General features: G+C 32.8%; 3 protein-coding genes and 1 long non-coding RNA gene across 5 annotated transcripts; 2 read left to right on the top strand and 2 right to left on the bottom strand.

Annotated features, from left to right (window-relative positions):
- The first annotated feature begins 41,261 nt into the window (after nucleotides 1–41,261).
- Nucleotides 41,262–99,438, top strand: LOC117108339 (roundabout homolog 1-like). The gene is made up of 25 exons (XM_033250326.1): nucleotides 41,262–41,362; nucleotides 41,582–41,703; nucleotides 46,636–46,816; nucleotides 70,147–70,331; nucleotides 71,620–71,710; nucleotides 73,264–73,402; nucleotides 75,994–76,121; nucleotides 78,291–78,415; nucleotides 78,708–78,873; nucleotides 80,040–80,196; nucleotides 82,424–82,551; nucleotides 84,035–84,229; nucleotides 84,864–85,016; nucleotides 85,180–85,307; nucleotides 87,127–87,343; nucleotides 88,019–88,140; nucleotides 89,206–89,428; nucleotides 90,286–90,633; nucleotides 91,573–91,737; nucleotides 92,515–92,646; nucleotides 93,156–93,288; nucleotides 93,900–94,210; nucleotides 95,078–95,626; nucleotides 96,186–96,254; nucleotides 96,650–99,438. The coding sequence occupies exons 1-25, from the start codon at nucleotides 41,314–41,316 to the stop codon at nucleotides 96,817–96,819; spliced, it is 4,386 nt and encodes a 1,461-aa protein (XP_033106217.1). The 5' UTR covers nucleotides 41,262–41,313; the 3' UTR covers nucleotides 96,820–99,438.
- Nucleotides 99,439–102,793: 3,355 nt separating this feature from the next.
- Nucleotides 102,794–110,681, bottom strand: LOC117108389 (lysosomal acid glucosylceramidase-like). The gene is made up of 10 exons (XM_033250388.1): nucleotides 110,446–110,681; nucleotides 109,714–109,908; nucleotides 108,889–109,038; nucleotides 107,906–108,039; nucleotides 107,556–107,728; nucleotides 106,824–107,061; nucleotides 105,860–106,081; nucleotides 104,855–105,018; nucleotides 104,231–104,368; nucleotides 102,794–104,006 (listed from the first exon to the last, which is right to left on the bottom strand). The coding sequence occupies exons 1-10, from the start codon at nucleotides 110,501–110,503 to the stop codon at nucleotides 103,820–103,822; spliced, it is 1,659 nt and encodes a 552-aa protein (XP_033106279.1). The 5' UTR covers nucleotides 110,504–110,681; the 3' UTR covers nucleotides 102,794–103,819.
- A 1,954-nt stretch (nucleotides 110,682–112,635) lies between these two features.
- On the top strand, nucleotides 112,636–114,054 carry LOC117108336. Its single transcript, XR_004445355.1, has 2 exons — nucleotides 112,636–112,991; nucleotides 113,463–114,054. It is a non-coding gene; the product is annotated as an uncharacterized LOC117108336 (long non-coding RNA).
- Nucleotides 113,485–142,525, bottom strand: LOC117108334 (GA-binding protein alpha chain-like). Of its 2 annotated transcripts, none has more exons than XM_033250320.1 (12): nucleotides 142,400–142,525; nucleotides 132,531–132,658; nucleotides 131,070–131,205; nucleotides 124,906–124,990; nucleotides 123,634–123,717; nucleotides 120,598–120,702; nucleotides 119,771–119,974; nucleotides 118,887–118,928; nucleotides 118,374–118,400; nucleotides 117,354–117,458; nucleotides 116,392–116,725; nucleotides 113,485–115,307 (listed from the first exon to the last, which is right to left on the bottom strand). In XM_033250320.1, the coding sequence occupies exons 2-12, from the start codon at nucleotides 132,614–132,616 to the stop codon at nucleotides 115,268–115,270; spliced, it is 1,248 nt and encodes a 415-aa protein (XP_033106211.1). In that variant the 5' UTR covers nucleotides 132,617–132,658; nucleotides 142,400–142,525; the 3' UTR covers nucleotides 113,485–115,267. The 2 variants fall into 2 exon arrangements, with proteins under 2 accessions (XP_033106211.1, XP_033106212.1); XM_033250321.1 differs by lacking the exon at nucleotides 142,400–142,525 and adding an exon at nucleotides 136,717–137,453.
- Nucleotides 142,526–144,179: the final 1,654 nt, after the last annotated feature.

Raw genomic sequence — 144,179 nt, 5'->3', positions numbered from 1 at the left:
GTTAATGATACCATGTTTGTTGATATACCATGATAATTGTGAATTGTACCATGGTTGTTTTGTACAGCATATTGATTGTGGTTTGTGTTCTATCAAAAACATCAAAGCTCTGCTGTAAATAACAAACTACACTTTTTTACCTAAAATTCTCATAACAATTTGAAAGTCACTATAACTGTTGGGATTAAGTATGTCTATACCATGTTTTTCTCTAGTACTGCTGTACAGAATGTACAAAATGTAGACATTTAAAAAATATGTTTTCCGCATTAGGCAAGACTCCTTTTTACACATTGTTTAGCAAACCTTCCAACTACTGTACCAGTGGTGTTTTTGAATAAAAATGGAATTTAATTTTTGGCCAGTTAGCATGTCCTCCACCACAAAAAAATAGAAATTTCAGGAGAAAAAAAAAGTAGATTTATTTTTATTGCGAATTTGCTACCCTAAAATCGCTAAAAACAAGATATTTATTCTTCCTTAACTATATAATATACATTTATAGATTTATCAATCTCATACATACACTGTTCGCATTCATCAATAATATTTTAGTTTATTTTACCCTCCGTCTGTGTGTTTTTGGCAAAATCATTTTGCTAATATGAAAAGAAAATTTTATTTAAATTTTTGTTTCCAACTTCTGACGAAAATGTTTGCTAACCAAGGTATTAAAAAATAGTCCCACCTGTCCAGACTATCAAATTTTGTTTTATGCCCATATATAGTCATGATGTGCCTATATATGGTCATGATGTGCCTATATATGGTCAGGATGTGCCTATATATGGTCAGGATGTGATGTCATCATGACCGTATTTAGGCATGGCACATGTTTTTGTCAAATATAATTTGATAGTCTGGCCAGGGGCTTTAGGATTAATTTAACAGTTTGGAAAAAAAACAAGCTACAGTAACTGTACTACTTTGATGTTAATACCAATTCTCCGTTTGGAATGTTAGACATGCTAACACAGTAACCGCACATTACTTGACATTAGTGGCCAGACATGTAAGCAATTATACAATAATCCATGTACCATAATCCATCAATTACCAGACCTATACTTTCGCAGAAATAATGCAGTGATATTCATGCTGTACATGACATTTTAATTTTTATTAGACCTGTAGGAGCGCATTATGCTTTTTTTACACCATGATCTAGCCTAGCAAAACTGATCACTTGGGACCGTCACAAGAGCGGTGGTTCTGGAAGCATTAATAAGTTGTGTTTTTGTAACAATTTTAAGGTATTTTTTTTGTAGAATATTATAGTTTTGCTATACTCTAGTACAACTTGTTATTTTGGGTGGACTTCAAGGGTGCCCCGATACAAAAGTGTAGGCGTACTATAGCTTCTAATGAATTATTATAAATTACACTTTATAACCAGTCTTTTTATGTGTTTTGAGGAATGGCGAGATAACCATTTGGGACAGCTAATGCTTATGAGATTGGGGAGGGGAGAACGGGTCATTTGGGACAATCTATGCTCTATAATAGAAGTATTTTTATGAGACTTTAAAAGGAAATCTTACTTGAAACTGTCTATGCTCTAAATATAACCAAGTCATTTTGTGCATATTGTCTTAGGAAGTGGAATTTGGTGGTTTGATGTAAAATCTATAAAAAATAAAATTTCTAAAGATATTCTCCTTCTTTGATTAAAATTTAGAAAACTATTTATTTTTTTTATTATATTTCTTTAAGAAATAATATATTAAATATTGGTATTCAAGAAATATGAAAGCATCAACTAAAATGTAACGGTTAAAAACTATTCATCTGCTACTTAAGATATTCTCCTTCATTGATCAAAATTTAGAATTTTTTTTTCTATTATATTTTTTATAAAAACAATATTGAAATAATAACTGTACCTTAAAAATATCATATTAACTAAAATATCGCAACGGTTAAAACTATTTATCTGCTAATGTATGCAGGGAAACGTGACAAATTACCAAGGTTTACGGTTAAATTTTTGATGTCATGTCACAATTTTAATCCAGCCATCAAATAATTGTCCAAGTTAGCAAATTTAACACCAGTTGCTGTTAAAATTCTTGCTATATGCTCCAGTGGTTCTATCATTAATGCCACTTAACGATTTTACACCATCGTATGACAACATGCTTGCCATCTATCAACTCTGTCGTGTTAGAGGATTTGGGTGTAGTTTTTTTAGCTACGATGAGGAGCTCTAGAAATTTTGTACCCTGCTGATTGACTGTGCTTTATTAATTTTTTAGAGAGAAAAAATTAATAAAGCTTGTCTGGGAATTGAACCAGGGACCCTCTAGACCAATGAGTCAAGTAGTTACTGTGTAATTTTGAAAGAGCTCTAGGAATTCTCAGCTGATTGATTGTTTGATTGATTAATAGATCTTTTTTGTATGGGTGGCCATTAGGGCCAACACACTCTACTGCCTCTATTACAGTATACTGCCCTCATCGGAGCTTTCAAACTTATGAGAACTTGTTTTTATCCAGCCTAATATACATTTTATTCGTAATATTTTATAATTTAATCAGTACAACACATTTGGAACTAAATGGAAAATTATTTATTGTGCTGTCTATCTGAACAAAATTATTTTCTGACTCAAATTATGAGTGCGGTAATGTAGATTGTGTTATTGTATGGGGCTTGCCATGCCAAAACCAGTGTCAGTGTCCAAAATGAGAGAATTGACTTTTTAATATATTCATATCCTCCACATTATAAGCCTAGAAATGATACATATTTTACTGGAATCCACTTACTATTGCCAAAGTTATGAGTAAAGTATGCTTCTTTGTATTACAGTATGCAATACTGTCACATTCTCATGCTAATTACTCATTTTAACATTTATCGACAGTACGCTAATTTTGGGATGGAAGCCTCATAACATTTGTTAGGCTTCAACCATAAATCATTTACAATCCGCGATGCATTTAATTAATTTTACACCGTTTTTCCATTATCTTCAATTTTGTTGCACTCCAATATTTTGCTAAGTTGTGAATGTGCCACCATTGATTCTGTATAATGGATCTTGGTGCCTCAGCAAAAAACATGGTTGTGAAATCCTAGTAAGTACTGTAATAGATTGAGCTAAATATTTGTTTAAACTCTACTGACGGTTTAATATTGCAACTCCTGACTGTGTGCCTGTTCTTTGCGATGTACCGGTAGCTATTTCTTGCAATTTTTGCAACTCGTACTTTAAGCCTACTGCAAAGCCTACTGAATTACCTGCAAAGCTGACTGCATTTTTTGCAAACTATTACTGCTGTCGCTTACGGCTACTGAGTAACTGCATTTTCTTTGCAACCCTTTAGGTTGGTCTCTTATTACTTTTACTGACTGTTTCTTGCAACTGCTAGGTACTGAAAGTTTCTTGCAAATACAGTATGGTACTGTTGTTTCTTGCAACTTTGTAATCTGTGTCTTGCAACTCATACCAACTTTTTCTTACAACTACTCTGTCAATTGCTTGCAACTCGTACTGACTCTTTCTTTCAACTACTGCGGTACTGTCAGCTGTTTGTAACTTCTACTGTCTGTTTCTTGCAGCTCTGGAAATTTGCAACTCCTACTATTTCTCTTGCAAATTTTACCGACTATATTCTTGTAACTAGTACTTGCCGGTGCTACTGTACTATTCCTTGCAATTTGGCCGATTTTTTTAGTGACCCTTAGTGAGTACAATCAGTACAGTAATATCGTTATCGTTATGAATTTTTTTCTATAAATTTTTATTTTCATAGCGAAGTATATATAACAAGTTGCAACTGTACAGCATGGAGTTGCAAACCATACTGTCATAAACTTGTAGTACTGTACCAGTAGAATTCCTGTAATTCACTATAGAAAAACAGAAATTAAAATCAATATCTAATTACAGTAACCTATGTTGACTTTTGACCAACATACGTAATTTTTTTTTAGTATGTTTATATTTAAATATGCAGGTATATACCTTAGTTTGCCAATGGAGATCATCATTGTTTGTTTAGCACAATTCTTGAAATATGTTCATATTATTTCAATTAATATTGTTTATAGGTAGGCCTATTTGGATAAGAATTTAAATTGAGTGTTGTACTGGTATGCCAAACTAATTCACTTAATTCAAGATTTTATGGGCTATTTGAAATTTAGATGTTATTTCTTTAGAGAAAATAGAAGGTATAGTAGGTTGGTATAAATATATTCTGGTATATTTTATTTAATCATCATAGCATAATAAAATGAATTGAGATGATTAATTATGAAAATAGGAACTATTTAATATAATATCCTATAAATTATTTATAACACAACTACTACCATTAAATTCAACAACTACTGTACTATTAAAATCACCATAAATTAAATATTGTATCTTTTTATTTTTGATTAAAGGCATAGAATGTATCTAAATTAACTGATTGATAAAGAAAAAGTTTGTCTTCCATTATTCTTTATGCTTTTGTTTCTGTTTGATCTTTGAAATAAAACAACCGTTTATTCAAACCATTTTGCTTCCTGTAAAACCGCTAATTTCTCATTTTGAAAGTGATACACACAATGGAACATCCCGCGAGACTGCCATTCCCTTCCTTAACAACCAGTGATTTCCTTTAGCTTAGCACATCCAATTCCCAATATACTACTTCCAAGGGGAAGGTTTCTACGAGACGGGTATGAATGACGGATTCTTCATGTAGATCGTCCCAATTAGCACGCAATTGTGTCAACATATTGCCTTTATTTTTACACTCAGGCAGGTTGATATGCCACATTCTTAGAACAATAACAAAGTTATTTATATGCATAAGTGAAGTATTGTGTTTTTTTATTTATCTTATGACTTAGAATTCCTAAATAGCTTAATGCTTGGAAATATGCTTCCATTTTGAATCAAGGTGTCATTGGCCTATGGAAGTTCTACAAAGGTTACACCAATAATATTAACACCAAAATATCGTTGACTTTGATTTATAATACTTATTATATACTGTACTTTGTAAATATATAATATGTTATTAACTTTGTATAATTGATAATACTTATTAATAGTATTATTTAATTTGTATAGGTCATACTACTGTAGTAGATTTATAATATTAACTTTGTATAATTTATAAATGCTTATTAATAATTATTATTTACTTTGTATAATTATACTACTGCAATATATTTAAAATTATAATTTTAATGTGAAAATATTTTTCTTACAATTAATGGACATTTCTGGTGAGTAGAGTGCTTCCCATATTATTTGCCTTGGTCAATGACCTGTGCATTTTTAGCTTTCATAATTTAAAATATGAAATTTTTTATTGAATCTGAACTAGGTTATTTAATATTTTCATTATTCAATTGATATTTTTATTAGATCAATTTGTATAGCGCTTAACTATTTTTTTAATGCACTTTATAACAATATAAAATCATCTTGGAACCATACAGTATGGTGAGATAATATGGTCCGGCAAACTAAATTAATCTATTGCCTGAAAGTAAACCATGCCAAATAAATCCATCAGAGCGTGGCCTATAAAACCTAAACTATAAATTGATCCTAGAGTATTATTCATTTTTAAGTTTTATTTCCATTTCTCTCTTTATTTTGGAATTCATATCCATAGAAACATAGGGCATAAAAAAAAAATATCAGTGTATGAGCTTTACTGTTAAAGGTACTGTACAAAAACTCTTTCCTTTAGAAAAAAAAAAATAATATGACATTAGATTCATTAGGAATTTTCCGTATCACTGGATGTTTACTTCCTTTCTTAATTTCTTTTTATTTTCTTTAAGGTGAGAAAGAGATGAAATTATTGCTATTCTTTATAGGGAAGTGTTCCCTCTTAGGATCCACCGTGTCATTAAAAGCTAATAAAAAAAAAAAAAGATTTGTGAAGAAGAAGAGGCCCTTTCTCAAAGATAGGCAACGTACACACACACATACACATAATACTTCTTTTGGTTTGTTTTGTGAAAATAAAATTGAAAAAAAAAAGGTGGCTTTAGAAAAAATTATGTAGGAGAGGACACGAAAGGCCAAATAAAATTAATTGCTAGTTTCACGTCACCTCCCTCATTAAATTTTGGAATCTCATGAAAAACATTTACTAGTGCTATTTAAAAAAAAAAAATCCATATTTCCATGGACATTAAAAATAATAACTATCTGAAAGAATGGTGTCAAACCTAAGAATAGGTGGGAGTATAAATGCCAAAAATACATTACAAAGATTAATTTTACTTCTTTTATAAAAAAAAAAAAAAAAAAAAAAAAAAAAAAAAAAAAAAAAAAAAAAATTGACTATTTACAGTACCAGTCTGTTTACCATTAGTATATAGGATAGTAAAAAGCAAATAATAAATATCCTCACTAAAAATAACTTCAAATTCTGGATGTGAAACTAATAATTAATTTTAATTGGCCAAATTTATAAATTAGTCAATGTAACCATTATAAACACCAAAACATAACTTTTAGTGTATAGCTGTAAATCTTAAGAACTAAAAATGTGAATGAAAAGTCATCAAGCTATACTATTAGAAAATATTATTTTATATTATTTTATAATTTATGAAAAATATAATATAAAATTAACTATCAAGAAATATATATTATATAACTTGAACTTAATATGATTTATATTAATCTTCATTTCTTGATGGTGGCTACAGTATGTCTGCTACTGCTATAAAACTTTATTGATTGCCACTGTCGAAATGAACGAAATAAATCAAAGTGCGGAGAACTGTACTTCAAACAAGTGTGCTATCCGTGTATGCCTGACCCACAATTAAGCCTACTTTAATCCCTTAAATTTGATAATGTTATTTCCATATTTCTTGATTAGTTACAAGGCCTACTTAAACATTGCAAAACAAGAAAGGAGTTAAATCTTGTATAGTAGTTTGGCCCATTGTTAATTAAGCTGTTTAACTTTATACATGATTACAAATTTGATCTTTATGTTGGCTTCATTAAAGCTCTCCATTATAGTACTTGATTAATTTTACCAGGGAGATTGCCAGGTGGTATGGCCCCGCCTCACAGTACCGTATATGCACATGTCCATGAGTTTGGTTATTGCAAACAGGCACACGCGACTTTTGAGGTGAAATTCTGCACTTTATGAATCTACATAATTTTAATTATCATTATTACAAATCTCTTTGTGTTTAATAATAAAGAATAGTGCAGTCAAAGGGGTTCACAATACGTTGATTATGATGTCATCGACTGTGGTCTTAGGCTCGTTGTTCTGTACTATAATTCGCTTGTATTCGGTGACATCATTATTGATATTCAACCCTCATTATGGATATTGCAGACTATGTGGCTAGCAATATTTGAATTGGCCTGATTATTTGCTGTGTTCTGGTTGATTTTCTACCTCCTTGGACTTGGAATTAAACAGATAAGTTTCAGCTTATCATCTCCGTAATTTACATTACCTTGAATGTACTTTAAATACCATTAATGGCGATAATATTAATTGAGACCTCCTACCACATAATGAGTCATATTATAATCCTATCTTTATGTAATATTTTATAAAAATATATTTTTATATACTCGAATAGTGACCCTAACATATAGGGAGTCATGTAAATTGGTAGCATGTCTTATACAGCACTGTATATTTATGGCTGGTTAATCAAAAGGCAATTTGTTCACACTGCATATGCCTAATTCAAAGCCAATTTGGGCATAAAGTAGGGTGGGGGCTAATACTGGAGGAGTTACGGTGTATACCACTACAGATATGAAGTCATGCTCCACTGAACATAGTATTTTTCCTTGGATAAAACTCAACAGATTTCTGTGTATTTTATTGATTGATTGATTGACTGAAACAAAAATTGTGATACCATTCTATATCCAGGTATAGTAGGCCTAGGTTGAATTTTGCAATTGACAACAATGAGTTATATTATAATTAGATATCTTGAATACCATCATTTATTCATTTATTCATTCATTCATTTTCTTTATTTCAGTCCATATAAACTACAAAAATAAATACACGTGTACTAGTATTAGGATTATATTATATGATTACAGTAGTTCTACTAAAGATAGTATCATGCCATCTTTTATTAGAATTATTTTATATGATAATTAGTCCTACTGAAGATAGGGGCATAGTATTAATACCATCTTTAATTAGGATTATTTTATTCAATAATATTTATTTTGAGGGTAGATATAACATTAATACGGAATTAAATGTGTTTTCTAGAAAACCATAACAAATAAATCTAAAAGTATGTTGGCCTGTCATAAAATTACTTTTGCACTAGGAATGAAATCATAAAAATTAACCGCTTTTTACATAAATAATATTTAAATGAGAACAATTATGTACAGCAATTAAATATTATATGAAATATATATTTGCTGTACATAGCGAATTTTTGCTTTTTGCATAATTTTTCTCTAATTATTATTCATGTAATATATATGTATATGAAATAAAATGTTTTTCTTTTTAATCCTTTATTGTTCGGAAAAAATGATAGGGGGAGGGGGAGATGGAAGTTTACTTATTTTTACTTTCCACGGAAGGACTGTGATTCAAAAAGTACTTTACAAGTACCATAACACATAAATCTGAAAGTACATTGGCCTATCATAAAATAGACCTTTCTGGAGTGTCAATCAAACTTATCAACTGACTAATCAGAACAGCGCTAGGAATACGCGCGCATCTCACAAACACGTGTTGTCCCACAAACGCACGTGTTCTCGTATGTTTTAGCACTGTCGTCTTGTGGGACCTTAGCAACAATATCCAAGGGGCGGAACTTAGCGGAAAGGTCCATCACATTTGCAGTGAGAATGAAATCGTAAAAATTAACCTATGTTTACATGAGAAAAATGATTTAAAGCAAATACATGAAATAGTTTTGGGGAAAAAAGAAAAAAAAAAATGAGAGGTAGATGGTGGCGTTTTACTTATAAATTTCCGTGGAGGACTACAGTATGTTTTTTAAAAAAAAGTACTTTACCAGTTCAAAGAGTTAATTATAATGATAGAGAAGAAACTTCAAATGTATTAATTCTTCCAAAACTATTGCGAAAAAGCCTACAGGAGTCTAATGTATTACGGTGGATATCTATCGTGTACGGTAAGTAATTGACAAAAAGTTGGATTTTGAATAACACATAAATCTAAAAGTACATTGGCCTATCATAAAATTACTTTTACAATAAGAATGAAATCGTAAAAAGTTAACCTCTTTTCAAATATATTTAAATGAGACAAGTTATGTAAAACAAATATATGAAATAAACCGTAAAAAAAAAAAAATCCTTGAGTTGTGAAAAAAATTTAAAAACGAGAGGAGGTTTACTTTTGATTTTCCACGAAAGACTGTGATTTTAAAAAGTACTTTTATAAGTTCAACGAGTTAATTACACTAATGTGAGAATCTTCAAATGTATTAATTCTTCCAAAACCATTTCTGGAAAAGCCTACAGGGTCTTATATATAATGGTGGATATCTCCCTGTATGGTAAGTAATTGGCAAAAAGTTTGCATAAAAACAGTAAAAAAAAAGTCTTAAAATTACTTGTTCAATTTTCCTCTGTATCAAATTGTTTATGTGTGGTTAGTAAAACATAATAAAATATAATTCACATAAAATTCAACTTTGCCTTGCTTTTGTAGACCTAATGAATATTTATCATTTCAATTGGTCAGTAACATTTGCTTCCTTATCGTCTCCCTGTCAGCGCTATTAATTACACGTATTCTCCATTTCTTCATACAATACGCAGACATCTAGCTTTCCATAGAAATAACACAATTATTATACAATCCAAAAATGTTCCCATGGTATTTACACTACTGTAGAATTCATGTGTTGTTAACACAGTCTGTGTATAGGAATGGACCTTGAGGCCTGCATACACACAGTGGGTGATATTATGGTACAAATTAGGCACCCCAAGGGAGTTTCGGAAGTGTGAAAATAAAAGCTTTTACAGTGTGCTTAGACGTTTGGCAGGTGTCATTGTTAAGGTTATATTCTACAGTTTGCTACTAAATACTAACTGTGTATGTAGGTTGTTCTATTCTTTTGTCCCGCTGATGTTAGGCTGTGTATATTAATAGTTTTATTATTATTGTTTAGTTTGTCGGTTATTGGCAGAGGATCAGGTTTGGGTCAATAGCCTAAAGGGCGTTGACAAGACCACCACTTGTGAGATAATTCCCTGCACTCCAACTGTTGCTAATTTGTCATGTTTCCACTTAAGTTACAATTATCCCTCTTGTGCTTGGTTTTCAAAATATTGTATGAGAAGAGAAAAGGGAAAATTGCAATATAGGCCTACACAATAATTTTAGGGTATTCACACAGAAAACTAAATCTGAGGCTAACCCAATTTAGCAGAGTACCAGTACAAGTACTTTAATATTCAAAACTATCAATAAAAACCTACCTATATTTGAGAGTTAATTTATAGTATATTTTAATGTAACAAATCTGATATTTTTATATTGTTATATTATTCAATATTTTTATAGGCCGGCCTATTCACAATTGTTTAATGTAACAATTTTATATATTTCTTTTTTTCAAAATTTAAGTATTATTTGGTATCTTATTTTTTATTTAATCTTTTAAATCCATCATTGAATATTATATTTATAAGTTGTATTTTAATTTCAAAGCTTTTATTTTATATTGTGTTATTTTATATTGTGTTATTTTATAAATATTTTTATATTGGCATTATTTTTATGTTCAATTAAAATATGTTTTCCCAATTTAATTATTATTTTATATAGTGTACGGTACTGTATTTAACCTTGTAACAAATATAATCATATTTTTTTACACATTTATTTGCATCTTTATATAATAATATAAGTAATAAACATGAATTTTGGAGTGTTATGAACATGAAATTTAATATAACTATATAGTAGAATTTGATGACGGATGGATATTAGGGGCCTATGTCTTCCCTTTTCTTATCCACAAATGCCTAATAAAAGCAGTATCATCAATCCAGTGAATAGATGAGGATATAACACTTTGAAAAAGATATTTTCTGTTGGCAACAAAACAAGGCAACTTCCCATGATGTACAAAACAAGATGTTCATTTTATTAATATTTCCTGTGTATTCCTAGAATTTCTACATGAAAGTTGAGATCAGTATTCATATTTAAATTCCCTCATTTAAATACCACATTTTTTTTTTGTATCTTAAATACCGTACTTGACATCATGCTACAGTAAAGTATAGTCTGATCAGTATAACTCGTGACTATAGTCAAAATATGTTGATTTCTTGCGACGTGAATTATGCACTACCGGTATGCTTTTATCCTTCTGTGAAATACTTCTCAGTAACGTTAAATACTGAAGATCACTGCGTTTGTGATGGTTAATGCAGTCCACCGCTTCCCAGAGGAATACAGTTACGTTTTTCCATAATGGACATCAGTCAACAGATGTGAATGGTATATATGATATGTTGCATGTTTTTTTTTTTTTTTTGTTTCGTTAAGTACGGTACAATAGGATACTTCAGTGTTAAAAGACAATCAACTAATTAAGGAATGAAGCGATAGTGTTGTAACGTCAGTTTAATCTGTTAAGTCGTGTTCGTTGTTGGCTACTGTGGATTACCAGTCATAAGCACTTGGTCTAGTGATTATTGAACAATAAAGGACGTAAACAAAAGAAGAGAAAAAAACATGAACTAAAAGAGTGAAATTCTCCATTATAAGATGAATTATGTTCTCCATATGATATGTCTGAGTGAGGTTTATTTAAACAAATGTTGAAGATTAACCAACAGATACACTGATTATGTTTAAATTACATCGAACGAACGTTACTCCGAATAAATGGATTCTTGGAATTGCTTGCTCCAATTCAAGAAAATTAATTTCTGAAATTAAAATTTTTATATTTTTGATCAATATTTGATCATACTGTTTAAAAATAACAGAACTATAAGTGTAAATACAGTACCAGTTTAGGCTGTATCTGCTTCAGTTTTAATTTTATCTACGCATCCTACTGTCAAGAGTTTGTGGCTGCAATTGTTTATCAATGTCTTTGTTTAGGATGATGAAGTTAAGTTAGATTCGCCTGATAAGATAAGATAAGCTTTATTAGTCTATTCACATATGAAAATACATAAACAGAAATGTTTCTTGAATCTGGCATAAACACGTCAACACCATCACATTACAAAAGCAAAGAAATTGTAACACATCTACTCATTACATAATTTAAATATTATATATAAAAATATTTTAAATATTAAATATTAATTAAAAATATAGCTATTACGAAAAATTTCATTTACAACAAATTGAATTGAATATAAATTAAAATTATAATTATTTTACGAAAAATTGTATTTACATTAAATTCAAAAGAATTCTATATCAAAAATATCAATTGCAGTTCAAATATATATCAAAAATATAAAAATTGCACATGAATACAAGAAAACTCTAATAATTACATACAAACATACACACAAAAATACACCAGGTACATAAAAAACACGTGTCAAGAATCAATTATAATTAGAAACTACAAAACAACAACACTAAAAGCAATAACATAAAAAACAAAAACTTGACTAGCATACAATGGTGGGGTGAGTCCAATCATAAATATCCAGGATATTATTATTTATTTTAAAAATAACTATTGTTTGACATTCAAGGTGTATAAATGAATTTCATTGGGTATGGGCGAACATCTAAACCGTTTAGTCCTGGTTTGGGGCGGTAAAAATCAGTCCAGAATCTCCTAGGACAAGTACTTTGTTTAAAGGGCAAGTACTATCATTAAAAACTGTATTGACAGTCTTCAATATTTTCTCGTTATACAACGATTCGATGTCGATTAATTGTTCACCAATCAATCTCCCAGCTCTTTTGTTTATTCTGCTAATTCTAAGTTTATGTTTTTGCAGAATATTACCAAAGTAACAGACTTCGCAGTACAGTAATAACTGCGAATTACTGATTTGTAGATTAACCTAGTATATTAAAACAATAATTTTAATTAATTATCCTTAAAGTGCTTATTTTCAATTTTTTTTTACTTTAAATTGGCATATGTAGGCCTACAAAAACTACAATTTAGTATGTAGATTCCATGCATTTAAGGATGCATAAATTGGGAATTTGACCTTTGATTCACCTCAAAATTCGATTTACGACCTTTTCACATGACCATTTCCCAATTTGGTACATGAAATAGGATTTGGGGACTTGAACTATTAAAGATTTTTTTTTTATAACTTTATTTTTATTTATTATATGACAAAAGATTCGGTAAAACTCAAAGGAAATGTAAATTTAGATTACAGCTGTAAAAATCTAAAATTGATGTATATAAAATATTTAAAAACATCTGGATATATATTTTGACCAAAAAAACTTTATAGTCCAATTATTTTGTTCAAAATTTATTTGGTTTTAAAGGATTTAATTCATGTAGTAATCAGATTTTGTTAATGATTTCGGCATCATTCAACCAGTTTGTTTAATGTTGGTTTACTGTTTCACCTGTTTGAACTCACCTGAACAGGTAATTTGTTTTACCTGTAATCTGACCTTATTAATTGTAATTTATTGTGCCTTGGATTTCAAAATTAAACAATTAGGCGGAGCACTGTACATTCATTTATTACTGTAGGCCTATCACAAACATCTGAGTACTGTACATTCATTTATAAAACATATCACTATTGTCATTTACACTCGGTTTTGAAGAAACATCACTGACGAGATACGCTTTTACGTCCTCATTGTTATCTCATTAAATTTACCACTCGGCCATACTTTTAAAATATCATGTTTGTCTTTCGCTGCTTTTCTTAATTTTATTTTAAAGATGTGTAATTTCTGTGTATGTTTATGTAGTTATGATAACATTATTTTGTTTTGTCATGCTGAATTTGTTAGTTTTGGGGTCTCAAGTTTTTTGTCTGAATAAATTTGAAATAGTTTTGATGGTTATGGTTTGTATGTTTTTTCTTTATGTTATTTTCACAAACAGGCCACTACATAACCCTAACCATAGTTGGGTTTTGAACATGAAATTAGGTTGATTTTAGGGGATGACATTTCCTTTTCATAAAAGAAAACATTTTAAACTTCAGGAATAGCCAATCAAAGGCATACTGTATAATATTCCCTACTGCATGCCCAATTTAAATCTGTTCTTTTCCCCTAAAATTATTTGTAAAGCTAGCATTTATTTTATAGCCTGTACTTTTGCCTGAGCTAGTATGTGAAATTGGACACAAGGTAGGAGATGGACTTAAACCTGAGATGAGCTTATACACAAGGAACTACGGTATTACAGAAACTACAAGGAAATACAATATTACAGTACATCTCCCTGGCTACATTAGCCTGCCTAGTGTACAGTAGGTGTGGACTCACCTAAATGCAAATTACTTAAACGAAAATGTTAATATTTCTAAAGTATTAGTATTTTGCATCAAAAAAGTAAAAATTTAAAGTACAGCTCATTATAAAAAAAAAAATTGAAAGTGGAGGAAGTGAGTATCATAATTTATTTTTTGTTTGGCATTAATCTATTTCTTCTGCAATATGAACTGGTGTATTATAAACTCGAGCTTCTTTGATGTTAGAATATTATGTGGCAATTAGAGTATTTGATGACATCGTTGTTATTCTCAACATTAGAAGATATGAAATAATTCACCTGCTTTTTTTTTTATTAGATATTCATTTCAATACATCTTGCTATCTTGTTAGAATCCATCTTAAGAGTTTTTGAAATATATTATACTTATTTAACTATTTAATTTAATTTATTGCATACATGTATTATTTTTAAAAAGACCTACAGCTTAGCAATAACATCAACATTATTAACTTTATTATTGACAGTCACAAAAGAAAACAAAGAAATATTACATTGAAAGACAGAAAAAATGTTCTACTTTTTAGTTACAAACTGTGTATTTCTTATTTTTGTTATTCTGTGGGTTTAATTTACGTACTACAGTCCGCCCTCCAATTCGAGACTTTGTATATCTGAAATTTGTGGTGGTCTCGGAGTTCGGTCTCAAATTAGAAACCTCTAAATAAAGACCGCAGGCTTAAAGTGGTCCCCAATCAGCTTAAGTGGAAGCTAACCGAATCTGAAACCTCTAAATGAAGAATGAAGATAAAAGTGGTCTCCAAAGAACAACATGGGACAACCATGTATTTACTATATTTCAAAGAAACAGTTGTTTGCTTTTAAAATTGTTCTGACCAACTTGAAGCTGTTAAAAACACATTGAAAAAAAAAAAATCTGAACAGCATACTCTAAAGTAAACATAAACATTTACACTTTATTTGACAGTGGCCTAAAACTAAAATTACTTTTTAAAACTAGTTTTTCAAAGCTAATACACTTTAAAGAAACCTTTATTTATGGATAAATTTATGAAAATACATTTTTCAAATTAAAGAGTACCGTATTTATTGTTAGAAAAACTTGAATCTGTTTTATTATATTTTTAAATGTCTTGAATTGGAGGTCATTTTATCACTTGGAACTTCCATAAAGGTGGTCTCGGACTTGAATTAGAGGGGTCTCAAAATCAGAGGGTAAGCTCAGTGTCAAAAGATAGGTGGCCAGTTGATACTTTAAAAAAGTGGTGTTCAATTAGAGGGATCTCGGAATTGGAGGGGTTTCGAATTGAAGGGCGTACAGTATTATACTTTTCAAAAGAAAAATGTTTTTAATGTAATAATAAACCATCGCAGAGTAGGCATTATTAAATTATTGCTTTATGTTCGACAGTATAAACGGAACAAAGTAAAAGTACATGCAACTACAGTAAAAATAATAGCCACTGTAACTCCTGGTTGAAACATGCTGTAGTGCAGTTGTGGTGTCAGCGGGAAGACAAAAAGGCCATTTCTCACCTTTTTCCCCCCGCATATGACCTTTCTGATGAAACTCAGTGATAGTGTGTGGCTCTGTTTGTTTGTAGTCTTACTTTTATTTTCTGCTTACCGTATGTTATTCCTCTGGTTGTTTTTTTTTAATTTGTTTCTATGAAGTGCTTTGAGTGGATGTTTATAGTGGAAGGTGCAGAAAGTAATTTAAGACTGTTCCATATACTGTATTTTCAAGAGGGTACGGTAATTTTTCCAGTAAGCAAACTCAAAAGAGCCAGTTATATTAGAGGAAATTTAATGGGCTTAGAAACCATAATGGTCTAATCCCAAAACAATTTTTTATTGATTAGTTACTTTTAAAAGAGCATTGAGCAGATATGTTTATAGAGGAAAGTGCAAAAAGTAATTTAAGACTCTTCTATATTAGTTTCAAGAGGGTAGTTTTTGTTTGGCAAGCAAATTCAAATAGGCTCTTCTATAGGAAATTTAATTGGCTTAGAACCATAATGATCTAATCCCAAATAAATTTTTTATTGATAAATTTTGTTAAAATGTTTCATACTATAACGAAGATCATCCCATAAAAATTGTTTTAGTGAAAGTAAAATTTAATAATTTCCGTTTATTAGATTCTTCAAGAGGTTAGGGCTCTCACTAAAAGAAGCCGACATGTAATATAGAACATGTACAGTAATACAACTCTAATAAAGTAAAGACATTAAATATTATACACCACCATTTAAATTCTTGCTATTTGATTGGTTGATTTAAGGTCACAGTATTATGGTAATTCAATGTTTCCATTCAGTGAATTAAAGTGCAATGCCCTGCTAACATCGATTTTATTAACTTTTTATTCATTTCATTTTATTGAAGGCTGCATTCATGAAAAAAAAACTATTATAATTTTATTGAATTAATTCATTGAAAGAAAGTGCATTCAACTACACTTATGTATTTTCTTGTATCGTTTGCTAATTTTGTTGTGTATCCTGTTGATGATTAGCACAGCTGTAAGGTAAAAGGGGTAAGAAAATGTGGGCCGAGACCTATATTGGCCACTCATCTTTTTAATCAAATGGCATTTTTGGGCACAGTATGCCTAATTGAAAGCCAATATTTTTTTCAGAGAATATTTATAAAAGTCTTACCCCGTGGTAAAAAAAAACCATTAAAACATGGGATTCGAGAGTCTTCTTGGATGAGGACTAAAAAAAAACTGTAGACCAACTCACTTTGGCTCTTTTGCACTTTAAACAACCCAGCACAGTGTATTTTTTTTTAGATGAGTTGGGGTTACCCCGATGTTGGACAGATGAGATTAGCTGGTACCTATTAGATGGGCAGCTCATACACGAAGGAACCATTTGGGAGAAGCAAGCGTCTGAACGAGCTAATCCACACTTCAAGCGCTATAAGATTTATACTGTACTAACTTAACATCAAGAAAATAAAGTGGCATTTTGAATCGACCTTAAAAGAATAAGTAGATAGAAAATAAGATTTAACTGTACTCCTGTTTGTGTCCTTTGTAAGGCACTTTAATTTGCATATATATGCCAGTTGTCAAATGCATGCCTGATGGAATAGTAGTAAATAACGTGTTCGCAGGGCACTGTAATTGTAGCATGTTGGGGAAAAATTCCATAGTGGAGGAGTTTGCATGTTGTGTATGGCATGACTGTAAACGCCGGCAACCAGTAAACTAGCACTTTCGGCAAAATGGCGCTATGTAAACCTTTTTATACCTAATACAGTAATTAAAAAAAATGAATAACAAATTTATTGGTGAGACTAGTACGTTTCCAGAGTCCTTCTGATAGGCTGGTATTTTACAAAGTTACAGGACATGTCTACCTTGCAGTAGGCTTTGAAATACAAGATACAAGATGACATTTATTAGAAATTGAAGGAAAATTTGAAGTGTGAAAAATGATTTAAAGTACTAATTGTTAAAACTGTTTTAAAATACACCAGCTGAAATCAGTTAAAATAAGAAAGTGGGAGTACTCATAGGGCATTAAAATACAAAAGTGATATACAAAATGCAGTCACAATGCTACTGTACTAAACTATAAGAATGTATGTTCAAGCGTCCAAATTGTCCCTTTTTTGTGTGAATGTGTGTGGGTGAGTGTGTTGGGGTCTGAGTGGGAGGGTGTTTATTCTTATACCTTTGGCAGGATGCTATCACAGGCCTACACCATTTCATTGTCGGCTAGGCCTAATTGTTAATAATAATAATATAACACTAGAATTTTAATATTTCCAAATCTTTAGAAATATGCTTTTCAGCAGGATGAACTCGGATTAAAAACAATTGTCACTGAAGCTGATGCGAGAATTTTGAACAAGTTAACCGCAGAAGGCTTACAAGATTTTTGAAGCCTAAATATTTGAATTTATCAACTGAAGCTTAAAATGTATGTGTTAAACTAATTAATAAATTTTCAAGTCAAATTGATGTCAATTAAGTGTAATGAAAACATCAACACCCTTTCAAGGGATTTGTATAGTTTGTGTTTTACAAATCAATTCCAGGTAGTTGCCAAAGCGGTAAATATAATTAGAGCCTGTTGAGGCGTATAGACTTGTTATTTCAAGCATATTCTTCCACCTCGCATATTATCAGAATATTTCTAGCTCCCACAAATATCCCCTACTCAAGAAAAATATCCCCATTTGATTGACGGGTACCCTTAGTTGTTCTACATGTGTCTTACGACTGACGTCATCAAAAATTATTTGATTTTCTGCCGCTTACAATGTTTTGAATGATTAGTGCCGTGTTATTGGTCATAACTTGCCTGAGGGAAAAATCCAAGGTGATTTAAACAATCGCAAGGGGAAATTTTCTTAAGATTGAATTGTGTTTTTTTGTGTTTTCGGCAGAAACTCCTTTGATTGTCATGTAAAAAGTACAGTCGATGAGGTTGTAGTTAATGTAATTAGTGAGGTTATCAAATCTAACCTACATTTTGATTGTACAAATCAAAGGTTCTCACGTTTCTAAGTCATTGTAACACATGTACTGTACATTACATTTGAACAGGGGTTCTCAATTGGCGACCGCGGGCCATCTCCAGTCCGCGAGTGCGTTTTATGCGACCCACAAGAACAAGCTAAAAATTATATTTTCTGGAAGCTTGGGCCTAGATTTCTAACCTCAATAATTTTGCATTCTGTTTTGCCAACTATATATTGCCCCACAAATTGTAGCGATGTAATCAATCAAATCAGAAGAACTACCACAGCAAACAGCAAGGAAAAGAAATTATGACACGTCAAGATGCCCTGTATGAGCATTTAGCAGCTTATTATTTTCAAAAAAATTCCTAATTTGGGAAGCGGACTTTCCTCCCAAACCCTTGCACCCCCCTTTGCTCACACATGCGGCGCTCGGATGGTGCTACGCTCCAAAGTATGCCTCTTGCCTTGGCCTTTCAAATTTATTCAGTGAACAATGTTGGCCCCTATTGCAATATAGTTGAGAACCCCAGCATTAGAATAATCAGCCGACATGTCTAATATAAAGAACTACCAGCTTCATAACCAATCAGAGGATGCAGTGTTCAGAGTATTTGTATTTTCAAGAGGTATTACATACAGTAGCCAATTAGAAGAGAGGAAGTATATGCTGTATATACTATAGGAATCATAGTAGAATAAACATTGTATGGAAAATATGGTAGGCATAATTTCCATTTTTAAAAGAGAGTCCTTAGGCCAGCAAAACTGAAAATAAATTTATCTCTTGATAAATAGGCAATTAAAGGATATCTAGTTCACAATGTTTATATTTTATTAATCATAGATAAATGTTTTATGAAAAACATAGGAATTGTTCCTTTAAAAAGGGTATTACACTTCCAGATGAACTGACTTTAAATATAATCTCCTTTCCATAACCAATTACATTGGGAAATTTAGGATCTTTTTATTTCAACAATTTTAAGGATGAACATATATAACATATGGTGAGTTGACTTGTTATTAAGTACACTCCCAGCTCAACTGAAATTAAATTATTTCCTGCCAATTAGCCAATCAAAGGATAAAAAGCCTGGGATGTTAGTATTTTAACAGTTGTGAAAATAAGTGTTGTATGAATGTGGAAATGTCCCTTTAAAAAAGGTTGTCATACTTCTGTCTAACTTAACTAGTTATTGAATTTCATCTCTCAACTATTGGGAGCATAGCAGTTATTAATATCTCTCATAAAACCGAAATGATAAAGAATAATTTACTATTAATTCGAAAAGACAGGTGTAATATGTAAACGACACTCATTCTGTCAGACATTTTATAGTCTCTGGTAATATTACAAATTTGATTGCATACCTGCACTTATGTAAGGATGCTCCGCGCCCTAGAGGGTGGTGTTCAACCGTAAGGCTCGCCACCTGGGAATTTTTCCCCTCATCTCTTGTCTCTCACCTGTCATGTACACTTCCATCATACATCATTTCAAGTATGCATGTAGACCACATACAGTACTGTACTGGCAATTGAATTTTCGTCGTCATTGGCAATTTGCATTACTGCGATGTATCTAGCAGACTTGAAATGGGGGTAGGGGGCTATGCGATTAAGGGGCGCTAGCTAGCAAAATTACAGTAGGTGATACAAGTTAATTTTATCTACTGTAGGCCTACTTGAGCATATTTTTGCTTCGAAACATCTTCAATGGGGGTGGTGGACAATGCCGTAGCAAGCTATTGGGACAGTTGGGACAGTCCCACACAATTTTTCAAATGGGTGCACAAAGAATGGGTCCACATTTTTTTAAAAATCGGTCCAAATTATGTAATTTTATGCATACAATGGGTTCACTTTTGGAAAAATGGGTTTAGATTTCTCATATTTAGCTTTAAATGGGTAAAATTTAAGAAAATATACCCACATATTTCATATTTTTGCGTAAAATGGATCCACATTATTTGAATTTACGTGTAAAGTGTGTCCACCATGATATTGTCCCGCACTGTTTAAAAATCCTGGCTACGACGTTGGTGGTAGAGTGGAAAGTTTTTTATGCGCCACTGTCTGCATTACTACAGGTCTGAATATGATTTCATGTAATTCAGTTCTTTCACCGATCTCTGAAATTTATTAATTAACACATCCAAAACATCTTCCTTTATATTCCTACTGTTCTTTTTACATCCATCCTTCCTTCCTTCACTAACTTTTTCCAACAACCCATTCCATCTCTCAATATTAAAAGCACATTAGAATATTTTTCAAGGCAAAGGAAATATGCTTGTCATATTGTAATCTTCTCCCGCCTTAAAGAAAAAAAAAAAAATCAGAATTAATTTATCTAAAGAGATTATTATCATTTTGAATTTATATTAAATTGTAACTTTTGACATACTGTACACTTTTCTTTGGGAACTTTGTTTTCTTTTTGTTGTAACTTTACCAATAACAAAATAGTACATAAGTACTAAAAAGTGCCAGTAAGTTCAAGTGGAAAAAGTAGTTTCTTGTCCTAATATTTTGAAAAAAAAAGGAGAATGAGGGAATTTTATTAAATTTTTTTTTCACTCCTCGTTGGCAAATCCAAGATGGTCGATGGGAAGCTGCTAACTACTTTCTCACTTTTACCAAGTAGACACATTTGAAAGCAAATAAAAGAATTTTCCCAGACATGTTGACTTAAACACATGAAGTATACCTTAGAACACAGACCCTATAGGGTTTGTGCTTATGAGTATATTTACAGACATACAATGTGGTACCTAATACAGTACATATCTACCTTGATTGTGTAGTATTAACTGGGTACCAACCTAGATGCACTGATTACCAGCTGCAGTGTTACGGAATACTCCCTAGAGATCTAGGTATGTGTTCTATAGGTGTGTGATCCAACGATCGCGGTAATAATTTGAAGCGCCTAGAGGCTTTAACATTATGATCTGAAAGACCGACATGTTTTTATTGTATAATTAGTTCAAGTAAATATTATTATAATAAATAACAAGTGTTCATGGATGTTGTAGGGGTTATTTACGGCATGTATTTTTGATGTGTGATGATTTAAAATCCTAATAAATACAGAATAACAAGCCAAACAGGTCACTCCTTACAGATATTCATTAAAAAATAAAAAATTATTTAAGTAATAAAATGACAGTTATAAAATGGTAAAGGAATCATTTAAATTTAACATTTCATTATGAAGTTACTGGAGTTCAAACATACAGCTTATTAAAAGAACAGTATTCGAGAAATCAGCCTTTAAGGTTTACGATTTTGGACATTTCTCAAGCAGAGACCATCAACTGATGTGTTTTGGTGTTTAATATTTGAAGTCCTATACAAACAGAAACACTTAAATTATATAATTATGTGGAAAAGACAAGTCAAACCAGTCACTACTCGAAGTGATTCTTACAGTAGTTATTATTTTAGTGTTAAGAAGTAAAAGAATCATTTAAATCCAACATTTCATTATGAAGCTACAGGAATTTAAACCTACAGCAATTAAAAAAATATTTGTGTATTCAAAGTTTACGATTTTGGCCATTTCTCAGGCAGAGACTGTCGCCAAATCGTTAAAAAATGGTGTTTTTACATAAAAAATGAGGAAAATAAAAACATAGCATGATGTATGCTGTATAAAATTTTGTTTAGTGCAATAAAATTATAACATTCCAACCTGTTTTGGTCATTATCTCTGAAACATGACATGCGAGGAGTGACTTTTAGCTTGTCTTTGCCACATATTCAGGTACATGTTTGTTAAGTTTGAAAACTCCAGAAGGCCCGATGTGCCAGTGATATACAAAATAGCTGAGTTTTTTTTTTTGGTCTACAGATATTATGATTAAATTTAGACATTGGGTTTTTTTTTTTTTTTTTTTTTTTTTTTTTTTTTTTTTTTTTTTTTTTTTTTTTTTTTTTTTTTTTTTTTTTTTTTTTCAATTTTTTTATTGGGCTATTTATTTGATAAGGGCAGGGACATGAAATTAACTGATTTTATTTAGCGTTAGTTGATAACAACTGATTTTATTTAGCGTAATAATATACTTATTATAAATTAGGCAATTCAAATATGAAATAGAATTTTTCGAATTATTGTTTTTTAGCTCTTGATAATAAATAATTATTATGATAATTACATAATCTATTTTTGGCACCTTCAATACTGGATGTAGGTCATGTGAAGGCAGTTATACTCGATTATCTCATTAAAAGATTATCTAAGTATAATTTAAATGCAAGCTTGACCGCACACACCAGGACACAGGCTGATAGTCTGCTAAACATTAAAGTAACATTTCAATGTGTTCATAACATCATTTTCATTCTGCTTTTTTCTCATTAGCCCATTGATGCAGATTGCTGCAAAATAGCTTGGGTTAATACTGAACATTTTATTCTAAATTTAGCTATAATAATCTTTAGGCCTTTACAAAAGTTAACATAATAATGTATATTGATATACATTTGAGTTAAGAGTTGTTTTGCAGTAATGTTCTTCAATATATCTTCATTTATAAAATGCAAAAACATGAAAATGTTCAAAATTCTAATTCTCAAAACATTTCGGGTGCTTGTGGGAAATTATAAACTGTGACAAACGGTGGGTTTGCCAGAGTCATTCACATTTGTTGGTCCTAAAGGAGCAGGGGTGGTTCCAGAAGTTTTTAAATGGGGGGAGGGGGCACAATAGTTGCAGAATAGTTAACTGAAATAGTCCCCTACTGTCGCCTTTACAGTAATAGTGGTTGCAATAGACACTTAAATTTATTGATAATTAATTTAAGGGTTTATGTTGTAAACAAGTCAGCAAGTCAGTAAAAATAACTTGTTATGTTCTATGTTTCATTGAAAATTTATGACTTGTTTTTGTTTTAATTGAATTTTTAAATTTTTCCAGATTTTGAGAGGCAACTGTAGAGTACAGCTTTAATACATCAGGAAAATTTAATGCATTGAAGTCATTAATAAATGCATGTGAAAGGCATTTACTTGTCAAGAAATTACCACAAAAAAAGAAAGAAAGAAATGAATATGTTATTTTGAATGTCAATCTGTTAATAATGCTGTTTTTCTGCATTCTTGCATTGTTGATGATGTTTGCATAATGCGACGATGCTTTTCGTGATTACTTATACATACTGTTGTGTTTAATATATACAGCAATCCATTTGATGTGGAAACATTTTTATCATTTGGTACTAAAAAAAAAACTTATTTGGAAACTCATGCCAAAAGTTAAAAAAAAAAAAAAATAAGTTTGACAGTACCAGTATTTTGTTGTTAACTTTGGTACATATTTTTATTTGAGAGGACAGAGGAAAATTGATTTATAGAGTAGTGGCCTAGATTTTTACCAGTAACCTTCATTCTGTAGCAATTTAAGGTATGAAGCAGTAAAGATATTGGTCAAATTTTTGTGATTGAAAAAACCCTTCTGAAATTTAGTTAAAACTTGGATTGCTGAAAAAAGTAATAAACTCCCAATGAGTCAACAGAACAAAACATTTTTTTTCTAATTAAAAAAACTTCTAAAATAAAAAAAATAAAAGTAAAATAATAATATAATATTATCACCTTTTCTTAAATACATTAGCTTACTGATGGAGGTTTTACATCTTGCCATGTTTGCTATACAGTATAAGGCTAGCCATGCCTAAACCAACGCCGAGTAATTTAAATTAGCATAAGAATGTGGCAATATTGTATACTGTAGTACAGGCCCTAATACTCTTGCTCATAACTTATAGCAGTAATCAAGTCAATTCCAGTAGAAGACCTATCATTTTAAAACTTATGTGGAGCCTAAGTATTGAATTTCATTAAGTTAAACTATTAGCTCAAATGAGGAGGAGTTTCTATCTTGAAAGTTTACTGTAAACATTACTTTTGTTTTCTTTTTGGAACCATGGAGTCTGGTTAAACCAGGAGCTGGTTTTTTTTTTTTTTTTTTTTTTTTTTTTTTTTTTTTTTTTCCGGAAAATATTTTTGTTAAAATCTATGAAATTATCAATGATACTATTAATTGATGAACTTTGGATACAGGTGCATAACAAGTGGTGTGGGGGAGCTCAATGAGTAAGTGAAGGGGCACACGTTGCAGTGTAATTTGATACGAGGTGCTTTTTATCTACTTTATAAAAACATGGTTTTTTTGTCTTTCAATGGGGACACGCAAGCTATTTGTTTTTGTTCTCCCTCACTTAATCATTGAGTGCTCACCACCCACCTTCTCCCCCTCCTCTCTAAATAGTCACTATTTGTGATAGAAATGCTACTACTGTACAGCAATGTAGGATAAGTGCTAAGGAATAGTTTAATACTAGTTGGATACTAAAAGTGATACTTGTACAAGAATGCAGTAAGTGTATTTGAATAACAAGGATATTTTCTATTCAATAATAGAAAGTAGGACGGCCAATTTAAACATTTAGAAGTCTACCATGCTCTAATTAATGTACAATGGTATACTGAAAGTGCTATCCAGAAGTAATATTGAAGTTACTACAGTAGTAAGTTTTTTTTTAAATTCTTGATTTGAAACTTGACTCTAAAACATTTCAAACTATACTCTTTAATCATATGTTAGAGTTGTGAACTACTTTTTTTTCTTTGATTAGATACTTTCTTCGCACATTTGCATACCAACATTAAAGTGTTATCTCTTCCTGTACAATGCATTTCTTTTCAATGCCCTGAATGATTCACTGAATGATCATTAAAGATAAAGACATAAGGGATGGGCCGTACCTTGTCCCTTGGTGAATATTTCCAATTATAGTATGCGAGGTTCAGCCAAGTTTAATTTTTTAAATTATCATTTAACCTGTTGCTAATTATTGATGAACTTCTAAAGATGACTTTAATTCTGGAGTGCATTAGAAAGCTGTAAGAATCACTCAGAGACAACTTGAAGCAATTAATATATTGGTACTGTATCAGAGGGATGATTCAAAGAGGTGGGGTGCGAGGAAGGGATAAGTAGCCAGGCTGGGCCCCTTAAATGTTTGACAATTATATAATTGAATGGAAAAAAGATGTTACATTCAACAATTGGTATGACAGAGTGTCATAAAATAAACACACAAATTCATAACTGTTTCAGACTGCTGTATTTGACACTATGTATCCTTAAATTGCTTATGGATTTAATTTTTAGGTGGGAATGATCTTGTGAATTGAAGAAATATTGGTAATTACTGTAGAAGGGAATTATGGAATGAGTTAAAAATGAATATAAATATTCTTTAGCAAACTGTTGGATTATTAAATATAAAATTACATATGTGAATAGATAGAAATATGCTATTACCTGTAGTATTAACTCTGCCGTTATATTTGAGATGGGCTTACACAAGGAACTACGGTACTGTTATCTGTGTAGTTAAAATGGAAGCCTTTCGTAAAGGGGGTCTCTTTCCTCTTAGATTCCCAACAGAATAGCAGTGCTTTTAACTGACGGAAATTTCTAATAATGTGCTAAAAATTGAGTTGTGAGATATAAATAAACCCTGTATCCTGTTCACTACATGTTATTTTCCTCCTAAAATCCCTGGTCTGTTGCTGCGGTAGCTGTTTGAAGTGTGGGAGGCGTCGAGTTCAATGATATCGGGTTTGCGTCGAGTTCAACAATATCAGGTTTGCGTCAATCACCGTATCAAACATATATCGTAACACAACACAAAATTAATTTCACAAAAATCAACATTCTGAACCGGTGCATTCAGAGTGTATTATATAATTCATCGGGATTGTGTAGTGTGCACCGATTTGAGGCTAATCCGAGCCTGGAGGTTAACTTCCACCTGATTTCCCTCATTTGTGGCACATTCGAAATCAATATGTGTTGTACCATACCGGTGCACTTCAACACTGATCATTTGGGGTTGTGAAGCCCAAGCGAACCGGCATTCACGTTCCCAAACTCTAATCCTAATCTTATTACATGCATGATGCCTGTTTTTGTTGTTGTTAATTGTGGGTACACCATTCAACAGTAATTTAAAGCACAAAGAAAAATAGCGGAGCCTTCTTACAGATAATTTAGTGTACAGCTACAAATATTTAGTTTAGAGGAGTAAATGAAGCCTGAAAAGCTAAGTCAAGTTGACAGTACTGGAGTTCAGAAACGTTTACCTCAACGCCATTGTCAACATGCCTCGAGGGCAGATTTAGTATGTGTTATCAATGTTTTTACACGCTCCATTGGGGGTTAGGGCAAATATAGAGAAGGCAATATTATTACAACTGTGTATACTGATTTAAAACAGTGGTGGAAACATATTCTATCATTTTTTTCCCATTGGAATAATAAATAGTTTTAGGTGTTGAAGATGCCTATCGTACTTTATACTGCAGTCAGGAAGTGAAAGAATTTGATCAAAGTTGTTGCTAGATGCAGCTTGTACGAAATTTACATCCCTTCTCAGTCTTCCAGAGAAAATTTATCTGTTGTAAAAAAATCCAGAAATGCAAAAAGAATGAATGAAAAAAAAATAATGACAATCTATATGTAAGAGCATTCTTTTTGTATTTTAAATTTAAAAATACTGAGGCCATGTTGAAAGGTTATCTGTGGATGAAAGTGTTCATTCACTTTTTGGTGGTATTATAGATGACATGATTTTCTCATAAAATAAGGGCCCATATGTGTTTAGGAACAAACTTCAGAGCTAGGATTTTGCTAGTAAAATTTTTATGTTGTCGTAAACTTTAACAAACGAAACTTGTTTTATGTCAAATATTTAACGAAATATTTTATACACATTGATTGATTGATGATTGAATTGATTGAATTTATTCCATTGGGGGTTAGGGCAAATATAGAGAAGGCAATATTATTACAACTGATACTGATTTAAAACTGTGGTGGAAACATATTCTATCATTTTTTTCCCATTGGAATAATAAATAGTTTTAGGTGTTGAAGATACTGCAGTCGGGAAGTGAAAGAATTTGATTGTAAAAATACTGAGTTGAGTTGTCATAAACTTTAACAGACAAAACTTGTTTTATGTCAAATATTTAACGAAATATTTTATACACATTGATTGATTGAATTGATTGAATTTATTCTGTCTAAACACCAAGTGTAGAGGTGTTTAGAAATGTGAAATGAAAAAAAGTTTGTCACATGTTTGAAAGTGGCTATCTTTTTTCAAAGACTAACATGCAATGATGATCTAACAGTAGACAAAGTCTCATTGTGAGTGTTAGGTTTATGAGAAAAACTCCTTGATCATGGTAGGAATTGAACCTAAGACACTGGAATTTGAAGGCAAGCACCATAACTACCAAGCTATTAAACTCCACTCCATATTTTAATGATCGCTGCTAATCTATCAGGAGTGTGCCAACTTGACCAAAGTTAACACCCACTTTAGCTCACATTCATTCATTCAAGTGGGGTTAACAGATAGATAGCCAAGATATTAGCCACTTAAAGGCTCATCACTTTAAAATCACACAGACTATCATGTAATCCTTCAATTGTGCAATAATAGAAGCTTTTTTTTTTGTGTGTGTAAAGCTATATCCTTTTATTGACGTGCCATCTTAAATGTTTAAGAGAGATTCATTTGGGATTTTCAAATCCCTGTCTAATCCACAGTATAAGTACATGCACTAGGCAGTGTCTGGAATTTTTCCTTACACTCAGTCAGCCACAGTGAAACTTTCAGATTGATAAGTTTATTGACGACTTTATTGACTTATATCAGTTCATGGGCCTAGGTCAAGAAGAAAACCAATGTATAGTGGATGCAATATAAACAAACTATAAATTAAAACGACCACAGCTGGGGGTTAGAAATTGCTGAATTTACTGCCAGTTGGAAAATTAGTAAAAAGATCATTGTTAATTGTTTCCATTGGGGGTTAGGGCAAATATAGAGAAGGCAATATTATTACAACTGTGTATACTGATTTAAAACAGTGGTGGAAACATATTCTATCATTTTTTTCCCATTGGAATAATAAATAGTTTTAGGTGTTGAAGATGCCTATCGTACTTTATACTGCAGTCGGGAAGTGAAAGAATTTGATCGATGGTTGGTGCTAGATGCAGCTTGTACGAAATTTACATCCCTTCTCAGTCTTCCAGAGAAAATTTATCTGTTGTAAAAATACTGAGTTGAGTTGTCATAAACTTTAACAGACAAAACTTGTTTTATGTCAAATATTTAACAAAATATTTTATACACATTGATTGATTGATTGAATTGATTGAATTTATTCGGTGTAAACACCAAGTGTAGAGGTGTTTAGAAATGTGAAATGAAAAAAAGTTTGTCACATGTTTGAAAGTGGCTATCTTTTTTCAAAGACTAACATACAATGATGATCTAACAGTAGACAAAGTCTCATTGTGAGGGTTAGGTTTATGAGAAAAACTCCTTGATCATGGTAGGAATTGAACCTAGGACAATGGGATTTGAAGGCAAGCACCATAACCACCAAGCTATTAAACTCCACTCCATATTTTAATGATCGCTGCTAATCTATCAGGAGTGTGCCAACTTGACCAAAGTTAACACCCACTTTAGCTCACATTCATTCATTCAAGTGGGGTTAACAGATAGATAGCCAAGATATTAGCCACTTAAAGGCTCATCACTTTAAAATCACACAGACTATCATGTAATCCTTCAATTGTGCAATAATAGAAGCTTTTTTTTTTGTGTGTGTAAAGCTATATCCTTTTATTGACGTGCCATCTTAAATGTTTAAGAGAGATTCATTTGGGATTTTCAAATCCCTGTCTAATCCACAGTATAAGTACATGCACTAGGCAGTGTCTGGAATTTTTCCTTACACTCAGTCAGCCACAGTGAAACTTTCAGATTGATAAGTTTATTGACGACTTTATTGACTTATATCAGTTCATGGGCCTAGGTCAAGAAGAAAACCAATGTATAGTGGATGCAATATAAACAAACTATAAATTAAAACGACCACAGCTGGGGGTTAGAAATTGCTGAATTTACTGCCAGTTGGAAAATTAGTAAAATGATCATTTGTTAATTGCTATCAAGTCAGTAAAAAATCACCTCATATCACCTTATTTTGTTAGCTAGTTCCCCCTCACAATTAATCCTCAAGCTCTCCCACTTCACCTTCATGCTACCATCAGCCCCCCTCCCCCATTTAAGGACTCCTAGATACGCCACTGGATGTAGAGTATCTTTTTCTGATTAACAGATCTTGGGAGCCGCACATCCTTCAGGCGACAGTGGATTTTCCGCTTTTGTGACTCCTGAGCCGTCATGCCAAATGAATAAAATAAAATAAAATAAGAAGACAGATATTAATTTGTTTGATTAGATATATCTGAAATAATCAATACTGGTATCGAATATACGGTAGTTTGATCAAACACAGTCTGACCATCTGACTAAAAGAATAGGTGGGTTGACAGACAAAGTTCTGATCTGCTGTAAAGTGTATGCCCACAGCTGTACATTTTTTATCCTGAAACATGTTTAGTTGTTCATCAGGGATATTGAAAACAGTGGAAAGCAATTGACATTGTCATGTTTATTTCTTGGTAATAAATGGAGCTTGGAAAGTAAAACTTTGCCATTGTTTTTCAAGGTCATTATATTATCACTGTTAAGTGTTTCAGGACTCTGTTTATGTATCTTATACAGTATGCTAATACTGTAGGCTGGTCCTTTCAATTTGTCCTCAAGCTGTTTCACATTTTGAACTTTATGTACAATTGAGTTCTGTATTTACCGAAATGTCCACTGATTAATTCAGATAAGAAAGTATAATACATACTCCAAGTATTGATATGCACGCCTTCGTGTTGGGATTCAAATCCCAACACGATGGCGTGCATTTCAATACTTTGAGTACTGTATGTATATTCTGTATTTAGGTAAAATACTTTGCTGTTGCAATTACAGTAGGTTGCCTTTGTCCTGAATTTATGTGTTCATTCTATAAAATAAAATGAATTTCATTTTTGAATACGACAATTATGTCCTATAGAAGACATTAATATTATGTTTTTCATTTGTAGAAACACACAATACACAATCCGGCAAAACACTACACTTTATCCGTAGTTATTATATTAGCAGTGGCTTATAATAATCAGATTCCCAATTAATCCTTTAAAGACAAATATTTCTTACTCAAGAATTCTTGAGAGATTTGCAGGACCTTATACACTCTAAAATCTGCCTACACTACAGTTAAACAGCAGAGTAAGAAATAAAATTTACCAAAAATTCTATTTTAAAATTAGCATTAAGATTTAAAATATAAATAACAGGGAACTGCGACAGTTCACACTAAATTATTGGAGACATAATTAAAATCAATATTGAAATCACCAAGTATATTATAGATGGCTATTTTGGTGTTAACGTATGCTAAAATGAAAATTAGGTGATATTTGAAATTAATTTAGTGGAGGAGGAAACACATATTTCTTGATGAGAATGGAATATTTAAAAATAGAATGTCAAATTGATATAAAGTGCCTAATAATTATTATAGTAGTATAGAACATGCAATCCCTATTATGTAGTAATCAAATTGCAATTGTTGTCTGTCATTATTAATAGCAGTTACCGTAGCAATGGTGGTAGCCACTGTATGTGCACTGAACCGTGGAGATCTCATGGTCCCCAGTTTAATTCCTATCACTGCTCTCTATGTATTTCAGCTGGAGGGCTGAAATGCATGATAGCGCACAGACATTTAAGCTGAAATGCAAGTTACGATAGCACACAGACATTTAGCCGTTGGTCCAGTGTGCATTATGGCCCATGTGCACGTTAAGGAATGCAGTACACTCCTTGGAAAAGAGTAGGAGGAATGTCTTACGGTGTACTGCCCAATCACCACCAAAAGGACCCCTCTGGAAATAAGTCTTCTTCAGACTTTTGTGGGTAATCCTTGGTGTTTACACCGAATAAATCTAAAAATCCAATCCCTTGATTGTGTATTTCCTTATTAAACCTTTGACATCATCACTGTGACAATAATGTGTATTACTGTAGTATACTGTAGTACTCTGGTATAATTGCCCATCCCCAATTAAAGACAATATTGGGAGTATTTTTGGGGGTGGCCTTAAACCTGGAGAATCCCCTTTTCAATCAAAAGGCAATTTTTATTCACTGCATGCCTAATTCACAGCTAATAGTTTGTATTTTTTTTTGAGTATTTGTAAAAGTAAGCTAAGTTACTCTTTTAAAATTATACCCTGTTCTTTTGCCCGAAGAGAGGCTGGTATGTAGAATTGGGTGTAAAGGAGGTAAGTTGGCTTATACCTGATGTGGGCACCCTAGAAACCACAGAACTTGTTTACTAACATGTTTCTTGAACAGTTCCGGAATAGAGGCTAAGCTCAATGCCTATTTAAGCCCCTCTTCAAAATAATTAACATCTAGATTATAACATAGCCTGGTGATTACAGAAATTTCTAGTGTTTGCCATGCACCTAATGTAGTACTTCAAAACAATACACAGTGACCATTGACCATACTGTACTGTACTGCTAATATATTGATTTTTATAGACGTATTAAAGATTATGGGAATTTAAAGAAATTTCAGGGTACACTGAGGTAATTACAGAATATTTTATGAATCATAAGTCATTTTGTTATCAGTTTTTTCTTTTTAGTTTGATGATTGAAGTTTAATTTGATTTGATATGACAGTGTTTAATCAAATTATTCTTCAATCAATTCAAATTTATCAAATTAAAAACAATCATTTTGGTCTAACTTTCACTTGATACAGTTTAATTTGATACATTGAAGATTATGTCAGAAGGTTTAATCAAGATAATCTTCAATCAAACAAAATTTAAAATGTCATCATATCAATCTTGTTTTAAATTTTATGTGATTAAAGATTAATTTAATTTGATTTGAAGATAAATTTGATTTGATATGACAGTGGATGATCAAACTTTGATGTTTATTAAAATTTTATCTGATAATGTAGACCGAGAGCATAGGCTTTACATCTAAAACACATAAAGGACATAATTTGCATTAAAGTCATACTCCGGAGGAAAAAAAATGTTTGATATGTTGTAGCACTGATTTTTCTAAGACAGAAAAAAAGTTGTCTGACAAAAAACTGGGGAACAGTGAATGAGATACAGATTTTGAATATTTAAAAACTGGGGGGAAAAGGTGTAAAAAACCGCCCCTTTTTCCCCCAATTTTTAAATATTCGCCATACAATACTTTTGGTGTGTAAGACATGTATTGGCGTGTTGTATAAACAGAAAAGTTTGGAGGGTCACCTTGGGTAGTAAAAATATATTCAAGGACATAAAACCTTGTTTGTAGTTAGGGTGTTGTATAAACACGATCTAAGACACAAGCGAAAACTTGATTTTACAGGACTTAACAATCTCTTTTTATCTCATCATATCCTCCTCCATTGTTTGATATTGTCACAGAAATTTGATATGAATAATTATGTAATATTAATACGATATCAGGTAGCCTCAAAGTGTCCTACTTCTGCGTACTACTTTCACCTTTAGGATTTTAAGATCTCAGACGCTAATAAAATGACCACTTCATAACATTTAAATCCATTTTTAATCACGCTTTCTCACGAAAAACCAATTGTTAATTACACCGCGACAAATAAATATGATCGACTCTCAAACTTATATTATAGGAATATATGCTTTTGGTTTTATTACGATAGAATGTATTTATTTATTACGGGTTATTACTTTATATGTTGGCAATATTCCCATGTGTTTTAAACCATTAACTTTTAAATTAAGAGTATTAGAAGTGTAATATTGCATATAAAAGAAGCTTGATTAGTGAAACCGAGTTTCTATGAGTGTTTCAGATATAGTTGAAATAAAGCCTTCAATTATTGCTATCAAAATGCTTGATGTCTTCTGAGGCAATATTTTTATTAATTATCTTTTTCAATATGTTGGTTAACCACAGCCTAAAACTTAACTGGTGCTAGATGGACATTTTTAGGCCAAGTAAAAGATTAATTACCTCTTTAGTATTCCCACTTGTTTCCCTTTTTTTCTGATGCTGTTGTATTTTTTTAAATCAGCATTGCCAGTATTTTTAGTTTCTAGATTAGCAAAGCACTAAGTTGCAATTTTTGTATTCCTCTACATTTATAGAGTATTATAGAGCATATGGTTTTGTTAACATGATACAGTTTTCTGTAAAGGAATGCCAAAAGAATAACTACTATTTTTTTTTTTTTTTGCCTTCACTACTGTATTCCAATATGATTCCTGACCATACTAAATTTAAAGGCGTATAATAAAAAATAACAAAAATGATAAAATATTATCAGAGTTAAATGTTAGAAAGAATTACGCTTGCTTAATGATTACCTTCTAATCCCAGGATCCTGGGTTCAATTCCTGTCACTCCCTAAGACTTAAAATATTGAAAGGGTTGCTAATTAATACAGTGAATTTTCACCATTGGCATATCCCTGGCCTTATATAAAATAATAATATGGATAATAATTGCCTCTTAAAGACAGTGACATATTCACTAGTTGGCTCATGTGTCTATAATACATAATGAATATTAAATTAAAAAATATTTTTCCATGAGGTATCACAGGTTTCATTCACTTCCAAATTATCTGGTGAGCACTAAAATTTTCAGTAGAGGAGGGAGATTTAAAAGAACTCTTTAAAATAATGAGGTATATTTTAAGAAGAATGTTAAATGAATAGTTGATGAATATAATACACTGTGAGCCTATTAAAGATGTAGTAACAATGTCATTAATGAGATAAGTATAGACAATTTATCAAGTGGTATCATCATGCAAATGAATAGGTGGCGAGAAGCGTATGGTATTTTGCTCTATAAAGAAATAAAAGAAAATGAAACCATGGAGATGTCCCCATAGGAGATACATGAGAGTAATCAACAATACTAATTTAACAACACAGTTCAAACACACAGCCCATAACGGAAACCTCTCGGGAACTAGTTTGTCAACACCTGCAAGCAGGCATGACACTCAATAGGGAAGTGAGTTATAGGTTTGTCTGTGGATTCAAAGGGATACTAGGAATAGAGTTTAAGTATGTATAAAATATGTAACTTAGGCAAAACCCGCTGTTTTGATGCTATTTTTAATTTTCCATAAGCAACTAAAACATTCAAGAATCAGAATTTTGAACATTTTTTTTTTCAGGTTTTTTTTTTTATTTTATAAAAGAAGATATATTTAAGAACATTTCTGCAAAATAACAGTCTAATAAATCTAACTGAAAAGTACTGTACAGTATATTAAAAATATTTGTAAAATACAAATCTTGATTTTGGAGTCTTTGGAACTTGTGTTTTTCAATACCTATGTGGCTGATATCCAAGGAATTAAACTTTCTAACTTTGCTAGTAGTGCTCAACCAATTTCCATCAAATAACCACTTTTCTGAAGAAGAATTCATGCAGAATCAGAAAACTCAATTTTGAATGTTTCCTACAAATGGCTGGTTTTGCCAAAGCCAGTGACAAAATGTCTTTCTGGCAGAGTGCATCCTAACTCGTCATTGGCATTGGAGGTTCTAATAACGTGCTGCACTTGATTGGAATAACTTAGGATCAGAAATATTTTGAAATTATTAAGCAGGAAGAGAGTTCCAGAATTCTCATTCACTTGTTTGAACATACTCAACTCAGGAAACCAAATTGAATTCCTGTGTAGAGCTTAAAGGACCAGAAAATGAACCTGGGGGAATAGGAAGAAGTCTTAGAAACTTTGGGAACAAAACAAATTCTATGAACTAGGAAAAAGGTATCTGGATAAACTCTGGGAACAGGACAAATTTTGTGAGAACTTTGGGAATTGAAAGAAATCTGTGATGATTTGGGACTACATGAAGACGTGTTTAAAAACTCAGGAGAAAATGTATGTAGAAATAATCATAAATGCATAATTTTTTTTGTAATCATTGAACTTTTGAAAGAAACAATAGTGCCTCAATTAAGAGACATAAGGAAAAGCTGTTTCAGAAACAGTGACATTGTGAAAGTGTTCGATGTTAAGTAGTGACAGCCGCCATCAAAGAATGAGTTTCTGAAGTGAAGTTTGGATAAAAGATAAAGGACGTTCACTACACAATTCTACAACACTCGCTCTTTTTGTTTAAAAGTCAATTTCCCTAGCCTCTAGGGACTTGAATCCTCTCAATTAATGAAGTATATGAACATTTCCAGCTTTATAAACCATTCCTTTTAAATTTGATAAAAATTTAAATGTCAAATTAATTTTGATATAGGCCTACATTTTTTTTGGAAAAGCCTATATCGCTCAAATAAATGTAAATCACCAATTTTTTTGCTTTTACATCTGAAATTACTATTATTTTAATGTCTTTATTTCTGCAAAATTACATTGTAAAAAATCCTTAAATAGTGCAGATAATTAAATTATATAAACATTTTCAACAAAACGAATGTGTGTATCTGGTCCAATCTTCTTAAATGGCCATTTTAAATTAAAAGTTTTCATTAAGCATACCTGCATGCATTTATTTTATTTCATTTGTTAAACTATTAAGGCACAAGTACCAAAGGAGGGACTACTTGGTTTACCTTTATGGGGTTGTTTTGCAAATTATTTATGCTGTAAAATCACTTTGAAATATGTGTGGAGTAGTTGTTGATAATTAAAGGGTGTAAGTGTTGTCTAGAACGAAACCACCATTGTCTGTATTGAAGTATCTGCGGGGCCAGTTCTTAGTACTGTTTATGTATTCATCATCTCGGCATTTCATCTCCAGCGGTACCCTGAACGTTTCTTTTGTCTCCTGCCGATCTTGGAGCATTCCAAGAACTACAGCAAGCTGTTTTTTGTAAGATTTCTTAGTCATCTTCTCTTTGTTTTTTTTCTTCTGCATTATTTATCATCATGTCTATATAATTGTATGTTTCCTGCAGTTAAAAAATAATATTCAGCTTTCTTTTTCCGAAGACTGTAGTCCATATAGGAAAGCTCTGTCCACTATGAAAGTTTGTATGACAAGAAACTGTTGTATGCCCATATATACAGTAGTCATGATGTGCCTATATATGGTCCTTATGTGATGTCATCATAACCATATTTGGCATGTCACATGTTTATGTCAATTAAAATGTGATAGTATTTACAGGGTTTAAGCGAATAACACTACAAGGCAAAGCAAACAATATCAATTTTTAATGAGCATAAACTTACATCCATTGCATAACACATAAAACAATTGGGCAAATGTCAACATATTGAAAATTACTTTTTAAAAGATTTTAACACTACCTCTCCCTTCCTCAACATTTTACATCTGTTATTCTTTTATTGTGTCTCTTTTATTTTTAATGTGAAATGCATTACAACAGTTCAAGGAGTTCAAGGTCAAGGTAATCTTTATTCTCCCTATAAGAAAAGAAAATTACAATGCCCATCTTTATCTTTAAAAAGATTTAATACAGATTATTAAAATGTCCAATACAAAAATAAAATAGATGATACTAATTACTGCTTACTGAATCATAGATGCAAAATATCTTGTATAATTGCTTTGTCAAGTCTACCTAGTTCCTGCTGGTAGAAAGAGAGAAGATAGTGGTTTATGCCAACACCGCGCACCGGAATCTAACCAATTCAGAATGTATGGATAAGTTTTATCATCCAACACAATAAAAAAATCCTGTACAGTTACTTATAGACGAATTTGATAGACTGCTGACCCAAATAAACCAAACACTCAAACATTATTTATTCCTGATTCATCCTTTCATTTTTTCTTCTGTAGCACATCCTCCCACCTTACTCTACAATATTACCCAATGCTAACCATAATGGACCAAAATATATATAATCATAATATATTATTCATTTTGAACTTATTCAGTTGTCTGGAGACATTTTCAAATTGATTTTTTTAGTAAATTTTTTTCATCATAAGAAGAAATAATCTTTGTCAGTACTTTAGTCAAAATTTACTAACTGCTTTTTTTTTTTTTTTTTTGTAAAGCGCATTGAGGCTTTTTGCAGAATGCGCTATAGAAATATGGAATTATTATGATTACGGTATTGTTACTTTAGACCTGAATCTTATTAAGGGGATTAGAATAGTACAGTAAAGTGTAAATACATTTGTGTAATCAGCTGTCAGATTTGAACCCAGTACTCTCAAGATTTTAAGGCAGTCCCTTTACTTATAAACCACCAAGCTATTTTTCAATTTATCTTTCCATACATTGTGGGTGACATGTTTGAGGTTTCCTAATTAGATTTTAATTTTGAATGTTTCTCTTCCGTATTGAGAGAACTTCCAAAGTTTGGGTCTTTTTTGACAAAGGCATCATTGCATATTTTATATTCTGTATGAGCAATAAGATACCATACATGTTATTCATCCTTCCAGTGTTTTTTTTTTTGTTTTTTTTTTTTTGTTCTTTGGTATAGCAGTCCATTGCCTCATTTGGTGGCTGGCACAAGCTTCTCTAAGACATGCAGTATAGGCCTACATATTTCACCACATGTTTTACCATTGGCAGATGTCACTGGAGGAAGGTGTCAGATCGGCGAGCATTAGACTGCGTTGTTTCCTCCTGCCATTGAGCATTATCAGCCAATTATCCACAATTGCAAAGCTTGCATGTTACATTATTTTACACCGAGTAGCGTTCGCAATTCTACAATTTAGACATCATTAAACTTGCATTAGTAAACTATTTGTTAATGTGTTTCTGTGTATATTGCTGGATATAAAGCTGGATATTAAACTCATTTTGTCTTTTATATTATGATTTTCTCTTTAAATGTAGCTCTATTCGATAATAATGTATTCAAAAACAGGCTTGTTTTCAAAATTTATTTCCACTACAAAAGTACAGATGATTATGGGTAATACACATGGGAAAAAGTTTTTTTTATATCTTTTTTAATATCTTTTATATCTTTTTTGTCATGTGTATTTTATTTGTCACCACAAGGGAATTAGTTACATGATAATAAATTAGGTGGTAGTATCCTTGAGTTATAGTTCAGTCTGTCAAATAATCTGAACTTTCTTTCATTAGATTTTTTTTTGTTTGCTAGTACAGTAAGCTTAGAGCTATGGATGTTCCTGTTTGCATCACAAGTTGTTGAAACTTCCCTATATTAAAATCTGATGAACTTATTGTTGTGCAATGTGGGCACCAGGTGACAAAACCAATATTAATAGAATTGAAAGCATCCAACAAAGAGCCACCAGAATAATTATGTTTAAAAAAGATGGTGACTGGGACACACATTATGAAGATAGGCTGAAAACGCTTAACATATTAAGCATAGAAGATATTTTTAAATATCACCGGCTTGTTCTTGGTTTCAAAGTTCTTCATAATGTGTGTCCCCCAACATTAACAGAGTTTGTTCATAAGAGTGAGCGTTGTGAGGGTAGGCATATTCACTGGAAAGCCAAAAGCAATATTTTTCTTAATTCTGCTTTCGTGTCCTTTCCCATGGCTCTGGGAAGAACTACCTCCTCTACTTCAAAACTCTGTTAATGTTTCCTGTTTTAAGAATAATTTAATTAAGCATTTTATTTCATTTTATGTTTCTGATTAGTTCTGATTGTTTTTGTGTATTTCATTTTATATGAAGGATAGGGAGCAAATATTGTTCGGGCTTTCGCCCATTCCCTATCCGGGCAATGCATGATGTTTTTCTCCTATATGCTTTTTGCCAAATAAATATTATTATTATTATTATTATTATTATTAACCTGATGATGTATTTGATGCGGATTTATTGTACCATTTATTTAAATCAAAACGCTTCTCCTCTGTATAGGTTGGGCTGAGAAGGGCCATTACAGAAAGGCCATGGATGAAAAGCTATGTTTGTTATTTCTACAAATGGTTGTTTATGGTGCTATGTAGTTAAATAATGATTGATAACTATTTTTGAACACAAGGTTTATGGTGCCTGATCTCATCACCTCAAAATTGTCTTTCTTCCCATCTTCATTGTCTCTTAAAACGTTCCTTGGTTTAAGCCTTTGTTCTATCTCGGGTTTGGACTCATGGGAGAAGCCTTGCACATTATTTTTGTATTTTATGTATCATGTTTTGTTTGGCAACGATAAACCAAACAATTTTCATTTGAAATCAAGCTTGGCTTTTCAAACAAAAAAAAATCTAAAATCCTACATAAATGTTTATGTACGTGCATAAAGACTATGGTATATATTTACTACTAATATAAAAACATTTTTTTATAAACTTGGATTTTCTGTTATACCACATAAATTCAAATCAAATTTTATGTTAGGAATCACACAATATTAATATTTGATCATAATGTAATACTGCAGTATTTTGGCAAAAGGATGTGGAAATAATAATACACAAATGCCTTCCAGTACTGTATAAAAAATGCGAGCACAATGCTAAAAACAATAAACATGTTTGTTACATTGTGGTTTGTTATTGCACAATGTAACAAACAATGAGCAATATAACGTGGCTGTTGTACCTTATTGTGTTTATTTGGAAAGAAGTGGTATAAATGGCTAAAAAGTTGGGTAAGGGAAGGGATGTATGGGGGAGGGAAATGGAAAGGTATTATGTGGCAAAGGGGAAGGGATATACAGTAGGCCAATGTGGAGGAGGATTATATGTGGGAGGTATTATATGTGGGTAGGTGTATGGTAAGGAAATAATCCTACAGCAGGGGCGGATCCACAGGTGTCCAAAAGTGGGGGCCGAAAATGGGGCCGATTAAGATAATACTACCCTAGGGGGTTCAGGGGCATTCCCCCGCGAAATTTGTGTTCTAGATGCCTGAAAATAACCTCTGAGGCGTTTCGGGCGATCAATTTTTTCTTTTTCTTTCTTTTTTTTTTTTTTTTACACCTTCCAAATCTGACCCTGTACAGTACAGAAAAAATATTAAGGCACTTTCAACCATAGAACATAAAAATGTAATATGTGGTCGGAAAAGGGTGGTCGGAAAAGAGATATGAATATTGGGAAATGATGTGAAAATGGGGATGTAGGGAGAGAATACAGTATGTATGATGAGATGGTAAGGTACTATTATGGGATGTATGGAATGTGCAAGACCATTCTTAATTAAGTTTTAATACTTAATAATTATTATATTTTTCAAGTTATTTATTAAATTTAAGTTTTTTAGATAACACAGTAGGCATATGTACAACAGTAAATTTTTACCTTAAAGCCAAAAGAAATAAAAGTAAATAAAATTGTGTCGGTATAATTTTCAACCGTTTTTATCTGTTATCTGATTACAATCTTGGTTACTGATATATATGCAATATAATCATATTACCAATCAAAGTGTCCACAATTGTAAGTCTGTGATTTCATTTCAATTCTCTCTTGCATGTTGTGCCCTCATATGAACCTATAATTAGAAGCCGTCATGGTAAATATAGGTTTACTTGTACTCTCAAAGGACCGCACAATAAAACGTATGTCATGTCTCACGACGACTGAAATTCTGATGACTATTGTGTCAATAATATAACAAGGTTAACAATTCATACCGTTGAAAATCTTTAGACGTTTTAATGAACTTAAATTTTGTTTGCTTGATATCGTATGAGCTCATCGACAATGACGAGCACTCTACTGATTACTACACGCGAGCAGGTGATTTGATTTTGACATTATCTCGGCTTAATTTTCAGGTGTTGTGTCGCAAGAATTTGCCCCCGAGATTATTGAGCACCCACTTTCGGCCATTGTTATCCGTAACAAGCCGCACACATTAAGATGTAGAGCGGACGGCAACCCGTCACCGTCTTATCGGGTAAGTCTCATCAAGACGTCTGAGTAAACATTTGCACAACGCATTAATCTGAAGCTCATTAATGGTTATTTATTCATCAAAGGAATCAATTTGAAAAAAAAAATGACATTGTTGCTCAGCGTAAGATTCATGTAAGCTTTAAGAAATACAGGCTCAAGGTTATTACAGCATACATGACTGTCAGTTTTATTTACTGTGCATCAACTTTTTTTGCTTTTAAAGCCGTTCGATAAATCAACATGCTTTCTGTTGCCGACAAAAATGCCACGCTAATTGGCGATATTAAAAAATATATATGGGGTATGAGAATAAAGGCGAAGATTTGCGTATGAAAATTAGTGTAAAAATGCATGTTAAATCATTGTGAGCTTTTTCAAGTAGTTCTGAGAAAAATGTCTAAACAATATACATCAATAAAAGCATTTTACTGTAATTGTCATAATCTAATAATTTATATAATTGATTTAGCATGCTTCTTCTTAGCATGTCTATATTTAGCAAGCTGAAGTACACATTTTTGAAACTACCCTTGTTTCTTTCAAAGATTACTGTAACTGAGTTGAGCTAATATAAAATTATATAATAATATATAGTGCATTAAAAAATATAATGTTTTTTACAGGAGTATTGAAAAAACACAATACTAAAAATACAGGCACAGACTTTATTGTGGGGTTCAGCAGCTGTGCATTCTAGGGCCAACGGAAGCTCTTTGTGGCCCTGTTTATGGAGCTTAATATACCCCCACCATAATTCCTGCCCACCATAATTCCTCCCAACTCTGACATTCCTTCCTTCTGTTTCACATGGCCTATATCCCTGATTGTGATCTACCAACAATCTCTCTCTCCAGGAAGATTCTCACCAGTGGATCAAATTCTTTATGATAATTCTTAAAGCATCCTCATCAAAGAATGCTTCCATAAATAAAGATAAAATTGCTGACCCCAGTGGGACAGTAAGATGATCGGAAATGTGGTGTATAAAATCAGCAGGGGGTGTGTTTTGTGGTGAGATAAACTTTAGGTGTTTAGTTGACTATCCAATAAAACTCTGTAAATAAGTACTTCAGAGGTCAAGTTTAACATCGACAGGTCACAACCAATTATTGCACTGTTTTAAGTACACACACTCTCTCTCCCATTCCAGAATTCATTTTGGCTTTTTACAAGCCAATGTTCCCATCATTTGCACATTAACTTCGAATCCCATGACGACGGTCCATATGTTTAAAACCGTATCTCCACAAATTAAAGGTATTCGTGTTTATTGTATTGATTCAACCCGCGATGCCACACAACTTGCGGCGATCATAACAAACATGACCAAAGCAAACATCATCGTTAAGAGTTGGATGGTGGCTAATATCTCACTGACAATGATTAATGTATATTCAAGAGACTCCCTAACTTACTGAAATATGATGACTTGCCTAGTAAAGTATTTATAGGAAAGCTATTTGCAAAAAAGTATTCTTTTTAAAGTTATAACACTAACTTACTTTATTTTATATTGTTATATTTATCTTAAATAGTATAAAGTTATAGAAAGTACCATATCCCCATCATTTTACGATCCTCGTTTTTGTTTTTTTTAAATAAAGTCTACAAATTATATATTATTTTTTTCCTGTTTAATTCCATCTCCTAAATTCTGTCATTCCCTGTTTAGTGGTCATCCTTAACATTGTTTTTTAAGTTTAAGTTTTTTTTTTAATTTTTTTTTAGAAAGTTTTTGAAATTTATATTTTTTGACTCTATTCTTTAGTAATTTCTTGGATTTTTTTTGTTAGTTCCTATAGACTGAATTAGTCAATAAACCAAAGCCATTACTGAATAGGTGGCAGTTTTTTCACACAATATAAGCCTCCGAAAGGTCCACTGATTATTCTCGGATAAGATAGTATAATACATCGTGTCAGATGCAATATTTTGACATTAATTATGTCATGGAATGTCAGGAATATGTATTATAGTATGTATTATAACTATCTATTAAGCCTCCGCTCGAGTAAATTTTGACAGTTTTTAGACTCCTCAAACCTATTTATTTGTACATTTTATTGTAAAATAAGTTATCAAAAAGTTTTGGTAAATATTTCTTTAATAATTGTCACGGTATTGACCGGTTAAATTTTATATGGAGTGAAAAAATCAATGGAAAACATTTTTGGCATAGCCTCGTTGCATGAACATGGGCCTAGCCCCAGATTACAGTCATACAAACAACGGTCTTCTGACTGATTGGCCATTGTAGACAAAAGAAACATCTTATTCTTCAGTTCAGCAATTTAAGTTTGTCCAGTAGTTAAAATATTTCATACAGAAATTGCAACAAAGTGACTTGGTGACAGTATTTAAGCTGAATACTGTATGTACCTCCAAATCAACAGCGATCACCTTGGTCAGCTGGATGCAGTGAGTCCCGCGAGCGACGGGCCTAGGCCCCCTAGAAGGCTTCTTGAAATTCTTCCTATTTTTAGTCAAAATGGAAATTTAAATCAATTCAACCTTAATCTCATGAATCTATGAGTCATTCACAATGTATACATTCTTATAAAAAGTATCTTCTACGCTAACTTCATTACATTTTAGACGAATTAATAAACACCACTTTCGACTCCGTGTAATGCATCAGCATAGACATTTACGATGTAAACAACTTTTAATACCCAATCTGCCAAATTTTGATGACGTAATATTTGGTGACTGATTCTGTTTATTAAAAAACATAAAAATTACAAAATAAAGTCTAGGCCATAAATATGGTATTTGTCTTGTCCTGATGGCTGTATCTTGCTTCTTGTCAAAGTGCAATTTTTCCAGCAGTCTGTATAAAATTATGCAGGGATTCAAAGCTATTAAATTCAATGTTTAAGAAGTCTGTTGTTATATTGATTTGTTTACTGTTATTAGAAATTGAATCATTTAAAAAAATAATCACATGTTCCAACACTGAAATAATATTTGGCATTCTATTCTAGTCATGGAATTCAGTGTTCCAGAAAATCTGGTGAATTAATGAACGTCTGTCTTATTTTGTCAATAACGGATTTATCGTCATTGTGGTACTTCCTTGTTCATAAGAAATTACTTCATATTGTCAACATTTGTCAGACTCGAGCACCGGTCGATATCTGAAAGTCTGTGAATAGCTTCATAGCAATAGCAGACTGTGTGGCTCTAAAATTGAATGATCTAAAAATATTTTTAATTCGGCTGAGAAAGTGTTTACTGGTTGAAATCTGCCTTCTCAAGCAAACTTTACGTTTGTAATAATTGATAATTCACAATGAATTCATCGGCTTATTTCATTCTGCATTTGAAAGCTTTCAGCTGTAAATGTTCTCGTTTTAACGTTTCCAAATCTACGCTTTACATCCATGATGGCGATAACATTATTATTAATATGAATATTTGCCAAATTGTCGTCGCCGATCAAACATTGAAATTTTTACGGCATGCTTCGTTTCCCTTTTCTTTCTCTTTTATTTTATAGCACTGCATTTGGCTTTAAAGAGAGTATAGAAATGAATTTGCTATACCATTGCATTTGCTTTATCTTTCCTTTTGAAGAGGCCATTATAGGTACTATAAGACCTAGATACATGTAAAGTTTACTGTTAGCACTCTGTAGTGTAACGCCATAAATCTTACAGTTGGTTGTTTGAAGTTGGAATTTAGAGCAATGCTTTAATGCTCTTGTTACGATAAGCTGAAGTGGCTTTGTATGAACACAAAAAAAATAATGTATATTGCTATGCAATGTCGCCAGAAGACATAAAAGATTTTTACATGCCTTTCAAAAATAGTAGGCCTATTCTAATTGCTCTATGTAGATTGTTACGGTATAGTGTATTTATTTCATTTAAATTGTATAATTTTGTTTTAAAAACTATTTATATATTTAAATTAAAGTGTTAATTATAGTATGTCTCTGTTATTGTTTTATTTTTTAAGTTGTTGCTCAACAGTTCTGTTAATTCATTTGTTTGTTTATATTTCATTAATTCTTTTGTTCTTTTATCATTCACTTATCTGTTCATTCTTTTATTCATTCATTCATTTATTCATTCATTCATTTGTTCATGTATTTTTTTGTTAGTTTATTTCACTAATTTTTTTTGTCTTGATAATATACACACACAAAAAATTCAGGTTTGAAAATCGACAAGGCAGAATTACCGAAAAGTATACTAAAATACTGTCCAGTGGTTCACTACTCAATTCATTATTGATTGATTGATTGATTCATTCATTCATTTAATATTCATTCAATTATTCATTCACTTATTTCATGCATGCATACTTTTTATTAATTAATTCACTTATTTATTTATTTATCATTCTTCTAGCATTTTAGTTAATTATTTGGGACACTAACATAATGTTATAATATATATTGGGCTTGCCATGCCAAAACCAGTGATCAAAACAAGAAAATTGACTTTGATGTTCATATTCTCCACATTATAATGATAGGTCACTTTTGGAATTAACTTACTGTTTCCAAAGTTAAGTAAAAGTATTACTGACACAAAATGAATTACTCAGAATTTAGTGAGATTATGCTGGTTTTGGGATGGGAAGACTCAAATAATATCAGTAGGAATGACGAGCATTTAAAGTTACAAATACTTTAATAAAATAATTGAAATTAATACTATAGAATATTATTGTTAATGCAACATTTATGAATGTTTTCAATTACTTAATAATATGTAATGTCAACTAAAGACTAGATGAAATTTTTTTCCAAATATGCAATGTCTTTACAATGGTTCACAAAGAAGGATAATCTGCTAGACATTATTATTAGCTGATTATGTGACTATTGGAAACTTCATGGATGACATTATCAAATTGATTCCACATTTATGATCACTTTTAATCAATTATGCTCCAATTTTCCAAATTTAATTCTGTCCTGTAGTGGTATAAAGATGGCAGACCGCTTCGTCCAAGTATCCATTATACAATGCTGGACTCGGGGGCGCTGTTCTTCCTGCGCGTGGCTCAGAGTCGCAGTCAACAGGACACAGGGGTCTACTGGTGCGAGGCTACTAATTACCTAGGCAGCCAGTTCAGCCAAAACGCAACATTGGAAGTTGCCTGTAAGTAAAATGATTTTTTTTTCTTTTTTAAATGTTATTATGCAGGTAGCGTTTGCTTTTGATTTATTCATCATTGTTCTATTCGGTTTTTATGTGATTGTTCTTCGGCCCCAATTCTTCTAGGTTTTATGTACTCCTCAGGTCCCTAGTACATATGTGAAAGTGACCTATATTTCATCACAGCAATCAAATTAATTTTGTGTGTGTGTGTGTGTGCTCGTGTACATGATCTGAAATCGGGAGAAGCGTCACGCATTGCAAATCAAGACAACATGAATTTCTGTCGTCTTGAGATAAAGTTTATAGACAGAAGAGTGATTGAATTTCATTGTAGATTTGGGTATGAGTTGGTTCAATAATTTTGATAGCTCGCGATATTGATGTTTTTTAAAGAAAAATGTATGAAACCCGAGAATATTGATTGCGTATACTTAGCTATTATTTCAGTTCAGGAGTGACATTTGAGCCCATAAAATTAATGTTTGTATGTAATGTTGAAGGGTAGTTTGTTACAACTGCAAATCTCATTCAAAGGGACGTGATTAAAATTGCGTATGTGGAAAGACAGTGTTTGAATAAATTTTACTTTTTTTTAAATTATTGTTTCTTATTCAAACTGGTACCTTTTTAGTAGCAGACTATTACCTGTAGTATTTGTTTACATGATCCATATTCAGTAGGCTAAACCTCATTTAAGGATTATGGAGCTTTTCTTTTAATCTTGAGGAGGGGGAAGGAGAATTGTTTTTTGATAAGAACCTAGGACCCTAGAATTAAAAGGCAAGCATCAGGTGCATATAGGCTTTTTTTGGCCTGGGGGGGGTGGGGGGGGGGGGGGGGTGGAGTGTTGTGAAAAATTAGAATGCTGAACTAATCCCAGAATTTAGAACTAATTCCCAATTCCAATGAAAACTTAATAGTCATTTTTTAGTACATTAACCAATTTGCTGCCATGAGGCATCTTCCCCTCCCCCACACAGCCTCCTCCCCTCCCCACACAGCCTCCTCCCATGTGCATCTTAATCCCCAAGGTACACAGCTCTACAAATAATTAAGTACCTGAAAATTAGATAATGTTTTTATCTTTAATCAGCAAGATACCAATGCCATTCTTATAACTTGAAGATTCCTCAATGCAAGATAATTTTTTGTTGTTGTAATAAATTAAATATAATATATAACTTTACAACACTGATAAAGACCACAGCCATGGTTGAAAACTTACTTGGCATAAGTTATATTAACTTTCTCCAGTGTTACAAAGCTTAAGGATTATGTACCATTCATATACATTTTTTATATTCTTCAAATTGCAGAAACTGTATTCATCAATTTCAGAATTTTCATTGTAAAATGTCTGCAAATCTGCAAACAGTAGTATGTTTTTATATATGTCTGCTAATTTAAGTTCTGAAAACTGATTAAATTTAGTGTACACTCCGATTTTTAATAAAAAATGTTATCTGAAAACTGATTAAATTTAGTGTACACTCCGATTTTTCATAAAAAACGTTATCATATACTGTCTTGGAGCTCTCTTTCTGTAAGTGCCGCTAGGGACTTTAGGGTTTTTCAGGGACTGAAATGACAGGCAGAACCGATGATGAGATCATCTTCTTTTAGGACGACTTAAAAGCATTACATACAGGATTTTTATATATTGTATAGCTGCCATTGGTTCCAAGATGGTGTGTAGTATGGTAGTGGTTTTGAAGTCATCTTTACCTGTACACACACAGGGCCCCGGTTCACTCCTGTGTAAAAAGTTTTTCATACTTGTAAGTCAGTACAGCTAATGATGGACAGACGATGACCTGTCATGAGGCCTCATAGAGTTAGATTACTTATATAAACTGTGCTTAATAAAACAATAATTTACGTGACATGGTTTATGCAATTTGTAAACCTACTTTATGGCTTGATGTCATCAATGACATTTCAAGTAAAAATATATATGATCCATATGATGCAATCCATGAGTTTAGGGTTTCTAGAATGAATATATAGCCTAATATTTAAATATAAGAGTATATGTGATGAATATTCTTGTTTATTTAAGGTATGTGAAAGGGGAAAAAACCCGGGGGAGAAAATTCCAGGGGAAAAATGTCACAGAGGGAGATGTTCAGATGAAAAATACTGGGGTGAGATGTGCAGATGCAAATGTCCAAGGCAGAATAAAACCTGCTTCCGGAACCTTCTGTTGTCAATGCAGGTGTCTTAACCAACTGGGCCATTGAGGCTTTGTTTAAAATCCAAATATACTTATCCATCTACATTTCACACTTTTGCACGTGGATAGTTGGACAGCACCAGTCTCTGATACATCGCAAATGACAGCGATTTGTGTGATACGCCTTCTTCTTGTAGCATTTGAAGTGATCTGCGAAAAGATGCTTTCTATACATCTCCATCAGTGCTTCATCATCTATAAATAGACAACTCTATAGACTGCCTTAAAGCAAAAAGTATAAACTTCATGTTACTACAGTAGATGACACTTTAAAAAATAGTGTCAGTTCATAATCATCAAGCCTACTTCATCAGATGCATTTCCTGAGTTTTACTTCATAGATTTATAGAAAATTAATATGAAAAATAATAATAATATTCTGTTTAAATATATAAGTTTACATTACAGGAACAACTGATTTTGTTGCCTTAAATCATTTCTGAGTTGATTAAATTGGCTTGTTTTGTGCTCTCTGTGGTGTAATTAATGGTATTGGAAACCTAAACTGCACCATTAGAACCTAATCAGGCTCCCTTGTAACTAATTGAACACTGTTGAGTGTTTTGCAATTAAACATAATGTTGAAACACCTGCCATCGAATATTCAGATTTATGATTTCCCCATAATCCGCATACATGTATTAAGATTATGACCCCTGACCTTGTTAGTCTTGATCATGTAGCAAAAGGAAGTAGTGATGATGATTGAGATCATCCATTCCCAACTGGAACCTCATCTCAAATTGGTCACGAAGCTCTTGTAAAGAAAAATACTGATTTAGGTGCTTAGACTGGAGCTAGTGGACGAGATCCAATGATTAATTGTTATTCAGGAAAGTCTTCATGCATGGGTAGTGACTCAAAAACAATTATTTTTTGTCAGTTTCCCTGAAAGATAAAAGATTTAGAAACACACAAAGTTCAAATGATAAAGATGGTGACAGTTTTTTATTCAATTAACTGTTTTTGTTCAATTGTATCCATTACAGTGATTATTGGCCCTCTACAGATACCATACCTCCAGCCTTCCAGAAGATGATTCTATCCTATCATCTGCTACAATGTAAATATTGAAATTGTATCTAGTGCGTACAGTATTTTGTTTTCATCATCTATTCCAAGGACTGTGCCTCAACGTAGATTTGTCATAGGCATGAGGACCCTGAGAGGGCCCTGAGCAATGGTGATACTAATAGAATTTCATTTGTTATTTATAGTCAATAAAAAATATATAAATAAATACAAAATACATAAAATAAAATTTAAAAAGTAAATAAATTATGGAAAAATATATATAATAAAATAATATCAGTAAGATAAATATTGTGTTATTTTCATCAATTTATATACTGTAATTGTAACAATATAAATGTATATAGCATACAATATTTATCATTTAAAAAATAACTATCAATAATATTATAGTATACTTGTACTGCATTCATAAATTCTCTCAAATTGTTTCCTTCATGTTTTTCTACTTACCATTTTGAGTGATGGAGAGACTATATATTTTCAGCTCCTAAATAACCATTTATGTCAAAAAGAAAATCTAACTAAATGCATTCTAAAGTATCTTGCTAATGTCTGCCCTAAATATTTTTTTTCTTTCGCAAAGATATCTGTTTCCGACTCAAGTTTCTCATCCGGTAAGCAGCACTTATGCAATCGTTGGCTAAATGGTATAGAAAATGAGTCTAATTTACGTAAGAGGACAGTCATGGTTAAAAAGGAACATTGCGTTGGTAGAATGTCCTCATGTCTTCTCCCGATTGTGGCAGTTTGCATGTTGTTTTCAAATGTCAACGGTTTAATAATACGGTCATTAAGAGCCTCTGTAAATTGTGGTTTCTCATTTTGGTTGGCGGCTAATTCTCTTGTGCTTGCTAGCATGTTGTTTACCTTTTTTTCAAAAGTATCTTTACAACTTGGAGCACTGTAAGCTCTGCTTGTAGGCAAGTTACGACGATGTTAAGTTATTAGCTCCGTTTTCTAATTTCAAATGATCGTGCTTTAAGAGTCAGAGGATCGATTACAATGGCGCAGAGGTTCAATTATGTTAGAAATACAATTATACAATATTATACAGCAAACACAGCCTCGCACGTTATACATTTGTTAAGAAGTGTGTACAGAATGTTATTCACTTTTTGCTTTACAATTTTCATTTCAACAGTGTTAGGTGTTTGTGGAATAAGTTCTTGATTCATTGTTAATTAAAGGTGGTTGTGATGGTGGTCATTATCAATACACATAGTGATCACTATGATAATCCACATTTAATTTAAGATGGTGATAAAATGTTGTAATGATGATTATAATGATAAATTTGATAATGGCTCAAGCCTTGATGTTGATTAATGATGATTATTATGATAGTCATTGATAATGATTTATAGAGATTTTGCAAGTTCATTAGTGTTGTATATTATTAACAAATAAAATATTGGAAAACTTTCATCAAATTACATCTAAATTAAGTTATTATGATGTGTTTTAATATTGATAAGAAAGTTACATTAAGTCTGAGAAGCCAATCATTATCTGTGAGATTTATGTCAGACACAACAGACTTTGTTTGATCAAACTTTGATGAAGGAAGGCTTGCCCCACTTACAACGGACCTTGGAAAAACAGACACTAGGCCTAACAGTACATAAGTCTAATCTTAAACACTTAAGTTGAACATGTGTAATTCTTTCTTTTGCCGCTGATATTCTGATTCCGATTCTGACTTACGCCTCATATTGAAATATGCTAGATTGTTTGTAGAGCAATCGATGTGCGAGTAGAATTAGACCTAAGGTTTTATGTCCATCCTGAAATTGGCAAAGTACTCGCTTCTGGATGTGAATGAAATAAATAATTAAGGATTTGTTCATATCAACCTTCTACAGCCGATAAATCTGTCAGATAAATTTTGATGTACATGTAGGAGGGAGTTGCAGTTAATTTACAGTATTAATCTTGATATTTCTGTAAAGTGAATCTTTGCCAATTTCATTCAATGATAGAAATAGGAAAACTTACAATACAATTTGACCTGTCTTGACCTCTACAGATGTTGTAACATGGACAACATAGTAGAACGACTACAGTAGTTAAATTCTAGGTTGAATCATGCATAGTTGCAGGAAAGCATGAAACTTAAACCCACAGTGATACTATGAATCTGATAAGGATCATAAAAATAAAATAGACAACAAAAAATAATGCCTCCTAGTTGCCATCATATTGAAATCCAATAAGGCCACCAAAATATTTAACATTAGCCACTGTGACGATCATATTAACCATGTTTGTTAGATTTTGTGGGATCGTGCATTTTAAAAGATTGCCGTTTCACAAGGGACTCTTTCTGATAGGTCAATTATAATTAGCTTTTAATTCTACAACTTTCCCATTAAAAATATTAAAATTCATTTGTTTTGGCTTTTACATTAAGTCATACCAAAGATTATATTGCATTTAATAAAACCAATCAATCAAGGTCAATTAATCAATCAATCAGTAAGCCTTAGGTCGATCAACCAATCAAAGTTCAACTTGATTTGTTTTGACATGAATTTAAACTACTTTTATGTTTTTTTCTGAGCAAAGCCTTATCCCTCATTCGGTTCAAAATGTCATATATAATGGATGGCTATGAATTTGTGCATAGATACTTAATGTAACAGGGTTCAGATGGAAGGTTCATTGTGATATGGGTACATGCTCGTTTAATACATGAGCGCCATTGTTACAATCACTAACCATGTTTGTTAGATTTTGTTGGATTGTGGAACTTAAAATATACAGCTGTTGTAAACTACTTTCATTTTTTTCTGTGCAAGGCCTTATCCCTCGTTCAGTTCAAAATGTCATATTTAATGGATGGCTATGAATTTGTGTATAGATACTTAATGTAACAAGGTTCAAATGGAAGGTTCATTGTGATATGGGTACATGCTCGCTTAATACATACGTTTCTAATTGAAATATACGTTATGTGACAACTTAATGTTGTATCTGTCAGTGGTAATTTGGTGTAGAGATTATACGTTCTAATTCTGTAGTTAAATGTAATACATATATAAATAACTTAATACCATCTAAACTGCTTGCTATATGCAGGTTTATCCTGGCAAGCATTATATAGGCCAGAGGCTGTTGAAGTGGTGGATTTATTTTAAGGGGGACCCTGCTGGCCTGGGCCATCCAAAAATTTCTGAGAGTGCCATTTCCAGCCTCTAGAGGTGCCATAATCATACATTTTAATAATTTTAATTTTTTTTAAATATAGACCCTCCATCAGTGGAAGTTCCTCTCTGAGCCCCCTCTATTTCAAATTCCTGGATCCGCCACTGTGTTGAGTGTTTTCAGTGCTTACTGTTATTTTATGAGTGTAGCTGCACTGTTGCTGCTCCTCCTCCTCATCTTCATCTTCCATCTTTTTCTCTTCCTCATCTTCCTTCTGCTCCGCATCTTCTTCACTGCTTCCTCCTCCTTATCTTCTTCCTCTTTATCAACCTATGCTACTGTATGCACATATACTGTAGTATAGGAGCTTGATTCCCGGCAAGCATTGTTTTTAGGCCAATTACCAATTACCAAAATCCGGTGTTGGTTGAACTACTATTACGGCCATGTAACCTACCAAATTTAACTTGTACTGGTTCCCGATGACGAATAAGACCACTGTTCTGTCTGTTAGCGATCTCTACTGTTCGTGGCTATGTATCAACGGTAGGTTTAGGATGGAGGTTAGCAAAAAATCTTCACTACAATCGTGTGAAAAATTATGCTACTTTGATACGGGACGGAGCAGGGATTTTAACTACCAATGTTACCTAGCTATTGCCCACACTTGTGCTACCAAGTCCTCGCAAATATACCCTATACAAGCTGAAACTCTTCAATAAATTTCCACACTTGTGCTACCAAGTCCTCAAAAATACCCCCGTAAATGCAGCATCTACCCGTATAGAAATATTTAAGAGTGAGCCCCCCGGGTGCTACTCCTCAACTTTCTCATGTTCCTTTTCCTCCTCTTCCTAATTTGCTTCCACCTCTTCTTCCTCTTTTTCCTCATCTTCTTTTTTTCCTCCATTTCTTCCTGTTGTTCCACACCCTTTTTTAATACTTCACCTCTTCTCCCCTCTGCTTCCTCCTTGTATTCTTCCTTATGTTACTTATCTTCCTTCTCTTTCTCCGCCTGCTCTTTTTTCTCCTCCTCATCTTCTGCTCTTCCTCTACCTCATCTTCCTGCTTTTCTTTTTCCTCTGCATTTCAATCTTCTTCATCCTCTCTTCTCTTCCTTACCATCCTCTTTCTCCTCCTCCTTCTCCTCCTGCTCTTCCTCCTAATCTTCCGTATTCTATTCTTCCTCATTCTCCTCATCTTCCTCTTTTCCACCTTCCTTTTTATCCCCTTTTCATCTTCCTTCTTTTTTCTACTTAGAACTCCCTTCTCTTTCCCCACCATCACTACCTCTTCATCTTCCTTCTATTTCCTCCTCCAAAATTACCTACTATACAGAAGATGAACATTTCACAGTTTGCTACTAATTAGCTCATTGGTATTTCCCAAGAGGTCCTGATACTAAAATAAAACAAAATTACTATATTTATAAATATTTACAATTTATTTTTTGTGAATTATTTTTTTTTTTATAAATCCAAAAAGCGAATACTGTATAAACACACCACAAGTTTCTAATATCAGCTTCTTTTTTTTGGTGTTTTTGTTTTTTTGCCTTGCATCACTATGCAAAGTGCTAAATCTTGATTATCATTATGAATTCTGCCATTGGAGAGGTCTCATTTACTTTCGAAAGTCATACAAAGTCGTGCAGATGCCTAGCGATGCGTAACCGATTTCCACAGTCGGAGGAAAGTCATGTCCAATGTAATCACCATATCGTTGCTAACATTTGAAATAAAGTTTGACTGCTATGTCTACTTCCATTGACGAAGTTGATTGTTTCAGCCAGGTTGTCGAAGGGCTTAGCATAATGTATAGAGGCATCGAAGGGGTAAACATGTAAAACATTTCAGACAATTTTGATCCGCGGTACGATGAAAAATCCCTCGACAATAATTGATATCACATTCAATGTTCTTGCTTTTCAGCGATGAGACATTAACGATATATAGTAGCAGGAAATCAAAGGTTAAAAACGCCATCAAACTGAGTAATTTGTATTTGATTTCCGAAGGCGAACATGCCAGTAAATGAATGGAATCAAAACTAGGAATTCCAGTCAGATTTTGTTTGTCAGATTAATAAGAACTCTGATGGATATCCTCAAGTTTTATTGAGATTAAGATCCAGAATTTGTCCTCACAGAAACTTGTAACGGTCACAATTGCCCATATCAAAACACAAGTGTACATTTCAAACACAACTATGAATGTCAACACTATAATACATAACAATTTAAAAAAATTAAAAACAATCAATATAGTCTATACATTTATATAGGCCTACATTTGTACATGAGTTATGAGTATGCCATCGTGTTGGGATTTAATATTTCGACATTGATTATGTCATCATCATCATCCTGATGATGACATAATTAATGTTGAAATATTTAATCCTAACACGATGGCGTGCATTTCAATACTTGGAGTATTTATTATACTTTCTTATGAGTATGAGTACATGAGTACAGTATGTTGAAGTGAGTTTTATGGATAAATTTGTAGCTATGATTATTGTAGGCACGAATGGATGGTATAAATTATTTGGAATGCCGGTTTGTCCTACTGTGCACTGAGTGCTCCTGAGATGCCTGCCTGATCGTAGCCAGTTATAGTACTTCTGGTAATATTGTTATTCATTATGTCATTCGTCTTTTTAATTATACTGCTTAAAAATTCAACGTCAATACATATCTTCTTTAACAATACAACATGCCTTATTTATCAATACTTGGTTGAATTTTATGTGCATCTCCTAAACGACCATACGATAGAACAAAACAGAACCATACTTTGCACAACTGAGGTATACAATTTCATAATCATGGGGTCAACATGAAATTAAGTTTCATAAGAAATTGAGTCGTGAGTTACCTTTAAATATAAGTGATTTTGCAGTGAAATTTATAAACACATGTTCTACAGAAAATCATTTTATCTTCCTTACCTTCCCATTTAAAAAAAAATCAAGTCGGCCTAAACTGTAAACAATTTCATAATCTCGCTTGACCCGCTCAGCCTTGTTTTTTATTGATTAATCTCAGGAATTTCCCTGTAACTTGTATTTTTTTCATGATTTGTTATTGGAATTTATCCGTACTGATCCTGACTGGCAAATACCGGTATGGATTATCCATCAGACCCGATCACCTGTGCTGATCATCAGCGTACTAAAAGTACACCTGCCTACTATTACTCAATCAATTCTTTTCCCTGTCAGTCGTCCTTACTCGGCTTTAATCCGGCCGTACTTGCGATGATCAAGTCAAGGAGCAGATGAGTTATGGAAAGGACTGGTAGTTGATTAATAGGAAGTGTTTTGTGTTAATGATACTGATGCGACCTAATACATCCAGTCTGATGTGGTAATATAACACCAAAGGGAAATAAATATGTAGACTATGAATGGTAGTTATTCTATGCGTTGAAGACCTATATAAACCTTTTTTGCAACATCAATTCATTCAAAACATTAAAAATAAATAGAAAAAATAAAATTGTCCGCATAGTCATTTCAATCTCTTGCATCTTCTTGGAACTAGAACCCTTTTGTCATTGTTGACAGGCCTGAAGAGTTCACTTATATTGTGATTTTTTTTTTATCATTCATTTATATTTCAAATTCCAGCATTCTATTCATTTGTATTATTTGTATAAATATTAATTGTTCTTAACTATACATCCTTAAATATTTTTGTATTGTTTTAATAATATCCTATATTGTTTTTCATAATATTTAAAAACGATCCTTATGTGTCTATAAGGATCGTTTACCAGCCTACAGTATATTATAAGTTACTTTTCATTGCGGATGAAAATTTTTGGAATATGTGTTTTTACACTATTATTTCCAGTCTTGCATAAATTTGATAGGTTGAGGGCGAAGATTGTATATTTTCACTTGATAGTTATTTCGCGTTGAACCTGGCTGTAACTAGTTTGAAACTCTTTAGAAAATAGAAATTGTGTTGGCATGACATTTTACCCAATTTATTAATATAAAAATATGTAGAATAACATAATGTTTATAATATGCACATGTCTAATTAATGAGCTGTGCTTGAGCAAGGTTTGAAGAAGATCCAAGCAAAGAAAGTGACAAAAGTGATCGAATTCTGCTCAAAAAGATATGAAGATACTGTAGGATACAAACAATCAGACTAAAAAAAAAATGGCGTCTGCTGTTATGTGAAAATCCAATAATACAAAAAAAAATTCCCCCAAAAAACCAATAAGTGTGATTGATCTGCCAGTCAGATAAATGTACAGTATAACAATAAATGTTGAGTAGCTAACTGTAGTGGAGTGTTTTTTTTATAAACATCACATAGAAATTATGTCAATTTTTTTTAGCGTAGTAATTGCATTCATTAGTGCATCTTTAATTAATTAGGCAGCTGCAGTTGTCATAGGAACATGCCAATAATTCTTCAGTGTTGTTCGTGTTGTCGAACGCTGAGTGATGAAAAACTCCTAGATAAATGCAAGAGAATTCATCAAAATGGATTAACATTTGTTGGCGAGTTTCTACAATTATGTGCAAGGCTTTTAAATGGACATGAAGGAGAAAGCCTTTTGTGCGAGCATTATCTTCTCGGTAGGTGGTGTGATTCAGACAGCCTAGCCTACAGCTAAAGTTTAGTCAGGAAACAATACGACAAATTGCAGCAATTTAACAACGCTTATGGTAATGTTATCAAACCTTTACCTCCCTTCAAATTTGCTAAGACTCCTTCAGGCCAAATAAATATGTTTCTCATATTTGATACTACTGTATATATACCCAGTCACATACATTTATGGTTAATAATACCAGGCCATAGACACCCACTGATTTGCATTACTTTAAGAAGAGTCATTGAGGGCTGATTTCTTTGGTCTGTGATTGGTTGTAGTGTTGGTGACTTGTAGTTCTTTTCATTGAGCAATTTGTGTGTTTGATGATCACAGGTGCATAAAATTTAAAACCATTAAAATACAATTATACCAGAAATATTACATTAAAAACTTTGAACCAATTTAAAAACATTCAGACAATAGAATAGGGACGTGAAGGTGTGGCACATTTAAAAATTGGAACTTTTTAAAAGAACAATATTAATCATTTTGGAGAGGATTATATATTTAACATATTGCAATATTTACATTTGTAGCAGACTGTGCTTGAGAATCCCCTCCGGAAGCCCCAGCTATGGCGCCTGTTGTAGGGACAATGATCACTGTAAATGAATGTTTTTGGCAATGACAGTTTGTTTGCAATCTAATTTTTATTTTAGAGCTAATAACTTTATTAAAACCAACAAAGTACGCAATTCAAATATTGAATTTTTTTTTTTTTCAAGGCTTTTAGCTTATGATCAGAACATATGGTGTCATACAGTTTGTTTTTTAAATTTGAGAATTCTCAGTTGGTGTATGTTACTATCATATTGTGAGATGGATGTTACATGATGATGAGGTGTTAAGTAATGTCTGATATCAAACATTTGTTTCTGAACTGCAAATAATCTCTAAAAAGGTTTTACCGGATATATCAGGTAGCCTTGAAAATGGCACATTCTGAAATTATACAACTGTGCATAATCCTCCCTGCCATTGAAATTAATTAACTCCATTCTTTGCCTAATACTTGGTAAATCCATATCTCGTTAATCTGTCTTTTTTTTTTTTAGTAATGTGCTAACATTTTTTTCGTATATTTTGTTCAAACAAATTTATTCTGTCTAATTTAGACGACATTTAAACAGATTGTGTGTCTAAATAGATCTAAATACTGAAACAAATTAAATGTCTAATATTATAGACTTGCACATTTTTCTTACATAATGTAAATCTTGTTCTGAAATTAAAATATCTTTGCTTTCTATAAGTGGCCAGAAATATTTTTAAAAATAGCCTTACTGTCAAAGTAATATTTATCTTAAGAAAATTACATAAATATTAAGTTGTTTATATATTTATTAAGGCAGGACTTTTTTTATACCTTGTTGGCGAACCCGCCGACTGCAAATATTGATGATTACAATTTTATTTTTGGCTAATTAGCGCACCCATTGGCCCACAAAAAAGTGGAAATTTCAGAAAAAAATGTAAGTTTTATTTATTTTTATTACGCTCTCCGCTGCCTTGAAATCTCCAAAGATACGATATGTATATTTTTTCCTAATTATATAAATTTGAAGCATTTAACCATCCTATTTTACATTCACCAATAAAATTTTATTTTTATTTTCTCCTCCATCTGGATGTTTTTGGCAAAACCATTTGATACGAAAACAAAAATTTACTTTTATTTTTATTCCGCCTTCCTACGATGATCTTTAAAAAAATAAGTACAAGAAACAAGGAATAAAAAAAGTCTTGTCTAAAGAATTTTTTTACATTAAACTTTAAATTTATATTTACTGTTATATTTAAAAATTTATAGTTCTTTTCAGAACTACGTACAGTACGTGGTGTACCGCAAACTTCAACGTATATGGCATATTAAGAACTTATACACTTTTATTCCTAATTTTCAACCATAATGTTTTATATTTTTGGACAAAAATATTTAGACAAAATGTGATTCGAGACTGCTATATTGCTACTAAAATCCTATAATTTTATTTTTAGATAATATTTAACATTAGATGATGTTTTGATCCAGACAAGTTATAGTGCCTTCATTAGTGGCCATTCTGTATGCATTAGCTCATATAGGTCGATATTGAGTACTCAAAAAGAGATGAGATGTAACATATTGTTTAACACATGGTCAGAAGTTCACAGTCGTCTTTAATAATTGGTAGACGGGTCTGCTCCAGATAGATCACTAACTATCGACGGTAATCCTTCTGCTATCCTGCGGGCAATCTATGTAGCTGGTGCATTACAAGTATGCACCAACTTTCCGCTAATCTTTCTTCATAACAGGTCATATATCATACGTTCAACTGCTAATGTATTGAAAGCGGCTAAGCTTTGCAACTATTCCCAACAGCTGTTTGCCTGTTCTCTCCTCTAATGCAATCTGGCCTTCTCGCAAATATAACCGGCAAGTATTTCCTTTGAATTAACAATGATTTGTAAAGCATAGGGCTGTCAGACCCACAACAATGATTTTGACACTGATACTCAGCAATAAAGGAAATCCATTGTATTACCTTAGATGTCAAAAAGATTAATTTCAAAATACAAAACAATTCCAGAATAATTTTAGATTGATTTTAAAAAATAAGTTATTAATCATATTAATGATGAAAAAAAGTTTAATAACTTTATATCCAGTTTAATAATGTGTTTAATTGTCATTTATTGTTTAATTTTGATGTAATAATGGTCCTTTTATTGATAATCTTGTCAATTGTTGATGTGGTTGATGTAACCACAGATACTAGTACAGTGAAAACTAATATTTTTTTTTATTTTAAGCAATTTAATTGTGTAGATATTTTTAGGATCGGCAATTGAGTAATTCATTTTATTTCTAGATAGTATAAATTGTGATTTAGATGATTTATTCCTAGTATTATAGTTGGTCAAAAAAAACAAAACAAAAGTGACTCTAAACAGAGAAAGTGATAAAATATATTTTATTGTTATTTAGATTTGAAATATAGTCATGTATTGTATATCTTTTTGACTGCTGATTGTGATGCTGTAATAATTTTAAATTTGTTATTGCCAAGATTTTTATTTGATCAATAATTAGAATGAAAGTAGCACTTTAGGTAAGAGCTGAAATATTTATTAAAACACAAGATTTTGTGTATACGGTACACTTCTTGAATTTAAGATGAGGTTTATTGCATGCACAAAAGCTTGTGTTATATTGAATATCTAACTAGTCTCTAAGTGCTACTTTTCATCTTCTTTCTGATTATAAATAATAGACTACAATTATACTCAAATAAATAATATATAAAAACAAAATTCACTGCCTTTATTATTATGTAATATAATTTGATTACCAATATGTAAGAATGAAAGTAGCACTTTAGAGAGGATCTGAAATATTTATTAAAACACAAAAGCATTATTGAACATAGTACAATGTTATATTACATATCATGAAAGCTTGCGTTTTGATTATTATTTCAACTTGTGTCTAAAGTGCTATTTTTGTTTACTTATACTGATTATAATTGAAAGACAAAGACTACTATTATAGATATTATTACTTGCCATAGTTTGTAATTGATATTGTTAGAACAGTGTAAGAAATACAAATAAAAAATTATATTATTAATATGGTTGGCATATTGATTTAATACATTGTTATCCATAAAATTATATACAGGTCTCCCTCCAATTAAAGACCACTTTCGGGACCGGAGTTTCTATTGTCTTTAGCAGCTTGGGTCGTTAATTAGAATAATAAAGATAAAAGGCAGTTGTGTATTGGGAAACCACAGAAAAGTGGTCTTTAAATGGAGGGGTCTTTAATTAGAGGTGGACCTGTATATAATTTTATGGATGCTTTAACTCTTTCGCTACGGCGAGCCGCTCACACCGGCGCAGATAAAATATGCAGTTTGAGGGGAAAGCCGCTGACAGCGGCTTGTTGACGTCACTGTAAACAAATGAGGATATTCCGGGGATATCCCCATGACGTTTGCATATATTATATTGAACAACAATCTGCATGACCTTTGACCTTATTTTGAGCCGTTGTGGGCGGCTTTCCGTCTGAATAAAGGCTGAAACAGGCTTCAAGCTGGCATTGTTGTTTTGAGTAAAATTTAAATTGCTGCGCTTGAGAGACGTAATTTAACTGCAGAAGAAGTGCTTTGCAGACTTGCACAGTGGGATGTCAATGATGATGATACCCAGAGTGATAGTGATTGTTCAGATACTGCCACTGAATCACAAGATGACATGGATATTAGCGATGATGATAGTGTAGGCCTAGCTAGTCATGATAGTGATGGTAGTGAAAGTGTGCATAACACTAGCACCAACGACGGTGACAGTGAATGTGACTAATTCACAGAATGATGCTGCGAGCCTTGTATTTCCCTTTCAACCCACTCAACAGAGGAACCCTGGTGTGCAAGCACTTTTGGATGAGAATTCAAGTGAGTTAGACTGTTTGTTTGAATTGCTGTCAGATGACATTCAAGATGACATGATTCGTATGATAAATGAGTTTGCTGAATACAGGAAACGTATAAATAATCCTCCAAAGCGTAGGTCTGTGTACAACACGTGGAAGCCAATTGACCGCCATGAACTTTTGAAATTCCTGGCCGTACTTATTGCCATGGGTCTCAATAAAAAGCCATCAATAAAGGAATATTGGAGCATGTTCCCACCTTATTATAACCCATGGTATCATAAGATGTTTTCAAGAGATAGGTTTGAAGTAATCTACCACACAATGCTTCATGCATCCGATATTGATGCACTGTCGAAGGACAAAATTGAACCCTTTTTGAACAAACTTCTTGAAAAGTTTCAGGAGGCATTCTACCCATTTCAGAATCTATCGTTGGATGAAATGGTGATTGGGTGGAAAGGACGTTGGAAATACAAGCAGTACAATGCTTCCAAGCCCAGAAAGTATCACATCAAGACATTTGGACTCTGCGACAGTATTACTGGATATGTGTGCAACCTTCTTGTGTACTTTGGGAGAGACACTTCGTACAATCCTGATCTAGGCAGGGGCACTGGTCAAGCAGAGAAAGTGTTTGAGTATTTACTGAGGCCTCGCGGTAAAGGTCATCATGTTTTTGCTGACAGATACTACACCACAGAGAAACTGATAAGGTATCTAATTGAAAAGAAGACTCACTTCACTGGCACACTAGCTCTCAATCGGAAAGGTTTTCCACTGGAACTGAAGACGCTGAAACTGAACCATCGAGAGGCTCGGTGGTACAGGAGTGATGATGATAAAATACTACTGTATGTGTGATGTGGAAAGATAAGAAAGGGAAGTCAAAAAAAGAGAAGAAGCCAGTTGTTGTGTCAACACAAGCTTCGGTCAAAACCAAACTCATCACAATAAAACAAGGTGATCCATTCAACATCCCGGAAGTTATACAGGATTATGACATGTCAATGAATGGATGTGATCGCATGGATCAATCTGTATCATACTATGGACAATTCAATCGCAAAACGATCAAGTGGTGGAAACGCATCCTCTTATGGCTCTTGGAAATTTGCCAGCCTAATGCTTACATCTTGTATTGTCTGACACGTGCAGATGACACTCCCAAGTTGAGTTTGAAGATGTTCAAGAACAATCTTTTGATTCAAATTGAGAATCAGCTATTTCGAACCTTCCTCCCAATGCTGATATATCCAGACCAAGACCAGGGAGACCCTCAATTCTTGAGAGATTTCAAGGGAATAGGCACCTTGTGAAGTATGTCAAGGATGACAGAAACTGCGTGGTTTGTAGCAATCCTGTCACTCGCAAAAGGACAAACTTTGTGTGTTCTGGTTGCACCGGCAACCCACATCTCCATCCAAAGGAATGCTTCTACCAGTATTATACATCAAACTAATTCACATTTCAGTCAAGTAATACTCAGACTCATATACAATAAGTAATTTTCATAATAAAACATTTATTTCAGCATTACTACGATGAACCAGATATCAATTTTTATAGTTTCTATTTTTTCAAACAATTTTTCATTTTTCTACTTTGACGTCATATGACGTCACATATGACGTCATATTGTCTATACCAAAATTATACAATTAGACAGAGGAGGTCTCAAGGATAAAGAATATATACACTTTTGCTATTTTTTCCCCTAATTTCTAATTTTTTAATTTATGACGTCAGACGACGTCATTTTGACGTCGCATGTCATATTGTCTATACCAAAATTTATAATTAGACAGAGAAGGTCTCAAGGATAAAAAATATATATACTTTTGTATATTTTTGAAAGCCAGTTAAAAACGCTTTTTCTATATATCTCCTATTTTCCCCAAATTTCCTGAATTTTATTCCGTCCAGATATGAGAAATATTGAATAGGAAATTCCGTAGTGAAAGAGTTAAATCAATATGCCAATCATAGTAATGATATAATTTATTAACAATATGTCAAACTTGTCAGTAGTTCAAAGGGATTTTTACCATGTTGAAAGCAATTTTAGTAGTGAAAATATATAACAGGATTGTTATTGTAGTAACAGTATCTAAGGAATAATTTGAAAACATTATAAATATTGATATGATTGGCATATTGATTTAATACATTATTATCCATAAGATTATATATATTTTATATATTTATCTGTCGTACTTATCAGAGATTCGAAGGGATTTTAAACATGTTGAAAACATGTATGATAATGAAAATATAACCACTGGCTGTAGCATGTGCATGCCAAAGGATTTAAGGAACCTATCAACACATTTCCTGATCGTCCACAAACTTGTGCATATTAACGACCTTATTAATTTGTTGTTTCATAAGTGAAGGGGATTTTCCCTGGGGAACTGATCAATTATTATCTACTAGCGAGAGTAAACATACTTTCCTGAAATACGTCAGAAATTTAAGTGCGTACGTATTGTACAATTGTTTGTCACTATGTCAATGTGGCATTTAATATATATAACTGCATGTTGATTTTATATGCAATAATAGAAATTATTAGAAAGTTTTGAGGACAATGTTGGGAAATATTGACCTGAATAAGCCATTATTTCTCTCTCTCCCTCACNACTCCCCCACCCCACCCCCCCCCCCCCAACCAAAAAAAAAAAAAAAAAAATATCTATATAAATACTTATGCCTGAAGGCTTGCTTTGGGATATGAAATTTACACTGAAGTTGATGATGTCATGATCGACTTATTAAAGGTGCTAATATATTTTTTTTAATGTATATTTAAGAGTGATTAACTGTTACTGAGGTGTTTCAGCCACCTGATATCCTGATATTTTATCATGTGATATCCACTTCTTGCAAATGATAGAGTAGTTGTTAAGTACATAACAACCACTTATCATAATAGAATGACAGAAGTGGGTGTCGATAAGATGTACTGTGGTGGAGAAAATTTAGTTTAGAATCATTGGAATCTGACTCAATTTAAAATACAGTAGTTTTTATAATAATGATGTGTTTGCTTTAACTCTCCGGCCGACTATCATTTGGTTTCTTTACCAACTTAGACGGCTAACACAAAATAGAAAAATGTGAGGGAAGAAATAGGGAAATCTCTAAAAAATTAATTAGTTTAAGAAAGTTGGTTATACATATGAAGCAGTTAGTTAGTTATCAATGGGCCTTTTACACTAAAGCATGCCCTTGGATATTGTTAATATCCCACAAAATGCCAGTGTAAAAATATTATACACAAAGTACACATGCTTTTGTGGGACAACATGTTTATGTGAGAGTTGCATTCATTTGTGGCACTTATTCTGATTGGTCATTGGTTTTAGATTGTGATTTTTTGGTTAAGGAGCCAGGATGGGATATTCTCTTATAGATTTTCCGAGTAGTAAGGCAACCCTGGCTCTAGCCTTCTGCTTTCAGATTCGTGGCATCCATCTTTTCCATTCTTTTGGACTGATTTTCCTCAACCAGGCACTTTATTTTATATTATTCCTGTGAGATTTTCTACTTATACCAATTATAATTTCACCTGCCAGTATTCTCATTATCACAAGGGAATTTTGTTGTCGCCTTTCATAGGGTCAGGGGTGACAACTTATCGTTTATTGTTAATCGGTAAGCGTACCTTTACCCAAAGGCAATACAGGTAATTAATGCTGTGCAGGTATACTTACCTACTTTCATCTACGATTATTATATTGCAGTAAATATATTCTTGTCTCCATCACTAATAAGTATGCAGCTCTTTAAGCAGTAATTCTACAGAATGGTATAAAAATCCACCTCATTAACAGTAATTACTTTAACTATGGAATATTCTGATATCTTGCATTGAGAGTGCACCTTTAACCTAAAAAATTTAAACTGTTCAAAAGTTGAAAATTATTATATCAAATTACTGTACAATGAAACACTAGGGTGATGTGGGCTGATTTTGGCTTGGGTGTGAAACAGCCTGGGGTGGGAGCTAAATTGCTATATGATTCCAATGAAACCTTAATGGTCATTTTTAGTATTTAATCCACTCAGTGAAACTCATTTGCAATGGGAGGTGAACCTGCTTCCCCAGTCTATCCCTTTCCCCAGCTTATTTCCCTGAACAAAGATCAAAATAAAGTTTTTAAATTATTAGGCCCAATAAAAAAAATTATTAGTTTATCACCCTCGCGCGCATGACTTCTATGGCACTGAAAAAAAAAAAATTTTGAAAAAAATTTTTTTTGAAAAAAAAAACCATTTTTTTAATAATTTTTTTTTTTTTTTTAATTTTATTTATTTTTTTAATTTATTTTATTAAATAGTTAGTAGATATTGTTTGCATTATCTAAATCATGTTTTACTTTGAATATCAATGCACCATCAAACAAACCAGGGGTTATATTTGGCTTTAGCAAAATATAAAATTAAAAAAAAAGGCTCCCTCCCTTATCACTTTTCCTGCCCAGATAGGGTGATAAACTAATAATATTTTTTATAGGGCCTTAGCAGTATAAGACGCTATACAACGAATATTCAAAACCTCCCCATACACAAAGAAAAAACAGTGAGTATATATCTTTGTTTAAAGATCATTAACATTAAATGATGATTCAGATGAGTACACGTAAGATGATGATTCACACGGCTCCGTATTCAAAGTGCATTATGAGTTCAAAAAACAATTATTTTGTTCCAAGCATTGAAAGTTAATAATGTAGAATAATAATATGCAATACAAACACCCTACAACATTAATATATGCAGAGACTAATAGTACAACCCTAGGCCATGTCCACACTTCCTCATTGAGATTATAAATGATTTATTACCTAATGACTTTGAAAAAGTACATAGTTAAGAAATATTGAGATATATTTGGGATGATTTATTAACAGCTATAATGTAGATCGTAGAACATCATCTTGAAGTGCCTTATCTGCTACGGTCGGTCGTCATGGGCTTCCATTTCCTCCAGAGATTTCTGTTTGTAGTATATTCTCTAAATAATTTATTAGTGTATTTCGCATCAGGATAAAAGAATTATCGTTGAAGAATCTGTACCTGAGTGGAAAATATTATCATATCGAACGAAAACACAAACTCAAAATATAAATGGTTTAGCATTCCATTCTATTTTGTCTTCCCACTGGCTAATATTTTCTTTTACTTTACTCTTTTATTCTGACTTTGTACATTTTCCAACATTATAATAACAAAAAATGTAATTCCTATATTTTGCATGAGGATAAAGTTTATCATTGCAAAATTTGTACATGATTGGAAAACCCGGTGGAAAATATTATCATATTGAACAAAAACACATTAGGAAAACTCAAAGTAAAGAGAGTATATCATCCCATCCCATTTCATCTTCCAACTGTCTATTTTTGTTTTCTTTTACTTTACTCTTTTTTTATTACTATGTACAAATTCTAAGATTAGATTAACAAAAAGAAATTATTAAAATAGTACAGTAAGACTTTTTAATACCTTATTTTGCGAACTAAAGATTGTCAAAGGAGGACGGAAAGAAAAAAAATTAAATTGTGTTTTCTAGTTTTGCCAAAAATATCCAGACAGAAGAGAAAATAAAAATTAAATTTTATTGGTGAATGACGCCACTGGTGTAGGAATGGGATCTTAAATGCTTTAAATTTATATAATTAGGAAGAAATATACATATCTTTTTGCAGATTTATAGGCAGCTTTGGGTGTAATAAAAATACAGAAAAACCTTATTTTTTTTCTGAAATTTCCATTTTTTCATGGTGGTGGTATGCGAATTGGCCAAAAGTAAAATTTTATTTTTATTCAAAATCATCATTAAACAAAATTTCGCTAAACAAGGTATAAAAAAAGTCTCGCCAAATTATTAAAGTTTTCGAATAGTCTGAACGTTACTGCGGACAAGAAAAGATAGCAACATTTATGTTATAAGAGCATTGTCATTTTTTTTATCTTTCACTTTTTTTCTGAATTCATATTAACAAAAGAAATAAATATTGTGATTATTAAAGTATACAAAAAAACAGAAAGGCAATTGTAGACAAAAGAAGATACCATTATTGACGCTATTAGCACTTTATCAATTTAGTATAAGAAAAATTTGAATTTTTCTAAATCAGATAATTTTGTATGAATCTATGTATGCAATCAATCAAAAGAACAAGTGTGTTCGATGTTGGAGCCGGACGCTTGCTCTGTCCTTGGGCAGTGCAATTTATCTACTTTGTTTCTCTGCACCCAGAAACTTAATGGGTATGATATTGTATAGAGAATTAATCCATGCGCCGATTTTCATAGTCTAACAGGAAATATACTCCCCCAGGGAGTGAAGACGGTTGCAGGCTTTGATTGATTCTGGCGAATCTCATTTACTTCTGGTTTGATGTTAAAATAAAAAAGTAAATAAAATTGCTGATGAATCCAAAACCAAACAACTGAAGCAGCGCTTAAAGAGGCAGTAGCAGGATTATATAATAAATGTTTTGTGTAACTTCTCTGGTTTTAAAGATAAGATATGGTAGTTAATTAAGTTTTAAATATAATTAAAAAAACTTCAAAAATTAAATAGTGCACAAATCAGTATGCCACTTTTCTGAAAAAGAACAAGTTACTGGGCCAAAGTCATATTAAGTGCCTCGGCGCTTAATCGAGAGTTAAATTACCCTGTGTGTAATGAAACACTTTGAAAGACAGGGTTTTAAATACAATGTATACATTGTCAAAAACAATAAATAATAAAATATAGACACAAGCATTTCTTTGGAAACATTTATTTACGATGACGAAGGACGTATGATAGGCCTATCAAACTACGGGAATACGAACAATAGGTAACATGGAAAGTGCCATCCCAATATTTTTTGTATTAGCGCCGCTCTCGAATAAGTGCCGCACTGAAGCAGTGGCGTATCTATAGGTCTTAAAATGGGGGGGGGGGACGCGGGCGTGCCCCCAAATAAAAAAGACACCACTGCACTGAAGCTTCCAAAAATTCTATAAGCGCTGCGGCACTTATTCAAGCATTTAAGGTATAACATCTATAATGATATAAAACTTATTGTAAAACATAGTATTTACATATTACACCAGCATTGAAATTTGGATAATTACCAACTGCCTTTTTGTTTTAATTCATGATGCCAGAGAGTATATTAAAGACAATAGCAAATTGCTTTTTTTTGTTACAAAATTCTCAATCTCACAATCGGATTGATTTTTATTGTTGATAGCCTGATTTATGTTAATACGATAATTCAATTTTTTTTGTAGAAGTTTCGTATCTTTCTTCTTCAACGTACCTTAGTCTAAGCCAGTCATTTTTAACAGCTTGGTTTTGGTTTAGTGAATGTTTCAGTGTGTCCTCCACCCCCTTTGTACCACTCACAGAAAATATTGGGATGTAACAAGTCTATAAAAATGATTTCATGTATGATTTTAAATCTAATCGCTCCAAACGATTAGATTTTTTATTAGGATGTTCAGGACGATTATAGTGATCAGTTCCTTTTTAACTATGTATCATGGGACAGTATTTTGCAACAAACATGGATTACCATCGAAAGAGAATTAATGTGATTGAAGTATCAAAAAATCGACAACATTATGGACAGTTTCATATACAGTAATTCCAGCGGGTTCCAAAGTTCACCAGAAGCCCTATATTACTTAAAAGTATTTTCTGGTCTTTGTTCTTCATATTACATCCATGGAAATTATATCTTAATGGAAATATATTGTTGTACAGAAATTAATACTTTGTTTTGACATGTATTTGATTGAGAAGATTTTTTTTTTTTTAGAAAGCACTTAATTATGAAATGAAAAAGATCTTTCTTTTGGTTTTTCTCAGATATGCGAGAAGATTTTAGGAAGGTGTCTGAGGATCTTATTGCATCTTCTGGTGATGAGTTGCAGATTGACTGCTCACCACCAAGAGCTAATCCAAATCCAAATGTGACGTGGGAAAAGAATGGCCAGCCAGTCGTCATGGGAGGGAGGATCAAACTCCAGGATAGTAATCTCAAGTTTACTCAAGTAAGTCCAAATGTCTTGATGTTCTTTGATCTGGTGAGTGAAATGTCTAGGTGGTGAGACGGAATTTGTCTGATATGTTAGGTTTTTTTTATCTGGTGATGGAGTAATTTTTGATGTAATAAGTGTGAGGTCATAGATCTTTTGAGTCAGTTGTCTTCATCTGGTGAGACAGTCTTTATCTGATGTATTATAGGTCTTGATGTGGTGAGTGAGTGATCCTTCATCCAGTGAGTATGAGGTCTTGATCCGGTGAGTGAGAGGTATAGGTAGGTCTGGTGAGTCAGTGGTCTTCATCTAGTGAAACAGTCTTTATCTGATGTTGTAGATCTTAATCTGGTGAGTCAGTGGTTTCCATATCATGAGACAGTCTTTATGTGGTGAGATAAAGTCTTGTTCTGGTTATTCATTGTCCTTCATCTGTCATGAATTTTTGGAGAAGGGGAAAAGAATCTTTTTCTGATATAATTGACTGAAAAAATGAAAAGAAAATACATGAAGGACCATTAGATGCTCAAGGTCATTTCATGTTCACTACAATTAGGAAACTTAGTCAAATGCGACCGTGCTAAGTACCACTTATGGATCTGTAATTCGGAAAATAATTTGTAAGCGGCGGATTCGACCAAGTGTGGCATATCCTCTGAGGATCTACTTAGTATTTAGAGTTTTCTGTTCATTGAGAACTCATCAGAACGTTAAAATGCCTTCATGTGTAACAGAACGATTGAAGAATTGATTAATTTTATATAACCTCTGATGACTTTCCTTTTTTTCGAATGCCAAGCGGCATTCCTTTCAATTAACATGTAATATTACTATTATGAGCATAGATTAAGTTTCATTATACAATGAACCTACATTTAGCAGACATATTTCTTTGTATGTTTTTTCCATTAAAATGTTGTATGCTTTATAAATTAAATATAAGATACAGTTATGAATTAGATATGAAAGTATTTAGTGAAGTGGATGGGCTGGGATATGGATGGGGCTTATACAAAAGGAACTTCTGTATTTCGTAAAGATGTATGTTATCATGTAGCTCAGAATATGTGCAAGAACACTACATTGGTTTAATTATAATGGGCAACACAGAAAACATATAAGCAGGAGTTCATGATTGATTATAACGTTTTCAATCAATTACTGCAAAAACATTGTGAACATTGCAACTAAAAATAACATTTTATAGACAATGTTTTAATGCACCTGTTTTTTGAAAGAAAACAGAATAGACGGCAAGAAGAGTAAATAAATTTTTAATATGCTATTTACATTTTGATTACAGGTAAGAGCAATAGATGAGGGGCAGTACGTCTGCATTGCAACGAACATGGCCGATACTCGAAGAAGCAGACCTGTATTGCTTAAAGTTACCGGTAAGACTCGTCATTAAGGAGTATCAGATGTTGTTAATAAACCTTCAGACATTAAACCCGCGGTTAAAGAACGCATCAATGTAATTTAATGTTCTCTCCATTAGTGGATTTGCGTCGAGTCAACTTGCTGTCGACACACACTCGCAAAATGAGATTAGGAATCGGTGCCCAGTTTGTAAATAGGATTAGATTTCAGCCTTCAATTGGCAAAGCGATCTGCTTGCCAACAGTTATGAGATAAAAGGGACAAGATTGCACTTTGAGTTTATACTTTAATGTACTTACCCAGTAAGTTCAAGTGTCAGGTGTTGCTTACAGTTATATTTATTTTTCCTTATTTCATTGTAAAATCACACTCAACAGAAATAAAATAATATTACTGTATTTCACAGTTTTGTTTTACCTCTAAGTGGCAATTCTTCGAAGTTGGAGGAAATACATAAGCAATTAAAAAATTGTCAAAACTTGTAGAATATTATGAGTATATAAAGTCATAAAAATATTCATGAAGAAAAATAAGACCAAAATAGAAGATGAACAATAAGTACAGTGGAAGATTATACAAAAAGAAAATCACTGATTATGAAATTCAGTTTCTTATGTCCAAATTTTGTGTTAAATGTAAATGCATAAAAATCTATGAAAAATATGTTAAGTATTTTTTTTTTATTTCAGTGGAAAAATAGTTTTAAAAAAATACGATAAATTTTGTGTTTTTAATATTTGACAATATTTGTACAGTATGTCGTGTTTTGATATTGTGCTGCCAAGTTATTAAATTTGTCTTGGGGGTATGTTGCTCTATATTAAATATGGCCAGACATAGGTCTACACATCTCATTCTCCAATTTTTATAGGCTGGGGTTCACACTATGTTTCAGCCTGCAAGTAGGCAATGGGCCCTAGTTTAGATTCAATAATTCATTTCGCAGTTCATGACATTTTATTGAGCCACCTCTCATCAATTTTGCAATAAAGTCTAAATAAAAAGATAATACGAAGAAAACAATAAAGAATATTAATGAAGACATACATTTGTAGGACGAATGCTACAAGGTCTTTGTAGAAAAGAAAATTGAGAGGTAAAACAGTAGAGTATTAGGTAACATAAAAAACAGAGTGTACAAGAATGTACATTTTAATAATGATGCCCAACAATTTTGAAATTAAAACAAGCTGTAAACCTATATATATATTGATTCCGTAAAGAAAATATTGTAAGAAATTTCCAATATAAATGACCTTTGGTTTCCAAAAAAAATGTTGCTGTTTGATGTCTACTAAGTTTATTTGTTTTTTACTGGAATGAATTTGATGAATCGTATACAGTAACTATATTTATTCTTTTAAGAAAAGGTTGTTGCAAATAGCAGGTGTGAATAACATTGTCAATATACCAAGATTATCTTCAGCTTGGTTAATCGATCTTCTATTCTGAAAAGAAATCTTTAATGCGTCTTCAATTCTTTGAGATTTTAAGTAACGTTGCCTGATAATTGATAGACATAAATGGGTATTGTCAACATCAGCGTATTGATCTATATATTTCTTAGAGGGCCCGGAGTTCCTGACCATACCTGAAGACACTGTCGCCGCTGTCGGTGAAACGGTCAAGTTGGAATGCCAGGCAGATGGTCAGCCTATGCCGGACATCAGTTGGAGTAGATTGGAAGCGCCGATTTCATCAGACAGGTGAATTTTGAAGTATTGAATGATATGGATTAGGTAGATGGGATTGAGAGTATGTGCCAAAAAATATTGAGAATTAAGTGTTAGGATGATGGGAATGTTGTATGGAATTTAAAAATTTAGGAAGTTGTCATCATTATAGGAACAGGTATGCGAGATCTGTTAAATGATACGGATTATGTCTGCCGATTTTTGTCACGTATGCTGGAAGATGATGGGAATTTCAAGAAGATAAGCTATCTGTAGTTGCAAAATGATATAGCTTTCAACAATTTCATGAATAACATGAATGTAAAATTCACATGGTTATGTGTGATAATGGGTATTCCGTTGACAGTCAAATGTAATACGGTAGTGTGTGTGGTAAAAGTCAGCACTGAAAAAGTAATCAAGAGTTTATAATGGCTGACATTGTATGTTTAGAGTTTTCAATGTTTAATTTAAAAATTTAGGATTATCGAAGTATAAACTCACAATCTACAAGACATTGTAAAAACATTCAAGAATTAAGCCAAGGGCTAAAATTATTTACATCATGATGTAATTATTTGATCCATTAAAAAAAAGTTGATAAATCATGTTGTATTTTTTCATAAATTTTATTAAAGCGATTAACAACTTGTACTCGAACGGCAACAAACTTTTTAATCAATATAATTATAATAACCTTAAACAAAAGTAAATTCAGACAAGCTTAAAAATTGTATTTTATCTAAACTATTTTCCCCCATTTCTATAGCATATATAAGTTACTAGTAAATTTATGAATATGATATTGATTGTCATTCAGTTATTAGATCAAACAAAATGATTGATGAATTTATTACATTTAAGATGTCTTTGAATACAAATATAGCTACTCTGTTCACAATGTAATGATCTCATCCATTCAAAATAAGTTGATAAATCATGAATATTAAATACAGCAGTATTCAGGTCCACAGATCACAATATAATAATTTAATCCATTAAAAATGTATACATCATGTTATACACAATGGCAACTACCAATAAGATAACTTGAAATGTGTACCAAATATACCATCTGTTTAAATAAATAGTACAGGTACATGCAACTTTCTTGCCATAAGAAAAAAAACATAATAATTTTCCCTTTTCTCAAGCAAATTTCCAAATAAAAATGTGAGCATATGAATAATGATTATAGGGCATAGTACTTTTTCAAAATGAAAGCAACTCACAATACCTCTTTGTAACATCGGGTCTTGTGTAAGAAAACAATTTCCTTATTACTTTGTTGTTTCTCTTTGTATCATTGTTGCTGTTAATAGTTTAACTGTTTTTTTCTTTCTCAGAAATATTAATAGTAATTAAATTTCACTTAGAAAATATATTGTCTATATTGAGTTTAAAAGCTTTAATAATAAAATTGAATATTTGACTTTGTATGTGCGACCGGTTCTGCTAAGCTATAAATATTTAATACATACTGTCGGTTTTGAAAAAAAGCCGCCAAAGATTGCAAAATCTATAGTTCATTATTGAGATTTGTTTTTTTTTTTAATAATTTGAATATGCTTTTCAATTAGATTTAGTGATTGATATTTTTGCAGATATTTTTCAATACACAATACCTTCTTTTATAAAATGCAAAAACCTTAAAATGTTCAAAATTCTGATTCCAAACATTTTGGGTGCTTGTGAGAAATTTGAAATTGCGACAAACAGCGGAGTTTGCCAGAGCCAGTCACATATATTTAAGTACAGTAATAATTATAATAACATTTTTTTATTTATTTATATTGCGCAAATTCCATTTAAATATGTTCAAATGTGTATTACAATAAATTAGACAAGAATACAAGTTTACAATATAAAAGAGAAAGTTAAAATTATGGGAAGCTAAAATTCTGGGATGCCAAAACTCAACAGCTTATTGAAAGCCAATCATATTGCATCACAATATAAATTAACAATCAAATTCAAATTGGCAAGAAATTTCACCAAAAGTTAAAAATTCATGTTAATTAGATCGGCAACGAGACAGTAAAAGTATCAATTCAAATTTATTTCGGGTTAAAATTCCAAATGAAAATCAACAAGAAAATTCTCAGCCGATTGAGAGGCCACGCATATAAGTAACATTGTCCGTCTATTCTATTGTATTTTGATACTCAGATTGGCTTGATATTTCAGAATTTTCATAAGGTCTGTTCATCTGAACTTTTGATGAACTAACAAGTTCTTCTTCCTTGTAATCAAGAAAATTAAATGTTTTTAATTTTTAGATTTCACATTCTGGAAATTAATCATAGTCTACGCCTTAAAAAGTCCACTTAAAAGATAAAGAAATCTGCCACACTTCCTTTTATTGATTCACATTTACCATTTCCGAATTAATAGAGATGTACATTAGTAATATTAAATGTACATCTGATATATCTGTTAACAAACATTGATGAATAATCAAATTATTTGGAAGGCCGTTAAAATTAACTGAAAATTGGATAACGATTTACCCAAGCTCTGATTCCCTCCCTCAATTTCCTGAGGCAAATTAGCAAAAGATGGAATCGATAGTAATTTAAAATACTTAAATATCTTCAGTGGATATTATTATTTGTTTTTGATAGGGTAACGGTATTGGATGACAACTCAATTCTTCTTAGGGATGTCACGCAGGCGGATTCTGGTACATACATATGTACGGCTGACAGTTCAGTAGCTAGGAGAACAAAGCAAGCTACAGTAAAAATAGTCAGTAAGTATACAATAATCTCAATTATTTTAATTATTCACAGATTTCTGTTCTTAAATGTTTTTAAAATATTGTTAAAAGATGTATTGTCTACCAAAAAAATCAGAAAACTTTAACAATTGAATTATAATTTTAAGCAACTCATTTACATACAAGGGATCAAACAAGTTTTGGATCAAAAAATTCAAGGCTACTGAAACTGTAGCTGAAACGTAGCAATTATTGTCTACTAAATTATTGGATTATCAAGAGATAACTTTAATGAATTTTAATATTAAAGCAAGTGAAATTATTTGATGAAAAAAAATTGTTATTAAGATGCACTGCTTGCCAAAGTCAGGAAAAGCTCAGAAATTAAATTAAAAATTTGAGTAGCTCATCTACAAAGTTTTTAACATCCAAGTAGAAATATTTTTTTTTTTTTTGTCGATTTACAAATATTTTAATACAAAAGTCCTTGATTTGATTACTAGTCAAATTCTATGCAAAAGAATACAGGAAACTTGTTATTTAACTGTCTGTTAATTGACAGGATTTTCTTGTTCTGGTTTGGAAATATAGTCAGTGATAAAGCTAGTTAAAAGAAGCCTATTCTACAGATAATTTTTAAAAAGATTTTGATGAAGTTGAATATTTCTTGTATGCAAAAGAACACAGGAAACTTGTTATTTATTACTGTCTGTTAATTGACAAGGATTTTTTTTTCTTCTGGTTTGGAATATAGTCAGTGATAAAGCTAGTTAAGAGTAGCCTATTTTACAGACAATTTTTAAAAAGACTTTGATGAAGTGGAATATTTCTTGTATATGCAAAAGAATACAGGAAACTTGTTATTAAACTGTCAGTTAATTGACGGGGATTTTTTTTTTTCTGGTTTGGAATCTAGACAGTGATGAAGCTATTTAAAAATTAAGCCTACTCAACAGACGATTTATTTAAAAGACTGATAAAGCAGATTGTTTTTTTGTATTTTCAAGAAAGAGCTGTTGTACCCTACATGTATGTGTATAGATGTCAATGTTTTTTTTTTTTAACTTTTGTTCCAATGTTCCACACCATACAGGTCAACCCCACCATATAGGTCAAACCCCCCCCCCCCATTGGACAGAGCTCGTCGGGCAGTCAGAGTAAAAAATATATAAAAATAGGCCCAACACATGTCTGTCACAGTCTGAGAGTGTCATTTCTGGTCATCCAGAGGTTCCTATTCTTTAAAAAATCTCATTTTGGAGCAGGAACTCCCCCTCTCAAACCCTTTCCCCAGCTCAGGCCTACAAGCTCCCCCCCCCAGAAAATATATCCTAGAACCACAACAGTTCCACAGACATCAGATATATCTAAAAGAAACAAAATATTACTAGTTATATGTTAAGGCTTCATAACAACAAGGCCTCTATGTGACCTCACCTATCCTCTTCAAGCCATGAGGCCCATGGTCATAAGCCAGGCTTCACCTTATTACCCCCCAGTGATTGGAACAAATGCATATTGAACGTTCAGCTCACTGGGGAAACCTGATATTTCTGCTAAGCCTAGCCCCCTTTGGATATTGTTTGCTAAGGTCCCACAAAAGAAATGTGTAAATGTGTACGTAAATTAAAGTGCGTTTGTGGGAAAACATTTGTTTGTATGACCTGCGCATATTATTACTGACTCTGTTGTGAGTGGTCAGTTGTTAGATTGACACTCGGGAAAAGTCAACTCCATAATGCTGCGGTTTAAAGCAATCAGCACATTGGTATACCATGGAGGTATAACATTCTTATACCTCCATGGGTATATACCAATGTACCATTGGTACTCCTGGGTGTTGAGGAGTAACAGTAGGTAGGTGTCTTGCCAAGCGAAATTCAAAGCATGGGCTCGAACCCCTGACCTCAGTTTTGAGAGCATTTAAGCAAAAAACATGTTAAAACATGTGACCTTTTCTGCCAAATTGTCCCATGTCTGATTAGACATCTTTTATTGAGTCTGACAGACTTGACATTGTTTGTGCTTGCATTTAACTGTGCTGTTTAATTTCTACTTTAATTGAGGTGAGCTCCCTTGACAGTCTCTGCTAATAGAAAATACTAATTAATCAAGTTTGATGGTGATTATGTTATACAAGTAATTAAGTTGTAGTTCAACGGTGAGGATGAATTGATCATATTTTAAAATGTCAAATTTCAGCAAATATAGTCTTCTGGACCGAACCAGTGGATGTGACTGTACAAGAGAATGGGGAGACCAGTTTCCAGTGTGTTGCTAATGGCAATCCGAAACCAACCATATTTTGGCAAAAAGTTGGATCTAGTGTAAGTCGGATTTGTGTTGGTGGTGTTTTATAAACAGCACCCGATGAAGGGTGCTGCCTGAAAACGTTTGTATTTTTTAACATTAACAGTAACTGGCAGCTCTATTCCACATAGAAGTCTTCTTCTTAAATAGAAATAGAAACAATGCTGTTTTTTATACAGTAGATATTATTTCTAATGAATATCATCCTACAAGTCCAATGGTTGTCATGCTTCATTAAAACGCAGCCTTGAATTTCCAATTTTTTTTTTCTTTAATTTTAAATCCACTGCTTTTTTTTTCCTCCATCAGGAGCTAATGTTTCCTGGTCAGAACTATAACCGATATTCTGTATCAGTAGACGGCACATTGACTATCGCCCGTGTGCAGAAATTGGATGAGGGCCGTTACACTTGCTCCGCTGTTAACGTCAATCTGTCCACAGTCTCAACGACCAGTGCTTATCTTACCGTTGTTGGTTAGTAATTCCTGTACAATAGATTTGCAGAGCGTATCATTGTTTATGTTTGTCCTTGGCATTCTAAAAGCTAGATGAATATTACTTAATTACCGATAATGATGCGTCATTATCGCATGTGAAATTAATGTGACAGGCTGTAAGATTTCTGTAAACAGACGCTGTGAATTGTTGTTAATGGCAGCCGACAAATTTGCTGATTGTTATAAGAAATCCTAATAAAATACAGGGTCGTTGCTATGGAGCTTCTCATCAATACTGACATGCTTTAAGGGAAGCATAACATCTATATTATCTATTTCTACATATGCTATGTAGTTGTTGATTCGGAAAATATTGAATAGTGTTTATTCCGTCGTTGCTTCAGATATTGCTGAAGTCCTACAATGTCCTACAATGCAGTCCAAACTACTGTCAGGAACTGTTTAGGGGCCCTGCTCAGGTTCCGGGAGTAAAACAAGTTGAAATCGAGGACCAATGATCCGAGGGGTGTAGCTTGGAGGCTAAGATGCTTGCCCTCCAATGAAAGGGGTCCTGGGTTCATAATGAAGATTAGTTTATGTGCAGCATCTTGTTTGTATGTTTTATTTAAAGGATTAATATAGTTTGTTGTTGGCCTACCCATGAAATAGAAAATGTAAAACAAATATAAATTAAATAAGTTAAATGTAAATAGATAAATAAATGATATATAAATGGTCCAAAATGAAGGTTCTGGGGTGTTCCTGTTTAATACAGTGGGGTTCAGAATTTTAGTCATTAATATGTAAAATGGCTTCGAATTTGGTTAATGATACTTTTGGCAACTGCCGGGGAAGGGGAGTGAGCACTTCTATCTTCACCACTGTCATTTTTTAAATGTTTAATTAATCATCATTGTAGGTTCTGTGTTGTATTGATTATTATTTTTTTAATGGAAAGATATATAGAAAATAATTACCAAGAAGAAATACATTCCTGGCGCCTCCTTGTCCCCAAAATGATTGAACCTGATATATAATTTTAAATGATTATCGTTATCCTTCTTCTTAAAACGTCCTTAGTGGTTATTATACTATTGAGTGTATGCTTCCTGGACGAGTTTGTCATTGAAATGAAATGTATTTTTTAAAGTTTTTTTTTCATTTTTTTTTTTTAATCATCAGTTTCAACTTTCTTTTTATCAGCTGTATTGCATCAGTATCCTCCAGTAATTGACCTCGGCGTCGTCAACCAGACATTAACCATCGGCGAAAATGCAATGCTACCCTGCGAAGTGGTATCGGCAGACCAGACTAGCATACTGTGGCTGAAGAATGGCGTCTCAATCAGGCGGAATGATAGGTAAAAAAATATTGATCTAACAACAATTCATGGATGAGGTACCATACATTATTCAGTTCAGCAGGATGTGAAATTAAACATTTTGTTTTTGATAAGGGCATCTGCGTTTCCGCTATGTTATCCATCAAATTGCAACATTATTACTAAATTGCATTTGACAAAATTCTCTCTTGTCATGCCGCAGTAATCCTTCATGCAGCAGCCGTCCTGGTTATTTTGAACCATGATTTAACCATTATTAATTTTCAATTAAAAAAAGAAAATAGTTCTAAAAATAGTATTTTTTTTTCTTCTATAAATGCACTTAATGTTCATAATGGATAATGTATACTTAATATTCATCCTTTAGATTTAAGCTTTGTCCTGACTAACTTGTATGCCCATATATAGTCATGATGTGCCTATATATGGTCATGATGTGCCTATATATGGTCATGATGTGCCTATATATGGTCATGATGTGCCTATATATGGTCATGATGTGCCTATATATGGTCATGATGTGCCCATATATAGTCATGATGTGCCTATATATGGTCATGATGTGCCTATATATAGTCATGATGCCTATAGAATCTAATATTGTTTGGCAATCAATTTTTAGAAATTTTTGGTTGTTAAACTGCCAGTAAAAATATATGTTTTGGCAAGTGTCATTTTTTAGAGTTTGATAACATTTAATTTTTGTATTTATTGAGCAATTGAATAATTTTATTGATTTTTTTTCCTTCAAACTTTTCCGGATTTTATGAGACTTGATACAAAAAAAAATATCAGTGAATGATCGAATACTTAAAATTCCAATGATACTTGAGCAATTTCTCTCAGTCATCTAATTTTAGATTTTTACATTATTATCATATGTTTCAGTTTGGTGAAGCATTTAACTACCGATAGCTTAACGACGAAGAGCTTTGTGTTGCTACTTTAAGATATGACCTGGCAATCTCAATTTTAATTTTCATAACATTAAATCTCATGGATTCTCTGCTGTTTTCCAAACTATTGTGCCGGTTTATCCGATTAAGTTGTTGCAGATTGGATGTATATCTCATTGCATTTAATACATTGCCTGCACGTTACATTACTTAGTTTAAATCTCTTCAATTCTGCCGTACTTACTGGGGCAATATTAAGTATAATATTGAAATGCAAACACTTGATATGCTTCAACCCCGATGCGACTATTGACTACACTAAGAACGAGGAATGGAAATTGTGGATATAACAACATAAAATTAAATGTCTGGTTTATGGATATATACCGTTTTGTTTAATTGCATTGAACAATTTAACAATACATTTTAAAATCAAATGTGACTCTAAACTACATTGAGAATGAGGAGTTGAAATTGTGGATATAAAAACTAAAAATTAAATGTCTTATTCGAATCAAGTATATTCTATGATGATGCATGTACTGTAGCAGTTTACAGCTGAAGTATGAGAACAAAAATGACGCACAATGTTGAGCATTATTGCCGAAAAGGGGAGCGTAATCAAGATAGTATAATACATACGCCAAGTATCGAAATTTCACGCCATCCTGTCCAAATTCAATACTTCGACATTAATTATGTCATCATCAGGAATGAAGCGTAATCAATTGTTAAAATGTGTTTTTTTTTTCAAGAATGCAGGGTAGGGTTGTAGCTGTAGAAAACTAGGGATGTGTGATGGATATTTTAAGGGTGGGTAGGTGATAATATTAATAAACTCTAAATAATAAGAGTGGATTTTAAGGATGGAAAAGTGGGTTAATAAGGGTGGGTGGAGGGCCATGAAACTTAGCTTTATAGACTGGGTGGAAACTTCCAAGTCTGGGTGGCTCTGCCCACCATATCTACATCCCTGACTGGGCTTAAGAAAATATTTAACTGTTGATTTTTGTTTGAAATGCTTCCCTATTCAGTTCTAGAGTCCAAAGTTTAAATTGTTGGGAAACACCAGCATTTGATTTAACTTCATTTTTCTTTAAATAAAAAAAAAATAATAAAAAAGTAAAGATTTTTTTCTGACTGAATGAATAAACATATTATATCCAACACCAACTTTTTTTTTTCTTCTACGTTGCATGATTGAAAACAACTTCACTACCGTAACTGTTCCTCTTATTATAAATATTTATTATTTGCAAATATATTTTTTATATATTTATATTTTACATTTGTTTGTTAATGATAATGTTGATTTTTCTTTTGTAAGTAGTATTTTTTTTAATTTTCAGGATGACAAAACTTGACTCTGGTACCCTACAAATATCGGCTTTACACTCCTCCGATTCGGCGTTGTATACTTGTGTCGCAAGTAGAAACGACTACCAAACCAAATGGAATGCTACACTACTTGTTATAGGTAAATTGTCATGTTATATTTATATGCTAGTATAGCTGATTGAATATCTAACTTTTACTTTACTTAAACTTACCTCAGAAATAAATGGAATTGTCCTACCCATTGTGGTGTAGCACACAATAGGCTTTATTAGTAAATATCTGCATTTTTTAACTTTTAATTTTTTTTTATATTTTATTATTAATGTATTATAATAATAATATTTGTTAACTTTAAGTTTTGAACATATTCTATAGATACAGTAATTTTTTTAACTTAACTTTAACTCATTATTTAATTTAGTCTAAATTAACTGAATACTCATCAAATCTAAAATAATATTTCAATATAGTTGTACGGCTTTCCCATGGAGGTCCAGATTCAATAAAAGTATTTAAAAAAAAAACACTTGTTAAAAACAACTTAAAAAAAATCACACGTAATGTTAGATGTATACATAATACACATTTATTATACTTTTATTATGCTTACTACTTTATAAATTATCTTGTATGCAATTTTCTTCTCTGTCTTGTTTGTCCAATTACCTTTTTATGTGTTCTGCTAAGGCTTTATGGTCAGTTTAAAACACATTTTATTTGTATTATTATGAATAGACAATATTAATGCGAATCAGCTGTAACACGTATTTTATTATTATTGTAGCACATTAGGATAAAATAAACAACACAATATAAATGGCCCTCCAGGGATTATGAATAATGAAACTATCACAGGTTTTTTTTTAAGCATTCAACAAATAAAAATGTGTTTTCAACTGACCATGTAGAAAAAAACACATAAAAGGTAATTGGACATAATAATATAGAGAACGAAGCTGCATAGTATAGCTATATACCAACATATCAAATATAGAAAAACATATACAACATAGTGAAACACCCCAACTCCCCTCCGCAAGCAGCCTTGTATCTGGTCCCAATGACGTAAGAGATAGAGACAGGCACGTTGGTCGGTAAGCTTAGAGCTTTAAGGTTTAAACATTACCTTACCTAAAAGAAAATGACATACAAAGTGTAGCTGTATCGGTGGTTCGTTCGTTCATTCATTCATTCATTCATTCATTCATTCATTCATTCATTTGGCCACTCGCCCCCTCATGCTATTTATTAAATCACTTAATTCAATCACTTATTCACTCACCACTCTTATTCTTATCCATTCCCTTATTCACTCTCATCCACACTATTCAATCACTTATTCACTCACCCAGTCTTTCATTTATTTATGTATTCACTCGCTCACTAAACCATTATTTTATTCTTACAATCACTCATTTCATTCAGTCGTTTATTTAGTCATTATTATGAAAATGTTCCACCCACCTTTCCTTCCTTTACAAGTAATATTTACAGCACTCTATAGAGATGATGTATTGATTCCGTACAAGGTGAAATTTATGTATCACTACATCACATTATGTATAAAAGAATTTATCTGTTTTTGATTTTTAAAAAGATGTTGCTATACTGTACTTCTACAGGTGCAGATGAAATTGGAAAAATTGAAATAAGAAAAATGCCGCCAGAGAAAGATTTGCCTTCATCGCCGCGGCTATTCACAGTTGGCAATATCACAGGAAGCTCAGCGTTGCTGTCATGGCAACCACCTGAAAATAACGGAGGAAGTGGAATCACCTATTACCGCCTGGAGTACTTTATTGAAGACAGCTCGCAAGGTACAATAGAATTATCCCACTCTAAATATAGAATTGAAGTTTCAGTAATCCGCAAGCCCGTATGAATCCTGCTAAAACTTGTTGACAAATAAAACAAAACAAAAAGTAATAAAATAAAACTTCAAATACTGCTACACAGATGCCATATATTAAAACTTGTGGCTATGAAAGCATGGTCCTTTTTAATTAAATTAATTTAATATTAGCAGTGTATTAAAGATAGTATAATACATACTCCAAGTATCGAAATGCACGCCAAGGTGTCGGGATTCAGTATTTTAACATTAATTATGTCATCATCAGGAATGATTCCAGCTTCAATATTTCGACTTATTATGTCATCAGCTTTCTGAAGAGAAATGAAATCTTTTCTAATAAATATTTTTTGTCAGTAAGAAATTAGTAACAGTATCTATATCATAGTTTTTATGAGCCCAGAATTCATTGTTTAAAATGCAGTAATGTAAACATCCTGTATTTCCTATTTTATGATTGGCTGTTGAGAGTACATGCCACTGTAAAATGATATGTTTCATGGCATTAAAGAACAGCTTTGGCTGAAGATCGAATATTCTTCTTGAAATAAGTTGATCTATGGTCATAATGATGATGAAAATATATTTTTTTTATGCAGCTGGTTGGATGATTTTATTGGATCATATCACGAAGACATCAGCACACATCATGAACCTTAAGCATCTGACAGCATATCGGTTCCTCGTGAGGGCAGCAAATTCTCAAGGATTCGGTAAACCCAGTGAAGTATCGGCTCCTATTTCTACACTAGGTGAGTTGAATTTCTCATGTATGTAAATACAATTAAAACCATGTAGCACATAAATCCAACCGGATTTCTTTCAAATCCGATAGGATCTAACTCTGTCAGTACCTGTAGTCAGTTATTAAATTTTTGAATAAGGCTTGAAGTAGTTTGGATTTTGAATTCACAGATTCGGACGTAACTCCCCCGCCGATAATCACGTCACCGGTCAGCCCCCAGCAGAGACTGAACGTAGCAGGTGTGAGCATCGTTGATGTTCAAGTACTCAGCTCAAATGCAGTGAAGGTGGTTTGGAAGGTAAATACAGTAATAGCTTTTCGTGTCTTACTAAATAATAGAGGCTTAGCAAATATAATCCCTCACTGGTCACTCAGTATTTTCTCAAGGACAAGGCACTCGTGTCTGTCTTAATCCATTTGCACGGACTGGAATTTTTTTAATGTATTAACCTGTGCTGAGGAGAAGTACAGGTAGATTTGTATCTAGGGGTAGAGATGTATAGCTTGTTATTTCTACAATTCGTGGCTGAAATATGGATATAATTAAAGATCATGCTATTTTACGATTTATACACTAGTTTTTAATAGCGTATGTAATTAGCTCACGATTAAGGCCAAATAAGATTAATTGTTAATTTCACGTCCAGGATTTGAAATTATTTTTTGGTGAGGGTATTTATTATTTGCTTTTTACTATCCTATATACTAATGGTACTGTAAATAGGGTGGTAAGTAATAAAAATTATTTATATTTTAAAAATAAGTAAATTTTGGTAAAGTGTTGTGCCATTTAGCAAATAGTAAATATTTAAATGAGGAACGTGGAACTAGCAATTAGTTTTCTTTGGCCTAACCTGGGTTTCACTTTAAAATGTGGAATAATCAACGAATACTATGAAAGCTAATTATTTTAACATGTGCGGTGGCCTTATGGACTAGCGTAGTTTTCTTTTGAGAATACGGACTTATGATATTTTCTTTTAACTTTCAAACATCTATCTCTCAATGAGCCTCACATTGAAACTTGCTTTATTATTATTGCACTTTTTAGTAGTATGCAAAATTCTATACCCTTAATAATTATGTCCACCCCTAAATTTCTATTTTTTGTGGGGCTTAGGCCTTGGATTGGAGAATAATGTTCTTTAAACATAATTTTATCAGAAACACCAAAAGTGAATGCTGGAAACACCAGAGATACAACAACTTTAATATTACCATTCTACACTGGAAAGATGACATACACACACACACAATCTATCACATGCTGGAATCAATAGTGTTATTATTGTAAATATTTGCCAACACTGATTTAATTTAATCCCAGCTATCACAAATTGAAATTTAATCACCATTTCAATCAGGTTAATACACAGACACAATACTGCATGTAATAACAGACAGCATTTAATTACAAACTTCTATTAGAACACTCATTGTATTAGCAGTATCAATTATAGTAAAATATCTTTAAGGTACTTGCTGTATAAATTATATATGTTGAATTATTTTATATTTTTGTAGTTTTCAAAAGATAAAATATTGGGCATTTAAAAAAAATTAAATACATCTACTATATTGAATATTGACATTCAAATGAAATTAATGTTTTTGATATTTTAATGTAAAAATGACATACAATATTTCATAAAAAAATGTTTGTTTAATAAGACAAGTAATTCTTAATTGTTGATTGGGAAATTTGTCAAGAATTTACTTAAAAAAATGAAAATTATGGTATAAAAAATCTGTATATAATTCAATGAAATAATTGGTTAACAATTGTTTTTGTATGGAAAATTATTTTATACTTACATTTTTTATAGTGCTTTGTTTTACTGTCAGGTGAAAAAAATTATTCCATATGGAAAGATAAATTTTTTAAGATGACAGGTGGTAAACTGATTAAACACATTTGACCTACACACAATACTTTTAACTTAGAACAATGATTATGCCATAAAGTTGAGGTTTCAAGTGCAATTAGCCGAATTTCAACGGATCAAGAATGGCTCTTTCTTAATCCCTGGTTATCCATTGATGTTTTAACTGCTTTTGGGTATTAAATTGCTCGTTGAAGTGAATCTTAAGCGACCTTCCCCGTGTCTTTTTCACAGGTTGCCCGACATCAGGAGTACATCGAGGGATTCTATGTCATCTATCGTAAGGTTGCTGTTTTAGAGCAGCCCGTCGTTGAAGCAGTCAGAGACGTGAGCATGCTCCTTATAACCGAACTCACTCCCGGCACTCACTATAGTTTTATGATCAAGCCGTACTACCACCAAAACATTGGTTCCGAATCGGCACCTTTCACTATCACAACACTAGAGCATGGTAGGTATTTAATGATAGAGGGCACTGTTTCACAGTGGAGCCAAACATGGGTCAAAGGTTGCACATAATATGCTCTGAATTTAATTCTCAAATTAGAGATTTACTGGTAAAAACTACGGGTATATTGATCATATTACCTAATATTGTAGTTGGCCTGTATGGGATGTGCAATGGGTGATTAGAAGTCTTTTACATTTTATTGTAATCGTGAGCTAATATTGTGCATTGAGTTTTTCACAGTTAATGATACAATCCAAGCTCCACCCCTGGGGATAGTTGGTCAATGGCAATCCTGGATACAGCCCTATATCATCATTCTTCGCATTCCCCCCCCCAACCCCCATTATCAATCCTAAAAATATAAGCTCACACCCATGTAGATTTTTAGTGTTTTGTTTTTTTTGTTTTTTTTTAGAATTATAATCCAGCAGCACTGTAGTACTAAGCCTTAAATTACTTTTGGTATTTAATTTTAATGAGCATGTCAAGATGTTGGCTGACCTTCCACAGGGTTTGTGTGTACATATGATTTTTAAGAAGAGCTCCCTCTTGTGGTCATGTCCTTTACACTCCTATATTTTGGTGTACAGTTTTTGCATTGCACATTTTAAAATTGTACATTTTCACATTTGGGGCTATCTTATATAATTGTCATAACAAATGATTTAATATTAGGAGCTGAACTGCCAGATGAAATTGGAGGAGATGATGTTTTACAAGATAAATTGAATCAATGTGAAATCCGACTTCGAACTCTGGAACCGATTGGTACCAGCAGCATTAAGGTGTTGTGGAGGGTGAGTTTTATTTATTATAAGATGTTATTTGAAAGATGGGGCAGTGGGGAATTATTTTTATTTTTAATAATTGAATTTCCTGATTGCATTTTTGAGAATGTCAGCCCAGACAGCATAGTTGTTAACACAATGCAGAATTATTTTCTATTGAGAATAGCCATAGAAAGCTGTAGAGTGCAAGACAATTTCATTTAATTTGTAAAAATATTATAAGCTATACAAATATAATCACATTTAAATAAATAATACTCTAAAATGTTAAAAATTTAATCATTCAGAAATTTACAGCAAAAATTCACTGGTTGTGAAGTTTGGAAAAACTTCAAAAAATTAATGTAAGAAGGTATCAATTATCAACAAAATTAATATAATTTTTTGCTGATTCAAATCATTTTCATTTAAAAAAAATTATTAGAAAAAATTAACTAAATTATATAATCTTTAAAAATATAATATTGTCCCTGAAAATGAAAAAAAGCAAAAAAAAATAATTTAAAAAATAATATACAAATTATTAACTTGAGCATAAACATTTTTAAATTGAAAAAAAAAAATTTGTAACCAGATTTGTATACTTGATAATTAAGAAACGTGTATAGAAGGATGATGTTACTAGTTACTAATCTTTATTTTTGCGCTGTAACATTATGGGTAAACATAAATAATTTTTCGCTGTAAAATTGTGGGTAAACATAAATATACTAATCTCTGTGTTCAATTTGATAACTTTTATGTTACTTCAAAATGTGCAATTTAATTTTTAAAATGAGTTTACGATATTTTTTGGTATTTTCATGGGACAATAAATCTTTATTATCAGACTGCATAAATTTTTAACTTTCAGATAATATATATTTTTATTTGTTAAATTTTTATAGTGCTTGATTATGTTTTGTTGTGTATGAAGTCACTTGATAGTTTTTTAACAATTTTTTTGACAATCCTAGGATGGCAGGTTTCCACTTTTTATATTTGTAATCTTTTTGTTCATCCGAAAATAAAAAATTTGAATTTGAATAAACAAGAAATAAAAATATGATTTAACATTATACGTTGAAATCGCAGGTGCAGAATGACGCATGTAAAGACTATGTCGATGGTTACCACGTGAAGTACTACAAAGACCGCATCAATAACCGGTACTTTACGAAGACTGTGAAGAAATCGCGAATGGCAACATTACACAATCTCGCTGGAGATGCCACCTACTTTGTAAGCATAGTACCATTCAACGGTCAGCAGCAGGGTAAGGGAAGTGACGTCAAGGAGGTGCAGCTTAGCAAAAGTGGTATGTAACTTTTTTGTTTCTTATTTCTTTTTATTATTATTATTATTATTATTATTATTATTACTATTATTAAAATTATAAAGAGAATGAAATAATTATAGTAAAACAGTGAACTCAAATTTGTACTCTTGAGGCGTTGAAGAAAAAAGGGTCAACCGATTTTTATGCTTTGACTGTACACCTTGCCTAAAACATTAGTAACATCATCCTTCTATACATACGTTTAAAATGTAATACAAACATTCTGCAATAGTCATCTCATGATTGGCTGTAAAATAAAACGCCTTTCATTGTGTGTAGTTAAAAATTGATAATGTATTATACTATACAACTACAGTATGACGGTTACACCAGTAGTCTTACCTACAGCTTAGTAACATCATTCTTCTTTGCATATGTAAAATGTAATAAACATTCTCAAATATTAATCTTATGATTGGCTGTAAAATGGAATATGTCTTTCAAATTGTTTGTAAACTAAAAACAGGTATGTATGTATCTATACAATAGCGCTATGATGTAACCATGCTGGATTACATTATTAATGTTGTAATGTGTATGTGCAATAATTCATAATATTTATGATAATAATTATACAGATTTAATATGTTAATGAGGATAAATTGATATGTAAACATAATAACATTTTTCATATAATGTATGATTATCTATATTAAGTAAAACTCTTAATCAAAAACATAAATGGATAGCATTTTTTTTTGTCATAATTTTTATTACAAAGGACAAAATAGAAAATATTAATATTGATTTAGAATGATAAACTTATTGATTAACTGTTTCTGAAATAGCAAAGACTTTGAGTAAAAGTTATTTATTTTCTGTATTTCTTCCCAAAGGACCCTTCACGGCCCCTGTTAATAAAGACACGCCCGAGAGTCTTGATGGGTTACCTATCGGTGTCCGCGTTCACGTCAAATCCTCAGACACTATCTCAGTTGAATGGAAACCTCCCGTAATAACGCATGACATCATCGTCGACTACCTTGTCATGTGCCTTGGAAACAACAGTATGTATCATCGCAACATAACCACAAGAAATAACTCAACGTTTTATGTAACATTTAGCGATTTGGAGCCTATGATGACGTACACGATTCTTGTTGCGGCTCGTATGCGTGATCGCTCTGCGGGAACGAGTAACATGGTTAGAATCGGCCCGCCTAGCACAGTCACCATACAGCTCAGTAAGTTTAATCGTTTTTTTTACTTTACTGGGGGTGTGTATGTCCAAAGAAAGAAACTAGAATCATTTTGTACACTTTGCTAATTCTACTTGTTTTTGTCCTCCTTCTTTTGTTTCCATTCCTTCTCTCGATTCTTGTCATTCTTATACACTCTTCAATTGATGTAGAAATGTATGAATTCTCATTGTAACTGTGATTTAATGTCTGCTTTGTTTTTTAAGCCGTTGGTTGTCATACCAATCATTTTAAATGTCTGCTATATGCCATGTATTGTAGATTCAATGTTGCTAAAAATGTTTTTGTTCCGTATTATTCAACTTTTTTAATTTTGTGTCGTTAAAGATAATTCAATTGACCCTTTCTTTGATACAGTAGTTTTAAATGTTTTTGTAGCATTTTTCTTTAGATTTATTTAAGTACATAAATAACATGTTGTAATTAATGATTGAGAATCTAATATTTCAGATGGATCATTTAGTATTTAGTTGGATTATTAGGATGAAGATAAATTATAGATTAAGTTGAATTATGGGTATTAAGGTGGATCATTGGCAATCTGTATACGTTACTGTGGCTTTTTTAAAATGAATTATTGTACAATTTTGAATGATTATGGATCAGTATTAACGATTGTAAATGTTTACAACATAATGAGGGTATGTATAAATTGATTATTGTGAATTACTACAAATTATTATTGGCTATTACAAATTAATTTGTTGATTTCCTTTTTTTCATGTACTTAATACTTTTAGCCACAAAGTCATATGTTTAATAATAAATCAAATAATAAATTATACATCAAATTATGCAATTTTTATAAATTATTTTTGAATATGGATTATAAAAATAGTAATGAGTTATTATGGATCACTTTAAACCTAAAGAAATTTTAGAGGCTTATTTTATTTATAGATCAATATTTTCTTTTCCTTTCAGATCAGGATCCTGTAATCTTAAATAATAAGAACAATGAGAATCTTGTGACATCGCCACTTTTCATTGGTATTCTTGGAGCTGTCATAACAATCTTAGTCATCATGATTATTACATTCTGGTTTTTAAAACAAAAGAAGAAAAAGAAACAAGGTCTAGACTCAAAAGGTAAAGGACAGGGATCATAAAAGTACTTATTTACATTATGATTTTAGCAATAATACAGTATATTGTGATTATGACAGTGAATTGATATAACATTAAAAAAAATAATACTAATAGTATATAATTTATTTATTTCATTTATTTAGTAATAAAAATTAATAATAACAAAATGACAAGTATATTATATTCATTCATTTATATATAATATTTATCTATTACCGTAAGTCATTTATTGACTAATGAAATAATGATGATATAGATTAGCTATATAATAATACAGCATTATAATTGTGTTTTTTTTTTTGGTTTTTTTTAAACTACTCTAGACATACGACATGTTCATCCTTTTGCAATTAATTTTTTCCAACAATATTACTAAATCATTTTGAAATGTTATTAACCATAAAAATAGGATTGTCAATTCTAGAAAGCATAGTGGTATAGTTGGAAAAGTGACCAAATGAAACCTGGAGGTCTTCAGTTAAAATATTAATAGAATCAAGCATTACAATCAAATTTCAGCTTAGCTAGGCTCAAATGCTGGCCTAAAGTAACACAAATAATTCAAACTCTCTACGTGTTTGCATGTTTTTTTTCTTTTAATTGTGTTGCAATCAAATTTTACATGACTTTTTGAAGTGAAGGGTTTTAAAAATGTTTGCAGTAAATTTTCTAGACATAATGAAATAAATATTTAATATAGAGTAATGTCTTTTATTATTAAACAAGTTTATGAACAAGATGAATAACTATTTCATGTGTATGCATTTTTTTTTTTAGTTGTATTTACAGCATGTGATGGAGATGGTAAGTGTAGCGTTTATAAGCCGGCTGTTAGCCAAGTAAGCACAAAAACTCACGAAGGTCAATGGAATTCACACTCGTGGCAGAGAACGCAAATTGATAACCAAGGTGAGAATTGTTTAATGTTTACATTTCGCATTCATATTTTACGTTTTTATCATCCTAAGGGTACATCTACTTGATGTTGATTACTTTTGTAACCTTGTTGAATTACAAAGGTGTTGAATTAGTCGTGTTTGCACTTGCCATAGCGATATGGGTGAAACATATGTAAACATCATTTATTTGTCTTCTTTATATCTCTGTCTAATGAAAGTAGTTTTATAAGTTTGCATGCCAATCAGTGGTGTATCTAAAGAGGGGTATTACGGGGATGGGGTGCACACCCCCAAAATAGCATACACCCCCATTCACTAACCATTAAAAATACTTAACATTATCGCTAAATAAAACCAGCATATTATTATAGTGGCACCGTGGCATGATTTTTAAGAACTATAAATCCTAGGAGCAAGGTACAAAGCCAAAAAATTCAGAAATTTTCACTCAAGTTAAACAAACTTTTTTAGGCATAAACATTTTCATGTTAGATATATTTTTTTTTTTTTATATTTCAGATTACACTATAAACACATATGGTTTCCGTAGTAACTGTGATCATTCCGGTCAGCACGACTGTAGCAAATCCAACACATGGTCATCAACGGCTCATTCCACTTTAGACACGTTCCACCGGCGAATGCAAAAACCGTAAAAAGCTACTTTATCACCTTTTTTGTTATCAGAAGCAAAAATTAGACTTTAAAATAAATTAAGAGACTATGTATTTTCCAAAGTGTAAATGGGAACGATGTAAGCAAAGGCTTATATTTTTTTAGAATAGAGTACATTGGAGTTCCCACATTCATTCTTATAATACCTTTTTTGGCAGCTTAGCTCAGTCGACTAAACTGGTCGTAGCAACTGTGTGCTCGCTGAACTGTGGAGATCTTTACTTTCCTTGTATTTCAGCTGAAGGGCGGAAATGCAAGTTATGATATCTAACCGCCTTTTCGATGAGACACTTAAGCCATTGGTTCTGTGTCCATTATGGCCCATGTACATGTTAAAGAATGCACACTTTTAGGAAAAGAGTAGGTGATTCTCTGCCGGCCAGTGTACTGCCCAATCACCCAAATGAACACCGCTGGAAATAAGCCATCTTCAGACTTTCGTGGGTTATCCCTTGTGTTTGGAGATTACACCCAATAAATCCATCCACCAGAGTTTGGAATCAAAATATTGTTTGTTCATTTTGTTGCATATGTAAAATTATGATTATTATAAAGTAATTATTTTTATTTAATTTTTTCCATCAACAGAGTACATGGTCCTGAATATGCTGTAGTAGAAAAATCTGAGAGCCCTAGCTGCAGCCTACACGGCATCCATATCTTAATCCCTAGCAACAGTAAAGAAGACCCATTGAACATAGAACCCTACGCATCAACATCCCTCATCCAGGCACGTTATCTCCACCAACAGCAGGCCCAGAGGTTTCCCGAAAACCCCCTAAACAGAACCGGTCCAAAAGCTCCCTGGCATGGGGAGGTCATTAACAATGGGTACAGCAGTAGCGATAACTCTGGTGCCCCGCCTCTTCCGCCTTCTATTCCTGAAAGATGTGTTAATGGTAAGTGCTTTAAAGGTTTATTGCTCTTAAAATATATGTTTGAATGTGTGCATATGTAAATGCCTAGGATATGGAACTAACCTGGGCCTAAGCTGAAAGGTTTCTTTCTCATCTAATTGATGCTGTTATGGTACGCCTTTAGGGAGCCATCGATGATGTGACCCTAAGACAAATTCACTTGTCCGTGACCATTCTGTGTTCTCTACACAACAAATTCAGAGGACAATGAGAAATGTAATACCACATCCACAGATGCTCGTATGTGCCATCATTCCATCCTAGATTCTAACGTCATCATGGAATCGAAAGCTGCCTATTGTCATCCAAGTTGACTGGCAAAGACTTTCTCAGTTATAGCCTAATGTCAAAACAGAAAATAGTAAAGAAAGAGCTTAGGTTTTTGCCAGTGAATATGAATAAAACAATTCATAATAAAGATTGAATGGTTTTGAATTACTGTGTAACTTCACTAAGGTATATTTTTCACTTGGCCTAAAAATTATTGACATTTGTGGATGGTTATGCAAAACAGTAAAACAGTTTAACTTGCGTAAGTCGACTTTGCTTAACTCGAATAATTTCTAATTTGAGTTTATTTAACAATGCCAAATTGTTGTATTTTCTATTAATTAGCAATCTGTAAGTCAAATTTTTTCTAAGTCGAACAATTTTTCAATGGCATTTTGGGTTCGACTTTAGCAAGTTTAACTTCATAAAACTCTCTTGTTTGAGTCACTGCCACCAAACAAAGAATTTATTATTTAAAACTAATTTGAAATTATAATCTAACCACGTAGAGATGACATTATGATACAAACTTTTGGTATATTTTTAGTTGTCAATTATGGTATATATTTTCACCTTTAGATGGAATGCAACATTTACCTCCAGGAGTATTTGTAAAACCAGTTGAGAGCAACTCCTGCACTCCTTACCAAGCTAGATCTGCATCACCTTGTAGCACGTTCCAAAAGCCAAACAGGCCTACTGTGCACATAACAACAAACCCACTCGCTTCCAGAAACATCACCTACCAGGATGGTGTACCTCATATACCTTACCAGCCGGCTAGTGTAAACACAGATCACTCACCAACACCGCCGACTCAACGGTGGACACCACCCTCGGCCGACTCGTGCAGCGATAACAACTCCAGCCCCCCGTGCGATCAGCATCAGCCGAAGCCTAGGTTCCTTATGTCAAGTTCACCTGATCCATACACGAGCCAGCTGAATGATTTGTCATCGCTTCAAAGCTATCAAGTCTCTCCAATGCAACAGAGTCTGCCGCTACATAAGTACTTAACACAACAACAACAGCAGCAGCAGGAACAACAACAACTACAGCAACAGAAACAGCAACAACAACAACAACAACAGTTACAACAACAGCAAGCAAGTATGTATGAACATAATGGTAAGTAAATTGTTATACACGTTATACACTGTCAGAATGGATTCAGGCAGGAGGGGAAGGGCAGGGCACTTCTTTGCAGTTGTAGTTTTCATTAACAAAATAGATTCTGTTAGGCTACAGTTCATGTCCCTGTGTACTGACCTCCCATTCCAACTGCCCCAATTTTTCATTAATTCTGTCACAATCACTTCTAAGGCCACTTTTGAAAATTTTGGATAAGTCAGTATCTAATACTGTTTGTTTCAGATATATCTTACCAATACCAGGTCACCCTCCATAAAATATGGTTTTAAAATAATAATAATAATTAAAAAAAAAAAAAAACAGAATTGTAAATATTGATATTTTGTATGTGTATTTATCTTGTTTCGATTGATGGCTTATCAGTTACAGTAAATGAGTTTGATAGCTTATCATAGCCAAAAAAAAATATTAAAATTCAATAAATGCATAAATTTATAAATGCATAAATTTATGTTGTTGTTTTGTATATGTAGTATACAATGCATCACTGTTAACTATTTTTAATCAATTAAAATAATAACAATTTTTCTTTTAGGTCATGAATGTGAAGATGTAGAATTTCATAATGGGAATTCAGAACTGGACTCTATTAGTAATTGTACAGGTATAAAAATACTTTTCTATTTTATTTGATATCTCTTTCATATATTTATTTATTCTGTATTTTTACTGCATGCGCTTTCAGTATTTGTGTACTGTTTTTCAAAGTGGTGCAGTTGCATAATTAAATAAATATTGAAAAGCGATGCAAGTAACATAAACATTCCTAAATATGTGTATACAATACAAATAATTAAGAATTAAGAGAGTTTTTAAAAGATAAAATAGTCATGTATGTATGTGTGTATCGGTATACGTACCTGTCTCTTATTCATATCCACGTACAGTACGTGCAAGTCACAGATACTCGTCATAGGAAATGTGCTAGTGTGAACAGAGACTTGTATTTAGCCATTTAAATCTAATTTTACATTAAACAATATTGTCTTTTTTTCACAGATTCTTTGGTCACATCTTGCACATCTGGTAGCAGCAGTATGCAACATAGTCAAGGAAGTTTAGATGATTCTGACGGATCCTATTTTACAGATATACCAAACATTAATTCCATTCCACAAATACTGACTGACAGATCTCCGTCTGACTCCAAGTCATCTTCAGTTACATAGTAACGTGATTGCAGACAGTGCTGCAAAGATAAAGGACTTCTTGAAATTTGATCAAAACATCTATTTTATAGATTATTTATGATTGTAAACACTTATTGTAAAATTGTATTAAGTTATATTAAATTGTTTATATATACAAACTAATTTTTTTTTTATAACAAATGGAAATAGGAAGCTAAGAAGGATTTTATTGAGGTTGTTACAATATCCATGAGGCAAAAGTTCCCGTTAGCAGAAATGGTCCATAGTGAGCTGTCTGATGGTTGAGATTGAGTTGTCAAATGGTCCAGAGGGAGAGCTGTCAGCAACTCCATAAACTTGAATTGGTTTTAAGAATGTCCATTGGGAGTTAACAAGAGAGCAAACATATAGCCATCGGAATGTAAACAAGAAACCCATTACAATCACTCACTTCTCATCTCATGGGCTTCACTGGCTATAAATAATTTAAGAACCCATTATTATTCAACAAACCAGCAGGATTTATAACCCAGGTGTTTTTTTTCCAAAAGCCGGGTGCCATGGACCATTTCTGTTAATGGCCAAAAATGCAGCATGCAAGAAAAAATATTATTATTACCTTTATGCTAATGAAATATCAAGAACTTAAACTCACATAAGCCAAGTATTATCAGATAGTAGATTATGTACTATAAAGATATAGTGAATATGTTAATCTCATGTGTAGCTAGCATAATCATTTTGTGTGGATGTGTGCATATGAGGAGTGCCTGGATGTGTTTGCTTTTGAATTTGAAGAGGTGCCTGGATGTTTTTGCTTTTGAAGGCGAGGTGCCTGGATATGTGTGCAAATGAGGGCGTGCCTGGATGTGTACGAAGATTGAGAGAAATGGGTACTGTGGGTCTGTGGTAGGGTAGTATGTTGGTTGTCTATGGTGTCTGACACACCAAAAATATGCAACAGTCTGAAGACTTCTTATCAGTGGGGTCCTTCTGTTGTCAGGAAGAGTTATTGAAATAGATCAGAACCACCTACTCATTTTGAGAAATGTTTTGGGTTCTTTAAAGTGCACGGAAGACTTTGCTCTTGGTCTACGGCTTAGTCTTTATCTGAGAGAGAAATCTGATCCAGAAACTGGAACCATGAGGAAGGGGTAATTCAAACCTTCAATGGTGATAACTTATGGAGCTGTAGATAGAGATACCCCAGCCGTATCACTTGACCATTTACCTATTACTCAGGCCTGAGGCACCAGTCTTCTCAAAATAGTCTGCATTTTATGTATTATAAAGCCGTATGTTGCTTAACATTGATCTGACAAGAACTAGTGTATCAATGTAGTATAGCCGTAGAGAGAGGGGCTGTGTTTTCAAGTCGTACAGGTTTTCCGTTTTGTCTGCATTATGGAGATTTATTAACAGATACCAGTACATTTTTTTACCCATCCTTCGTAATTTTTCCAAGACTTTCGACAACTTCATGTTCAAAATCAGCAAATCTCAAACCATTTCAGATTTCTAAGCCCAACTAACAAAACACTTGAATCTGATAATACTAATTTGTTATCTTACTTTTTTCTTGAATTTTATTTGTGTTCTATTCCTTGTTTGATAACTTACCATTTCATACTTTTGCTTTACAAAATCGTGATTGTTAACTTTATTTGTTAAATATCTGAGGATTTTTATTTTATTTCGTTACGGTGATCGTTTGAAATAATGTGTGATCCTGCATGTGCTGACAGTTTTCCACCATGTGTTAAATTGTTTCGTGTGATACACGGAAGTGAAGTAATTTATTTGTTAATATTTGTGTAAAAACAAGAAATACAATTTCCAGTAAATCTATAGTGTTGTAATAAATATTTTTTTAGAGACTGGAAAGTGGAATTTTTACAAAATACTGGGCTCAAGGGCTCTAGTTATGATATTGCAAAGGAAACTTGGAATTCGAGTCCAGACAAAGCCGGCCCTAGATCGCCGGGCTGCGTGAAATGTAAGCCCACTACATGCCATGGTAACAAAAAGATTGCCAGCAACAGCCGCCTCTGTGGAGGCAGGCAGAAAATCTAAAGCTGCTAAAACTAAGAGGCATAGTAATGACATTACAAGAGTTCAAAAGAGGCAAACTAGATGGTTCAAGGCCTAAATTATTTGCCCTATGAGCAAAAATTGCATCATTTCAAACTGCCACTTCTGGAATTTAGACGGCATCAGGCAAATTGGTACAAAGTACAGTGTTCAGATTTATTCAGAGGATGTGATGTTCTTGATAAGAGAAAGTTTTCCATCTTTCATGTCGACTCTTGAACTAGAAGACACCCTATAAATTTGGCTAAACTTAGGCCCAATGGAAAGGTTAGGAGAAAGTTTTTCTCATGAGTCATTAATGATTGGAATAATCTACCTAAAGCTGCGGTCCAGACCCTTAATTGGAGTTTTCGTTGGTATATGTTTGTGCAGAAAAGGGTACCGGTATGTGCGCCTTGAGACGGTTTCGATCGTGGAAGGCGCTATATAAATATAAAATCATAAACCATAATTGTGTGATGTTGGAGAGAGGGATATGTATATGTGTTATGTGTGTCTGTAAGGTGTGGGTGCTATGATGATGTCTAATAGGTGAGGGAAATGTAAATAATATATTTAATAGATAATCAAAAAAAGAAACATTGGTACGGTACTGATTGAATGTGCTATGCTGTACTAGAGATCTATGGAAATTATATCTAACCAATGACCATCTAATGAATTAGATTAGCACAAGTCATTTATATGTATCATCTTATGAAATTGCCAATGTTATTTTAAATGTCTACTCATAATTACTACTTATATTAAAATCTTCTTACATTTATTTTTTTATATTTACTTGTTAAATTATTAAGAATTTTTTATAAATAATGAAATATTAAATTTTAATTATTTGAGATTTAAAATAATATATTGATGTTCATTTAAAGGATATTTAAAATTGTTTAACTTTCCCAAAATAAGGTTAAAAAAATATTAGTACTAAAATTTCAAATATAATATCTTGATAATTTTTAAGTCCAATATACTTATATTTTATTAAATTAGTTTTTATCTAGTGGTGGCAAGCAGGTGTTTGGTGACCTGGTTTGGCATTGTTGACATGCAGGTGTTTGTAAACCATGGCAACCATAGCTTAATTAACCATGGCAACAAGGTGTTTTTAACCCATACCAACCAGGTATTGTTGACCCAGTCTTGTTGTAAATCAGTTTGTGAACCATGACAACCAAATGTTTTTAACCATGGCAACCATGTGTTTTGTAAGCCAAAGCGACTAGGAATTTTCACCCAGTGTTGTTAACAAGTTTCTGTGAACCATGGCAACCATGTGTTTGTAAGACATACTGACGTAGCAACCAGATATTTTTTACCCAGTGTTGTTAATAAGTGTCTATAAACATGGTAACCATGTTTTTTTTTTTTATATTATCCATTGTTGTCAACAAATGTTTGCAAGCCCATGGCACATATGTTTTGCTAACCATGGCAATCTGGTGTGTGTTTTTTTGTGTGAACTAATGGACATCAGTGTTTGAAAAATAGCTGGAATCGCTGCAATGGATTGAAACATCTTTTACATCATTTGTTTTCAAAACAATATGTCCCAATCATTTGTTACATTGTAATTCCAGTTATATATATTACACAAATTATATTACAGGGACATTATATATAATTGCTTCAACAATGCTAGGTTGACTGCAGTGGCCTGCAAACTGTTAATTTTGCTTCTGGGACTTCAGTGAATTGCTGCATTCGTCCATTGCATTTGTGCTTATTATATCTATACATCTCAGCCAATGCATAGGCCTAGATCTAGATAATGTATCATTTTTTTTTTTTGTAACTTTAAAATTGTTATGTACATGCAGGGCTATCGTGAGCGCCCTCAGTGAGGTCATGTAGCAGGGCCCAGGTTGGTTCTGCGGAGGAAGTCCTTTAAATAAATCCAAAATTGTGAAATTTTCTAGTTACTCATTTTCAATATCTTTTCGACATAATATTCTGGACACTGGTCCTTAACCCTGGAATAATTGAAAAATTCCCCATCAAATAAAAAGTTCGTCCTCTGAAACGCTGAAGAGAACTGAAGAGAACTGAAGAAATACCTACTGTCTTACTACGTTTAATTAATTTTCTGTATATATCTATGGCCAAATCATCTTACTTGAACATCTGTGTTTCTTTCGTTGTTTTTTCTTCCTTTTTTTTTTCTTTATCTCCCTTTCTCCTGTAGTGTCCTGTCATGTCGTGTTATTGCTATATTTTAATTAATCTTTGTTTTTGAGTTTCACAAGTCTTGCTTTTTGGGATGTGTTCCTTTTAAAGATGTATTGTCCAAATAAGTACCAAAAAAATCATAAAAATATTTTTTTAAATTAACTTGCCCATTCTGAATTAACATAAAGTTATCAACTTGAACATAGAAATTAGTGTATTTAAAAAATGTCTACCCATCAGTTTACAGCGAAAAATGATAGAAACACTTCCAGTCACTGGAAGTTTTTTATTATAATTTTTTGGTTTAAAAATCGGGGTTCACGTTTTTTAAATTCACTAATTGTTATGCACAAGTCATTTGAATGCTATTGCAATATGAGCAAGTTTATTTCAAACTAATTTTTTATGATTTTTTGACATCAGCAAGGGACAATACATCTTTAATAATTAAGTTATATGTTATTTTCTTTTGTAATTTATAAGAAAAAGAAAAGAAATAAATGTTATCAGTAAGTTCAAAAAATTAAAAAAAAAAATATGTTTTTTTTTATCACCCTAGATGCCTGTGTCCATTTAGATCTCGGAGAATAGACTTTTCTCGCTAAGCTCGCCCCGCCTTTTCAGACATTGTTCCTAAGGTCCTATAAAACGGCATTGTAAAACATTATGCAAACACCAGCGTTTGTTGGACAAGATAAGCGCGTATTTCTTGTCCCGTTCTGATTGGTCTGTTAAGTTTGATTGACACCCTGGAAAGGTCCATTGTCCAGCTGTAATCATTTGAATGTCAGAATCATTATGATACCGGTATACACACTATTTTTATTTGTTATGTTTATCTTTTTTTAAGCTTCCAAGGTGATGACCGATTAAAACTATTTTTGGATTTAAAAAAGACACTTCAATGTTAATGAATTTATTATTTTTATTATTGTTTGTAATTTTTTGTATAATATGCATTTTTGTAATGGAAGGTCAACCATTAGGGAAATTTGCAATAGTTACACTTAGTCTTAGTAAGTTTCTTTCAAATTCTGTTGTTTATAATTGTTTGTTATTTATGTTAAGGTGCAAGATGAAATAAAATCCTGCTTATTGAAAATGTACATGACTCCTGATTGTTGATTTCATCATAAATAGAAACATTTCGTCGTCTTCTTATCATGTCTATGCACTTGCTACTTAGAGCTGGACACAACCATTCTACTCAGATGGCATGTCCATCAGATGGCATGATGAAAATGATTCAAGTAGATGTTAATCTCGTGCATCATTTTTTCAATGTCAATGGCATCATTTTGTCAATTAACAAAGAAATGTTATTGCAGTTTTCGATACTTAATTATAGTTGCTAATGTACAACACAAAAGTAATACAATCACAACAAATGTTAACCACAAAGGCTATGTGGTCTAATGGTTATGACGCTCGCCTTGACGGTGAGAGGTCGGAGGTTCGAATCCTGTCAGATAAATTTTATTACACTATTCATTTATTTATAGGACAAAATTCGTTGAGAGCTACGCTACACGATGTATTATGTCCTTTATTCGAACACTGTATTTACCTTTATTTGATGATTTAATTAGAAAGAATTGATAGTATATGATATGTTTGGGTTTTTTATATAACAACATAATAGGCTACTATATTCAAATTAAATAATAATACTATAAAGATGTTGGTGTCGGTGCAGATGATGATGTTGATGATAGTGATGATGATGCTAATAACTTTGTATTTCAATTAAGAAATGTTGTCGCAGTTTTCGGTACTTTATTATCATAGTCGCTAATGTATAACACAGACGAGTAGTACAACTACAAAGAATGTTGATCTATCTTTCATTAAACAAATGCGATCCATTCGTTCAAGCCGACCTTTGCCTTTCAATGGGCGCTTCGCAACTCCTTATTCAGGAAATACGTGAAGGGGAGAGGGAAGGTGAGCATTAGTAGGCCTATAAAGATGAATTAGGTCTCGACACGACAACCAAGGTAAACCCTTTGAATCTGAATCTTGATGTATTGTACTCCGAAAAAAAAGATACCCGCATCACGTCAGAATGTTTCAGTGGTGTGTAAATTTTGATCCAAAATTTACATTTCAAAACTTACATTTGAAACAACTTAGCCTAACATAAAAGCATAAAAAAGTTATCGTGTGAACTGACGTCAAGCAGGATTAAATTAACAATGTGCATTCACACTAAATCCGAACTTCTTCCATGACACTTAACAGCACAATTACACTACATACAGTGGAGTAACGCCCGTGAGCTTTCTGGGGTGTAGCCCCGGGACCTCAGTCAAAAGGGTATCCGAAACCCAGTGTTGGTCTGCTGTTCGAATGGTACATTATAAATAAATATAAATAAAACGATGGAGCTCCGAAGAGGCTTTTACCAATATCAAATACAGTACCAAAAAATAAATAAAATAAATCATATTTGAATGACGATGCACAATTAACAATTTTTTGTGTGAACACAAAGTTTGATTTATGGTTGAATACTCAATAGTTGATGAGTACTTCAATGACATATTTTCAGATATTTGTTTTTAGTTGGAACATTATCCACACCCCGGACACTTTGTGAGTGAAAATATTTTACTGGCACGGGGCCCCAACATTTAGTCGCCCCCAGGCCTATGACTCGTTACGCCACTGAATACATACAACAAATAAACAAATGAAAACTAAAGAATCAACTAACAGAACTGATTAAAACAGTGACCTGTAAATATAGGTAATACAGAAGTAATTTTGTTCTTAAAATTGCCTAAGAGTTCCAGAATATCGACATCAAAAGCCCCAAAAACGTGGTGAAATAAGAGAAGGAAAGAGTTGATGTTGAATCTGCCGGCTTGTTGGTGTAAATAAAGGTTTGGATGGAGCGAGAGGCGACGGTTGTGCGTATACATCCAACCTCAGTTTCACAAATTTTGATGTCAGCTTGTTTATTGTTCCTACAGTAAAATAAGAATAAATGAATGTTTTGATTTACTATACTATTGTAACTCAAGTGCTAATAAAAAAAATGTTGCTTTTAGAAAGGACACTTAGCAAAGTTTGTCTGTCCGTTAGTCCATCCACTCATTGATTCTTTTATTCTTTTATCCATCCTTCCATTTATCTATTGATTTATTTCAACAATGAGGATTTGTAAAGCGTTCGTGAAATATATTCATACCGGTTAGAAACAACGACAGCAACTCGTCCGGATTCATCAGGTAATTCAAAGGCAATGCTGTCGAACTTATTACAGCCGCTGGTGGCAGTACATTTTGTTGTCACGCCAATACGCACAGAGTCTGGTTCTACAAATTTACTGGATAAAATAAAATTAAAAGCAATCATGGTCGGTGCGTGGTCCAATAGGATAGACGATGTCGTTTTATCGTATTATGATAAATCGTTATCGAATCGTGCTAGTGTGAAAACTTCACATTTCTTTTATTTTCTGAATTGCTTTTTAGCTTTTAGTATCGTTGAACGTTATCGTCATGTGTAAACAGGCCTTAACATATTGAGTTACATTCAGGTTAAGTGTTTCAATGTTGCTGAAACTATATAACGACCAAAGCAGTTCCATTACCCAAGTATGTAGGCCTATCTGTAGGTAATTTTACATCGTATTGTTTTTTAATAATGTTTCTTTTTCTTACAAGTCATATAGGCATATACATATAATTGGCATCTGTTCCAGCAATAAATGCTGATAGTTATATTGAATTAATCATTTAATTAATTCAATTCCAGTATAGATTCATAACATTCCTTTCGTATCGTAAGAAGTATCTGTAATATGAAATACCTCAAGTGAGCCAAATGATAAAACATAGGCTGTTTATAGATGACGTCATTTTCCAGGTCAGCGATGATCGGTGCATCTACAAAGTTTGAAACCCAGTTGGGACCGCCTTCCATATCAAGAACTAGATTCCAATCAACCCATCCAGCGACAAAGTTGTTCATGTCCTGGAAACAGAGAAGGAAACTATGGAGCATATGAAAGGTATGAAAACAATTTAATATAAAATATAATTATTTCAATAACAATATTTGCAAGGTCAAAATTTGACGATTTTTCGACCATGCCACTCTGTGGCACCTACGGATCATACGAATATTTTCGGTAAAACCTACGAATCCTGCGAATGGAAGAATAACCTAAAAACGATGAACGATTTTTCGACCCTGCCATTTCCAGTTGTTATTCTGTTGTACCATTGAGGTTTGAAAATATTATCTATTTTATATCTCCATGTTTGTACATACGGATCATACGAATATATTCTGTGACACCTCGGATCCTACGAATGGAAGAATCACGATTGAAAAGACGATTGATGATTTTTCGACCATGCCATTTCTGGTTGTTTTGTGTTCTGTTGGCCACAGAACACTGATCCTGATCCTGAGGATCACACGAATGTGTTCTTTGGCACTTACGGATTTACGGATCCTTCGAATGGAAGAATAACCTAATAAGACTGGTGAAAAATAGCCTAAATTAGGAAAAACGCATGGTTTTTGTCGACAAAACGAATTTCATACCCTGCCGTTTCCGGTTGTTTTGTGTTCTGTGGCACCTACAGATCACAAAAACAGTAGGGCCTTTTTTTGCAAATGCCACATCTACTTTTAAGCTTAAATAATAATTGAATTTATTAGTTAGTAATTATCGCATAATTCACAACACTCTGCCCGACGAATTGTATTTTTCTCCAGGAAGCTGGGGAAGGGAAGCTCTCCCAGACGCGGCTCTTGTCCCGGCCGCCCTCCACATACGATAATCCTTTATATATCTTCATCCTACCTCGATAATATCCTTAGAGTAAGCTTCACCGCGTTCCCAGCTCCCTAGTATCACAGCACGGTCAAGGGGAAGGTATCCCTCGCATGCCTCTGTCCCCAGCATAAAGTAATCAGGAAAGAGTTCGTGGGTTTGCGTTAAGACGCTTGCCGGGAATAAATCATCGTAATACCAATGTACTGCGATACCAGACACGTACTGGGCGGCTTCTTCGTCGCTCAGTACCTTGAAAAATATATAAATATTATTAAAATTAAAAATATAGTATATATTTATACCTTACTCTTTTTGTTTAGTTTGTTTTATATATTGTAAGTTAAATGTCTGTAATATAACACTTAAATATGTATATCTTTATATATTTATTTCTTACATTGTTCAAGCACCTGGATTTCGGCTGTTAATGTTGTGTTGTTGACAATAATCATTGATTCCTTGACTAATTAACATGTAGGCATAGGCCTATTATCATTTCAGTGTAACACAAATATTGATAACAGAAAGCGTTTGCTTGTATAATTTTATAAATATACCTGTCAATTTAATCAATTTATAAAATTTACAAAGAATAATAATGTATATACAATTTAATGGAATAATATAATTCAAAAATAAAATAAAATCATTGTGCATCAAGGTAAAATCAATGAAATAACAAGTAAATTACAACAAAATCATATAGTAAAAGAGCTTCTATCTTCAAAGAAAGTTAAGGCAGCAGAGAACTTAAACATGGAGTAAAGCACATTGGAAAGAGCAGAAGGGTCAAAAAGTATTCCAACGTGTTTTAAAGAAAACAGAATTTTGATAGAATGTAGTTCTAACTACAAATCGCAAAAATTCTAAGATATTTCTATTGTTTATAATAAACAGATAATCAGTAAAAGAATGCTATCAGTAAAAGAATGCTATCAGTAAAAGAATGCTATTAGAAATTTATATGAATATACTTAAAACCATTCATTACTGTTTCAGCCCATCCGGGCAACAAGAAGCGTTGATCATCTAAAATCATCAATTTGACGTCACTAAATCCACTTTTAGCTAGTTGAGGTCCAAGGTCTAGTTTGATGAAATCTCTTTGCATCGACGCATTAAAGTACAAGCATTGCCAGAGGTAACGCTCCACCTCCCCTGCTGTCGGTTCATTTTCCCCAGTCAACCCCCAGATGGTTACATCTTTCTTAGCATATTCCTCGATGAACCTATGGCGGTGACGGATAGTAGCAAATGATAAAATGCTGGATGTTGATGAATGCAAACATTTAAAGCGAAAAATTTTAGAAATAAAAAACTATTAACTCATACTGAATATCCCAATGCTGTAGGCTAATGTCTACGGGCTCTTGCGGTAAAACCCACGTTCCCAGTCCAGTAAAACAACACCAAAAACAAGCAAATTAAAACATTACAAAAACCAAAAGATCCACTCATTAATCTCAGATAACAAAGTATTGAAATGCACTCCATCGTGTCGGGATTCAATACGGAGGCGTGCATTTCAAATAGGCCCTACTTCGAGTATATAATATACATTTTTTTTTAAATAATGCAATTCTTAGCTCACGAATACAATACCGTGACAATTCGTTTAATTATTGTGTCATAAAGTGGAATGCCTTACTTTAATTTTTGTCATGGTTTGTAGACTCAAAGTAGGAGATTTACTCAAAAACAGACACAAACTGACTTGTCTTACCTAGCAAAGTACAAAGCCCATGTTTTGTAATATTTCCCCCCAGGTTCGCCATACAGAGGTGCTCCTCCGGTCATATCTTGATTGGTTTTCATCCAAAACGGTGGTCCCCATGGGCTACCAAAAAGTTTGATTGGTCGACTAGCTACTGCCTCCGCCCTCTTAATAATCGGTATCTAAGAGACAACAAAGCATCATGTGCTGCTATTGGTCAAAGTTCTTGACAGTTGAATCGTGATCAGTTATGTTCCTGCGCATGTGCGTCCATGGTCTACAAAATGTCTTTGGTAGGCGGGCGTGCTACATTTTATATGTGAAATGTGAATGTAACAGTAAGTTGAGATTGTTCTCACCTTGTATGTTAGGTCCTCCATTGCAAGCGCAAAGTTGGTGAGGTTAAAGTCTCCAGGGACGTCATCGTATGAATAATTTCTGGTCGAAAAATCACAGCTTGCCATTGGAATTCTTCCCATGTTATATTCAATACCTATAAACCAGATTGAAGAAAACTAATACAAAATAGACATAGTTGATTTAAAATTTTAATTATGATTGAGAAAAGTCCGATTGTGAAATATAATATATGTAATGCAATCGATTAATCTATAAATCAATCGATCATTCAATTCACCATAAGATAGCGTTGTGAATGTATTACCGGTATTAGAACTCAAGCAACTCACCAACTAAACAACCTACCTCCTATTACTACCCACCAATTGATCAATCAATCACTCAATCAATCAACCAGTCAATTAATCTGTCTACCACAATCGATCGATCGATTAATCACTCACTCAAACAATTGAACAATTCATTATTATAAACCAACAAACCTATCTACCACTACCAATCAATCAATCAATCAATTAATCAATCAATCAATCAATCAATCAATCAATCAATCAATCAATCAATCAATCAATCAATCAATCAATCAATCAATCAATCAATATCAATCAATCAATCAATAATCAATTCATTGGTCATTTAATCAATCAATTAACCAATCTCAGTCAATCAACAAAGCAATTGATCTATCAACCAACTTATCAATCTGTCAATTAATCAGTTAATTAATCGATTGATTAATTAATCGATCAAGTAATGCGTCATATTCGAACACTCAAATTCTACCAACTTCTATTTAAGTGATGAAAGAGGGGGTGTATAATTTCAATGGAGTTTGTGACTACCGAATTTCTAAATCAGATTCCGGAAATCAGACCACGCCACCCGTAGCGTACCAGACATGTTATCAGGTGATTCACCATTTAACATCTCTGATCAGCCTTTGAAATGTAAACTGCACAATTTATTGTTGAGATATACTGACCATTTTTTGAAAAATATGAATTGAGAACGTGCTCTTGTACAGATTCCGACAGCTTCATTATGTTAATTGTAGCGGAATCTGTGAAGGCTCCTCCAAAACCAAGCACCTTCTGGTAACGAGCTGTACGGTTGATTGTCAAACGCAGATCACCTATGAGCAAAATGCAGGTACTTAAAATATATTTACTTCAGTCTGATTATAAATTTGTTTATTTATATATTATGATATGTATGTACTTAGAGTGTCGATATTTGCGCGCCACACTAATTGCTTTACTTATTTTTGTTTTTGTAATACTTTACAAAAAAAAAAAAAAAAAAAATTAAAAAAAAACAAAAAGAAAAAAAACAAAAAACATACGAGGTAGCACAAGCGGCTAAAAAGTTTATAATAAAATAGAAACTTTACAAAAAATGTATACTATAATGTGATCAGAAAAATGCATTGCATATCTTTGTTATTATTATTATTATTATTATTATTATTATTATTATTATTATTATTATTATTATTATTATTATTATTATTACCAGTATTGTTATAATTATTATAGTTATTATTTTTAGTATTATTAATATTATCAATATTAATATTAATATTAATAATAATATTATTATTAATAATAATTCATATAAATACGTCCAGTTAACTATTAATTAAACAATTGTTGCTATTCAATAGCATTATAAAATGTATTTAGTAAATTAATTGTATCTGCTTAATACGTGTTTCCATATCCATTGGTACTGGCAATTCATATCTTTGCGTAGGCCTACTGTACAAGGATACATCCATACTATTCATACTCTCAACATAAGCACTTACCAGACTCATCTGTGTCGGGAACTAACTTTGAAGTGGTCCTGTTCAGTCGAAGTTCATCTTTAGTCGACGTGTACGCGATGTATTGCCCTGGCAACGCATCGAAATCCTGGTCGATGTCATCACAATAATTCGCTGTGCACTCACACACAAACGAACTCTCGGAAAAATCTTTCTTTTTGCAATCAGTGCCATGAACTGGATCCCAATTGTCTGGTTGCAACCAACTACACAATACAGTATATTATTATGTATCCATTTATTATATAGACTATATATAAAATTCATATTGTTCCATTGTTTTTTGGGGGTTTTTTTTGGTTTTTTTTTTTACACTCTATGTGCACTGTCACACCTCATATGTATGTCTACTTTTCTTCCGCCCGTTATATTTGTTTAAACTGCTGTACATGTATACTTTAAATCTGATAAACACGTACTGCCAATTTTCACCGAGGCCGGGGTGTGCTAATGAATGACGGCCGCCGGGTCGTGTCACATTCAGCGCGAATAATTTTCGTTAATAAATAATAGGAGCTACCAACTTACTATTACTTTGATTTATTACTGATTACATTGAAGGATTTGAGTACCATAACACAATAGTTAAGGAATAGGAATAAGGAATAACTAATTCGGTCAAGTGCTGGGCCATCCTCATAATTATGTTTTTTATATACGGCCGGCCTGACGTCAGCATCTAATAATAGTAGGAGTAAGTACATGTCCACTTACCTTGGTCTGTGCATAATAAAATAGTGAACAACACTAGCTGGACCTCACGGAAAATCATAGTATTATATCTTCAACGCCTTTGATTTCAATGCTGAGACAAAAACTATGTAAAACTAGACCTCTAAACGTGATGTGTGAACTTCGAACGGGAACTTATCTCCAATCAGTAAGTTATCATCGATTAGTACAGATATTGTATCACATTGTATCGAACATACTAGACTCATACTCACGCGGGAAGTCACGGAAGACGTCGTCATGCAGTAATTTCATAATATGAATATTGTTCTACCATCTGTTGTTGTTATAAGGTATAAAATAAATATATTAGGCCCGTATAGAGGAGGGGAGAAGGGGAACGTACGCATTACATCCCCAAAATCGAGAAAGATCCACTTTTGACGTCCGGAATGTACTTTTAACATCAACTTATAACTTTATATAGGCCTCCTTTATGTGCTGGCCTTCGTTCTGAACTTGATCCTTTTATACTATATACACCAAAAACATACTTTCTGTCCCCAAAGGCTTTTATTTATTTTCACCTTTTCTCTGGAACCAACTTCCCACCGTCAACCTCCGACTCTTTCTCAATTCAAATTTCTTCTTAAAACTCACCCTTTTCCATAATTCATACTTTTAAGCGCTGTGAGAGACTCCGGTAAAGAGCGCTATATAAATGCTTAAATATTATTATTATCATTACTGATGAACAATTTCTAATTTTGTATAACGAAAATTAAAAGGAAGTAAAAAATCTTTGAATTTTAACCTGTAATCTATCGGTACGCCAAAATTTTGGCATATGAAACAACGAAACTGCAATTCAACAGGCTCTGCCTCCCAATTGTTCCCCGCCGGCACCCCATAATGGTAATCTTAGCTGGCTACTGGCCTGATGTAGGTCTATGTATACTATACATACATTATTATGTATTTATATAAGTTACTTAAGATATATTTGAATTGTATATTGTATACAACTCAAAAATATAAGGAATCTTATGGACTACTATTTTCGTTTCTCATACATTGGTGGAGACTGGATTTTCCCAACGGAGGTGTGGTATAGGAGTTGGGTGGGGTGGGGTGGCGTCTATCTTTATGAGAGTAACTAGGCGTGGATAGGCGTAACTCAGAATCCATTGGAGGGGTCCAGCAGCGAAGATCCGTGAAGCTATTACAATTTAGGTATTTGAAAGGATTATTTAATCGATTTTAATGTCTAAATATGTAAACAATACACAGGCTTAATTTGTAAACATCGAATATTTTCATCTGGTTTGTTTATTAGTGTTGTATAGGCCTAACTGTTTTAATCGTTACTAATCAACGAAAAAATAATCGCTTAAAAAATTATCTAAATAGGCCTTACTTGTATGTTAACCTTTATTTCCGGCAATATGTGCTTTTCGGAATCAATCTGAAATAAGCCATAGGTCTTAAATGGTTATCCTTTGCTTTCTATAGCCTATATAGTATTGTTTTTACACTGTAGTTTCAGGCGGCTCATGTGTTGTTTCGTAATTGCCTACATTTGGTACTATTGGCCCTTCTGTTAAATTTGATATTTTGTATTACAAATGCAGCGAATTAATATTATAGGCTACTATTAATGGTCTTTACTTTGAATAACTGACATAGGCCTACAATTTGTTGAATTTGTTATATTGTATCACAGATACTGTACTGAAAATTGGAAAGCATTAATACAATAGAACCCCTCCTTTGGAACACCCCTATTAAGGGGGAAATTTTCCGTGAAACGAGGGGCAATATATCTTTTAAACACTACAGCCAACCCCTATTAAGGGGACACACAAATGTTGTAGTTTTAATTACATATCTGTTAATTTCATATCTTAAATGAATTGTTTTTTGCATGCAAATTATTGTTATAAATTAGTTATAATTAAACCAACTCATTCTTAGGTCAATTAAAATAAAATTATAAGGAAGCTATGTCATCATTATACAAAAACATGCCCCAAACCTCCTATTAAAGAGACAATTTCACGTTTTTGGTTGGAGTCCCCAGAATAGGTGTACCCCTATTAAGAGGACACTTTTTTGATCCTGAAGGTGTCCCCTTAATAGGGGTTCTACTGTATTATACTTTACTACAAGCCTACCAACACCTAGTAACCTCATTCCGATGATTAGTTTAATAAATATACAATTTATAAATGACTGAATGCTGAGACCATCTATAGCTGTGAAAACGTATTTATTATTCACTTTAATAAATACTTACATACATAGACTACAAAAAGAAGGAATAAAAATCAACAATATTTACCAAAATACACACGATTGATCTGATATTTTAATTTGATACAAATGTTAATTTAAGAAATAAAACTGGTTGCCAATAAATTCTTTACCAGCATATAATATAGCAATGCTCTCCCAGTAAAACGTATGTCCCCATCGGGATTCGAACCCAAGACCTTCTGATTACCGTTCGGATACTCTACAAACTGAGCTATGAGGCCAAGTGGAATTCACACTTGGGTTTTCTCATTAGGACACGTTTTTTTCTCAGCGTATTGCGTAATATGCAATGAATAATAGTAAATCACATGAAAGTATTGTAAGGATACCCTTCCACTGGTGTTAATTAACGATGATAAATAAATAAATTTTAATTAGTAATTAACAAATTCTTAAGTTAGATGGTCAAGTTTAACACTGAATATTATTACAAAATAACAAGTGTTTTCATGTAGGATGATGGAGTGATAGTGACAGACTACAGATAGCTGATTTTTGATGATTTTTTTCGAGTTTGTGGCCAACCAAACTATTTTTGAGACCCACTGATAGGTCGTGACCCACAGTATGTGGAACGTTGCTGGGTAAGATACAAGTTAATAAGCTGTTCTATTTAAAAAAATAAATTGACTAGGAAAAAAATTGTCATAAACCAGCCTTTCATGAACATATGATTTCATTTACAGTGAAAGATTTTGAATTACATATTGCTTGTAAATGGTTTAAATAATTTTTTAAGACAGGTATTGCGTAATATGCAATGAATAATAGTAAATCACATGAAAGTATTGTAAGGATACCCTTCCACTGGTGTTAATTAACGATGATAAATAAATAAATTTTAATTAGTAATTAACAAATTCTTAAGTTAGATGGTCAAGTTTAACACTGAATATTATTACAAAATAACAAGTGTTTTCATGTAGGATGATGGAGTGATAGTGACAGACTACAGATAGCTGATTTTTGATGATTTTTTTCGAGTTTGTGGCCAACCAAACTATTTTTGAGACCCACTGATGGGTCGTGACCCACAGTATGTGGAACGTTGCTGGGTAAGATACAAGTTAATAAGCTGTTCTATTTAAAAAAATAAATTGACTAGGAAAAAAAATTGTCATAAACCAGCCTTTCATGAACATATGATTTCATTTACAGTGATAGATTTTGAATTACATATTGCTTGTAAATGGTTTAAATAATTTTTTAAACAGGAAAATAATTTCATCATTCAAAGCTTTGCTTCCAGTAAACTAATAAGTATTCTCTAAATAATTGACATACTTAAACTCATAACTTCTACTCTTTAGCTACTGGGCGCTTTAGATACAGAGATATTATATATAATGCATGTGAAAAATGAAAGTGTGCTTATCTGTAATTACAGGATCTTCGATTCAAAAATCAACAGACATCTAATTTGTTTACAATAGAGTCCGAAAGCACCGATATCCACAAATGTCAACAACTTATTTACAGTGGATATAGTTAAAAACTAAGCTACTAACAGTTCCATTTCCATAATTACAGCATGGCGATATCAAAATCATGTAGTAAGTATAACTAACGGTTTCAATAATACAAAAGCAGTTTTACAGTATTTACAAATTATCAACATATTACTTGAATTTGATGATGTCATTTTTTTCACCATCATCTTTGAATAAATTTAGCCTTTTCAATGAACCAGAAGTGATTCTATTATATAAATGAAGTATTCAAATCTTTAAGCACTAACCAAAAAATTTATAAACTCAGTCTTCATTTGCTTCGTTCCAAAAGCTTCCCATGATGCCTCTGGTAATGGTGCAATTATTTAACAAATAACAGCATTAGTTAAAAAATAACATTTTTAAGGTGCACATATCTACTGCAAGCATATCATTTTGTAACTATATTTTGAGGTTCAGCATGTTTAAGGCTGCCCTCTACTGTTTGTAATTCACATTTTGGATGCTGCTCTCTACAGTTTGTAATACACAAATTGAATGCTGCCCTCTACCGTTCTTAATACACATTTTGGATGCTGACCCCTACATTTTATGTACATACTTTACAGTACAGTACAGTTATGTGAACATTTCTTTGCCCTCAGTCAAAATTATAACTACATATGCAATCTATCTGTAATCCAAAAGTATTGTCTACCAATTATATTGGTAGTACTGTATCAGAATACAAAGATGAAATTACCATTGATAATACTTGTACCAGAAATGAACATTATTTTCACAAAGAAGCATGTAATTGTAATATTCAAAAACACTTATTAAGAAATGTTAACCATAAGCACATACTTAATCTTAAAATAGACTAGAGCATCATTGAAACATTCAATCCCATGGTAACCAGTAGCAGTATCCAGCATCGATTGCGTGTTACGCAAATTCACAATGATTCGCAAGCAACTCCAGGTAACAAGGGCTCAGCCCTATCAAAGTCTACTGACAAATGATGCAAATTTCAACATATCTGATCCAGCTTTCCATTTTACATCAACCATTTATTTCAGTTTTCTGAGGCAAGGTCACGACAGGACACAGAACGTTCAATTCTTCTGACCGGCTGATGAGTGCATCCTCTTCTTTCTACAAGAAGCAAACAATGTCAACTGTCAGTTTCTTATGATTACTGTCGCAACAATTACACCGCACAGTATTTATAGCTTTATTTATAGCAATATTTTGAACCTAATGAAATATACTGACAGTATAGATTATAGACTTAAAGACAATTTATCAAGATCAGTTAAGGCAGACAATAAATTATATAATCCACTTTCACATTCATTTGAACTACAGTTCTTATTAATGTGATTCTATTAATATCATAAATCTATATCATGTATAGTAAGTTGGTAATTATCAATTCTTACTAGGAATGATTTAAGTTTTCAAATCTGAAGCAGATTTGATTGATTGAATGTATAAAGTGGATATTTTAAATCACTATGGTGAAGAATTGCCGCACTGTCAGTTTGTTAAAGTAGGCTCCTTACAATTCTAAAGCTCTTTCCAACCTAACAAATTTTCTTTGACAAAAAAAAAACAAAAACTGGTGTATGCCCATAGAGTACCACAGTTGTGTCGTCACAACACCAGATAGCGCCCTCTGTTGCCAACCAGACGTTGGTTACTGTTCATTACGCCTAAATGACTTCATAGGCTTTCTGGAATACGCATTTTAACATCTAATATTTTTACCATCAAAACGTACTAAAAACAAAAGCTCGCATTATATACTGTATGTTATCGAACACACATTCAATCATGAATTAAAATTTACAAAGAAAAACTAAAAGATACAACTTATTAATAATTACGTTAGAAATTGGGATCAATGGTTTGTCAGTGGAGAAAATGGCGTCTGGTTGAACCCATTTCGCAATTATGGCAACAGAGTAGTATCACATGGTATCATGACGTAACACTGTAGTACTCTATATATAGCCATGATATGCCTATATATAATTATGATGTGATTTTATCATGACCATAAGTAAAAAAAAGATCTAAAAGGATAAGTGATAGTGATCAGAAAGTCCTTATAACATCAATGACAACTTAAACAGTCACATGTTTAAGTGGTCAGTGAGATTAAAAGGCACTAAAATATGCTAATCAAGTGGTCAGAGGTCTAAAATGATCCCACAATACTAACGTATCAACTTACAAAATACGCTGTTCGCATTCAACGACCAGCTTATTCAGCTCAGCAGCACTGTATCCCAGCAGATTGCGTAGATCACACACAAACTTGTAAACGAACCGTTTGCCGTGAACCTTGGCTATCATGTCGCCGTCATAATAGTAACGCAGAGCTCTACTCAACTTCTCGTAGTTCATCAACGGCTTGTTCTTTCTGGCACCCCATCGTTGAGCAACCATCTCGGGGTCAATCAGCTTGAACTCCCCGTTGTCCCCGACCCAGCAGATGCAGTCGCGTGAATCTTTGTCCGTCAGTAACTCCAAGAGGAACTGCCACAGTTGTATTTGGCCGTTGTTACCTGTACAGGTATACAAACATCAAAAATACCTCAAATACAATCAGGGATGGTAAGACAAATTGCAGCAGAAAGTTGTACCGATTGCCAATAATGTAAATCTAGTAACTTTGATTTCATTTAAATCTATTTCTAAACTGTGCTAATAGCTTTGATACTTTGGAAGCATTTTGGACTTTCCAATTTTTTGTAAATTTCTTTGAATCACCCTTAAATACGGAGAAAGAATAGTACATATAAAAATATAACAACACATACAAATACTGTTAAAATCACAATAAGAAATTAACATTACCTTTTATAATAATTAACAATATTATTTCAAATCAATTATTATTATTATTATTATTGTTGTTGTTGTTGTTGTTGTTGTTGTTATTATTATTATTATTATATTGTTATTATTATTATTATTATATTGTTATTATTATTATTATGATAAATCATGAAGAAACTTATGGTCATAATTTTTCAAAATTTAAATTATCACAAACAGAAATTGTAAATATTAAAGCCAGACTCTGGAAGAAAAAAAATGATATGTTGTTTAATACACAAAAATTAATCAATTTTTTTTTTCTTTCTGGAGCCTGGCTTAAAGAAAGGGGAAAAAAGGCATGCATTTTGTTACCTGTCCTGTTTCCAGGTGAAAGCTTCTCGTCACCGCTGTGGGCTGTTATACGAGGGGAATGTGTTGTTTTACTGCTGGTCTTCACAGTAGCTACATTTGCAACCACTTAAAAAAAAAATTAAAAAATAAAATTACAAATATTATTAAACATTAACAAACAACAATAATAACAATTACATAAACGAAAAATATAAAATTATGAATTATTATTATGAACTTTATTACTCCACAAGGGAACCTCCTTACTCAATGTCACATGAAACAATACATAAGATATATAAACACTTGAATAGTCAAAGTCAAAGTCATCATCATCATTATTACAATCATTAAAGCTCTCATTATCATATCACTACCGTAATTATTATCCTTATTACTATCATTGAACCTGCCATATCTTATGTATATATCTTTACCTTTCTTTGCCATTAATATGATCATTATTATTATATTAAATATCATTATTATTATTATAATATATCATAAATATTATTATTTTAATATCATTTTGCTGGGAAACTGCGATTACAACATGAATATAGACATTCAGTTTGTCACATTTCTTATTTCTGTCAACATAGATTAATGACAAGAAATTTCACATTAATGTTTTATACGTAACTAATATAATTATCTAAATCATTCAATATATTTATTAATTTCTAAACCAATTGAAGCCATTTAAAATATCTTGAATTAACTTTTTATATCAAATAGGAAAAAGGAAATACGTGGCATATACCAGCTTGTGCCTTGCCTTCAAAACAGGAAGAGTGTGTTCGATCAAGAAGGAAGCCAATATTATTATCAATACTTAACGACTGATACCTTCAAAGTAAACTTCCGTAGTTAGTCAAGATATATGCTATCTCTATTCTCAAGGAATGTTAATGTTAATTAGTTAATTTGAAATATTTTTTGAGGAATTTATTAAACTAACAAGACACGATTAATTTATTTTCTCTATTAATTTGAAAAAATTAACTTTTGAAGTTAGAAACTAATTAAAGTGGACAATACCTTCAGAAGCAACCAATGGGACAGGTTCTGTAAAAGAAAATCAAATTATCATTTATGACTTTAACCTTTCCAATAAAATTAGCAGATATAATTGAAAACATAATTACGATAGAGAAAAAAATATCACTTAAATCTATAGTATAATCTATATTTCCTTGCAGCATGACATTGAGAACAGATGCTGTTCATGGTAAAAATGTTTATAATTGAATTTGTTTCAGCGTTAATCGGAATACAGATTCAATGTTAACATTCTGCAAGATGAATATATATCACATGAACTTGTGGATATGGGGTTGGGAATATGATATGGGATAGGGATTTTTATATGGGATGAGGAACTTGATATGGGGTGGGGAGTTTGATATGACATGGGATATTTGATTTGGATTGGGAAAATTTTACTTAAAAATACGTATCTAAATTACTATGGTGTCATTTTTATTCCTTCAGTATTTCGGCATTAAAAGTATTACTCTATCATGATGGAACCCTATAAAAGTGCACCCTCACCTTCGATGGTTGCAGTTGTATTCTGTATAGTCTGTCCAACAGCTAAAAAACAAAATCATATAATAACTTATTAGTGATTATAATGCATTATGGTAAAAATAACTATACTTTTAACAACATTTTCAATGAGTATGTTGTTGCAATGCATAATGAGAAAAAAAGCAATTCTGGCAGTGTTAACATTTTACTTGGGATTGGTCATGGGCAGACTGGTGCACACTTTCCGGTCCAGTAAAATAATTTAGGGGCTGCATTGATCGTGAGAGGAACAAAAATAAAAATAATTTTATTTTCTTATTTAGCAAATGGTTTTGCCAAAAACATCCAGATGGAGGAAAAACCAAAAATAAAATTGTACTTTTAAATGTAAACAGTGTAGTAATAGAATGGTTAAATGCTTTAAATTTATACAATAATAATAATAATAATAATAATAATAATGTTAGTCTTATATAGTGCTTAATGCAAAACAATGCTTCTACGCACTTTCCACATAAAAGAACTTGAAAAATGCAATATAATTGAAAAGAAATATACACATATTATTTTTGGAGATTTCAAGGCAGCAGTATGCGTAATAAAAATAAAGAAAAACATTTTTTTTTTATTTCCATCTTTCCGTAGCAGCAGGTATGCTAATTGACCAAAAATAAAATTTTGAATCATCAATATCGGTGGGCGGCAGGTTTGCAAAACAAGGTATAAAAGTCTCCCTTAATTATCTCAACTGTTTTTTCCCCTTTTTTAAAAATGGAACAATAATCGCAAGGTGCATCGGTCCGTGAAACAGATGAAAGATAGGCCAAACTGCCACTGACATTGGTTGATATATATATATATATATCAGTTCGAAGTTTCGGACCGGGACTCTTCTTACCACTTACATTTTTTAAGTAGTTGTAGGTGAGTCCACACCAGTTCACCAGCTGGTTTTGACAGTTTGGATAAGAATGATTCTTTGGAGAGACCACACAACTCGCTGCCTTTCATCTTCAGTTGACTCACTCGGTCTCCCAGGGCGATGTTGAATTCATTGCTCGCCCAATTTAACCAATGAACAGTGTCATCAACACTCCAAAGACAGGGATCTGGAGGAAAGAAAACACCAGCCATCCAGTTATAATAACATCAACAAGGTAACATTTTATAAAGCAACCACAAACATGAATACTAAGAATGTTATTAATGACGTCTAGATTTGACTTAATCTGCTCTCTCTTGACATAGTATGCCGCCTGTTCATAACTCAATATTTACAGTAGAGCTACCATTAATGGTACACATTTCTGCAATACTTGTGTATTTATATAACAATTTCATATTGTGAATAGTATGTTTTAATGTGTATGTATGCAAGCAATAGAATTTCCAGAAATGGATGAGAATGGCAATGGAATTTTCAAAAATCGACGAGAATAAAGTTTGAATCTTGAATCTGAAAAGTTTTTTATAGTCTCCTTTAAAGAAACAATTTCATGAAAAAATTAATCAAGAAATGTGGATTGCTTTCCTATGTCAAAAGGAGAAGATTTAGGACAAAAAAAGTGTCCTTTTATAGGTTTTGGCAATAGTGTGAAAATAAATTCTCTATAGGGATGTTCCTTAATGGGAGTGTTGAAGAAAATCTTTCATTATATTATCTACACATCAATGACTGTATCCCACACCCCACCCACACCTAATAATAAAAGACATATTTCAACAGACTTACTATGAGGTATTCCATGTTTCTCCTCCTCGTCCCTGTAGCTATTACATAACACCCATCTGGTCACCTGACCATCTGATTCACTAATTTCATCAGCCGTTGCTACATCTGAGAAAAACATCACCAAAATAAAATTATATTATTTTATGTATGTCATGTTTACAAAGGATATCACATATTAATAGACACATATACTATGCACAGGTGTAGGAAAACAAAAAATCAGTGGCGTATCTAGGGGTGCATGCTCACCCCCCCACCCCCCAAAAAAAAAAAACCGTCTCCCTCTCCCTCCTTTGAAAAAAAAACACGCCCAAGTATTTAAATATAACCTTATTTTGCAACCTAGCTCCCGTTCAGCGAGCCCCCACCCTCACCAAACCCCATCATTTTAAGACTCCTTGATGCACCACGGACAAAAACAAAAATAGTTTATAAACACAAGAAATTTAACTGAAATTGGACTGTTAACAAGAAATTGAACACCCCAGTGGGTTCCGGACAGTGGTGGTGCCAGAAATCTGCTAACAAGACTAAGACATGTGTGATGAGGAGGTCAAAACCAAGGGGGCGACAAAGCCTCGGTTGACAGCAAGTAATAAAGATTCTCTTGTAGGGTTCACATGGAGAGTTTTTATTGCCGCCGAGTATGCTCCAGAGTAATTTTGATAGGCAAATTATTATTTTTTTTAATTTTTGATCCAATGACCTAGGCATCAGACAACAGGGGGGTCATGTCCTATCCAATGAGAGTGCAAATGCACCCCCCACCCCACCACCACTAGTTCCAGGTCTCTCTCGGCACTACTGATTGTGCAACATGCTTCCAGAATCATTTACAGACCAAACCATGTAGCTACTAAAAAAACCCCCCAAAAAAAACCTTAAAACGAAACCAAAGTTCAATAAAATAAAGAAATTAAACAGAGCAGAAACATGAAGTATCTTGTAGGTTGATGAATTGACAGATGTCAATCAACCACTTGATATCTGGTGACATGCTCTGGTTCCTAACATAAAAAAATAGAAATAAAAAACCAAAACCAGTACTTCTCAAATATTAATCCACATGAACAGCTGAAGTGACTAATAATATAATAAAATAAAATTAAAATTGAATCAACTGAATTGGTGTTGAGTCAGATAACATAAGAGTACTTTATAACTTTAACGCCCTGCTCAGTCTATCATATTTTATTTGACATACATGTGACATGCCTATATATGGTCATGATAACATCACATCATGACCATATACAGTATAGCACATCACGACTATATATGGGCATACAAATTACAACAGTTTTTTGCCTAGGAAAATGTGATTGTGTCAACAAGATTAGGAGGCAAGAGTCTATCAATAGTATACAGTAAAATAGTGTTTAATAACATAAATATGAATTTACAATAATATTTTAAACTGCAATAATAACGAATATGGTCACTCAAACAAGATTTCATCTTTGATCATTTGTATATTAGGCCAATGCCTTCAACCACTTACAGTACAGTAGATCCTGAAAACTTGTTTTCAAAAGCTTGAATTTTAGCAAACTTTTAAATAGTGCAGGAATTCCTTCAATTCAAATTCATCATAAAACCACATTAATCTGCCTAAAGATATATTGTCCAAGGCAAAATACCAAAAAAGTCATTAGAATGAATCAATTTAGAAATTAAATTGCTAATTTTAAAATAACATAAAACTTATTTAAAAACATGAACATAGAAATGTAGTGTATTTAAAAAATGTTTACCCATAATGTTACTGTGAGAAATGATAGGAACACTGTCACTAGAAGTGTTTTATTATTTTAATTATTATCCGGTATAAAAAAAAATCAGGGTACACATTTTTAAAATTCAATAATTTCTGTACTCGAGTTAATGATTTGTACATTACTGCAAAATGAGCAAGTTAATTTTAAAATTGTTATTTTTAAAGATTTTTTGTCATTTTCAAGGGAAAATAAAGGGGGCAAAAAAATCTATAAGACATTTGCACATTAAGAATGAAACCTGAGATTGAATCCAAGTTTGATCAAAGTTTTTAGTTACACTCAGAATTAAACTCTTTTGAACTACTGAATAACATACTACAGAAAGACTACACATGACTATTTCAGTTTATACTGCTGACATTAAAATGTTCTCATATCTTGTAAACAAAATGTACCAGAATTTATAAAGTAGGTTGTATGGATAGGGTTGTTTCATGGCAATTAGAGGAGATGTATCCCCATGCAGACAGGATTTATAAACAAAATTGAGACTCAAGATTTTGGTCTAATTCCAAGTCTGCTATTCTATTTTTATTTCTATTTCTTTCTCTTTTTTTAATAAAATGATGAAAAACAAACATTTTCATAGCTGCATATTTATTATCACTATTTTTCACACTCCTGCTATGGGCCAAAGGGTGTAGTACTTTCCATTTTGCTAATTTACAGATTTGTTATCTTATAAAACATTTTGCGAGTATTGGTACACACTTGAAGAAGAAGGAATGTGATTTTTAAGTAAAATGATAGAAACAAACATTTTCATAGCTGCACGTTTATTATCACTATTTTTCACACCACTGCTATGGGGCATGAGTTTTAATATACTTTCTATTTTGCTAGTTACCCTGCACAGATATTTTATCGTGTAGGACATTTTGTGCCTATTGGTACAAACTTAATGAAGTAGATGTGTATTGAAATAAAAACAAAAAAAAAAAGTTTGTAAGTTGGGAAGTTTCTTTACTTTAGATCATGGCCTAATTGTAGAGGTGGTGACTATCAATTTTTGGGTAGTCATGGTAACTGTCATGGACAAAAATCAATGGTAAAAATATAAAAAATATTAATAAAAACTTTAATAAAACTAAATTTCTTGAGAAAATATAAATGATTTTGCTAAAAAAAAATATTTGATCATAGATTTCCAATTAGTTGGGTTTGGGCAACATTTTTTTTAAATGATTACAAGAATTACACAATAGTAATTAATAATAACAAAAATAGTAATAATAATAATAATAAATAGTATTGTTACCTTGTTGTGCTGGGTCTATTGGAATCTCTACTGTTTCAATAATTGGTTTTACAATGTCCACAATGTTCAACCTTGGTTTGGCACCTGTAAAAGTTTCAATCAATCAATCATCAATTTACAATACAGATAGCTATTTTCAATAAATTAAAAAAAATATATATGTATACTACATATGTCAGCCCATAAAGTCTGTTTCTTTTCATTTTAATTACTATTACACATTTTTAATGTGTCATAATGATAAACACAAAATTATGTAACATTATAAATATAAGAAACAGACTATAAATGATTAAAATAATAATGCTATACACAAGATATAAGTAAACCACTGATTAAAAACAATGGTTAATTAATAAAACAGTAATAATATAATATTTAAATTTAAGAAAAATAATAAACTATGATAACAATAACACAAATGTAGTAATAGTATACAAAAAAATATACCTTATGAATGATAATCCAGTTCTGTCTGGATTTATATAATTTTCTTTGACAAAAAACTGATGTTTATTTAATTATAGTCATCCTATGCCTATATATGGTCAAAATCTGATGTCATGTTTTTGATATAGTCAGCTATCTATATTTCTAAAAAAATTAAACTTTCGGAAATGTACATAATAAGAATATATTTATTTTGGAATATACATATATGCTTTAATAGTGTATTAAGAATTATTAGGAAGTATCTGTAGACAAATGTGTTGTTTGAAGGGTATTCTTAATGATATAATTCACTGTAGTAGACACAAAACGATTAAAGCCCTTTAGGATCAAGGTTACAGATCAGATACAGGAAGTAATACTGACAGTCATACAGAAGCTATGGCGCAGAAGGTCGGGTGCTTGTCCTTTAATCAAAAAGGTCATAGGTTCAATCACCTGTACATCCTTTGATTTTTCTTGTAACTTGATTTATTTTAGTACAGAGCACAAATATGTACAGTCAATGTACTTAAAATTTCTATTGAGGGAGAGTTCAAACAAATTAAAGATACTGTTTGATATATGAACAAAAAACAGACACAGACTGAAAACAATTTTGTTTTCACCGATATAATACATACTCTTCAGTGGTGGATCCAGGAACTGGAAATAGAGGGGCCCAGGGAGAAAACATTACAGATTGAGGAACTAGACTACCCTAGCCACACCAAAGTGAGGCATGACATCTAATTATATGGCACCCCTAGTAATGTTTTTCTTTTTTAGCTTTAAAAGACTATCTTTTATCCAACAATGAAATAAAGTTTAAAACCAACATACCCAGACTTGAAATAACTTGCACACTAAATTGAACAATACCCTCTGCAGATACTCCCTGCTCAAGCAGACTTTTGCTTCCATCCACCTGAAAAAAGATGATATACTGTATCTTTAAGGGAAGGTATTAGATGCAGCAGTGGTGGTGCTAGTAAGGGTCTAGGGGGCCCAGAAACTTTGTTGGGAAAACCTGAAATCCCTGTTGGGGAAGAAGCAAATCATTTAGTCAGACAGCACTTCTGTACTTCATAAAAGCATTTTCAGTCTGGAAGCACACAGCATTCAGTATTTATCTGATTGTCTATTTTGAAAATTTGCTTCTACCACAGAGAGGCTAGGTGGGTGTGGACAGCTGTCAGGTTTCTTAGCCCACTCATTGGAGACAATGGAACCCTTGTCGGGCCCTTCGACCCCCTTCAGAGAAATTTTCAGTGCTGTCGATGGGATAGAGGCCAAAATAATATCATAGAATTATCGCCACTGATTGAAATTTGTAAATATTATTTTTTGCACAATCAATAAATTCAGCACTACCCAATTATAATGTTTGTAAATTAATCACATAGGCTTAAAATTAAAATATTTTTTTCAATATATTTTGTGTAGTTAGATGCCTACATATTATAAACATAGCAGTATGGCAGTTAGGTATTAAAATATGCCTGGTGAAGTGACAATAATGTGTGGTTTAATTCATTGCTGGCCTTATGAGTTTTGTTCATAATAGTATATTCATTTACCTTGAGCTAATGTTCACTGTGAAAGCAACATAAATACAAACCTATTACAATAATGATGCAAAAATGAATAAACACTAGACAATTAGGATAATATTACATACAGTGTTATCCTAAATTGAGTGCAGACAGTCTTTAATGACACAACAAAATAAGTTTTGTAAATTTATCTCTTATGTTAAAAATATGTTATCAAAATAGCTGAAATATAATATACAGATGAGTTGGCACAGTTTTATAAAGGAGTATTTTAATGAAGAAAGCTAGGCACATATAATATCTTGTACTTCATAGTAGTATTAAAACATGGAACACGGTTTTGGAAGACTTAATGGCAAATGTATTGACACAAATTAAATAGCATATTTCCCAAGTTTTTCTCTAACCTGAGATATTACTTGAAAGTGAAAAGGGCCTGAAGTACAGCCAAGATCTGAAATTAGGTATGTTCAGTCATTACATCAGAAATTTATATATCTATATTACAGATATTGCATTTACATTATTATTTTAATTTTAATACAGTAGAACCCCTCCTTTGGGGCACCCCCATTAAGGGGACATTTTTGCGTGAAACGAGGTCATTAACATTGCACTCGAATAAAGAAACAATATTGGTAACATACACAAATTTTGTAGTTTGAACTACATATCTGTTAATTTCATATCTTAAATGAATTATTTTTTGCATTGTAAACTATTCTTTTAAATTAGTTATAATTAAACTCTAACTCATTCTTAGGTCAATTACAATAAAATTATAAAGAATCTATGTCTTCATTATACGAAAACATGCCAAAAAGCCCTATTAAGGGGACAATTTCACATTTTTGGTTTTGTCCCCTGAAAGGGGTGGCCCTATTCAGGGGACACTTCTATTAAGGAGACACTTTTTTTTTTTGGTCCCGAAGGTGTCCCCTTAATAGGGGTTCTACTGTGTAAATAATACAAATTAGGCTTGAAATAGTAGGTAGTTTTCGCCGCACGACGTTAACCTTAACTTTAACGTTAGTACCCAACATGTTGCACGAAAGCTCCGCCCCTTTTCTAAACAAATCAAAATACGCATGCGCAAACCCCTAACTAACGTACGACAAGCACGTAAAATCCTGAAATTAGCGTACTCCACAATGCAAGATGAATAAATTATGATGTCATCCGTTAACGTTAAGGTTAACGTCGTGCTTCAAAACTGCCAAATGAGACATGGACAGAGTGAAAGTATGTGAGACCTGACATGAAAATCTCTCGTTTATTAATGCCTCGCCCGTCCCTATTATTATCAGTATGCCATTCCAGCAATGAAAACAGTTACACTAAACACTCACAATGTGCAATACAGAATAGTCAACATACTGACATACTTTTAATGTAGAACATTCGCATCGTATCAACTTCCCGCCTTTACTCCTGGGTGGAGACAGAAGTATTCATATTAAAGTGCCTTGCCCAAAAACCCACTGACCTGTCAGCTGCGACCCCTAATCGCTACAAATGCGCTAATCATTTCCATCCATGTTTTGTAATTAATATGGGATGCAAGCAGCATAGCTAGTGTAAAGCTAAAGCGATTATAATTAGATTTCTTGGAAACAGCTGACAAAAGGAAATGAGGACATTGTAAGATATTATAACAGAGCTCTTCTATACTGTATTTATTTTTTTATAATGAATTTTAGATTAGGGCACATAGAAAAAATTGTTAGATTATCACTCAAAAATTTGGAAAATATGGATGCAGGATTAAAAAATAAATTTTGTTTTGCCCCATCATTTATTTCAATAGCATAAAAAAAACAATAAAAATTTGTGAATGGAAATACATTTTCTTTAAACAACAACAAAATTAAACTAGTTTTTATATAATGTTTACAATATACTTACCAAATAATAACAGTCCCTCCCTCATCGATTAAAAAAAAGCAATATTTTATTGTTTCAATTAAAGAAAAAAAACCTGCCCGCCCGCATCACTTATTTATAAAGAAACAAGTAATATCTAATGAGTTTTCTATGCGCCCATAACTGAGTGTTGAAATAGCAAATTTTAGCTGCTGAAATATCAACTTCTTAATTTTTATCATGCTAACTACCAGAATATAGAATGATTTGAGAAACAGAGGGGGAAAACTTTTCCAATTTTTTTCTTACTAATAAAAATGATTGGCAATTTTGAGTCAATATACAGAGGAAATGTATTTGTTTATCTCTCCCCCCCCCCCCGCTCATTTCTTTTTCAGCTACTGGCTTATGCTAATATGCTAGTCCCATGACTACAAGTATAAATCCTAGTACGTCTGGCCCTTATCTCTATCATTCCGTCTTCCCTACGCCCCCACCTCGTACTCTCCCTTCCTCACATATCACCATCATGCGTACAGTAGGCTTGCTTTTCTGATAAACATTTTTTTATACACTGGCTTCCTGAAATTCAATATGGCTGCACCGCCTTATCAGCAGTCTCCCACCCACAGTATTGCCATCCCATAACAGTTTGCAATAATGTAAATAAGCAACTTGACTGTTATAAAAAAATCAAGCTTTGTACAATGTTTTTCAATGTGACATTAATTCAGAAAACCGTTCACTTGTTTCAAATACATTAGGTGAAAACGCTTCTGCTGAATTAGGCTACATTGGTATAGATAATAAACCGAGGTAGTTTTACTAGAAAATACTTTTGATTTCTGGCCACTTCCTGAGCATTTATGTGCATTCCTGAGAGATATCAATTCCCCTTGCAGAAATTAAGGAAACAATACCCCGGGGAAACTGAGAGTTGTTATTAGAGCATGCAGGCTTGTAACACTCACAACCGATTTCCTCCCCAACAGTCTGAAACTCTTGATAAAATTAGCGGAGTAGTTGTCAATTACGTTTGAAACAAGGCAGGGAGACTTTAAACAGCATGGAGTAACCAGAGCTGTTGGCAATTTTTAGTACTCCAACGTTTCTTGTCAGCTTAGGCGTCCATCGCAGCTATAACGGCACTACTTTTTGATGCGTATTTCCTCCGTTAATATGAAAGCTTCCTCAGTTTTTCATGGTGCGGCAGAAAACGGGTCATTTAGCTATTAAGCCGTCCTCTGCGCTGCATACCTTGCATCGGGCATTATACTCACAAGACAAACATTGCGATGTGTGCTTCAGGGAGGTTATTAATTAAGTTTGCGATCAATCCAAGGAGGATGTGTAGTAGAAATTCTCGTTGGTCTATCGTTTCAAGGATGGTCGGCTTTCATTGATGCTGCACGAGGCCAAGTCCTATTATTCAGTTAGCACATTATACTATTTCCGGATCAAATAGTAAACATCAAATTCACGTACTACTACACGTCTACCTGCTTTAATCAGGGCTCAGTTAATAACGATGACGAATCAATTGATGTAAAAGTAGCATACAATTGTATATTTTTATGTCATATTCTATTTTGAGCAGAAATGCTAATAAAATGATAATTATTGATAATTTCATCAAGAAGAGTTCTTTCCTTTTCAATATCTGATAAATATAAGAAATTTTGTGTTAGAATACACATTTAATGTGATTTAATGGGTATTTGCATGTTTCCTTTCAGTTAAAGTAACCAAGAAGTTTCGGGTACAGTTTTTATCCCAGCATGCACTGCAAACTTCCTCAGCTCTGTCCAGTCTATCAAATTTTATTTGACAAAAACATGTGACATACCTAAATATGGTCATGATGACATCACATCATGACCATATATAGGCACATCATGACTATATGGAAATATAATTTTTTTTGTTAAAAAAAATTTGATAGTCTGGACATACTGTATACTGACATACTGCTAAAACGAGAAAAAAAATGAAGAAAATTTTGAATATTTTCAGTGAGCCTAAAAATAGAATGGCTGCCATGCGGTCAGCCACGAATTATCACTGGCATATCTGTTACTACAAGATGGTTGATACAGTCACAATATCTGTGGAGCATGCTCAAACCCAATCTAGCAAGAACACGTTTCTGCACACTCCTAACGGAACAAACAGGATACATGAAGAGGATCTTACAACTTAATACTATAGTTTAATTTATTTCAGGGACACCACTGCAAATTATTAAATTTGCCAAATAAACGTTTCAGCATTCCTTTGCAATAAACCGACCCACTCCACCATATAGTGCATTCACACTATAGGCAAGGCCCTTTTTATACCATTTTTAGCAAACCCGTAGGCTACCAATAATGATGATCGAATAAAAATAAAATTCTATTTTTGGCCAAGTAGCGCACCCTCTAAAAAAAATAAAAATTTGAAAAAAAAAGTTTTTCTTTAGTTTTATGCCCGCCGCTGTTTTGAGATCTCTAAATATAAAGTCGGCCACTATACTGTGCCCGACAGCTGTGGCCGACAAGATGCTATGCAGAACGCAACAACGCCCGTGCAATGGACTGTTTTTATCGACGATCTGTTCAGACTGCCGAAAATTAGCAGACAGCGTTGCATCGCCTCCGTCTAGATGGTTTTGGAAAAAACTATTTGCTGAATAAGAAAACAATTTTAATTTTGTTTTTTGCCCGCCCTCTTCTATCGATCTTTCATCACGAATCAAGGTATCAAAAAAGTCTCACTTAAACATAAAATTATACTATATTTATTGTGGAGTCAAACAAAAGAATGAATCATAACATGATGGTATTTCTAATGTAAGAATGTACACCTACCTGTAAGATAATCAGTAGACATTTGTTTCATATTGTATTGTAAAAATTATATTTCATAGTTGCTAAACAAGGTTACAATGGGAGAGGATGAACCCCTCAAAATGTTTTTCCACAAAAAAAAAAAAAAAAAAAAAAAAAAAATATATATTATTATTTCTACCTTGTAAATTTACAAAAATATATCAGATACTGTAACTACTATAAGCGAGTGATGAAATTGTGTAAATAACCAATGTCACATGATACGCAATCCACCAATCAAATGACAAGGATCTATTTATCGATATGTGTGTTATGATGTAGAACATTCCCACAGACAACTTCAGTATATGTTGTAAAGTTGCTGAATGCAAGTCCATCTTCTTTTAACTAATAAAAACATTGTGTATAGGTGAGGGTGTGCAATGAAACAAAACAAATGGAACAAAAATTGCATGGATGGAACTAAATATTCATGAGTGATGAAATGGTGTAAATAGAGACAACAGTATTATGTGCCTTATAAATCCATTGATTGATTGATTGATTGATTGAATAACCATATGTCACATGATATGAACACACCAATCAATTGACAAGGATCTATTTAGGTGTGTTATAAGTAGAAAACTTCCACAGGCAACTATAGAGCTCTGTTTCATCCAATGTCCGAGGTAATAATGTGAAATGCATAGAGGCCTTGTTGACACAATGTGCCATATCAAATAGAATAGAACATACAGTAATTAACGCTACATACCATGGCTGTATTCTGTAAATATATCTCGTGTTCATCGAGATTGCACTGCAGGCGGTGTTCAAGTAACTTCTTGAGCGATGACATTGGTTCTGCGATGTCCATCATCTGTGTAATTATGTTGCTAGGCATTGATGGGCTACAGAATATAATTCAAATCACAGTTAATTCAGATATATACTGTAAAATTTAAATACAGATCTCCCTCCAATTAAAGACCACTAGGACCAAGGCTTTCATGGTCTTTAGCCGCTCTGGTCTCTAACTAGAAAAATAGTAAACCATACAGTATATAAGATTTTAAAAAATGGTGTTTATCTAGGGGCCAGACACAAGTGGTCTCTATTTGGAGGTTGCATTTTGGTTGGAGAGCTGTAATTTTATTATAATATCAAAAGGGTTTAGGAAAGGTTATTTCAATTATTAATTTAAAAGTATTTCATTTTTAATAAGTTAAATGCTAAAGTGCATTGAAACTGAAAACATTATTGCATTATTTGCATAAATTTTAATGTTAATACCTGAGCAAGGTTAACCTCATTATGCAGTACAATCACCTCACAATATATTTATGGATGATAACAGTACAGTTTGAGATGACAACATTGATCACAAATGTAATGTATTTTTATAAGCTACATAAAGGGCGGATGGGTTGTTCGAAGCCAATGGCCTCAGTTTAATCACATTATGTGCACTTTGAGAAATGCCAACGTCATTGCGGCACTAAGCATTGTGTTCTGCCGTGGGTATTGGTGCTCCACAAATTACTACTGATTGATTGATTTATTCGTTTTAGGGTTAAAATTTTTTTTGATGTTTCTTGTTAACACTAATAGTTTCTTTGCTTAGACTTCCAAACAACATGTTTTCACCATAATTTTAACCCCAAGCACTGTATAGAAAATTAATCAACATACCATAAAACCTCGAATTGAAGCCCTGGGCTTGTTCCTATTTTTGCGAACTTTGGATGGGCTTCTCTTTAAGATGGGCCTCTTTCCAAGATGGGCTTCTTTTCGAGATACTTTTGCAAAAGTAAAGGTGGGGAGAGGGACTTCTTTAAAAATGAATGCTGTAAATTTTGGGAATTTACTATAAAAGAATAAATACCTGGGCCAATGTAACATGAATCTGTATCATAGAGTGCATTTAACTGGTACTGTGCTATCTCTGAAAAAAGCCCATGTGCTATCTTGAAAAGAAGCCAATGGGCTTTGTTTTGAGGCTACTTTTGCAAACTAAAGAGGGGCTTCAATTTGAGATGGGCTTCTTCTCAAGATTAAGCCCATTGGGCTTCAATTAAAGGTTTTACGGTAATAAATGTATTCATAGTGTTTTGCGTCAGAAGATTAGTACATAGGAATGATATTTTTGCCCTAATAATATGTTCCTAAATATTTACAAAATATAGTATTAAACACATTAGAAAATATAATGTAACAATAAAAGAATTAAACTAACACTTGACTAGACTCCAGAGTCGTCTTTGATTTCTTAACAGACCCATCCCCTGGAGCGTCACCCTCATCCGCCGATCTCTTTGACATGTTGTGTCCCGAACTTCTGCGACCTTTTTAATAAAAGTTATCCTGAGAAGACAAAACAAACCAAAACTGGAATAAAGGCATGTTTGCATTTAACTAATTTTGACAAAGACTAATGTTAACTACATCATTTAATTTATTTATTCATGTGTTCCTTATACAGGGTTTCCTCTTCAGTAAAATATTTTACTGTTCTCCAAAATGCACTTTGACCTCTAAATTGTAACATTGTTCACACTTGGATTATAAAAAAAAAAAAACAGATCTGGGGCGGATTTAGAGGGTGGGGGGGCCTAAGCAGGCTTTTAGCCCCCCACCCCCTAAAATTTCATAGCCATTTCTTTTTAACTGCTTTTTGAAGGTCCAAATTAAAATATTGTTCAATGTTTTCTTCACACACATCATATTTATGAGCTTAACATTTTACAGTAGTTGTTTTTCAGTGATAAAATAAAAATGAAATACGTCTTTTAACCGATCAGCGGACAAAAAATGTAGCTAAAAAAGCTGCTTTTGCCTTGCCTTCATGCTCAAATCTCGAAGCAAAGGACGTTGTGTAGCGGTCTCGACGTTTGTATAATACACGAAACTTTTTGTGTCACACGGGTTTGTGTTCTTGTCTAGTCTTTCCTTGATTGCTTGCGGTCAGAGGTATTTGAATGTTTGTAAATAAACTAATAATAAACTAAAATTTTTGTGTCAAAGGAGTCGTTCTTGTCTAGTCTTTTCTTGATTGCTGGCGGTCAGAGGCAGGTATTTAAACGTTTGTATGATACACTAAACATTTCGTGTCGAGAGAGTTGTTCCAGTTTAGTTTTTTCTTGATTGCTTGTCGTCGGATACTACTACTACATTTAAAACATATTTTAAGGGGAATTCTTTTGTCGTCTGAGGTTCTCCTTAACATTATCAAATTTTACCTTTAGGGACAGTATTTTTATTATGGAACTGTTTTCACCCTCTTCATTGTCTTATGTTCCCCATGGCAACCCTTTCACCAGGATTTTTAAAGAAAGGTGAAATTTCAGAAAATGTCCTCAAAATTTTAAGGGTGGTGCACAAAATTCTAAAGTGTGGATACAAACAATTGCTATATTAGTACATAGCAAGTGACAAGCTAAGTCTGTTATTGACCTTGCATTTACATTAATATTTTTTTGAAGCATGGTTCCAATATTTTAAACATGGCGTATAATTTGCCTTTTTAATATTTTTATTTAAATTATGTTGTTTCTGTGAGTATCCTACATGAAAAGATATTTTTATCTGCCATTAAAGATCCTAGTTAATCGTTTTTCATATTATTAATTTATTTACATATATTCTTGTTATAATAATGATTTACTATAAATATTGTTTAACATTTACGGAAATAAATGTTGTTTAATGAATGAGTAATTATTCAAATCCACTTGCACTTGACAACAACTAGGCATCAGTTATTATTTTTCATTGTGTCTACCACATATTTCTTCTTCAATTATATACAGATACTAAATAAAAACTCCATTGTAAAAGTATATTTATTCAGTTTGTTTTCAACGTAGTACTATCATATTGTTTTGAAAGCTTAATGCAGTCACTATAAACAATATTCGGATTTCACATCTAACCAGACTTGCACACACACGTAGATAGACCAGGGATTAACACGGATGGAATACTTATACACGTACCGCCATTTTGACACGGAGTTGACCGACACCCTATGACAGGTGAAGTTGTCGGCTGTTGGGTTGGTGACTTTGTCGGCTGTTTGTGCACTAAGTGCAATAAAGAGTGAGTAACCTAAAATTAGGGCCTGGAACCCAGGCTAGGCAAACCATGGAAGAACTCGTCTGGTCGAATTTTCTACATGAAGCTGAGTAGACACAGTTTCGTACACGAACGCTAATTGGTTGGCTTGCCCAGTGCATAGCACATGGTTGCTGTTTCATGTACACAAACGCTAATTGGTTGGCTCGCCCAGTGCAGCGCAGATGGGTTTAGTTTGTCTCAACAGGCCCAGACAACACCACATCTCTGTTGTTTAGAATAGGCATGAAGGGGAATTCCCAAGTTATACCTTTGTCGTATAGGTAATCATACAATATTTTCATGTTCTTTATTTTAGATATCAATAAAAGATATACATTAAAGTGATGAATTAATACACTAGACACATGGTTTTATTTGAACACTTTATTATGACATCGTAAAGTGATGAATAAAAACACTAAACACATGGTTTTATTCGTAGGCCTAGGCCTAGAGGCTAGGTCTAGTCTAGGTATCATCGTTCGTTCGTACATACGTTTATTGGGCGTTACGTACGTATTAGGTCAAAGGTTACCACAAATTTAACCCAACCTCTATTTTACGAATCCCCCGATTTACTGTACATACATACATCTAATAGCTAAAGCGTTCAGCTACCCCTCTGAACCCAATCTTATCGGACGGAGACACCTCTTCCCAAACCTAGCCTCCGCAGGCACTTGGAGGCACTTTACACATATACCTATAGCCCCCACTAACCAAAACTTCTGGATCTGCCCCTGCAAATATAGGTTTTACTAAGCCTGACTGAGGTTGAATAGGACTTGGTCAATTGATGCATGTGGCCAGTCTAACCACAGATATATTCTGTGAAACGTTCAGCAGTGTGAGGTAGCAGCACTCGCAAAAAATACCCAATTTGCACTGATTCGCATTTGAACTTTTCTGCTTGGGGCAAAAACTGCATGGTTAAATTCATCTCGGACAATGGTTAAGATTTCCATAGAGAATGTTACTTGCATGCTGTTCACACTAGATTTTTTTGGTCAAAGCGAGCAGGTGCAGGTTCAATTTGACCAAAAATGTCCAATGTGAACATGGTTTAATATGCAGCTTTTATGGTTTTACAGATTACATTCAGAAATTGTTTCGCATTTCTCAGCCTCTTTGTCACACTATTGTGAACAAATCATATTTTTTCGTAGCATTTATATAGAAAATGAATAAAATGATTAAGAAATATTAACTTAAAAAGTGCATTATTCATCATTCACAATGAGAATATTAAGTCAAATTGATTTTATTCATGAGAAAAAGAAATTGGGTGTATGCAGGATTTCAACCCAGAACCGTGTGATTCGAAGGCAATATTATTAACCACTACACTACAGCTCATCTCATACAAATATTTAGTCGTAACAATTAATTACACTAGCCGCCATCAGGAGGATACTCAATGATGATGGTCAGTGCAAGTAATCTCAGTTAATGTAAAAACAACTTACTACAACCACAGATCTTCACACTCTAACAATAACAGATACAGTAGTATAGTATTGTGGTACTACCACTTTAATGTACAGTTAAAAGCATTAATTAGTTAAAAAACACTATCAGTGCCAAGTTAATGAACTGAAAGGAAGAATTTGAAATAAATTGTTTACATTGCATTTGTGGTTTACCTTCTATGGACTCAAAAAGTACTGTATTCATTTAGCTTTTTAAAATTAGAATTAGAAAATGATAAGACACATACATAATATTCAATATTGTTCATTTTTGCAAACTTAATTTGCTGAAGAAAGGATTTTTGTAGCAAAAGTCCTCAAATCAGCAAAATGTCTAAATGTTTAAATAAAATAAATTTATCATAGTACAGTACAGTAATATCAATCTGATAACTACTGTTTACTTTGCATTCTTTACAACCATGTCATAGGATCTCTCCGAGGCCTAAAGGCGCCCTCTTTTTTTACTAGTTCAATCACAATATTTTTTTAATCAGTTGATAAAAGTATTTTTTTTTTTATAATCTGCCACCTGTACTGTAGATGAATGAAAGAAAAATGTTGCTGATTAAAAAAAAAACAAATAGAAATTGTTTTTTTGTCCATCTCTGATATAAAAAAAGTCTTATGCAATAGAGATTAATTACAATTATAATACTGTAAAGGTTGGTATATTGGTATACCGGTAGTGCAATAAAATAATCAAGTTATCATAGCAATATTTAATTAAGTATTAAAAATATTATTTTCAGACCACAACCTACACATTAAAATTTAGCACTATGATTAAAATATTAATCGTCAAATTTATTTATAAAAAAATTCTGTCTAACTTACCAAGTCAGTGCACGAAGCTTGTGAATATGAAATGAACGCAAGGTCTATCGTATGCAAGTGAACATTCAGGACTCGGCAAGGCGTTATCTACTGTACAACACGCTTTCTAATAATTACCCGAAACTGATTGATGACTGTGCTAATTTCAAAATCCTCTGGAGGGGGTAGCGCCACAGCATGTAATGCTTTATTATGGCACTTCCTAAACATTACTCCAACGCCGTGTTGCAGGCATGTGTGGCTTATCTCGTTAGCGTTAACTCTGAATGTTGGCTACCACCAATTATAAACAAGTTTTTTTTTGGTTTTTTTTTTATTTATGACTCTGGGTGTGGGTTAATTTTGTCCAAGGGTATGCAACTTATTGGATAGAATTTCATCTATTTGCTGTCCAAAAGTAAAGATTTTGTTTAAATAGGGTAAAACAACATTCATATTGACTCTGAATCCTGCCCTTTCATTGGTTGATTGATTGATTGACTTGGTTTAATAACCATCAATGTGTTAGATATTAAAGTTGTATGTTTAACAGGAAATATATTAAAACCACGACCTGTAAATAGCTCATAACAAAATTGCAAATTTATCAAATAATATTTCCATCTCATAATTAGCCTTTTCAAGGACAATATGGAAGAAAAACATGCTTTAATTATAATTTTTATCTGGAGCAGTCTTAAGGGCTCAAGCCATTTAAAAAAATAACAAAATGACTTTTTCTTTCACTACAAAAATCCTTGGCCAAGTCAAAAAAAAAAGTAGTTCCTTGTCCTAATATATATCTAAAAAAAGAGAGAATGAGGGTACTTTTTTTCTTTTTACTCTGAGATGGCAAAACCAAGATGGTGGATGGGAAACAGTTACTACTTTCTCACTTTTAACAAGTAGACACATTGAAATCAAATAAAAGAAGCACTAGACAATGGTATCATAATATATGTATCCCTAACCACAAACAGATTATTTTGTAAAATAAAGTAAATAAAAAAAAAATTTGGTGAGGCAGAGGAATTTGGATACGCAAGGATACGAGAAACTAAGTAATTTTTTTACTTGGCCTAATATAAAATAGTGATGGTCTGCAGTATGCTAAATAAGGCGGGATTTTTCTTTGTGAATATTATTGAAACATTTTATTATTGAAATTCATAAAATTATACATACTGAAAGCAAAATACAGTATACAGTACTGTAAGGTATTGTCAAATTTTTTATTTTTATACCTGCATGGCAAAAACAAGCCAAACCCGTCACTCATCGCAAATCATGTTTCGAGATATTGGCCAAAACATGCTGATGTTTTTGAAATCTACTTTATTGCACTAAACTAAACTATATCTTGTCCACATATCAAGCGCCCTGAGCATCTTGCACTAGATGGATACATGCGCTATATAAAACTATACTACTACTATTATTACTATTATTATTATTATTATTATTATTATCTATAAATCATGATATGCTGATATTTTTGCCATTTTCAATGTTAAAACAACCATCATAAACTTTGAAGGCTGATTTCTCAAATATTGTTCACTTTGAATAGCTGTATGTTTAATGCTTGTAACTCCATAAGGAATTGTCAGATTTAAATGATTCTTTTACCAATTTAAAGCGCTCATTTTCATCTTTAACCCAGTATTAATAACTAAAAATTGATTTTTGCAATGAGTGGCTGGTTTGGCTTGTCTTTGCCACATATAAATAATTGTTTATTTTTACTAGGTTCAACATTCCTATGAAATATATGAAATCCACAGTTTTTCATTGAAGTAAATGAGCTTTTATCAATGCAATCACAAGAACATCACATTCTTTATATGACCACACAATAGGATCTCAAGTGAAAGAACAAAAATTCCTAAAAAATCATAGATATTTTAAACATCCAAATAATATATATTCAATTTTGATGTCCACTGGGATTTTCTGGATTACATATTTTATGGCGGACACTACAAGAACAGAATTTGAGGAATATGCACAGTCATTCATTCATCAAATAAAAATGAAAGTAAGGAAAAATTATGTAGTAATTTGCAGACCTGCCCATCAACTCAGTACATGTTATCTTCTAGACACAAATTAGAAATTCCAACAATAAAAGACAAAAAAAAGCAAATGTGTACACTTTTTATAGTGAACTGTAAAGTCAGTTTAAGTAAAACAGTATCTGAACTTTGGTGACATAGCCAGTGAATGTAGACATTTATATTAAAAAATAATTGTGTTTTTGTATTATTTTTCTCGTTTAGTCATTTTTCTTTCTAATTTTGTCTCTTGTAGTTTGTGAGTTCAGTGTAAAATCAGGTTTTTGATATTTATAAATCTATAGTATTAATCGAATAATAATAATTTGCTATTCTTTGCAATCCTTACAAAATTTGCAATCCTTACAAAATATTATTAGTAATTTTTAATTTAATGCAATTTTCAATAATTGTAACAATTGTTTATATTTTTGTACTGAGTTTTGAACAATGAATGAATGGTCATCATTGTCATACTACTAAAGCATTGAGCACAGAAAGGCAGGCCTATTGCCATCAACCCATCCATACGGTGTAATACAGAGGCAAACAGCGGCCATTAAAATAAACAGTTACTGTAAGCCATACGCAGTGGCATCACGCTCGGGCGCTGACGGGGGCGGAGCGCCAGGGCCCCCAGGCATGAGGGGCACCGACATTGTAGTATAAAAAAATATAATACCATAGTTTCATTCAATGGGGCCCCGACAGTTTTAAACATTGAAAATACGCTGGCCTGGCATCATCGTACAGAAACCGCATTATCTCAGGGCTAAAGGCCAACTCAGACAATGTCGGCCGACGCAGCCCGACGCGATTTGTTGTCGCGTCAGGTCTGTGTGAGTTGAACGCAGACGCGATGGTGTGCGTCGGGGGCAGTCGCGTAGTAGAATATTAAACGTGTTTAATATTTCACACGACGGCTTAAGGCTGTCCCCGACAATAAATCGGGTCGGGCTGCGTCGGCCAACGCTGTCTGAGTTGGCCTTAATGTTAATGATCGCTGCAGGTTTTTTGTTTATGTTGGGGTTGTCTTGGGAACCACACCTGATCAATGACGCGCGTGACCAGTTTGCATACCAGGGGCGGATCCAAAATTTTTCAAACAGGTGGGGGGGGCACAACATATTCAGAATAGATAAGTGAGAGCACTAATTTCAATATGCCTTGAAATTTTTTTAATTTAGTGGCAAAACAGGGGGAGTGGGGGAAGTTTCCCCCCATGCCCCTACTGGATCCGCTCCTGTATACATTATATTAAAAATGTTTTGTTTCTCACTAAAATATTCTCTGTATTTATTTACACCTATAATATAGAGTACATATGCCTACTGTATGCCTATACCAGTTCCTAACGTTGGCCTATGTTATACTGTATGTTGGTTTTGTCAAAAATTGTCAGTTTCATCACTCATGGAACATTCTATGTTCTCTGACAACAGTTCGTAAAGGCTACAAGCTCTGAGCACAAGGGGGGGGGGGGGGGGGGGGGGGGGGGGGCGAAGCCACCTCGTACTCCCACCAAGCGTCTTCATCCCTTGGACCCCGACCGGCGCCCTACACCGCCCCTTGACCCCAGCGTCTGTTCTACAATACTTACAATTATTATGGTAGCATCATGTACTGTAGTATACCAACCAGTTGCACAAACATTGTGAATGTGTTGTTTTAGCACTGTGAAAAGGTTTTGTACGGAGTGGAGACGACCTGATGTATTCTCAAGGAAAACATATATGCTGATTGCATTTTCAAATAATTCCCTGGGGAGGGAACGAATCCCATACCCCTAGGGAGCAGAGTTTTCAAAAATCTCACATCTGCAAATTTGTCTAACTTTGATTCCCTGCAACTAAAAATTGCGTACACATCAAACTGTAAAATAAAGACTATATAGGATATCTCCTGCACAAACATTTACGCAGGCGTAGAAATTTATCCGTGCCTTTCGAAAATATTGGCCAAAACGGGAATATTTTACAGGAAAACTGGAGTGTACTTTTTGACGTACAGTATCCCTATTCCCTACTAATGTTCTAACACTTCCGATTGCATTGGGAGTGTCTGCAATGCAAACCGGTATTATTAAATTCTCCCAAGTAAAATAAATCAAGTAGGTTTCCAGTGGGAGTTTGTGTCTACTGCTTTTCATGTGTTTTTTTTTAACTATACATTCTTGAGGGCTTCGCCAACAGAACCAATTTAAAAAAAAATTAGGCGACGCCCGAGCACACAAAAACCACCCCCCCCCCATAATTAGTAGGCTTATAGCCTACTAGTCTCGTTGGAAGACCTAGCCTAGCTACACTAGCTGGGGCTAGCAGTCGACGATGTACTGTACGACTGACCAGCAGGCCAATGACAGATACTAGAATATACTAACCTACACTGAACTGAAGCAAATGTCAACTGAAACTAAACGGAAAAAACAGACCCAAAATGAAATGTCAAAACAAATTTTCATCTACCGTAATAATACTTCTTTATTTAGTAACATATTACATCAGGTTAGCTCTACCTAGGCTTACAAATTGTCAAATTTAGTGAAATCAAACATCTAGACCCCAGGTATTCAAACTTTTTAAGCTGGGGGCCAGTTTCAATCTGTTGAGCCCAGCAGCAGGGTGACATAAATTGTGTAATCTGTACTTCCAATTTTTTTTCTTTGTCAGCCCCACCCATTTTCTTTCATAGCGGTGGATTCAAAATAGAAGGGACCAGGGAAGAACATTGACAGAACGGGAAAAATTACTACCTCAGCCCCACTATGGTTGGAACTGAGGTAAGAAAATTTATGACTATGGGACCTCTAGATGGTCGGAAATGGCACTCTGGGACTTAAATTTGAGTAATAATTTTCTTTTCTTCTCCATTTATTTTAAATTATTTTTAATTCTGAAAAAAAAAGCCTTGCACTCCAGATTCTCCTACCCTGCCACTAGAAATTTCCCTACCTCAAAAATATCTATTCACCAGTTGTTGGGGTTGACATAAACACATTTTTAACATACAGTACAAACAGTTACCTCTAGATTCCGGGAAATGGCATTTTCAGACTCAAAGATAAGTTTTTAAAGCAGTATTTTAAACAGAAAACATGCCCCTGAGCCTACTGGCGCCACAAATGGTTAGAAATTGCATCATATCAGCAGCCCACTTAATCCATTATCCCCATTTTAGCCTCTTCTCGCCATGTCAATAAACTACGCCACAAGATACATTGAGCTACACTAAAAAAAAGCCATACTGTTGTAAAAAATGCTAGATTAGGGGTCCCTACAGCCTACAGACAGTAGGAGGTGTTCTATTTAAGTATCGGCCGGAAAATGATTTATTTTTAGCAATGTTGCGCGTGCCAGAGTTGGCCCTAGACACGCCTAAAGGGCCTATTCTTTCTATGCAAGGCTGAGTCTTTAACTTGGCTAATAGGCCTAGGGCTAAAACTCTCGTCCTAGGCCTAGCCTAACTCAGTAACTGCGTTCTATGACTGGATCTGGATCGAAAAGGCCAAACAAGTAGGCCCTAGGCCTTAGGTAGGAGGCCTAGCCCAGCTAGGCCTAGGCTAGGCCTGGGCCTAGGATAGCTAGCCTGGTCAGAATATACCATTGTTACACCAATCTGAGGTTGTACCTCATGCAATGATTATAATTTACCTCCTTTCTTACAAACGCCGAAATACCAAAATCTAGGCCTATCAATTTCACATAGGCCTATGCTCATAAATACTGATCCGGAACGAAAACATCCAAGTTCTGCCCTGCTACGATATTTTTTTTTTTGTTTTCTCGTTGGTACGACAGAGGGCGGTTGTCAATAAATTTAAATTAAAACTGTAAAAATAATGTTTCGGCCGGGTAAAGGGCAGAATTAATTTATTACAGGCCGCCCTCCAATTCGAGGCCCTTCTAATTCGAGACCACTTTTTCGAAGTACCAACTGACCACCTATCTTTCAACACTGAGCACACATTTTGAGACCCCTCTAATTCGAGACCGAGACCACCATGACCATTCAAGACCACATTATAAAATAAAATCAGATTCAATTTTTTTAAACAATAAAAAGATTCTTTAATTTGAAAATTGTACTTCAAAATTATAACAGATGTATTTTCATAAACTGATCCAGATAAAGGTTTCTTAAGCGTATTATCTTTGAAAAAGCTAGTGCTTAAAAAGAAATATTTAGTTTTACTGTAGGCCAGTGGCTCTCATGAAAATAGGCCTATCTGTTTTGGCACCATTGCCAAAGTGCTGTTTAATCACAGCTGCTTATCCCTAATTTGATACAGCTCCTGTTTTTGATTTTCTTCTTCAGCAATTCACTCTGCACTATCCCCGCGGCCCTGTAGCCAAGAAGGGAGGGGGGAATTCCCCTGCTAAAGGGCCTCCCTGCTAAAATCAAAGATAGGCCTACGTAAATAATAAATAAAAACTAAAAGCAAAAATTTGTTTTATAGTAGGCCTAATAAGAATTACAATATTGTGGGAAAATATTGGGGAAATCTGGTCAATATCGATGGAACACCTGACATAATAGTATCATCCAAATAAGAAGTGCTATTAGTGTTTCCTGTTGCTATCAGCTTCAATGTGAAAAGAAATGAATATCGATCCAGCCCCCCGTAGCCGAAAGGAGAATGGAATTAGGGCCATACAAATCCAGCTCCAGGCGGTAAGCCTAAGGTGGGCGTGGCCTTTCCAGTAGGCCTAATTGCCTCCCCCACCCCCAACACATCCGATAAGCAAGTCTAGCTATGGGGCTTCTATGTCCAAGCAACAGTTACTTTAAATAAATGGTTGTCCCACGAGACTGCCCCAAATTTCAGATACACAGAGTGGTCTCGAATTGGAGGGCGTTCTGTGTAGGGCGCACATACCATTGCAAATATTATTTAAATATTATAGGCCTATAGTTATCATTATATCAATAAAAAATTGTTAATTCCATGTAATCATCTAAATTAGTTAATTCTAAGAAATTACACCTACTCATCTGGTACAAAATTAAGTATTAAATTCGTGTTTTGTTATATTTTTTTTCATCAAATTTTAGAGAGTGAAATTAAATGCGATAGCTTCGTTCATTGGTTTGTTTGTCGTCGTTCGTTTGCCCATCTGTCCGTACGGTTAATTCATTTATTTTATGTCTTTCTAATGCTTCTTTCGTCCATCATTGGATTGGATTTGATTGGATTTATTCGGTGTAAACACCAAGGATAGCCCACGAAAGTCTAGAAGAAGACTTATTTCCAGTGGGGTCCTTCTCTTGGGGATTGGACAGTACACCGGGAGACAGTCCCCTGCTCTTTTCCGAAGAGTGTACTGCGTTCTTTAACGTGCACATGGGCCATAAATGCACACGGGACCAACGGCTTAAACGTCTCATCCGAAAGACGGTGCGCTAACTTGTATTTCAGCCCTCTAGCTGAAA

This window comes from Anneissia japonica, unplaced genomic scaffold (genome assembly GCF_011630105.1).
Source record: "Anneissia japonica isolate Jap-2015-1 unplaced genomic scaffold, ASM1163010v1 scaffold426_len1935630_cov189, whole genome shotgun sequence".
NCBI lineage: Eukaryota > Metazoa > Echinodermata > Crinoidea > Comatulida > Comatulidae > Anneissia > Anneissia japonica.
This window is presented reverse-complemented; position numbering and strand designations above follow the sequence as displayed.

Excerpts from the sequence above, each read along its gene's own strand:
- LOC117108339 (XM_033250326.1), top strand. The coding sequence starts at position 41,314 with ATGGTAAATATAGGTTTACTTGTACTCTCAAAGGACCGCACAATAAAA. Across the intron at positions 80,197-82,423 it reads TCAATCAGGCGGAATGATAG|GATGACAAAACTTGACTCTG; the intron begins GTAAAAAAATAT and ends TTTAATTTTCAG. Across the intron at positions 84,230-84,863 it reads TATTGAAGACAGCTCGCAAG|CTGGTTGGATGATTTTATTG; the intron begins GTACAATAGAAT and ends TTTTTTATGCAG.
- LOC117108334 (XM_033250320.1), bottom strand. The coding sequence starts at position 132,616 with ATGTCAAAGAGATCGGCGGATGAGGGTGACGCTCCAGGGGATGGGTCT. Across the intron at positions 131,206-132,530 it reads ACTCTGGAGTCTAGTCAAGT|CCCATCAATGCCTAGCAACA; the intron begins GTTAGTTTAATT and ends TATATTCTGTAG. Across the intron at positions 118,401-118,886 it reads TACAACTGCAACCATCGAAG|AACCTGTCCCATTGGTTGCT; the intron begins GTGAGGGTGCAC and ends TTTCTTTTACAG.
- LOC117108389 (XM_033250388.1), bottom strand. The coding sequence starts at position 110,503 with ATGATTTTCCGTGAGGTCCAGCTAGTGTTGTTCACTATTTTATTATGC. Across the intron at positions 106,082-106,823 it reads TGCCCGGATGGGCTGAAACA|GTACTGAGCGACGAAGAAGC; the intron begins GTAATGAATGGT and ends ATATTTTTCAAG. Across the intron at positions 105,019-105,859 it reads ACTCTAAGGATATTATCGAG|GACATGAACAACTTTGTCGC; the intron begins GTAGGATGAAGA and ends CTCTGTTTCCAG.